The sequence below is a fragment of the Anser brachyrhynchus genome (genome assembly GCF_964034855.1).
Source record: "Anser brachyrhynchus genome assembly, chromosome: 2".
NCBI classification, from domain to species: domain Eukaryota; kingdom Metazoa; phylum Chordata; class Aves; order Anseriformes; family Anatidae; genus Anser; species Anser brachyrhynchus.
In genome coordinates this window covers 56,730,488-56,874,666 of record NC_137695.1, presented here as the reverse complement: position 1 = coordinate 56,874,666, position 144,179 = coordinate 56,730,488, and the positions used below count along the sequence as shown (strand labels likewise).

The window sequence follows — 144,179 nt, the reverse complement described above, 5'->3', positions numbered from 1 at the left end:
TACTTGCCCCTTTTGGCTTTGAAAGACATCCTGCCTGTCTCCTCATAGAGGCTGTTGGCTCTGAATTCTTTAGATCACCACAGACTGAGCAAATCAAAGTTGCAGCTGACTCTTAATTTTCCTAATGGCCATGTAGATGAATACACCAATCAGGTGTCTTTAGACATGCTCTGGTGGCCTTCTGAGAATAACACCAACGATCTATGGTGTGCTATCTTACAAATACACACAAATCATCACAACCACTGTTTGACCATCAGGTTTTCCCTGACCCAGCTGACAGCCAGCTGTTGCAAGGTGACCAGGGCATGCCTGCCAGGCATAGCACAGCAGGGTGGAGCAGGGACGCACTTTTATCTCCCACTTCCTGGGCATAGATTCTCTGCTGATCTGCTTGTCACCCTTCTGGAGTAAAAGTGTTTCAGCTATGTTCAAAATATTGAAAAATTAAAGCCATAAGATAATGTTCAGGACTATTGCATATACAAATCCAGTGGTTTTTTCCAGTCTATTTCCTTTCTTCTTACTAATGTGGTTTGTGTATCTGGCATTGAAAGGTTTTGTTCCTGAGTTTTCTGGGTGATCTTAGAGTCAAACAAAGCATGGGATCCCAGTCCTAGTCCTTACCTCTCTGAATGCTTTTGCACCAAACCACAATAAAAATTACATCATGCCTAAAGTTAGCAAGGGAGGAAGCATTAGCATGGAAGAGAAGGCCTGGATTAAAGAATGATGGAAAGTGCAAGAGGCATTAACCTTCAGGGGAGCAATATGGTCTGGCAAATAAACAGTAAGTTTGTCATCAAAGATAGGGGATCCCAAGCCAAGTTAGAGAGTCAAAAAAGATAGGTACTAAGGGATGTAGACTAGAAAATGGTCACAACATACCTATAATTTTTTTAGGAAAGGCTGGATGATTTTATCCTATTGTCTTCTTAATTTTTAACATCATTTAAAAATAAATAAATAAACAGATTTTTAAAATCTTATTCACTTTATTATTTACTTTTAAAAACATTGCATAGCCACTTTCTTTTTTATTCTTTTTTATTCCTGTTTTTTTTTTTTCCATAAAGACAAAAAAATCTTTTGGGTTGTTAAATATTTCTGTTAAACAGTACACCCACAAAAGAATCAGCTTGGACTTCTTCCACTGGATAAAGATTAACAAGAACATAATCCAATATGAGTTGCTTTTATATGTTTTATATGTTTTCTTGCCAATAGCCATGTTAGATTTTTCAGCCCAGAAATTGGGCTGGAGTATACACAAATGGAAAGGTTAGAAATTCTGGCAACATGGGATGGGAAATATCACATCACTCTCTTTCACATCATCAACCAAGGTTTCTGAAACCATAAATCTATAAAGAAATGCCTCTTTTCGTCTGATTTTATGTTACTTCCAGCTTTCATCTTCCTACCCTTACCTTTCCTATTCCCCTTTTTACCCCCAGGGCAGTGTGTGTAGACTAGATGTAAACACAGATAAACTGGTTAACAGTGTCAGTCAAATCATAAGGCACATCCACATGACGCAGGGAGGTATGAAACCATCCGCCCCATTGTGCTTGTGAAATGCTGGCTGTGACTTTAGATATTTGCAGCCTTGAGTTGGCTTGTACAAACTACTGACACCTGTACTGCTGGGTCTTCATGTTCAAAACACAGGCGACAGTCAAGTGAAATGTGCCCAAGCCCCTTTTCTTTGCTTTTCCTTTTTTTTTTTTTTCTCTTCTTCATACCTACTTCTTCTAAAATACCTCTAAGAAAAACAAAATTGAAACCAATGAAAGAGAACTGGGTACATCTGAAACAACTCTGCACGATCATCATGTAGAAGGTATCTTAATAGCTGTCCTGTCCATGCTGATCACACAGCTTACATGCACTTTCAGACATGAAAGGTCTGATCAGTTTATACAGCCACCTAGCATGCCAGGACCCTCAGATTTATTGAGTTTGGTGTTTGACCTCTGGGCTTTTTATTCATACACAGCTTACATGGAGAACAAAAGACGTACATCCTTGAGACTGCATTGATGAGTAGATTGGTATTAGAGGCGTGTCTCATCAACAGGCAAGACAGAGGCAGCACTGAAGTAAGGGGCTTGGTTAGGTGCTTTTTTGAGTTTTTATGGTAACCACCCCAACACCATACCCTGAGCATTTAAACTGATTTTGCTCTGAAAGAGTCATCAGTAATTCCATGAAAAAGAAATATCTTTTGATGTGGTATCAGTTAAAATATGTTTCAGAAATTACAGTGCTAAACAGCTACTGTATTAGGAAGAAATACCAAGTTCAGTTTGTCCTTCCCCCCTCGTCCTCCTCCTCAGAAAGGAATTATATCAAGTATTGCAGTGCTGCCACAGCCCCCAGCCCACCCTGTTCCTAAGTCCATCACAGCAAAGTTTTAGTTTCAAATTGATCTCATTGAGCAGGTCACTAAACACAAAGTATGCTTGCTATCTTTTCTCCTCTGTAGCCAGAGAAACTTGGACAAAATTAAGCAGCAAGCAAGCAAATCCCCTGGTACTTTGGTGGCTATGGAAAGGAGAGGTTTCTGCATAGTACTGCCAAGTTACAGTCTCAGTTTGACTTTAAATGAACTTCATTTTACCATAGCAAGGTTGCAGACCAAAGTAGATGCGGTAGGCAAGAACCACTGCAGGTGACTTGTGAGACTGATCAGAGTATTTAACTCAGTGATGTGGAAATGCACCTACAGCTCCTCACTTCCTTATGTAGTGGGATTTCTCAAAGGACTGGTTGAACTGGTTGCAATGGCTGCTTTATGTAAGCAGAACAGTGAGAATTACTTACTGTAATGCTGAAAATTCACCCCAAAGTGTGGATTTACCCTGTGCCTGACCACATAAAAGGAGCCCTTTTTCAGTAACAGTTCTGCTCAAAGAGTGTGTTCAAGCACATCTACTGACTTTAACAACAAGGTTCAGATAGATGGTAACTTTCTCCTACACCTCCTCAAAAAAGTTGCAAGGGATTTCCCAAGTGCAGGTTCAGCCAGGGTGTGTGCAAAGCTAACAAAGGGAGCAAAGGTGTCTGGGTTTATCTGAGGGCTTATTTTGGTCGAGCATGGCATTAACAATAAAAATAAATAAATAAATAAATAACATGATAAGAGTGTAAGAATGCAGTCAGAGTTCAGTGTCCTTGGCTAAGCACACAGGACTGAGTTAAAAGTACATCCTTACAAAATGGCAGAAGGTAAATACATCAGACTCAGCATTTTAATAATTTAATAACTATGATAATTTGATAATTTTAGAGTATCAAAGTCATCCAGAACTTACAGGTTGTGTTACAGATAGCATCACCACTGGCTAGGTGACCTGGGACTCAGGGGATCAGACTCCCATACAAGTGGAAGTTCTTAAAGATTAAACTCGAAGCCTGCTGCTGTACAGATACTTATATTTTAAGGTGTAGAGATAATCATTAAAATCTGTAATGAAGTTATTCTTCAATACCAAATTTCCAAAGTTTGTAAATTATTTCAAATTATGCAAGTTTAGACAAGTGCAGTGCAATGTCTTTGTACAAATCTTTATAATCCATCAGGAGATATTCTTGTCATCTCATGAACTAAATATTTTGCTGTGATATGTGGATTTAGTCGAAGAATAAATTATTGAGCAGACGTAATGGGTGAATGACCTTTTTGTTATTCACTACACAGTAATTTAGAAACTGTAGCTCCTACTAAATTCAGTTATTTCACCTGCAGCTTTTAACTAAGCATAGTCTTTAATGGTGACATACTTCTCTTACATTCAAATGACTCTCCCTCTGTCCTAGAAGAATTAAGAGAATTTACAGGATGCAGGTTAAGCGCTAGTTGGGCATGTCATCTACATTAAAATCGGGTAGTATAAACTGCAGACAAACAGCTAATAAGATGCAGAAAAAAAAATGTTTTAGCTCTCACATATGCACTGGTTCATCCCTGAATATTTTTAACTGTCTTTGGAGGGTTTTTTGTTTTTTTTTTTTTTTCCCCAGTTATACCACTAATACAGACATGTGAGTTTAGCATTAAAGTTTAATTAGCAGTATTTTTTATTATTATTACTGACAGCATTAGTAACATAATTTTCCCTACTGTTATTCATTATAAATGCACAGCTGAATTCCTGGTTATTGCACCAAAAATTCTGAGCAGTCATTATGTAAAGTTACAAGCACTACTAGGAAAATGCTGACTTGGATTAGAGTGATATCTCCATAGAGTAAACCAGGACCAATTATGTAATTAAAAATGCTTATATACATTTATCTCTCTTAATACTTTCTAACTGTTTTTCTATACTTATAGATGTTCAGAAATGTATAGGATCTATTCTTTTATTGTGGTTCCTGCAAAACACTCCTTCTGTTACCAGTATGGACTCTCTGAGGATTTAAGTGCTTTTCTGTTCTGGTCAAACTGACTTCATGATAGTTACAGAACCACAGTCACTGCTACAACAGACACAGGTGCAGCAGGAGTTGTCACTGTGGGAACTGGTTACAAGTGAAAGGAAAAGAAAAAAAAAAAATTAAATTGAAGACAAGATCTAAAGCACAAAAGTAACTTTCTTTCTGCCTTTCAAGGAACTGCAAGGATATTGTGTCCTGGCAACTGGTTGGGAGTGCTTTTTCCTTCTGTCAGTTCTGTAAAGACAACTTCCATGTAAATTGTTCCTTTTAGGCTGAAAAGACAGGCCAGTGTAGAAGGAATCGGGTTGTTAAAACAATTCAATGAAATTTCAGAAAAGGTTAAAAAAAAAAAAAGGAGAATCCTCTCTGCAACTTTTATTTAAACTTCATACACAATGCATGTGAGAACCCCTGGGGAAAATACCTTGGTATTTAACCCACAATTTTATGGCTATTAAACTAATATGTGGTAGGCTTAATAAGTAACATTAGCACATGATAAGCCCATGAGAGCCCCAAGAGCTACTGGAAGCAAGCAAGCAAGCAAGCATTTTTGCAGTATTTTTACAGAAGGGTTGCTAGTTTATACATGAGGTGCTCCTGGCACTCACACAGCTTTGAGCTAATCTGTGGCATGCCTAAACTCAATCAATGCCTAAGCTGCAACTCGTGAGGCTCTCTCATCATCTTGGCTTCTGCAGTTCAGTTGTACAGCCACTTATACTATAACAACACTGAGCAGTTTTGAAGCATATTTTGGCCTATATCCCACTGAAAGTCAAAGGGCTGTGCATGCTGCTGACAGAACTAGATATTAGGCTTGCCTACACACACGGTATCCTAACAGCATGGTGCATCTGGGAGCCATTGCACCTTATATATACTGCCCAGTTAATGTATTAAACTGGGAAGCCAGGTAATATATTCTTTTGCTAAATGAAATCCTAAGAGATGAGGAGGGTAGAGTGTGTAGTGCATGGAAGATGCTAAAAGTCTCAAAGAAAAAGTCACTGGAACTCTGTAATGTGATCAAAGCAGAGTATTTATCCCTATTTCTGTTCTGTACAATGGCTTCATTATTTTGGCTAAAACTAAAACACTCTCTTTCTGTAAATGCTTTTGTAAGTGTATGTATTGTGTGCTTGTGTGTATGTCTGCATATGTAGATACAGACATGTATGTTTTCATGTGTATACTTGTGTGAGAGTAGGTGTGCACGTTCACAAATGCATATGCATGTATAAAAATAGGTATGTACAAAATGTGGACATAAAATGGGCAGTTTGGGTCAGTTATTTGTAAGTAGCTGATCTCCTAACTAGAGGTAATGGGCAACCTTCATCAGCAAGGAAATAATCAGTGCTTTGTGAGACACTGTTCTCGAGGCTGCAATATTTGTGTTACAGACCAACAAAACCAGCTGTCACTCTGGCAGAAATTACAATATTGGCAAGTTATCAATATGGTGATAGGCGCTTCATATATACAAATATATATATTTATATATAAGCTGGGTCTGCTGCCCACTTTCAGAGGTTACACACACTTTTGGTTCTTTTGACACAGTCAAGTTTTGCTTTTAAACTTGTCAGGAATATCTTAAGCAAGCACTTCACATCAGACCTATTGCTAACCAGACTACTCTTAAGCTGCTGCCGATCACATCTGTTTGCCACTATACGGCCAGCCCCGTACAAAACACGGCCCTGTGCTAAAAAACGGTTAAGGAGGGGGGGGAACTCAGGTATACCACTTATTGCTTTGCCCAGCAGGCAGTAAGGCATGCGGTGGCAAAGCTGACCCTCCTCCTCTCCTCCCAGCATCCCCAGCATCCCTAGCACCCCCCAGCATCCCCCAGCACGCCCAGCACCCCCAGCACACCCCAGCACACCCCGCCACCCCTCCTGTCCCTGCCCGGGCTGCCTGCACCTGACCCGCGGCACCACCAGGCGGCGATCCCGGCGCGGTCCCGACAGCTTGTTTGTTTCTTTTTTGTTGTTGTTTTGCTTTGTTTTGTTTTGTTTTCAGTGAAGTTTGAAGGAAAGGAGAAGTCTGCCACGTGGAAGTCCGAGCAGAGCCAAAGCACTGACTGACTTCAGCGAGTTACGGTACCCGATCCCTTGCTGCAGCGGTTGGCAGCGGTTTTATTTTCTTTTTCCGTAATTATTTGCCGACACAAGCAAGAGAGGCTGGCAAAATGTCCCTAATGTCTCACCCAACCATGGTTTCCTCGCAGAGGAGTTTGATGTGGGATTGGAAAAGCTGTTTATTTCTTCCAGCTGCCTGTAACCAAACAGAGATCAACACGTGTTCTGCAAACATAATACACTGGAATCCCTGTAGTTCGTGTCAGTGATGCTAGAAAAGGGGGAAGAGCATCTTAGAATGGCCACTGGATCTGATTTTCTGGTCATCCATTGCCAGCGTACAATGAACTGGAAACACCTGACATGGATGCAGCTTCAAAAAGGCAAATACTTGCTCTGCAGAGTCGTCTTAGGAGGGCAAAACTTCCTGCTGCCTGCTGTGAGACCAACGAATTGCCCGCAGGAGAAAGAAGACTTCATTACTCCTTTTATTCCAGAACAAGAAATTTAATAATGTACTTCCAGGATAACCCCCATGAAATTAATAATAATAATAATAATAATAATAATAATTTTAAAATCTCATGTTACTCTCTACTCACCTTAGGTAGATTTAGGTACACTGAGGAGATCTGCATGGAGATTACGCTCCAAGAGAATTAAAACACAAAATATCTTGCTTTCCTCTGTGGGAGAGCATATTGCAAAATACAGATAAGTTATTTGCATTTGATTGACAGCTCACTATTAGAAAAAATATCTGGAAGTCTGCCCATGTTTGCCTTCCACTGCTGACTGTCTATTCTTCTGTATTCTATTTTTTTTGTGAAATATAGAGTGAAAAGTACTTGGAAAATTTTTGTTATGGATAAATGCACATTTGCACACATCTGTGTCTGTGTGTAAAATACCATAGACTTGTTCTGCATCTAGAATTGTCCTATGAGTAATTTTTTTAATGTATTTTTAAAATAGTACTTATAACTTGTTTGGTTTTATTTTATATAGCATCTTAAGAAGCAATTATTGCATCAGTAGTACTCCTGAGTGTTGCTTTTTTTTCAGTTTTACTTGAACCTAGTGTTAAAAGTTAATCATTTTGGTGGATAATCAGGGAAAAAAAAGTAAGCCCTCATCTTTATTGGTTTGTGTAAAATTGAAAAAAAGTTTTTTCCACATAGGAAGGAATGTGAACTTACAGGGAAAAAAAAAAAAAAGACTGCTTATAGTAGCCTCAATGTTGTAGGAGACAGGTCCCCAGAAATATGTTACTTCATTAGTCAGTGAAGGGACATCTGCAGAGCTGGTCCTGCCCAAAGCCAGTAGCTTTCAAAACAGACTATTATAATATAGAGGCAGCTGGTATTGCCTTTGTCCAAAGGGCACAAAGCTGGAAACATACACAAACTGTCAGCAGGAGACAGCACCACCTTTGAATTTGCAATGAACATTTTAGAGAACTACTTCCATTTCCTAGTTAAAAACTGTTTGTATTTTAAATTATCACTGAAATGAAATGACAAGCAAAAGTGAAGTATGGAGACTGGAAATGATTCCTCCCAAAACTGTGCTGACTTAATTCAGTACTGGATCATGATTTTGTTTAACAAGGTTCACTTTTTGACAGCATTTTATGTGTAGTGAATTTGATTCTCACCTATCGCCATGCCAACAAGAAGACTTCTAGTCTATTATTTGCACCAGAAAATTTCTAGTTACTTCCCTTTCTGCATTACTGTCTAGAAAGTGAGACAAAGAAAAAAGATTGCTGGTACACAGTTATCACAGCATGTCTCCACCTGCTTTCAGATGGTTAGTCAACAGCTAATGATCTTCAGGTTGCATGAATGTGCTCGCCTTAAAATAATGAAGAGGACTATGAGGGTCTCCTTAAAATAATATTAAGGATGACACTTTTGTGTTTGTTTTAAAAGGTGTCAAAATTTTATGTTCCAAAATAACTATTTTACTGAGAGTAAAATCAATGCACATACACTTATTGCATTTTGATTTTTTTTTAATTTTATTAATAATCATGTAGGCACTCGTTATAGAAACTTAAAGAGCACTGATTATGGAATAAATGAATTGTACATATTAAAACTAATAGTTTTGTTTTCTATTCCTGAGTGGAAATAAATTATGAATGCAGCCATTTCCAGAGCATTTGGAAAGAAACAACGGGATTGAAAGCTCTGCAATGCACAGTGTGACCAGCAAGAGCTTTCTTCGTGCTCACATCAGAGCATGCTCATTTCTTTTAGCACCTTCTTGTGCACTCAGCGTATTAAGGACTGGACTTACCAGACTTGTGTAATAGACTGGATGAATAAGCTGTAATTTGCTAGGCAGATGTATTTCAAATTCTTTAAGTGTGGTAAAGACAAAAATTTCTTTATTAGTGGAGAGCTTGTGGGTTGTGTTGGTTTTTTTCTGTTTTTGGTTTTATTTTTTAGAAGTGTGAGGAGACATGCTTATGCCCAAATGTTTATGCATAAAGAGAATCATTAAAATGAATTGCCACTTGGTGAGATAACATTATGGTTTTGATCTTTTTAAAAAAAAAAAAAACATGAAAACGGAAAATGCTCATTTAAGCCATAGCTTATTTAATTTTGTAAGCATTCATTTGTTCTCCATGTTAGATCAAGTAACTCTTTGAGAATGAAAATTATTTTGCCAAAAAAATGGACTACTTCCCACCTCCCTGGGCTCTTTCCCAAGAGGAGCTTCCCAAATCTAACAAAATAGATGTAGATACCATATTGTCGCCTGGAATTCATTGCCACTTGCCACAGATGTCAGTGCAATCTCTTCTGCTTAGCCAGACTTGTACTAGAAAAAAACATGTACCTGAAAAAGCTGGAATGTAGCAAGGCCTAAGACACTGCCATTTTCTCAGGTGCTGCTTTTGAACATAGGAGTTTGGAGATGGACTAGTTTAAAGTTCACAGGTGGCTTCACCTAATAAAATAGTTGCCATTTGACTTCTCCTTAGCATCTGGTACCCACCAGCAGGTGTGCTGTGAGCTGAAGGCAGCAGCTGGGCTGGCAGGGCCATTGCACGGGAGCAGATGAGAGAAGGGAGAAGCTTTGTTGCTGCTGCTGTGGAGCGGCAGGCACGTTTAGACTGGATGAAGCCAAAACCACTGAGCTAATAGGCTTTGTACTTTATGTTTTCATCAATACAAACTGTTTTCGTAGCTCATGCATCAGAGATGGGCAAAGTCAAAAGCAGCACTGTATAAGTCCTTGATGAGGAATGTTAGTCAGCAAATCTGAAAGCAATTCCCAGTATTTGATTATTCCACATGCAGTGGCTTGCTTCTTCAGTGAAAGGAAAAAAGCTTCCACCCAGCCAGCAGTATATATATTGAAGTTATTACTGAAACTAAAAGTATTGGTAGTAAAAATCGAAAAAGAAAAAAGAAAAGAAAAAGAAAAAGAAAAAGAAAAAGAAAAAGAAAAAGAAAAGAAAAGAAAAGAGAGACAATGTAGCTAAAAAAACCTTGTTTGTAAACCTTTCTAAATGTGGACTTATTGAACTGTTAACATCTATGTGGAAACAGCCAAGAATGGATCAGTCTGGGCTTGTGTCTCAAAGAAGCCAGTAATTCACTGCAGCTGTGGCCTGCCCAGTACACTGTACTGGGTCTCTGTGAGGACACAAATACTAACTAAAAAATGTAGGAAACATGCGTATAGAAACAATCTTTAGTACCTTGGTAATTATGTGTTAACTTTTATTTTTAATTTTAACATCCCAAAGAGAGAAAGCAAAACTAATACCATGCCATCTAACACAAGAACTACATCCTGCCAGCATTTAGAGCTGCCATCAAATCACTCTTCGCTGAACTGGTCTCATGATCACGTGTTTCTCCAGAGCTGAGCACTGGCTAGAGGAGTTCAGATTTACATATCCATTGCCAGCTCAGTATTTCTTGGCACTGCACGAGGCCAGCAGTTGCAGCCCACCTGCTCTGCTTTGGAGTGACTGCGACCCAGGCCTCTGCCCCGCGGCAGGTCCTTGGGACACTACCAAGAACCTCTGCCAGAAAAAACAGGCACCCCAGTATGGGTGTCATGCTGGGTTTGCCCTCATAGCTGACCGATCACCAATAGCTTGTTGTAATCATACAGATGAGTAATTCAGCATCTTTGAGCATCTTTTGTAGTATTTCAAAAAATATCTTCCAAGCACTGCTTGAATTGCTTTAAGGTAATAAGTTTGTTCTTCCTGTGCTACTTTGAGTCTGTTTACAGATCTGGTTCAAAGTAAGAGGGCAGTATTCTGATTTGCTACTCTCCTTTCACTCTCACCTCTCGAAATCCAAATTCTCCAAAACAACTTAGTCAGCTAGGTTATACCTGCTTCTGCTTTCCACTCCACCTCTGCTACAGCCTAAAAAATGCCTCACTGCTGAGGTGAATTGTGAACTGCCCCCTGCCTCTTACTCTGCTCCTCCTTGCGCAATCTTCACATAGGTATCTGCTGAATCCTGTCAAGGTGACACCTTGTCTCCTGAGGCTGTATCATCAAAGGCAAGTGAGTCCCCAGCACATCACCCTGCTTCCAGGCCTGTCCCTTGTCTGCTGCTGCCACCCAACCTCACTCACCCAGCTGACTGCCCAAGGAACTTCCCCGCATCAGGAGAGTAGACAGATCCAGCACTGGCTGCTGGACACAGCCCAGACCCATGACCCCACTTCTCTGGACTTCATTTCCTCCATTTGTAAAAAGACATGATCTTTTCACCTTATATTTGAGATCTGGGAAAGGATTTGAATGAGCTATTGGTCCAGGTAAGCAAGAGGTCATTATGTATGCATAGCTTTCAGATGATACAGAGCTAAACTGAAAACAGGTCCAGCCACATCCTCATCGGCCTCTGCCATGCTACTTTAGATTCTGTAATGATATTTCTACATGCTGAAACAGAGCTTGCAATGGAGACACCATACGAAAATGTAAGCATGCTGGATTCAAAATTATTTGCTTGTTTATATTTTGTAAAGCTATATATAGTGATACGTAGCCAGATGTGATTAAAACAACCTCAGCCTGTCCCATGATTAAATGCTGGAAATCCCAGATTTGAATGACTGCTCTCCCAGGTTTTCTATGCAATTTGAAGCTGGCTCTTTCAGTTTAACATTTCAAAACTGATTGCCTGACATTAGCTACTCTAATGAAGTTGGTCTGTTTTCCAGAGCCACTTAGTCTGGTTCCTGCATTAAAGTTGTGCAAAGACCATAGGTCCTCAGTATCTCTGAAAATCAGCCAGCTTTTCTCTTCCCTTAGGTTACTAAAATGAGGTATAGCTGAGTACTAAGAGAAATTCAACTTTGTAACCCTTGTTCTCTGTTTGCATGTAATTTGCTGTTAGAGACAGTAATCTTATATAAGCCTATAAAGTCCAAGAATAAGGTTGTCTTGTAACTACCGTATAACTACAGTATAACTATGTAAAATGCAGCTATGGGTATTAACCTGAATCACCAAAGGCATCAATAAACATTTCCATTACATTTTGTGTAATGCTTATCTTCTGCTTGATGTTCTCCAAGATCAAAGAATTTTTGATCAATGAAAAATATATCCTGACCCTAGTTTTCACACCAATGATATTTTCTCTTTTTTTGTTCCAGGGATTGTCTTTCAGTCTTTGATGTTAACCGGAACATTTTCCATCATGTGTCACTCATGATTCTCAAAGGTAAAGTTTATAGGATAAAACAGAGGGGACAGAAGAAAAGACAGTTTGAGATGATAAGAGGTAGTAAAAAGAAAGACAGAGGGAAAGAGATATGGAAGTGAGCAATAATAATAGAAAAATCCATAAGAAACAAAATATCAAAGAAAAGTCTGGGAATTAAAAGTGTCCAGAAAATCAATGAGAAATGTCCAGTAAGAGCTTCTTTGTTTGGTTGGATTTTGTTTTTTCGTCTTTTTAAATAGGAAATGTTATTTGGCCTCTTAAAAGTTTAGGAATAAAAACTGTGAAGGAAAGAAAAAAAAAAAAACAGAGGACATGCAAAAAAAAATTAATAAAGACAAAAAATTGAGAGAGAAGAGGAAAATAAAATATATATGGTGAATTTCTTCTTTGTTTCAGTGATAGACACAAAAGAGATAAGGGAATTACAAAGAAAGACACCAGCTATTATTTAAAAAGGGCGTGATTACTATACAACTTAGCTGTAAAGGCTTTTGGACCCCTCAAGTTTTCATAAATAAAATCATCACTATTCAATACCTAATAAAGATTATCATATTATAAAGTAATTGCAATAGAATCATAGAATCATATCATAGAATCACAGCATGGCTCGGGTTAGAAGAGACCTCAAAGATCATCTAGTTCCAACACCCTGCCATGGGCAGAGATGCCACCCACTAGGTCAGGTTGTCCAGGGCCTCATCTAACCTGGCCTTGAACACCTCCAGGGACGGGGCATCCACAAACTCTCCGAGCAACCTGTTCCAGCATCTCACCACCCTCTGAGTGAAGAATTTCCTCCTAACCTCTAATCTAAATCTCCCCTCTTTTAGTCTGAAGATGTTCCCCCTTGTCCTATCACTACCTGTCTGTGTAAAAAGCCACTCTCCATCTTTTTTTATAAGCTCCCTTTAAGAACTGAAATCTGTGATTGCTCTGTAACAATAACAAAACATCTTTTGTACACGTCTTCCAAAATGCAGGAACATAAGTCTAGAACTTAATATTTTTTATGATATTAAATGATATTATGATATTATAAAATGATATTATATTAAATTTATGATATCCTGTCTCAATGTAAGATTATGATTTTTCAGCTTCTGCTTCAAACAAAATTCCCTCTCCTGGGCATATTTAGCAGCTATGCAGATGTCACCATTTCCTTGTTAAACTGTACTTCCCAGTACCGGAGACAAAGTTCATAACCAGGTGGAAAAGGCTGCAAACTGACAAGGAAAATACCTTCATAGACTGATAGAATCTATCTGGCTGTACAGAGGAATAACTGTTCCTATTCCTATGGGGTTTGATCCCATTTTCCATAGCTAGATTGGGCTGGGAGAGCTACAGGGCTTGAGCAATTTCATTTGCTTGGCAGGGGAGGTGAGATTTGCATCACTTGATTTTAGCAACATGAAGGTTGCTAAAGGATTGTCTTGTCCAAGGTATTCTTCTATACTCTGTCTCAGAGAAGGAGCATTTGGCTTCTGCTGTCAGTTGTTTCCCTTAAACTTCCAATTACCACTGGCTAAAAGGGGGATCAAAAACGTGGCCAGCTCACCAACAGCTGGAGATGAAGCATAGCCTCCATTTACAAAGGAGATGTGTCCCTACTGAAGTGGATTTCTACATCTAGTAATCTCCGCACAGCATGTGATGCTCAACTTTATAAAAATTTGCTTTGCATCAACATTTAAACATAGAGGTAGGGAGCAGGCAGTCCTGCTATATTTGTTTTTAAAAGGCTTAATTTTAAAAAACAGCTCTCTGCCCATGTCTGTCCAGCATGGACCAGACAAAGGTTCAGGTGAGGAGACTATTATATGTTACTTCAGCATGTACTGTTCTCTCTGCTGCTTCCATCTACTAGGACATAGCTTGTTAATTAGTGTAATACATTTCTCCTCTGACTCACCGTATTTTTCCAAATGATTTCAGTACTGGAGGTTTCTCTCTCTATATATATTTTTTCCTTCTCTCCTGAGTAAATCCTGTTGAACTAGTAAGGAAAAGACCAAGTTTGGCAGTAAATAGGTCCCCACTGTACTGTACTTATTATTCATTATTTCAAAACTGGACATACTCTGCAGCCATATGCTAGAGGCAATTCACAAAGCTTGATGTTCATGGAGTTGAGCTGAGCAGTGCTGGGGGCTGCGCAGCTCACAACTCTGCTGGCATGATGGGATGATACAGACTATGGCCAGTGCAGGCACAGATGGTCAAAACTACAACTGAGGAAAAAAAAATCAGCTTAGGAATTAAATTAGGAAAAGGGGTGGGGTGGGGGGGAGGTTGCTGTTTCACTAGGGATTTCTGTGAGATAATTAGCTTGATGTCAGATTTTTAAGAATTCTTCTATTTCAACTTGCAAATAGAAATGTGGATGGCATTTGTAACAGCACATATGAACCTAACTTCTGTTAAAGGCATGAAAAAAAAATCAAAAAATCTCACTGTGTACATATCTTCATCTTTGGATATAAAAAAAAAATAGGATGCTTGAGTCTTTCAGGGCCTCTGTTTCTCTTACAAAAATAGTACTTCCCTACAATATAGATGTATTGTGAAGAGAACTGTTTACAGTTCTACAAAATTACCACTGAGAAGTTCTTAGTTTCTTGTGAGGGTGTTATAAAATAAACAGAAGTGATAACATATCCAGTTAGCTGTAACTGGTGTTTTTTCCTTGTTGCTGATCTATTTTGACATATCAGTTGCTTTGATCTGACTAGCTGGTTGCTTTCTGTTGAAGATAACTTCTTTGTAAATACTTTTGGTATTTTATCCTTTATAGAAATTGAGGCCATGCATGCTACAGGCATTGTGTGTTCAATTCCCTTCTTTGATTCCTTTGCTTTCCTCTAGCACAGAGGAAAAATTTGCCTCCTCTAAGAGGTCAAAGTCTTCTTAGTCACTCATAAGCTGCTTTAAAAATTTGCTTCATAAAGTTTGTGTTTTCCATTAGTGACACTCATAAGAGAAAGGCAACTAGCTGTAAGGAGCACATCACAAACAAAAAATATGTTTGTTATAAAGTGATAGAAGAATAATTTTATCTTACAAAGCTTCTATGCCTTTTTTTTAAAGGATCAAATCTTCAAACCTATATCCATAAATATTTGGCACTTAAAGCACTTTAAGTAACGAATACCTGCAGCACACATGGAAATTTACATTTGCTCAGCACCACGGCGATTCAGTCTGCCTATAATTCTGTTGCACAAATAAGGAGAATTTTGCCAGTTTTGAAAATCTGTGCTGTGCTACATAATAGCTTTCCAGTTTAAAAGTGGGACATTTCAAAAACATCCAGCTATACTAAAGTGGAAGCTATGCTTGTTAGGATCCTGTTCTTGAAAGATTAATTAGGGGAACCTTTCCCATTTTCTCTTTCCCTCTCCCTCAAACAATCCACTATCTTTGGAAGCACAGAAGCAATTCATTCTAGATGCCACTGAATACCAATGGAGTGACATCGATGCATTAACGGCCACTTCAAAGACCAAAAAATTTCCCAATAGCCAGCTTACTGGAGCAACGGAGAAGGCAGCAGCCTCAACTCTCCTCCAAGCACATGACCACTGATGGCACACATGGGCTACCCTACATACTGCAGCCAAAGCTCAGCACCTACCCACCATCTCCTGCCTTCACAGCATATCTGCATTTGGTCCTTTGATGGTTGAGCAACAGCAAAAAATTAATGAGACTGTAGTTTTTGAAGGTAGAAATGTCACGGGCAGCAAACAAAAGCCATCACATCCTTGAAAAAGATCTCACAAGTCTTCTTACCTGTCTGGCCAGCTTCCCTAATGTGAAGCAGGTGGGTACTAGCATCTCTGATCCAGTTCATTTGCAACGATTTGTGAAAATAACTTTCCCAGCACAGTAAAGGAAAACCTGTATGGGTTTTTAATGCCTACTGATAATTAAGTACTCAAAGTCTTAACAAGAAGGAATGATGTTAAAAAGGGGCAGTTATGGTAATAATAATTAGCTTTATACAGCTCCTTAAATCAATAAAATGGGAGAGGTTGTTACAAAATGGGAATAATCTGACTTGGCATGTCCTTTATAAGGAAGGTGTTATGAAAACAAATCATTAAAAACTGATATATGAATTGCTGTGTTAGAGATCAGAATATTTTTTTCTGTTTACTTCATCAGAAGTAAACTGAGAACAGATCACAGTTCTGAACTAACTCTGACTTTGATGATTGTAATTGAGACACTTAAAAAGCAAATGCAAATTTCTGTCTCAATAGAGTTTAATTTAATAAATGTTAACTTTCAGTTCTTCCTTACAATGTTAGTTGCTTGAAAAAAAAAATGGTTTCACTTTAAAATTCACAGCAATGCACAATTATACATCAGAAAAATAAAGTGTGAGAAAGTGGGTTCAAAACAGAACTGAAAAAGAGGTCAATATTTACTTTCTTTATTTTGACAATAATAGCTTAATGACTTAATTTTATGGATATTTATGGACTTCGGTATGCTCTCCATATAAGCAAAGAATGGTTGTCCTCTGTTACTGAAAAAACAACGACAAAAAAATCCATCAGTTGGACTTCCAATATTAAATAACAATATTAAGGATGTTTTAAACAAAATATGAAGTTTTTCACATTTATACTAAAAAGCAGCAGTGTCTGTCATCTTGAGCAAATATGTTTGTACCAGCTGATCAGCTTCTCTATGTAGAACCTCTAACATGGTACAGCTTGTCTAGAGTGGTACATCAGTTATTATCAGACATTGGCCAACTATGTAGATGTAAAACATTAGGCAAAATCAAAGCTGTTCACCTGGAAAACTAAGTTGTACCTAGCATTTTATTCACTTATGTGTTCTAATGTGTTGTATATCTTCCAGTTTAGACAATACATTACACACGAGCTTTCATCTGATTTATTTCAGATTTATTTCATTTTATTTATTTATTTGAACACAGCAAGGTCAAAAAAATAAAGCCTGAGCAGTAAGTCCAGCACACGTTGTTGAGACCATCTTAGTAATAATTACTTCCAGTTTTATCTCATCTTACACAGCACAGAAACAGAAGGAATAATCAGCATCATATTTAGTGGTGATAACCAGATGAAAATCGTTTCCAGCTCATTACTTGGTCTGTTTTCAGCCTACAACTTTACAGATTGTGAATTACCCATTCACAGCATGTACAGCGAGGATCTACAGTGTATCTGTGTGATTTACTGACCTCTGTGTCATTAGAATTATTTTCAAATGTTTTCATATGTTGTTACTTAGGGATTAGTTGCCTTGGGAATCACTTGTATTATTTAACATTATTTTCCTCTCTGGCATAGCATGATCTTGACAGATAGCCTTAAATGGTGCAGGGGTGGGGGCAGTTTTTGACCATGAGTCTGTTACTCTGATTTAACAAAATTGCCATGATATTAAACAAAAGTAATCCTTTCCAAGTATACAGTCAAGCTTGTGTCAGAGGATCAAAGTTTATGCTGTTTTGCTTCTCTAGCTGAAAAAAACAAAACAAAACAAAACAAAACACTAGCAGGAACAGCAAATTGATCTGCACGGTGCCAAGGGGCATGCACAGTAGTATAGCACTTAACCTTGGTAACACTTAATCTGGGCCTGAACACTACATGTAACTCTGGACAAATCATTTAGCTTTGTTGCTTTTCCATGTTGTGTAACTGGAGTCCATACAGTTCATACAAATAGGTGTATTAATACTGAGAATACCTTGTGTCCAGAAATTGGCATATTTATATGATATTTGAAATATGGAAATCAGAGTAAAGTGAACACTTTTTCAGCTTTTGGGGGTATTTTTGTTTGTTTGTAGAGGGGATGGCTGTGGTTTGGTAATGCCTTTAAGTATATGGCGTTCTAAATGGTCCCAGCTTTTAATCACATTTAGTGCTATCACAATTTCTGTGACAAATTTCAAGGAGCTGAGGCATTGTTTCCTGTAATTATCATCCAGTGTGCTTTTAATGGCTTTTTGGAGCATAAGGTTTTTCACACACTAATATTACCATTATTCATTTTATGCAGTCTTTTGTTTAGTGAAGAGATAAAAGTATTTGTTATCCATCAAACGAGGCTAATTTGCAATAATACGTGGGAGACCCACTGTAAATTACTGAACAAAAAAGAAAATCATAATAACAAATAACTAAAAGCATCAGTCACAAATAACACAATGTACTTGGTTTATTTTAGCAACAGTAATTTTAATTCCTTCATAATTGACTTGTAAATTAGCTTTCTTTTCAAGAAAAAAAAAATAGTACATCTTCCGTTGCTATCTGGGCTTGAAAAGAACTTGTACTTGGCTATGAAAAAACACCAGAGAATTAGGGTAAAACTGATTACTTTCTCTACTGAGTGTAGGTCTACCACTTCTTCCTCATGACGTTGTGAAGGTAATTGTGATTAATCAACAAAATAGGTCTCCTAGCTATAAAAATTCATTAGGTTTTCTCAGATTTCTGAGATAGGAACATTAAGGCATTCTAGCAGCTATCTCATTATGCAAATTACTAAAACGTATCTGAGCTAGACAGAAATCACACAAAACATATTTTTGGATATTTGCTAACTCTTATTTATATTACCTTAAAATAGTAAATTAACTCAAGATTTTAGCTATACTAGACCTTAAGAATCTGGAAACCAAGTGTTGTAAGTTAAAGTATTGGATTCCAGCTATAATACTTTTCAACGTTTGCTTTAGCAGTTTCCTGGTTTCTGATGATACTAAAGACAAACTCTTGCTACAATATTGTTTAAACACCAATTCAGACCACCATTAAAGTACTGCTTTCACAGCTTCCTGAACAGTTAAGAAATTAATCAATGGTGCAGAGAAGCTGTGAGTCACTCACCTAGAAGTGTTTGCCATCCTTTAGAGAAAAACACATAAACCGGTGGTGCAAAGAGGACTAATGTCCTTACTGATGTAAGTCTGATGTCATGATGTTCTTTTGTGGGAGTTCTTCTAGCAGCCACTGATGCTTTAGCACACCAGGTCCCTTCTCTGCCTACAGACATCAGGGTGAACAGCTATCTGCCTGCAGCTATCAGGTGGAGAGCTAGCAGGCTGATGAAATCAGAATCAAACTTACACCCGTCTTCTGCAGCCAGAATCAGAAATCCTATGGCAGGCTCCTTACTTTTGTGGCAAGGATGTTCATTACAATCACAGAATGGTTTGGGTTAGAAGAGACCTTAAAGATCATCTAATTCCAACCCCGCTGCCTATGGGACACCTTCCACTAGACCAGGTTGTTCAAAGCCCCATCCAGCCTGGCCTGGCATCCAGGAATGCTGGAATTCACTGCTGCAAACCTCTGATACAATAGTTCAGGTGAAAAACACCTGGTAGAGAACAGCAAAATCAGAAATCTTGGGGAGAGCTACAACCCTGTGCCAATCTTGGTTATACAAACAGAGAGAAATATTAATATTGGCCTGCAGATGCCTATGAAAGAAAATGCAGCAGATTAACCAAAGATACCGTATCTTTGCAAAATCTTTTCTTAAATTCTGGCAAATGGTCACAACACAAAGAGAGGTAGAGCACTGTAGTATCATCTACCACTGATAGATTCTTTCAGACATCTTTGAATTTGGAAGCACAGATGATCTCTTATTTCAGATAGTTTACATAAACATTCATGGTAGACAGTAAGCCCAACATTGATTTACTAGTAATGATGGACAATCCTGAAACTCAAACTTTCCACTCACCAGAAAAGCTGCAAAAATGGATAGCCTCTTCCCAGTATGTTCAAATACTAAACTCAACCATTTATGCCATTCCTGACCACATTTTTTTCCTGTTTTATATTTCCTGTATCTTGACTTGCAACCCCTCCAAGAAGGAACAGCAAGGGCAAAAACATGACCGTGCCTCTCACTGTTTCAAGCAATAGATGTTCTCAGAGCTACTACAGAGCAAATTGTGCTCAGCCTAAAAGCAGGAATAAAGTCCTAACATGGCGAACCCTCACTTATGAGCTTATCAAACACTTTTTACTGAAACATTGAGAAAAATGAATCTCCCAGAAAAAGCAAGAGATATTCAATACAGCCAAGCAATCTTTTCCAAATACAAGTGTTAGTACAGTAATATGGTATAATATAGAAACAGCTAGGTATTAGAGGCAGTGATTGCATCGCTTCCTTAAATCCCTGCTCTCAAAGTGACCAATAAGAGGCAGATTTGATGTCACTCACAAAGACCAACAAACCAGCACAAAAGTGGCTCATACCACTTAAGCACTTAGTCTCAATTTTGCTTTGTTTTGAGAATCTCTATCTGACATTAAGCAAGAAAATTGAAAGACACGAGGAGAATATTTTATTTTTCACTAGAGGTAAAGCATATGAATAAAAAAGGTTACAGGCAGTGGGTATTTCTTACGTCAGCTTTCATAACACTGCTTTCTCACAGCATTCATGACCATCCTTGCTTTCTTTGGCAAATGTATTAGGTGAAAAAAAAAAAAAAAAAAGATAGCTATAGATCAGTCATCTCAAACTATTAGCAAATTTGAACCTACAGGCAGGAGGTTGCACCTCCCAGCTGAAGGGCGTCATAGCTTGAGAATCTCTCCCACCCTTCTTCACTTCTACAAAATTCAGTATGTGGTGAGCCTGAGAAAGGCTTGGGCTAGTATAACCAAAGCCTAATGCTAGCTGGGAAGAGCATTCTCCTGGTAAGACAAAATGATGGGTCTCTCAGAGAGAGAAAAAGAACTGGGCAATACTCTAACTCTGACTGAAAGGAAAACAAACTCTGTATCTGGTATTCACAGACCAACTACTTCCTTTCAGGTCAAATTACATGCTTTGTGTCAAACAGACTGAAGATCGAGGAGAGGAAGGGGAACAGAAAGGGGAAGAAAAGAAAGGCATGGAGAGTTGTTTTGATCAGAAAAAAAAGAAAAAAAAAAAGAAATCTGTGAAAATTTACATCTGCATGATCAACATGAGCAACAATTTATAAAATCAATTATCCACACAGACTTTCTCTTGGGGAAAAAAAAAAAAAAATACTACTAGGAATGTCATCAAAAAGAGGTAATTCAAAGCATTTCTCCTTGAAATTGTTAATGCCAGATTCAAATACAAAACACTTGTAGGATCGAGATGTAATGAGAGTTCTGAGAAAGCAGTTTGCTTTTAGAATATAATAACTTTTTACCTCTAGGTCAGAATATTTCAGTTACATCACTGACAGGGTCTTGTTGTCAGATGTGATTAACCTCCACCCTGTAGTTCAGGGAGTACTTTTCCACAAAGAAGGAAAATAATCACAACACACTCGTATCAAATTTGATTAAAACCCACAGGCTTGAAAGCAGAGGCTAGCAGGCCCACCTCCACATCATGGAATGAAATAACCGTACCAGGCATCATGTTATTGAGGAAAAATAAAACAAAACTCCCTCTAACTATTAGGAAATTGCTCAAACATATATATATGTATATGTATATATATATATTATTTTCATGTTTACTGGATGATTTATCAGGCTAGTGAGGCAGTTGCAGTCCCCTTCCCATTAACACTGCCAAGCGTGGCAGGACTGCTCAGGTCACACGTTACAAACTCCTGTGCGCAGCAAAGCCTGTGCCATCAGCTTAGTGCTAAGTCTACTCCTGAGGGACTTTTTCAGGTAAATCTCCTCCCTCCCTTCTCTACCTAGCTTGCATATCCTGATAAACTCTTTCACATTTAACAGATCCCATTTAACAAATTCATTTTAGTTTCACTAGCCATCCCCTCAGAGTATGACTTCCCCAGACCTTTCAAAGTGCAAAACTGTGAGTTATAGCTGTACAGACCTGGTGATTTTCTCTGTTTAGATGTATTCCGAAGGACAAATTATCCATTAATAACTTATTTTTCCAGCTCTATTACATTATTGCTCCAAGCAAATCATATTAACGTTGCTTTTCTTAGTGCCCACAGCATCTGAAGGAATTTTCTGGCAGAAAGTAAATAGCAGGCTCCCTTCATCTTTTTCACTGACCGGTTGCATGCTTAGAAAGCATTGGACTAAGTAACCTAGATGAAAATAATACTAGTTAATGTTTTCAGACCTTTAAGACTAGTCAGATGTGCAGGTTAAAGTTCTACTTCACATACAAATTTGTCAAACACTTTGAGGACTGAAAATATTTAGTAATTACATTTAGTTACATTTTGTAATGTATAAAAAATCTACTACAATTCATCAAATAAATGTATTGGTTAGTGAAGTGCACTGTTTAGTTTAAGTATAACCCCTGTAACATAAGTAGGAGTGCAAAATGTTGTTATCTAGCATGGTTTTGGAATATGTCTTTGAGGGAGACTTTCAGACTTGTGTCCCATTTTGTGAGCACACTGAGTGTAGCCAAAGCAGTCTGAAATAGTAACGAGCTTCTCACTGATTAAAAAGTATGAATATGCTTATTCTCTACACTAACTTTTATGATAGATGCAAACCTAGCAGTGGCCTCTGCTGTTAGCTGCCCTCTCATCATATACTCTCTGTGAGCGGTAGTACAGTCTCGGTGTCTAGTAGACCTTTGCATCCAGGCTAGCTACTGTCATACACGTCCGCTCATTTCAGCTAGCTCTTCAAAAACTATTGCTTACAAGATTTAAGAGTGCTTTTTTTTTTTTTTTTTTACTTTGGGTCAGTATCATAATCAAAGAAATATTTATATTCAGGATCTAGCTGTAGTTTCTACAAGACATTGTAATGCAGTATGTTCGACCGCATTCACCAGTTTTGCATATCTTACAGATTCATTCAATTGCACAAAGCAAATTTGTCAGATTTGTCATGTTGGCTGGGTAAACATTTTTGCAGTATTGTTTTTTGGTGGTGGTGGTTTTGTTTTTGGTGTTGGTGGTTGTTTTTTTTTTTTTTGGTTTGCTAGCCCAAGGTAGAGGTGCACTGGCAGCAAAGCAGAACTCGTATTTGGCAAGAATGTGTCATGAAATCTAGTTATCTTCTAACCTTAGTTGGTCTCCCTGGCTATGTTGAGAGGATGATACTATTGCTGTTTTCAGACAACCACTGTGGATATCACTATCAGGGAAAGTATCCCTGCCCAGGCAGCCAACCTCCTCACAGTAGTAATAAACTGGCACTGCTCCTCTGCGTCTTGGAGTGACTCAGGCTTTTCCTCTTGGCTAAGAAGCCAACTGCAAACGGCGCTTCCTGCTTGCACCGACAGCACACATTGTCATGGTTCTTGCTTGATGCCTGCTAATTCATTGCTGATGCAACAAGTGAGAAACCTGCAAGTTACTTTCAAAACAGGCCCCCCTCAGCAGCTTTGTGAACTCATTCCGGTAAAAACTGATTTGATTTCTCCCATAAAGTTTGTCCTTGAACTTTTGGCTGCCTCTTTCTCTAGGGGAGGTATCTCTCCTCTCATGTGAAGTACATAAAATCCACTGGACAATTTAAAGTGCATTAGCCATCCTGCTGTGAAAAAATTGGTGATATTTACTTTGGCATCCAATTCACTTTTATCTCTGTGACCACATTGTGAAATTGGATTTTTTTCAATGGATGTATGAATGAATGACGTTGTGCATGGTGTCTAAATCTTCTAGTGAGGATTTTTTCATGGCCTACCTTTTCAGAGTGCCAAGCAAGCAATCATGAATAAAATCAGAGGACTGTACCTTGCCTCCTTAAAGTATATACAAATCATAATGAAGCTCTTGGAAAATAAATAAACAAACAAACAAACCTACACATTCATAATTCTCAGATCTCAAGAAAAAAAAAAAGTCTAGTGTATATTTTCTTCACCTTCTGCCATTTATTTTCCACTTCCTTTGCTTCTCCATGGCCCTATCTTCCCCTCATTTTAGGATTTTAAACCAATGATGGTTTTACCTCTGTGTAAATATAATTGTTTGAAAATACGTCATTAAAACTTACTTTCCAAGACTGAAAAATCAGTCGTCACCTCCTCCCCCCCCACCCTTTTTTTTTTTACCACTCCATTCTCCTTTGGATTTGGTTCCTGTCTCCCCCAGACTATTTCGTTTGCCCTTACTCTTCCTGGCCTTTATTGTATCTTGCAGAGCTGGCCATGCTGATGCAGCACAAAGCATGACTAACACTGACTCTCCTCTAGCACAAACCACATTAGCAAGCCAGGAATTTAGTGATGCCTAGGAATGGTATTTGCAAACTATGTCTACATGGGCAAAATTAATATAAGTGCTGCGATGCCACCCAGCTGACTGATACAGTGTTCACGCTCTGCATTAAACCAGTTCCTCAGACAGTGCTTCTCAAGTGCTTAGCCAGAACTGTTTCATTAGAAGAGCTGTGTCAATGACTTAGCTTATGTCCACTTCACTAGGCTGTGCTGAAGTAAGGCGTTATTATACAGAGAAATACTTTTTCAAGCACTTAGGTGACTAAAGGCCATTAGCTTTGAGAAGGCCAATTTTTGAAAATGGTGTAAAGCTGGTGGAGCCAGGATGCAAGTGAAGCATTTTGCAGTGCAAACAAATGTTTTGTTTCGATTGCTTCCCCATTTTTTTCTCTCTCTCTCTCTCTCTTTTTTTTTTTTTCCTATGAAGCTATTGTGTTTTCTGGGTTGATTTCTTAAAACTAATGTAAATGATAAGACTTTTTTATGACGAGTTGCTTTACATGTCTTCAGGTATAATTCAGATCAGTATTTGACTTCATCTTGGCAGGGAAAATCTGCATGGCTTGTGAGGTACAGTACAGATGGCCTTGAATAAGCAAAATACTGAGGACTTGTCAATTCCATTCTTCCTTGCAGCACAATTCCACAAATATTTATTCCTGAGGACTATGGAATTGTAGGACAGGACTAAGTCCAAAACATTACTTTTCTGAAACTTGCCTTAATTTGGTATGATTTTGCATCACCCATTTCATGGTGTTAAAACTGCAGTCCAGACGAAGGTGACGCAAACGCTAGGAGTTTGTATTTTATTTTGCATTAAAATTATCTATGCTAAATTTGTTCATAGATTGCAAATAAGTTCATCTAACTATTTAAAACTGCATCAGTCAGCCTTACACACCTCCCAACCAGCTCACAACTGAAAAATATATATATTTCAAAGAATTTCTACCTTGTTCTTTCTGCAGTGTTGTTTTCTGAGTTTTTTTTTGAAGTTCATGATTATAGAAAGATTTCTAGCTATCTTTAGTCATTATGACAGTCGCACTTCAATTGCCGTCTAAGTTATCACTTCACTGAAGCTAATGACTCTTGATGCAATACAGACGAGAGCCTCTCAGTTTAGCTTAATAATGCTAGACAAGGACCCTGCCTGGCACAACTTTAGCAGTCATTGGAGCTTTGGGTACCGTGTAGTTCAGTACCGCCTAGGACAAGCTAGGAACCAGAGCTCCCAATAAATACAAAAGCATCAGCCGTTTGGTCGTGGACGGGTGAGAGTCCTGACACTTCAGACTGAGAAGTAAGAGGCCGGTGCTGTGTCGGCGGGGCCCGCACGGTGAGCCCAGAGAAGAACGCGGGTCTCGGGCCCAGGGCCCGGCCGCGAGGCTCCTTCCACCGCGGGGCTGCGGCCGGGCCCTGCCGGGGCACGGAGGGGCGGGCCGGGGCGGCGCCTCGGCGCTCTCCGGTCCGCGGCGCGCCGGGGGGAGGCGGCGGCGGATCCGGGCCCGGCGGAGGCGGAAGGGGCGGGCGGCCGCGGCCTGACTCTGCGGGACGCGCGATGCTGGTGAGCGCGGGGAGGGCGCGCCGCTGTGGCGCAGCGAGGCCGGCGGGGAGGCCGGGACGGGCCGGCAGGGGGGAGGCCGGCAGGGAGGGAGGCCCCGCCGGGCCGAGCCGGGTCGAGGCGGAGCGGGGCCCGGCCACGAGCCACGCCGCGGGGAGCAGCGGCAGGGGAGGCCGGGCCCGGCCGCCTTTCTTCTCCCCGGCGCGCAGCGAGGAAGGGAGGCAGGGAGGCGGCGGCGCGGGGATCCGGCCTCCGGGCCGGGCCGGGACGGGCGGGGAGGCCTCGGGCTGGGCGCTGAAATGCGCGGAGCCGGCGGCGGGGAGCTGCGGGGACCGGGCCGCCCCGCCGGGCCCTCCTGCAGGCCCCGGCCGTGCCGTGCTGGGCTCGGCCCAGGCCTCCGCTCGCTCGTCCCGAAGCCCTTTGGGCTCCTCCTGCGAGCTGCCCCGCCGCGGTTTTCCAGCGTTCAGCCGCCTTCTCCTCGGTCCTCGCCGCGCAACCTGCTCTCGCCGTGCCCCAGCCCAGCCGTCCCGCAGCCATAGCGGCGCCCGCGGCTGCCCAGGAGCTGTTGGCTGTGCCCAGAGAAACCCTGCTGTGTCCCCAGCGCCGTGGTGTCTCCCTCGGAGTGCTTCCCTCCTTATCACCTTCCCCAGGTCCCCTTGCAGTCAAGGACTGTGTGCTGGACTTTCCCTTGTTACCTCCTGCTGTTGTGGTGCTCCCAGGGAGGGTGCCCCTCAGATAACCTTTTATCTGTTTGCTTGTTTATGTATTTATTGCCTCCATCCGGATGGCTAGTCCTGCAGTCTTTTGCCATTGCAACTAATCACCTCATTCATCTCCCAGTAACTTTGTCTGCCACTGAAAGCTGACTGTGTCCTCACTGGGATACTTTCCAATCCTTCTTATTTCCTCTTACCTATATTCCTTAATCATCATTGTTCCCGTATTGCTTTTCCTCTTTCAGTTTTCTTCCCCTCAGTAACTGTTCCTGCACCATGATTTTTTGCTCTTCTGATCTTATTTTCCTGTCATTAAAACCTTCCTTCTGATCTCACCTAATACTCTTTCCCTTTGACATATTCCTTTCCTTTGTAGACTCTCATGCTGTCTCCCCCACTTTGTATTTAAATCCTCCAGCTGTGCCTTTGAGGAGAAAGGAATTTAACCCTAGATTATCTGTACACTTGTCAGTAAGCACTAGGAGGACACAGATTACTTACTTGTTTTACCTCTTTTGTTCTCGTTTGTTTGTTACTGGCTTCCTTAACAACCTTGTTCTCCTATATAGTGTTCATATATAGTCACGTGTCTTCACCCTAATACACACATACCCTAATGCTAGTCTAGAAAAAACTTCTGTCATAGGCCGTTCCTCTCGGTCCTGCCAAAAGGCTCTCCATGGGGACCAGAGATATCCAGTGTTTGTGTGCCTTAAATTAGGCCAAATATTGTTTGTAGTACTGTACTGTGAGTTGGTACTTGGTTGATATGGTGTGCATTTGGGAAGCATTTGCTTTGGGGAAGTGGTAAGATACTTCTTAAGTACCACAGTATGTAGTTTTGACCCCAGATATGCTTGCAGTGAACAGCTGCAATGTTGTGTGGTGATACTTAGGAGTCTGTGTTGCACTTAAACTTGGTGTGTCTGCTGGCGACTACTGGAAAACAGGCTTTTCCCTCTGCTTTGTGATTTCCCTGTTTCTCAGTATTTTTTGCCAAATTTTTTATTTTATGTCTGTCTCAATTGCTTTGGTTAAGACTGGTTACGTTTCATGATCGTACTGTCGTAATATATTTGAGGTGCGATTTAAACACCGAATATAGCTGCCCCAGGGAGGTGTGGTGAATACGTTGAATCTTGGGAGTACTTTGTACAACTAACTTTAGAAACCAGGTTTGGTGTCTAATGTTAACAGCTTGTTCTTGTTTTTCTCAACTGCGTACACACAAATCCTAGTAACTTGACAACATCTCAAAGCAACTGAACTAGGCTTCTGATCTGAACTACCCCTCTAGAGGAAACTTTTTCGATTTGTTGATCCAGGGATCATATAGAGAATGGTTTCATAGTTTAGGCACCTTAATTAGGCAATACTCACCCCATTGCTCGATTGACAAAACAGTTGCACTGCTTTAACTAAATTACTCTCCTTTTACCACAGTCCTTTTCCAGTGGTTTAAACTTGCCTTATACTTTGGGCCTGTTATTTAAACTATGGGCAAAAGAAAATTGCATTGCTCTGATTTAAATCATTTTAAGCTAAATTGATGTACACCCTTAGTTGGATACTGATTTGAGGGTAGGTTTCTAGAATTTAGCTTATTCTCAGTCTTGGGGTAATGTCTTACATTCTAGCTATGCTGTTATGAAGATAATACTGGGTCCTTTGAGGAAGTTATCTCAGATATTCAGCTTAAAAAGTGTTTTCTTACAATTTATATGTGAAGGTCTCTGAATACTGCTTTTCATCTGTTATCTTTGTCAAGTAGAGTCTAGTTTTGCATAGTCACACTTATTTCAGTAGAGCCCAGTTTAATGATGAGTCACATCCTGGGTGTCAGTTGTTATGTGGATTGGGTATACCTGGAGTTTTCTGACACTGAAACTTTTTTTTCTAATTTTCCTAGCAGAAGAAGCAGCTTTAAAGATGTTTCACTTGCTGTTATACCACTTTTAACATCCAAAGTATGCATCGTGAATGTGAAGACTGAGGATTGCCAGTATGCTATAGGTGGATAATGATGTCATGTGTACTATACTTTTCAACCAGGATTTTCTAACTCGCTGAGGGCAGAAGCAGATTAAAGTGTAAAGTGGTTGGATCATGTCCGTGCCGCTGTACTTACCATGTTGTCTTAACCTGGTTTGCCTGCTCTGAGGGGAAGGGGCAGGTGTTGAACTTCAGCAGGTCTGTGTCGGGAGGACGTGCATGGGCAGCACCAGCAGTGTCTAGGTTAGTACAGTCTTCGTGCTCCACAGAGCTCGAAGGAAGATTGAGCATGGAAACCTTGGAAGTTCAGCTGTTATGTTAACTTGTAGCCTTACTTGGATGTTCTTTGTGTGCTTTAGGAATGCTTGAACCTGTTTTAAACTGACTACGTATGTACTAGCATTGTTTTCTTTGGAAAGAGCAAACTCATAAACTTCCTAATTATTGTATTTTTTTCAAGGTAATCTCCATGTAAGGAAATGGTTGTTGGAACCAACATTTAGAGGCCTAGGTAAAAGTTGTAACCTCTATAGGGTGCAAGCAAATTTTTAAAATTTGTTGTTGAGACCACTGAGTTTCTCTTACTTGCTAAAGAGGAACATTGATTAAGGAAGAGACAAGAAAATCAAGAAAATTTAATGGTTGGAAAATTAAAGAGAGCTGTAAAACATACCTTCATTTGGATTTTTTTTAAGTCACTTGCAATTTTATTATAAGAGAGTTTTTAAATGGAAGAACTACTACAGATTGACTGTTGACGGTTCTACAAGAATGCAGTTCCAGCCTTTTACAGACAGGATTAAATAACGTGGTAATAAAGCTGTCCTGACCTGATACGCACCACTATGGTGCAGTAACTTACAGCCTTACTTTAATGTAACTACAGGGTTGGAACACTGTTAGATTTGAACACTTTCTGCATTACGAGTAGATATATGAGGTTTTAATCGGGGATTAGTTGCAGTGCAGCTTGTGGGAAAACACTGTTTTAGGACATAATCTATGTTCCAGTGGGTAATTTTCAGAGTTCTCTTTTTACCCACAGAACCTCTGATGTTACAAAGTCACAACAGTGACATCACGTTGTGATGTGACCTCTTCTTATAAATGACGCTGGTCAAGGTCAAATATATGCAATTTTTAACCAAATATTTATTACATTCCCCTTTATTTAATGTAACAATTCTCAAGTCATTCTTTATCTAAGAACCTTGAAAAAATGGCAAAAAAAAAAAATGAAGCTACTGTGAAAATAAGAAAATAATGACTCCACTTTGTGGTTCAGGAAACTGATAGAGAATCATATCCTGTGGCAACTTTGTGCAAGAGTTGGGATTTCTGATTTCTTGTATTTTATTCTAAAGATGGCCTTACCTTTCTCGAACAAACAGTATAATTTTGATGTGGTGCTCTTCCAAAAACTAACACAAAAAAGAGGAGATTGATCTTTTTTTTCTTTCCTTTTTTTTTTTTTTTTCTTCTTTCCCTTTGATTATTCTGGCTTTGCAGTCAGGAGGTTCGCTGTTGTAGGTTGGTCTGGCAGGTATGAGGCATTGCTTGAAATCACTACTAAGAACAAAGGATCAAATACATATTTTCTCTGTAAGATCTTCCTAGTTGTGCAGTAGGTTCCAATAGCACTTCAATACCCTTGACATCTGTTTTTTATTAAATTAGAAATACCGAGAGGTGGTATAAAATGCTTGTTGACCTTGGTTTCATTAGATTGGCTCTGGTTAATGTTGCTTTATGTCTCAGACTTCATGTTACTGTGAAGGAGAAACTGAAACTTTTTTATCCTCGCACAGGACACTGAGGATTGAAGGCTTTTGCCACGTGGGCAGCTTCTCGCTCTGCTCTGGTAATGTAGTGATATTTGGAAAACAGAGATGTGCTTCTCTTCTCCCGTTTTCGTGAAGGTACTGGTCGCCTCAGTTGTTTGAGTCATTAGCATACAAGGTAGACAAAAATTAGTGCCAGGATCCTTTTTAAAAATAAAGCAGGAAGGTATGAGAATTTGGGTTGTTAGGAATTGAATTTCAGCCATAGCTGAACTCGAGAACCTCTTGTTTGTATTTTTAATTTGCAGCTGATGTAACTTGGCTTTTTATTGTTGTGTGTTTAAGGTTGGACAATGTCTTGATGCTGATTGGAATTCAGAAACGAGGCTAATGGTGTGACCTTAGTTCACCCTGCTTTGCTCTGTAATTTAAACTTAATTTCATATGTAAATTTGCAAGCTCCTCTAGTGTCACAGCAGTGGAAACTATCATCTGGAAATTTTATCTTAAGTTTGGAGGACTTAATTTCAGATAGGGGAAGAAGAAGGGTTATAGGGAAACTGTTTTTGTTTTGTTAGGCACTAGTCTTTCCATATTGCTTTTCGTGGTAATAATGTCACAGGCAAATGTTTTGCTTGCTTCTGGGTAGTCAAGGGAGATTTTTTTTTTTTTCACCGTACAATTTAAAACAATCTTCTTAAGAAAATGCAGATATTTTTCAAAGAGTCTGTTCTCTTACTGCCCAGGTATTTTTCCAAAGTTTTGCTGTCTCTGAAAGTGTGCCTTTGTGAAAGTGCCATCATTAAGAGGAGTAGCAAAACACCCAAATGTATGTGCTTAAGCAAATTAATTAAAATTGATTTTGTTAAAGCTAAGCCTGTACTAGTACCAAAGACTTCATGGTGTGAGCTAAATCAACAAGAAGTGGGATTTAAGTGTGGCTGTTAGCGGTGCGCAACAATTTTAACTTCTACAAAGTTAAACTGTTTCACTTCTGTACCAGCCATACCTGTTGCAGTTATTGGGAGTCAAAACTGATTAAAAAATAGCTCAAGACAATGCTGAATTTATATGGAACTCCCTTTTTGTACAGTAAAAATTCTTTGCTATGAGGAGATTAGATTTAGGGTTTTCACAGTTCAGATAAGTTGTTTGAACCAGAAAAATCATGTATGAATCCCTTTTTAGGCTTTAATGAGAGCATTCTCAGTCTTTTTCTTGCTGTCTCTGGAAGTAAGTAGCTATGCCTTGTCAATTTCTAGGCACCTGGAATGAACTAAACAGGAACTTGACTCTTTTTTGTGAACAGCGTTCACAGCACTGTACACTGTTGGAAATGTGCATTGCTAGCAGATACATCAGTGCACATAACGTGGACTTAAGGTTAGGCGGAATTCAAATGTAGAATGTAAGCCTGAATGGGAGGGGAAAATGAATGGGGGGAACATCTTTTTCACAGCAGTGTTTTTTGTCACATGCAGGAAATAAACGCAAGTAATTGCAATGTTCTTTCATTTTGTTGACTATTGTAACTATATGAGTTGGAATTCTCATTGCTTCTGAATGAAAGATTAGTAGGAAGGTTAACGTAGGAGGAAGCTTTTCAGTATTTAAGCCATGCACTTGTGATATATTTGGTCATCTGAAAACTTCAGACTGTTGTAAGACAAATTAGTGTGGCCATAATTATTTTTAAACTGAACTTACAAGCTGCATTACTTTGATTAGATGAGCTCTTGCAAAGGTAAAAAGATCAAAGGTGCTGTGAAATTAATAAGCTATTGGGAAGAGATTCTACCCTGAACTGGCCGACACTTCTTAACAGTAGCCCTTGCTAAAATTAGAGATAAGAATCACCACTGTCCAAGAGCAATGTGAAAACTTTGTATACAAACGTTATTACAAGTGAAAACTGCTATTTGACTCTTAACAGGTCAGTATGAAATCATTTGCTGTGGTGCACCAAATTCTGTTACATTAGAGAGGGATTTGTGTTGGCATTTAGAGACTCACCCTGAACCTTCTGACAGAGGGGATACTGTTACTGAAGTGGCCTTTCTGGGCCCAAGACTTGCTGGATGGAGATCTATAGGATCACCATAAAATCACCAAAAATAAATAGGATCACCAAAACCAGCTTATTCAGTTGGTTTCAGGTAAAGTTTTGATGGTAAGCAAGAGCTCTCAGGAAATCAGTTTATGTAAGAATTGGCTGTACAAGGTCATTAGGGTCTCTAGGCTGGCCCAAGATATTTCGGAGTTTCCAAAGTCTTCTGTGCTTGTTCGTGCTAAATTGAATTCGCTACAACTTCCCACTGCAGATTTTTCTTTGTAAGAAAAACAAGGTGCCTTATTCTGTCTTCTGTAAGCATGTTGAGTACCTAGGATTGTGGTTTTTTGACTTCTCCACCCTCGTTTCCCTTTGTTGCATCTTCCAGACTGATTCAAGAAATGTAATTTGATACATGTTGTCTGTCATGGCATGTGTGTGTTAGAATATTTTAATGTTTCTCTTCTGGTATTGACGTAATTTTTGGAATAACCTATAACTTTTTTTTTTTCAGTTGTTGTGGTTTCATTTTGCTGGAGCACAGTGGAAATGTCTGCTGTAGACAGATTCTCCAGATTTTGATTAATTACACATTTGTAGTGTGTGTGAAGTGCTAAGGACACTATGCTTGTTCCTAGTCTTGCTGTAGGGATTGAGTTATTTTACATGTGTAAACTGCCTGCCTATTTTAGTGACCTAAAATACTTCTGGACAGAAATGTCAATACTATAAAATGTTGTATGCAGGACCATGGTTCAACTAAGCTATGTTACATTATAGTTTTGAGCTCAGAATGGTAACCTCCACTGAAGTCAGGTAAACACAAAATAATTCATTTGGAGGCACATGGTTATAGAAAATGTCTTTGAAGTCAAAAATTGTGAGTGCAAGTGATCATAGAGACAAAATAGAATTATTTCTCCTTCCTCTTTCCACCACATCAAATATTAATATGTGCCAGAGTGGAGGCTGTGTCCTATAGGATTTGAGATGTTTAACTTGAAAAAAAAAAAGTCCAAGAAACAGTTTATATAACTGTTAAAGACAGAAGTAAAAGGTGAAAGTGAAAAGAATTTTGTAAGTTTCTGTCCTCCCTCCACACAAGCCAATGCTTGTGTCTATTTCACAATGGAGATTCTGTCTTACCTCCCTCTACCTCTAGTTAATCTGTATATTGTTCTCAGCTCTGTGCTTTGCATTTTCATGTCTTTACAAGGAGTTTGTGCTTACGTGACTTCAAAAGGAGTCCTAAGACTTCTTTGTAGGATTTTGCAACGTCCTATCTGTGGAACTGCCCATGTTTGGTAAGAGGGATATAAGAATAATAAATTGACAGCTTTGGTTATGAGAGGGGTTTGGCTTATTTTTTGTTAAGTTTAGCCTTGGTGTAAAGCAATAGATGTGCATGTGGATGCTTATTGTAAGGCAAAGCCTTGCCAAGTAGTTTGATGTGGTAATACTTCAGGGTCGCTTCAATTATTGTGATTTCAAGTTTATTGTAGCTAGAGTTAATATCTTAAATCATTTTTAAAATAAGTACAAGAGCAAGCAAATAACTACCATGTTAGAATAAAGGTAGTGTTTAATGTCCTTCTGATTGTGTCTTTTGAAAATACTTCGTATGTTGTTCAGCTGTATTGCGTATCCTGGGTAAATAAATAGTTGCCTCAGCTCAGTGTAGAGGTAGCAGAGACTCTAGGAGAGCAGAACTGGTTGGGAACCTTTTTGAGAGTTGCTGCTCTTCTTTTCAACAAACATCTGTTGAAATTCTGGATCAGACGTGCTGAAATAAAACAGGGCAACAGGAGAGCAGGGTAAGATAAGACAGAAGTTGAGCTGGAAAAATGGGGATGAAAGAGGATGGCAAGAGGAATTTCACTTTGAATTTTTAAGTGTGTGGCTGTATTAAACTTACTACTTTTTCTTGTCTTTTGAAGCCAAAGATTAAATGTTTATTATGCTTTATCCTTTGAGCACAGAGGGCTGTTCTGTTGCTTTTAGTGGTTATTTAAGTGAATGTGGTCACTGCACCAATTTTTACCAACGATAACAAACTGTAGTGAGTGTCCAAATGAACTTGTGATGTACTTTTGTTACTGGCAAAATTTCTTTCATCTTTAGAAAATGAATTTGAGGTGTACAGGGGAAAACTTTGACTTCAGTATACGTTTGAAAAATTTGGAAACCTCAATAACGTTGAAGTCTTTGAACTTTAAGATATCAGAGTGGTCTCCCGCTCTGCTATGCGCTGGTGCAGCTGCACCTTGAGTACTGTGTTCAGTTTTGGGCACCACAGTGTGAGAAAGACATAAAGTTGTTAGAGAGTGTCCAAAGGAGGGCAACAAAGATGGTGAAGGGACTGGAGGGCAAGACGTATGAGGAGCGGCTGAGATGCCTTGGTTTGTTTAGCCCCAAGCAGAGCAGGCTGAGGGGAGGCCTCATGGCGGCCTGCAGCTCCCTCACGAGGGGAGTGGAGGGGCAGGCGCTGAGCTCTGCTCTCTGGGGACAGCGACAGGACCCGAGGGAACGGCATGGAGCTGGGACAGGGGAGGTTTGGGATGGATGTTTGGAAAAGGTTGTTCACTGAGTGGGTGTTTGGGCACTGGGACAGGCTTCCCAGGGAAATGGTCATGGCACCCAGCCTGATGGAGTTCAAGAAGTGTTTGGACAACGCTGTCAGACATGTGGTCTGATTTTTGGGTGGTCCTCTGGGGGCCCAGGAGTTGGACTTGATGATCCTTGTGGATTCCTTCCAACTAGGATTTTCTATGATGATTTTAGTGGCATTTGTTTCACCATAGCTTATTACTGGAATTAGACAAAGGTTGATTTAGAAATAGACAAGGGATTATTACTTAGACATGACTGAGTTTAGGTCCTGTCTCTTTACAGGTCTGATAGCTTTTTTTTTCTTTGTAAGTTCTTACTGAGTCAAGAAGCTATCAACTTTGAATTCTATCTGTACTTGTTTTTACTGTTATTGAAGTAAACTACCTTTAAATCTGTAGTTTAGAAATACATGGTTATAAGAGACAATGGGTGGTGCATAGGCTGTGTAGCTGTGAAGAAGAAAGCTGTTGTGTATTCAGACATCAAAATAAGGTAGCAACTCCAGCATATAGCTTGAGATGCTGTAGTCAGGTGTGTTTTATTGTGTTTTTTAGATAATCTCTGAAAATTAACCCTACTTTCTTTGTATAGGCCTCATTCAACATACGCGTTGTTTCCCTTATATGGGGTAGCTAAAAGAAAGTTTCTTAGGTCAGCAAAAACGAATGATGCCATTTTAAAGTGAGATTTCATGCCTTGCATATGAGGTGTGTTCCTCCTCCAGCCCCCAGTAACAGAAGAGGAGAATAACATTTCCCTCTGTCATTTGAGGGCATTGTTCTAAAGTTTGGGGAGAAATATTACTTCTTTTTGATGTTGGCATAGGCAGAAACGACAAGGTTATTTGACAGTCCTGTTTCAGTTATGTTGCTGGAAAGCAGGGTTAAGAAGTGGGCTGTTGAAAACTGTCATATTGCTGCATGAAGTTGTCTGTATCAGCTGGAAACTGCAGAAGTAATTTTTTATGTAATTGTCGCTGGTCCTGGAGACATAATGCAATCTGAATTCACTGGTCCAGAGCTACTGAGCAGGTGATGTAACTTGGGCAGGTAGTCCTGTCTGTGACCTGGTCATCAACAGTCCATTTGCTTTGTGGTTGAGCGAGAAGGTACAGTGACAGTCAGTTCAAGTCTGGCTTGTACATACTCCTGCTAACATCACTTCCAAAGGTGAGAAATCTTACTGATGAAAAGGTTATGACTTAAAGTTGAGCTTTCAATTCATCCGTAGCCATGTTTGGCTCTTGGGAGGGCACCTTGCTCTTGGAGGTTGCACATAGACTGAGCTCTGGGAAATGGTGGACTTCTAAACTCCTGTTCTTTGTTATGGTCTCTGCATTTATTACTGTTTTCTCTATCCCCCAAAGCAGTGAGGATTGCAGCTATGGATTTTTGTTGTTGTTTTTGTAAAATGCTGAAAGTCAGAGTATTGTATGATAGCAGGTGGCATGCATGGTGTCATGTTATGTAAGTTCTAAAAGCTGAAACCTTTTTAGCTAATGAGAGCTGTTGCAGAAGTGCTATAGATGTATTATTGTCCCTTCTCTTTATTCTCCCTTGTAAATTTAGTGATAAGGACCATGGGTAACGAGACACAGCGTAACTAGTGTGGACCAGACTTGGTGAGGTTTTGCGTGCAAGAATCACAAAATTAATTTTGAAAATTACACTTATCCGTAGCAGTGAAATAGAACTTCATATTTTCCCTGGGTGCTTGTGTGTAATAATAACTGTGCTATGCAACAAAGCCTCGTTTTCCCTTTCTCTCTATACATGTAACACCATCTTAGTTGAACAAGTAAGTGCAAACATCTGCTTTTATAAATATGCTTTTGTAACTATTCTTATGCAGTGAAACTCCTGTTATGGTAATATATTAATAATTCCCTTTCCATTTTTCTGCATATGAATGAATCTGGAAAAAAAAAAGTAGTTTGTATCATTATTCATCTGTTGCATTATTTACCAACTGTGTTAACTAGTAACTAGAAGAAGTAAATGTTTTGAATCTGTGCAGTTAGTAATATGGTAATATTCCATAGGAAGTTAGTGATATGATGTTAACATTCTGTAGTTATGCCTTTAATTGTAAAATTCAAATTGAAAGATAGCCAAAGGATGGTGATGTAATATCACATACGGTAGAAATTACTGTTTCTAAAGAAAATATATGTAGTGGACTGGATGAGAAAATAAAATGAAAATCAAAACTGAGTTCTTTCTTCATGGCATTTTTTGTTAATGGCTACATCTTGACTTAAACACAGATTATTTTAGGGGGATGCTAGGGAAAATCAGTACAGTGTGAATGAGGAACACATTGATTTTACAAGATTATTGAAGAAGGCAGCATTTGTAGATGCACCAGGGTATGTAGCAAGATTAGGAGGTGCTTCATTAGAGAAGTTACATATTTCTGTCATACGTATGTAACTGCATCTGTTAGGCCACTGGTTACAACAGGCTTGCATGGACCTACTGGCACCTAGAGAGACACCAGAGTAAGAACCCTGGGTGTTGCTTCTCTCTGCAGCCTGCCTGGGAAGGGACCTTGTCCCACTCATGAATGGTAATAATAGTTACTATACTTTCTTTGACCTAATAAGGGGTTGGTCTTCTCTTGTGAACTTCTATACATGAGTGAAGTGTTCTGTATTAGTTATACCAAAATATTTTTACTAAAATACATTCTAATTCCAGGCTGCTAGCTTTTTACAGATTAGTAAAAGTGTCAGGGTCAGTTGCATTTTACAGATTCTGATAGAGAAGGAGAGTTGGTAGGCTGGTAGCTGTGTCCTCTCTTGCTTGTGTGGAGAGTTGAAATAGTACTAGGTTTAAGGAACCAAAAAGTTTCTTTTCTCATGGATTCAAGAGAGAAAGTTAATTTTGTTGCTTTGTATTGCAGTGCTGACCTAGGGTCATAGTTCAAGGTTGTGGGTGTGTTACATGCACTTCAGACCATGGCCATTCTCATGCAGTAAGAGGCGAGCGGCCACTTGTGGACCTTTGTTCTTCCTGGTGTTCATTGCTAAGTTGTGGAAATCCCATCATTTTTAGTTTTGTGGCAAGTTTGTTTTCCAGAAATGAAATACAAATAAGGTGTGATCTGTTTTACAGTGCAGCATGGTGATTCACGTGTCTCTAACAATCAGTTTGCTGTAACTATAGAAGCACAAAACAGCAAAGTTAAATTTTAAATGTACATTTTATAAGATACATATATTGATTGTATTCTGTTTTTTCTCTCCTAATTTTCCAAGTAATTGTTGCTCATGTTAAAAGAAAAAATAGCTACAGAAGCAGTTTTTCTGATTGCAACAAGTACTGTCTCATTTTGCAGATTTACATCATCTAAATAATTCTACATGTTTTTTACTTAGAATTTGAGATTTAAATACTTGTGGGTGATGGATAGTAAATGACTATGAGGAATGTTAGCTTATGTGTTATTTGGGTAAGGACTGATTTGCTGACTGAAAAAACTGAATGTTGTGTGTTCCCCTTTCCCAATAATTTGCAGGGGGAGCAGACAGGTAGGGTATAATATTATCTTTAATCTTAAACTGTGGAATCTGGAGTGCAACATAAAAAGTCTAGAAGTGGCTGTGACGAAGTACCTATGATGTATTTTGGATCCTGGAAGTATATCTTCATCTTCCACTGCTCAGAGGTCAAAAACAAATAACAGGGTTTATCAGGTCTTGGCACATACTATACTTGAACTTACAGAAGGATTCACATGGCCCTTTGCCAGCAGACTCCATTACAGGACAGGTTTATCGTAGGGCTGTATTCTTTTTTTCTGTAGAAGCATGGCAAAGAGTAATGATATGTTTCACTGTGTTTTGAGTATTACAACATTTCAGTGAATGCACTCAAGGGTAAGTTGATCCTGATTTATTACAACTTGATTATTGTGAATTATTTTTTTAATCATGTTACCTCCTTTGTCACTCTAGGAAATCTTCTTAATTTGGTTGCTACAGAGGATGAGCCATATTAAAATTGCAAATAAATTTGGAGGACTTGTAAAAATGGATCTTTATTCTGTACATTCAATTAGTTGTTCTTTCTTCTGACCATTATTGGCTGCATGTTCTCTTGCTCATACAATGACATTCAAGGAAGTGATGTTATTTTACTTAACACAGAAATTAATGTAAGCATGTATCTACCAGACACAAAATTCTCTGCTCCCAAAATACCTTGGACTTTCAGATTACCTGTGATAGAATCTCGAGTCTAGAAGAGTTTAGTGATAAAAGAAGAAAAATAATGATATTAAATATCTTGTGGTTATCTTGGATATGTATCATGGTGTTTGTTAAACCATGAGTTATCACAGAACCATGAGTTGGTGTGAAATAGTGGAGGGAGGAAACACTGTTGTGTAGGGAGCAAACACTTCATGTCAGGATAGTGTCTGCTGCTTGGAACAATTATTTCTGTTACATTTTTTATTAGTGTTAGGTTTTTATTGTCAACTGTGCTGACAGAGGTACCTATAGGCTTTGGACAGATCTGGATACTAACAGTTGCATGTTGTAGTGAATTGCTGAATTGCAAAATTAAATTCCTTTGGTTCTGGATCATGAATTTCTCATCTGTGTAAATGAAAATGTTCCAAAGAGATCACTAATTTTGTATTTTTTACTCTAGTACTAATGAATTTGATTGGACTGTTTTGTAATATATGCATCTTTTTTTTTTTCCTTTTGCAGATTTTCTTCCTGGGAAGCATTGCTGTTTGCATATAAAGAATATCTTAGAGTTACTGCAACTGAGTTTAGAATGTTGCTTTACTTGTGATTCTGATGGAGGAATAACCAGATCTCAGGCTGCTGCACTGGAAGACTTTGCAGGAAATACAAAATGTCGTCTAATAGGAGTCAGAACCCGCACGGACTTAAACAAATAGGTCTTGACCAGATATGGGATGACCTAAGAGCTGGAATTCAACAGGTTTACACCAGACAAAGTATGGCAAAATCCAGATACATGGAACTCTACACGTATCCTAGCATCTAAGCCAATTAGTACTTTCATTCTTTCACTGTTGGTAGATTAAAAATAATTTTTTACATTTTTAAATTCAAAATTGCTTCATAACAAGTTGATTTAGTAATGTTTAAGAATATATTTTTATTTTGAAGATCAGCCTTTTCTGTTTAATGATCAGCCTTTTCTGTTTACTCTTACTGGCAAGTAAGCAGAAAGATTCATTGTTCTGGAAAACTCTTAGTTATGTATACTTCCGAATTTCAGGTTTGATTGTAATTGTTTGATAGAGCACATATTTAAACTTTTTATTAACTTTTTTTCCTTTATATGTTAGATTTTGACATTATTTTGTGGGTCTGACTTGTAATGTCCAGTTACCTTGAAAAATTTTCTCTTCTGAACCTCAAAACAGTTCTTTAATCTGAGTTGTTTTTATGATTTTTCTAGCCGGTGTGAGGATGTGCGCAATGGATTTCTCTTGAATTGCTCAGTCATATCCAAGAGCTGTTGAAGTTTTCCAGCATCTCCTATTCTGTAGATTGTTGCTGTGTTCATCCTTGTATGTGTATACTGAACTACTACTTGGAAAACTTCAGGAAACTTGTTTCTGTCAGGTAGTGTGTCAGGATTGAGGTCAAGGAGTTGAAGGTAACTCCCACCCTCTACTCTGCTCTTGTGAGACCTCCCACTTGGGGCACCATGTTCAGCTCTGGGGACCGCAGCACAAGAAGGACATGGTTGTATTAAAGCAAGTCCAGAGGAGGGCCATGAAGGTGATCAGAGGGCTGGAGCACCTCTTCTATGAAGACAGGCTGAGGGAGTTGGGGTTGTTCAGCCTGGAGAAGAGAAGGCTCTGGGGAGACCTTACAGCAGCCTTCTGGTACCTAAAGGGAGCCTACAGGAAAGCTGGAGAGGGATTCTTTGTCAGGGAGTGTAACGATCGGACAAGAAGTAATGGTTTTAAACTAAAAGAGGATAGATTTAGATTAGATATAAGGAAGAAATTCTTTACTCTGAGTGTGGTGAGGCACTGGCATGGGTTGCCCAGAGAAGCTGTGGATGCCCCATCCCTGCAAGTGTTTGAGGCCAGGTTGGATGGGGCCTTGGGCAACCTGGTCTGGTGGGGGCATCCCTGCCCATGGCAGAGGGTTGGAATTAGATGATCTTTAAGGCCCCTTCTAATCCAAACCATTCTGTGATTCTATGATCTTCAATCACTGATTTTTTAAAGAGACATGTGCCTCTTCCTGTATTACAGATTCAGTGTTTAACTTAAGTACGTTGTTTGGAAAGTGATAAATCCTGCTTTTGTGCCTTTTGTAAAAAGTGACAGGCAGTTGGATTTGATGAGGAACCACAGTAAGATGAAATCTCTCACCTGTTCTCTGTTTTGCATCTGTTGGTCAGTATTCATTCTAAGAACCTCTACTGCCCAGTAGACTTAAGTACTGTTTAAGAAGATTGTGGTACAGCAAAGTGTATAGACATATGACAAAAGAAATTAAATAGTTGTATGCATTTCCTTACTTACTTCAAGTAATTTTGATAGTTTTCTTAATTTTTGGAGATTTTTATTAAAGGTTATTTTTCTGATACATAAATTAATCTTAAAATTGTTGTTGGCACTTATTTGGAATTGTGCCTCAAAATTTAGTCTATTTTTGTTAACTTATTTGAAGAGACAGCTTAAAAAAAAAACAACAGTGCAAGGCAATATAAGTCAACTAGTTCTGTGGTTCTCTGGACTTTCTAAGGAGACAGAAATGTTTGTTTTCTGCATGCATAATCTCAGAGCAGGTGTTTTCTAAATCGGAGTGTTTTCTAGATCAGAGAATATTGAAGAGGTGAACCAAGAAATCTTGTTTCTGAATGATAATTCTAAAGACTTCAATCCCTACTCTTTCAGATTCCTTTGTGCTTCTGATTTCAGGATGTACTTTTTTTTTTGGTCAAATGAGACCATGACCAAATGTTTTTTTTAGCGCAGCACATACTCTTGTGATTCATTTTCATCCCACCACCTATGTCAAAGCACCTAACCAGAAGAGAAGGTGTGATATTTTTATTTACTGCTCCTTGCACAGTTATGATGGATTGTACTGTAATTACTTTTTGATATATGTTCTTTGTTTCCTGTTGAGAACTTCCTTATAGAAACAAAATTCCTTTAGAATGGTGCTTGTTGTTTTCCCTTTTTTTTTTTTTCCTTTAGCAATAATTAGTTTGGAGGCTGTTAGGAAAAGGACTAGGTTGTAAAAGTCAGTTCTGTAACAGTGATGAAGTTTGTGGAACCCGGGAGAAAACCAGCAAATTTTGATATCACTGCACATGACAATTTTGATATCGCTGCACATGAGAGGGTAGTTTACTGATAAGTTGTTCTGTCTCCCTTATACAAAGGGAAAAATGAGCTCAAGCCACCGTTCTGCAACAAAAACAACAAAAGAGGAACCTCACTTGTTGCAATAAGTCAGGGAGTAGTATTACCAATGTATGCAGAGTATTTCTCCATGTCATTTGATCTATTTTGACACAACTGGCAGTGGGTCTGTCCAAGAAAGCACCATCCTTGCAAAGCAAGTTGTGAGCTTCTGAACTCTTGATGGAACATCTATTACCTTGTTTACTCTTATAACAATACAAATAAGAACAAGTTGAATAAGTCACTTATATTCATGGCCATCTCTTCCCAACATCCATCTGGCAATGGTAAAATATTTGTACGTCTTCCATTTTACTATTTTTTTTTTACAGAAGCTGTTGACAGTTTTTTAAACTAATTATTTGATAAGTCTGTGATTTATTTTCCTCAGATGATCTGGGATTTCTGCACATTCAGATTTAAATCCTGCAGTGGAGGGAATGAAAAGATTTGGTAACTTACCCTGTTTTATGTATCCTAAACAGATACTCAGACCAGGTATTAGACTATCAGAAAACTTTCCTGCGCTATATTGAACTAGCATGAATTTTCACAGTGGCTTACCCAAAAAGCTGAATAACTTCTTGAAGTTATTCTTCTCTTCCTCAAAGAAGTCTTCAATGATCGATGAATGGAAAGCTCAGTGGTTCACCATTATTTCATACCTGTGCACTTCTTATTTGAAAACTCACGATTTTTTTGTCATAAACTCATGCTCTTACTGTCTTACTTCACAAAACATAATCTGGGAAGCGTTTATAGATTATTTTTAGGCAGTGTAATTATTTTATACATATGTTGAACAGAGGAACCTTTTTGTTCATTTGTAATATGTAAGGAATGTGTTCAGCTGGGGAGAAGAACTGTTTAAGGATTCTAGGCATCATTAATTTACTGTGAATAAGATTTCAGTCTACGTGAAGCAGAGAGAGAGAGCTTAAAATGTTTTAATTGGTAATAGGAAGAGTACTATGGAAGGTTTGATTATTTTACTGAAAAGTGCATCTACAGTGTCCAAATCAACGTTATTATATTATTGTCCCTTTATTAACAACTTGGCAATTATTTTTGAAAAGAATTGTATTAGGTATTTTAAAGTAAGGATAAGTAAAGGTTAGGCTTTTCTGTCTAATTTCATTATTTTATGAACATCTTTCCCTTGCTTCTAAATTTGCTTACAGTGATTCAACTTTTTAAACTTACTTTAATGAAGTAGTAGTTATTGATTATCCCTTGCATCAAGTAATTGTACATCAGAAAAGGTTATTGTGTTTTTTTCTCAGATTTTAGCACGCAATAAGGGAAAAACATTATTATATATATTGTAGTATATTTACATTCTAAAAATGCCAGACAACTCAGGATAATCTCCATGTTCATAAAATAAAATATATAAATACATGAAACATGTTTTTGCCTGTGGATAGATTCAGCACCAGTAGAACATTTTGCCCAAGGAGAATCATGAAGTTATTGCTTCTTTTGTAGCCCTTGTCCTGATAGCTTTTTACTGAAATTCTTGTAAGATTCTTTAGTTAAGATTTTTAATAAGCAGAAGTACGTTAAAACTGTAAGAATCTTTTATTTACTGATCCCACGAATCTGTTGTTACTGGGCAGTACAGCATCTTTGTTGTTGTTGTTGTTTTTTTCTTAACGGACCTTATTCTTTCTGTACAGTAAAAGATACTGGGATGCTAGGGTATGCAGTTCTTAAACCTCAGAAACAGTTCCACTTTCTTTTGAGATTCTAAGCTATCCTTTCACGTTAATGGCAAATTGAGGTTGCTCTGTATACATCAAAGCAGCCTCCAGTGTGCTAGTAGTAATCCTATTTACATTCAATACAATATTTCTTAGCATTTCTTGTGTGCAAGTTAGAGCTTATGTGGAATGTGAAGGTAGAAGTAAATGCATTTGTGGTAGAAGTAAATGAATTTGTTTACTTTTTTTGAAGGGTACACATGGTTGTGCAGAAATGTAGGTATAATGGTGCAGTCTTGTGTATACTTATAAAAATTGCTGCTTTGGTTTTAAAGAAGTGCAGAATATATTTATATTAGTGTGATCAGTTCCTTCTTTATTTTTATCTCTATGCTGATCGCTTGCTGTTCTACTTGCTTGTAGTAACCAAGAATATTCTGTACAAAATCAACTTCTGTCAATGCACAGAACTTTAAACTTAACCTCAGTTATGGTGGTTCTTACACATTGACATAAAGACTACACTTCGTGTAGCTATTTGAGTTTGAAAATCTGTATTTTCCTTGTAACTCAGTGCTTCTCTGCTATTCTTTTGGTTTTATGCCACGCAGATGGAAACAAGAAGTTGTCTATTAGTCTTTAGATGGCTTTTGCTGGAAGTTTCTCAATCTCAGACTTACATAATTGTATGTGAATTCAATTATGCCTGGATTCTCATAGCAGCATGCATGGCTGATTCTGTAATAGGTCCTACATTCACTGCCTCAGTCTTTCCCTGACTAACATGGGTATAGCTTAACAAAGCAGTAGTATGTCATATAAAGACTTAAATGTGTAATTGATCATAGAATAAATTGTATTGAAACTCGGAGAATGTGTGGGGCTGGAGCCGGTGTCTTTTTTGTTTGACCTTTGTTTGAACTGCTTTGTGGGGTATCTGTAACCTTTCCTAACTGAATTAACTTAAAAATGGGCTCTTGCTGATACCTTCCTGAAAAGAATTAAGGCTTCTGGTTTTATTTTTTGGTCGGTTGTTTTTTTGTATGTTGGTTTTTTTTCCTTCCCATTGCTATTCCTCAGAAAGCTGAATTTCAGGTTTAAAGCACTTGTTCTGAAAAGTGACTTGATCTTGGCAACCTCGTCATTTCAAAAACCTGTGCAAAATTTCATTAATCTGTTTGTTTTACGAGGTGTTAAAGTCATATAGACATGTATACTTCTCTTAGAATTTCTATTTATGCACGAGATGGTTTTGTGAAATTCACCCGACATAATCTGGACACGTGAGTTGAAGTGACTTTAATCTGTCTGAAGAAAATGCGTAAAGCAGTTCTCTATTGAAAATGGTAAGCTGAACTGTTTTATTGAAAGTGGTTTTACAAGAATACAAAATTTCCATAGCCTTTCCTAGCAATTTTTTTTTGTTGTTGATGTTTTCAATAACTTTCTGTATGATGTTCTTGCATTACTTTGGTATAATTAAGGAAAATGCAAATTTTTGACAAATCTATAACTAATCTGAACTTGTTTGTGTCGACCTACTCTTAAGGTGACAGCACTTGGCATAGAGTTAATTACTGATTTAGATATGTAAAATAGCAAATTTATGCTTTATCTTCATTATAAAGAGACTGAAAGCAATAACAGAAAAACTCTGGTTAGAAGGTGGTTTGGCTTTGTCCTCTTGTTGTAAAAGCTTTGTGGTCATTTCACTGCCATAAATAACGTAGCTTTGTGCTAAATTATATTATTTCTGCTTACCTTTCACTTCCTTTTATTTTTACATATCTGTACTCCAGCTATGCTATTTTCATAGCAATATGGGAGAACTTTGGGGACCCAGCTGTGCTACTGAAAGGGGAATCAGTTATTACCTCAGAAGCACAGCTTTCTTTATATAAATTTAAAATTAGAGACTCATGAAACTAAGTAATTCACACCCATTGGTGTAAAATCTGAGTGTTTTCCTGTTGTATTCAATTACAAAATTGATACTTGTCTCCCATATTTTGTCTGCACTTGCTCCTTGAGGAAAAAAAGCTTCATGAAGTATTTTGGTACTTTTCTGGGGAAAGGGTTAGTTTAGAGGTGACCATAGCACTCTCAAGCTTACTGTTTTCATGGTGTACTTGCTCAAAAAGTTTATGCAGTACTGCTGAAAGACTGTTTCACTTCCCCCGTGCTGACACAGAAGTTTAGAACCTCTCAAGCATATGATCTGGGAAAAGGAAAAATGGTTAGTTGTCATGGCAGTCGCTTCCTCAAATCCACACTGAATGTCTGCATGAACTCCTTTCCTACGAGAAAAGTAGGTGGCAAGGATGGAGATTAAGCCTTCCAGGTGCATTTTGTTTGTCAGGATTGTTTCCTTCAGTAGGTATGTTGTACAAAGCCATGAATTCATTATGAAATGGTAGCTGCTTAGCTTTAGAAACCGGGTAAAGGTTGTTTTAAAAGCAGTGTAAATTGTATTGAAGACAAAGATGGTAAAATTAATTTTAGTCTTTGGATGCTTCTTGAATCACATTTTAGAGAGTTTTAGAAAAGAATAAAGTTTTGAAAGGTTTTTCATCTCAACTTACACAATACTGAATAAATTTACAAACTTGCTTTTCGTCTCCTACCTCAAATCTTAATTTTAGATAAATAAATCTAATTCCTCTTTCACTACAAAGATGACATAAAGATTCATCTAATCCTTAAGATGGTTTGTCCCCTTGCTGAACCAAGCTTGAAGTTTAGAAGCCAGAAGCTTTGGTCACAATGCAACTTCACTGTAGTGTAAGCTATTGATAAATTAATTTCTCTGATTGTTGTAATATGTTAATCACTATGCAGAACTGTGCAAACATCCACAGAAATGTTTCCTAATAGACATTTGGGTATGTACTTGACTTCCAAAGTACGAGGCAGTTGAAGGAGATTAGTTTGCTTTCTGCAACCAAGAAATATTTTTATAGCATTCTTCTTGTGATTCTCAGATGGACTGGCATGTACTTTGCTGCAGGCAGCACATCTCTGATTTTGTTTTGCATATGTCAGTCTTTCTGTCAGTGGTTGGCTTTACCAGACGGGGATGCAGATTGTAAACAAAGCCTAAGAGAGTATTCTTTTATGCATAATATGTCAAAGAGTTGTTTGCACTTACAAACTGCCTTCTGCACAGGCAAACTGTAACTTCATTTTGACTTGCGTAGAACAACTAAAATAGAGTATTTGGAAAGTGCCATCTTGGACACTTTGGCTAGTGAGACTCAAGCTGGAACTACAAGTAAAGGTGGCTATTACTGGTATATTTTTACTTCATCTCTGAGGTGATTACTGTAAGGAATGGACAAAAGATCTCAAAATCTTTCTCAGCATTTACTTTACAGGAAGTCCTGGATTTAACAGTAAAATGTATGGGGCTGAAAAAAAGCTTATGTCTTCTAGCCTTGGTCTTTTATTTTTCTGAAGGCTGTTGGGATGATTGTTGGAGAAGAGCAGAAAGAGTATTATTATCATCAGGCTGTATTCACAAAAAACATAAGAATTACTCACCATCTGGGTTCCTTGTATTTTTAGGCTTGATCAAAGCCACTTGGGTTAGGAGAGCTACGAGAAGGAGGAGGCAGAACTCCAAGCTCAGTATTTAGAAATCAAAACCCTAAATTCCTTGCATCATTATGGAGGGACTTCCCATACACAATCCAGAGCACCTTAGGTTAAATATTTTAAAGTTAAACTGTGAAATAAGCCCTGCTTTTCTTCTTCGTGGGAGGGAAATGTTTTGTATCCAGAGAAGATTTGTTGTACTGTATAGCATTGCTCACTTGAATGGGGAATTCTGAAATCTGAGTCTAGATGATAAAAGCAGTGACAGTGCCAGGAAAGTTGAACAAACAAGTAGCTAGGAGCTGAAAGAAATCGATAATGTTCAGGTAATAAGTGGCTGATAAGAGATTAGGAAGCTGATAAAGCTTTGGTTACTAAGCACAAATAAAGGTTTCAGACTGTTGTTTGCTATCATTATTTGGCACCTAGAAGAGGTAACACAGGTAAGGACTGAGGTTATAATATACATTTTCAAAAATGATTAATTTTTGGCAAAGAGCATTATCGTTTTGGGTAGAATGAGATGACTTTCTTTCTAAGCAAGCATGTGAGTATAGGATAGAAAAAAATTTTTCTTTTGAAATTCATCAAAAAAAATTGAGTCTCTTTCCTTGTGGTGTAGAGTACACTCTGAAGCTGAAAACCCAGTTTAAGATTCTGAGTTGTTTATGAAATATTTCTTAAAGAAATTGCAAAGGAGGTAACTGAGTATTTTTCAGATTTTTTTCTGCTTGAGCTTTACTGTTTAAATACCAGCAGCAAGTCTGTTATGACTGTAATGGACTGTGTATTTTGGGTTTCTAATTCCCTTGGTATTTAATCACACTGATATCTTTCATTTTATTGTGCTGGTCTTTCAGAAGGGAACGAAAAAGCCAAATCTCGGCAATATACTAATTTCCTAATGTGCGGCATACCATGGGCAAAGCCTGTCTAGTGGTTAAAGCTTGACCCATTAGTTAAAACACAAGTTAAAGCTAAATTAGACCTTTTAGATCACTTATTACAACATTGCTCTAATGAGAGATGTGACTCAAAAGCCTGCCCTTAGACTATCAGTAGAAGCATGACTGCTCAGTACCTTTCTTCTTGCTGGCTAATTGTTTATTGAGTGAGTCGTCACAGTAACTTTTGTTGTCACATCATCAATGTCCAGTTGCATTCAGTGTTACTGACCTAGCTTGTTTCTTTGTGGAGTGCAGTTTCTTTTAGGATGCTTTCTTACATGAAGTGTTTCAAGCAATGTGATTTCCACTTACTACTTTGGAAGAGTTCTGAATATTTGAATGTGTGGTGGTGGTGGTGGTTTTTTTTTTCTTCCAGAAAGCAGAATGTTCTCCTGAAATGTCATGCTAACAGATACAATAAGTCTTCCAGGTTGTACTAATATGAGAGGAAAAAATACTGCAAGCAGATAGTTCAGTTACGCTTCTAGCTGTAAATTGGGTTTCGGTGAATCTCATCATGAAGTTCTCTTTATGTTGAGGAAGGTGTTGAAATTTCTTTCTCTTCATATGAAAGCTTATGTATGTTTAGAAAGCCATTATAATTCATCAGATAAATTCAATTCAAACCTTAAAAACAACCTTCTCAGAAAATTCCACTACTTCATTTTGTTGGTGGTCTTGTTAGGTAAATTTAATGTTCCTATCAGTATTTGCAGTGCAGTCCACAGTGCACACTTCTGCTACAGATAGTTCTGCTTAAAATTACTTTATTTTTCTTAGCTTTGATTTTATTTTATGTGAGTTAATGTAATATATGGTGAAGTCATTTACAGTAATACAAAAATAGTTTCTTTAAATTAACTTGATTTTTTTTTATTGTATTCTTAATGTCCTGTGCTCACACATACATATTCCTTAACTTCCTTGTCAGTCACGTTTATAACTACTGTACTAGTGTACACCAGTCTAATCAAGCACGTGGAGCTGGAGTACCTCCTTCTAAATCAAAAAAGGGCCAAACACCTGGAGGTGCTCAGTTTGTGGGTTTGGAGTTGTACAAACGCCTAAAAGAATTTCTGAAGAATTACTTGACAAATCTTCTTAAGGTAAGATGGAATGTTAGATCAATTGGTGATTGTAGTAATATGGGCTGACTTGAGGAAAAACTTGTACCAACAAAACTGGAACCGTGTGCAGTCATTGGAAGTAAATTGAATGATCTTGAAATCTGCTTTCATCTCAAGCATTACATTAAACATTAGAAGGTATTGTAGGCTTTACCTCGGCATAAGCTTTTTTTCCCCCTCTTCCTGCCAAAGGGGTGTGTATGTGTGTTATAAAAGTAACGTTATATGTCATCTTAAATTGTCCTGTAACTTGTACAAGTATAGCCAGACTTTCTAAGCTGTTAACCAGCATATTAGTAGTGCTGAAAAAATGGTTGCCTGTAACGTTGAAAATGCCTGATGGTAGACCTTAATTTATTATAATTGATACATTACTAATAGAGCAATGGGCTGCATTGTAAGAGAAAATTTTCCTATTTGTTTTTGGAAAAGGGTTCAATATTAAGGAACCATGCTTTTGATTTTTAGGATTTTAGTTTTGAGCAACAGTAAAAGAATTCTTAGTCTTGAAGTCTACCTTGTAATTAATTTACATGGCTGCATGAAGGTGTCTCAAGGTTTTATTCAGAATGCATTTCTGTTTTATTTCCATGTCAATTCAAACTGTACTGGTCCAGTTTGGAAAGATACCTGAATCTCTGCATAGTACTTCTCCCTCACCCTAGCACACTCATCAGTGCAGCTGTCTGTTTCTAATATAGAGCCATCTCTCTCTTTCAGGAGAGAGTGTCTTTGTCTATGCTTTCCTTTCATGATTTTTGTGTTGTTTGATTTTTTTGTTTTGTTTCGGGAGTATTGTGTTTTGTTTTGTACTTTTTTTTATTGCAAAAGTAAAATTATTAGCCCTGTTTCCTATAAATTTATTTCATGGCATACATTTATTGTATACCCTTATGTCTTTTTACCTTAAATACTACTTTTTTTATAAAAAATACTACTAATTTTGCCCGATACTACTGGCAAACTTTTGGTTGTGTTTGTTTTTTTTTTTTTTTTAGGACGGTGAAGATTTGATGGATGAGAGTGTGCTGAAATTCTACACTCAACAGTGGGAAGACTATAGGTTTTCAAGCAAAGTACTGAATGGGATATGTGCCTACCTCAATCGACATTGGGTTCGTCGTGAGTGCGATGAAGGTCGTAAAGGAATATATGAAATTTATTCGGTAGGTAGCCTTTTGAAGTGAGTGATTTGTCCATTTTGTCTGTCTTATTTGCGCTCTCATCCTACAAATCACTCCTTGAAACTTCCTATTTGTAGGACATTTACCAAAGTTTTGAAGTGGGCATCATAGAATTTGTTAAAAGAAATTGCACCTCTTCCCTTATCCCCCACACCATTATATTATAAAAGTTTGATGGGTCTAAACCTGAGGATGTATAATCCACTTGGTACCTATTGGGGCTACCAGTATCAATCTGACAAGAGCTGTCCCTTCTTGATATTTGCTGCTTGTACTGTTATCTGTATGTATCTACATAGCCTTGTCTTTCCACTTAGAATTCAGTCAAGTGTTTGAAATACAAGACCAGGAAGAGAATTGCCTTTTTCTGTTAACTTCAATGCATCTCTACAAATCTTTTAGCATTCAAACTGTTAAGATTTAGACAACATTTGGTTTGTAATATCAGTCTGGAAGATTGATATGTGATCTTGATTTTTTTTAAATTTTTTTCAAATATAATAAGAGAAGAACATGGTTATCCAAGATGAAGATTTTCTGCTAAAAGTACATTTTTTTTATAATGGATAAGTATTTTCCTTGCTGGAGATGCATTAGGAAATGTGTTGTTTTACTGTTTCACTAAAATAACTTTGTGTAGGGTAGAAAAACAGTTGATATCCTTACTTACCTCCCTCTCCACTCTTCTACCTTTCACTAGTCTAGCGCTAAGGGATTGTGCCAGCCTGAAAATCATTAACAGAAAAAGCAGTATAACGTCAAAGTAATATGCAAGGTTTGTTATTTTTCAGAGCTGGCAGTGGATCACTGTCAGAAAAGGGGACACCTTAGGTAACTCTACCTTAAGTAGAGTTAGCAGTAAAGCAAAAGGTAATTTTTCTGTGAAACAGTTATATTGCATGAGAAATTTGTGTGCCAGAACATAATCGTAAAAATAAGTCCTGATTACTTAGTGTACTATATCAATTTTCCTTAAAGAGTTACACTCTGTGTGTGTGTACAAGTACTTTTTTTTTTTTTTTAACTCCATCTTTCACCTCTCTTCCTCTAGCTTGCCTTGGTGACCTGGAGAGACTGCTTATTCAGGCCATTAAATAAGCAGGTATATTTATATACATACATGTGTGTGTGTACAGATTGTATGACTATAGCATTATTTTAGATGGTTAATTTTATATATTCTTGGTGATTGCTCCAAGGAGAACTAGGGGCACAAAAAAGCCCCAGAAAATAAAATAGATTTCTGCTCCTTTTTTGTGATGTTAGGAAGATAAAATATTTTGAGGGAATTAACCTTGCCTTAATTTTATTTATTTATTTGTTTTTAGTAGTTGAACTTTGATATCAACACTGCTCCGTTATCTCTTTCCTTAGAGGATCCTTGGTGTTATTTAATGAAGCTAGCCTTAAATGAAGTAACAACTTCTAATATTTGCAGGACAGGCAGGAGTACATACTGACAGTGATGCCTTAAGGTTTGAGAAAGTCAGGATTTTGAGAGAACAGATAGTGAGGAGGCTGAGATTTTGATCCAGATTTTGATCTCATGTTACTATGGATCTTTTAACTTACTCTGATGCCTGGGAGATTCAAGTCAAACAAATATTTTTTAATTAGTGAATCAGTACAATATAAAACAAGATGATTCTATCACAATGAAATATTGTGTTTATGTATATTTCACTCTTATGTACTAGTTCTTTATGATGAAAAGATGTACTGTATTATGAAAGTATTAGTTGTATTTCAGTGTAAAGGAGCAGTAGTTATACCACGGTATCCATCAGCATGAACAATAGCTTTCTTTTAAAGTACAGGTGGTTAGTTAGCTCTTATTGCAATGTTTTCTTGTATTTCAGGTATAAAGCAAACAGAAGTTTGGTTTGGGTGCTTTTTGAATTTAAAAAAACCAAACAAACAAAAAAAAAGGAACATTTGAAGTAAATAAAAGGGAACAAACAAAAAAGCCTAAGCACATTCATACCCTTTTATAGCTCACCACTAATTGTACTGTAATCACACTGTAGAACTTACAGGTGTGGCATACTCTCAGTGATGTCTGTAGAAATTTTATATATTCAGGTATCCTTAAATTTTGTTCTCAAGGATCTTGACTTGTCTTTAACATAAGAATACGTTCCTGATTAAATACCCTTCTGGACCTACCAGCTGTTTTTTCTGTTTGACTTGCTTTTAATCCCTCTTTTCAAAGGTAACAAATGCTGTGTTGAAACTGATTGAAAAGGAAAGAAATGGTGAAACTATCAATACCAGGCTGATCAGTGGAGTTGTACAATCTTATGGTAAATGAGATATCTTTAAGGTTTAATTATTTTCTTTATGAAAAATAGTGATGATAATCCCCTATCAGAACTCAGAAGTAGACTCCTGTCTCTTCTCCTTGGATGTTCAGTAAATATCGTTTTAGAGTAAAATAAATACAGTAATATGAAGTTTAACTTCATGTATGTAGAGACACTGAATGCATATTTACAGTTAATAAATATTTGTAAAGTTTGAAAGCAAAAATGATAATGTTGATTGCATATGAATCGGTTTTAGAGAAAAAACAGAAGGGTGAAAGTGTAGCAGTTTACAGAGCAGAGTGGGATTTTTTTTCCCCATTTGCATAAAGTTGAGAGTTTTGCCATGCAGATTAATGACCAGTTTCATAACTAAAAATAAGTATGCATATAACGTGTAACTCTTAAGAGGGGAAAATATGGAAGGGGGGATTTGAACTATATTTTGAGAGAGTGGAGTTTATGTCCTTGTGCTGCTTTTAAATGCTATAAATATATACTACTTTTTTATAAATAAAAAAAAAAGTGGTGCTGATACTGTCCCAATTTATTACCTTCATGTCAGTTAGGAGACTACCTGTTTACTTGCAAAGGGCGATTTAATAAAAGACAATTTTATTAATATTTGCTCTTTTTTTTTTGTAGTGGAGCTGGGACTGAATGAAGATGATGCATTTGCAAAAGGACCTACATTAACAGTCTATAAAGAATCATTTGAATCACAGTTTCTTGCTGACACAGAGAGATTTTATACACGAGAAAGTACTGAATTCTTGCAACAGAACCCAGTCACAGAGTACATGAAGAAGGTAGGTTATTTAATGGCTTTGTGGTTATTTTCTGGTTAGAGTTAAAGCAATACTAAGTTTTTGACTTTTATTACTAGTTTCTTAAATGCCAATTATTTTACAGAAGCAAAACAATTTAGCTCTTTTCCCTGAGGTGATATGCTTCTATGTTTTACTTTTTATCTGGTCTGAAGTTTGTCTCCTTAGTGATTTTCATTAAGTAAAACAAAAATTTGAAACTTTCTTAATCGGCAAAACAGAAAAGGAAGTTAAAATAAATACAGATTTTTGTTAGACTTGAGGATTTGACACCAGAATAATCATTTTGCTTTAGATCTGCAAGCTTGCTATTCCTGTACCAGGAACTTTGTGTGTTAGCACATTATTGAAATCTCTTCCTGAGCAAGCTGGCCTCCACAGAGGAAGTAGATCATTAATCAGCATTCGTTCTTTCAGAATAGTTTCATTTAGTGAACCCTACATAGTCACTCTGGTCAACAGAAGCAAGGTTCAAATTCTTGGTCTCTTCTTGGTCTCTCTCGTTTGGAGGATTCCAGACAGGGTGATTAAGAGCAACCTGGATAAACAAATTGTATTTCCAGCCTGGTTATTGGGTCAGTCTTAGTGAATTTGAAAAATGTATGTATATATATATTTAGTACATTTCCTTGCTTTCTGAATAGAGGTTTTTTTCCTTTTTTTAATTAAAAAACAGAGCTTTTTGAATATGCAGTATCCAGGTACATGTAGCAGTCATGTCTCTTGCTGTAACATCTTTGTGGAGCTCTTTGCCACAGAAGAAACGTCTGATTCTTGGCATTAGTTAATGATTTCCTGAATAATTTAAAAAAAAAAAAAAAGGGGTGTGTGGGGGGGAACTCCTAGAAATATTACAGTATAACGAATCCCATTTTCAGTGTATTGGGAGAGTTGCCTGGCATCAGTTGTTCTCAGGCATTTCTGTATTTACATTTCTGTTGATGTTGAATTCATTATTTTTGGTGCTTCTCTTTCAGTTTGTCTTTACTTTCATCCTCTAACAATCTGTTTTATCTTCTGAGATACAGGTATAGATACAAAAACAGAGTAAGGGAATTTTAGTCATTCATAATGTGAATGAATGGCTCATCCAGGGTTTCTTGGTACAGGGCAGTAAAAAGCTGTCTGAAGGTCATTGCTATTTCAAGAAGTAGGGATTAGTAGCAAGTAGAACAAACTTAGTAGTACCTCAAGCGATCTTAAAAACTTGAAAAATGCACAGAAGAGCAACTTGCTTTGCTTGAAGCTTAATGTTTGCTTTTCAGTTGATGCTGAAAATGTATAGAAAGCTATTGGAAGGCAAGGGAAATCTTCAGCAAGGATGCATGTAGCCTTGCAAGTCTGATCAGTCGTATACTAATATATGGTGTATATGTATATTGTATATATGTATAAGAAGTTTTGTCTATCTTAGTGTCTTCTAACTGATTTGGGATTTAACTGATGAAACTCAAGAAGATGTATTATAGACTCTATAGTAAATGTCATTATTGGAGCATTTTAAATGGAGCTAGCAAAAATGGTAAAAGCTTGCAAAATGATACAAACTAAGGGATATGACCTTCCAGAAAGGGGAATTACTGAAGCTAAAAATTTATTTACTGGAATAAATTGTCTTGACTGATTTATCTGGTCTATTTGGTCTACTGGAAAGGTCATGCAAATTATCAGAACTATTTATTTATTTAAAATTCAGATAGGTTTGTTCTTCAGTTTTTCTTACCTCACTATGTCAGGAGTTCTTAACATATTTTTTGACTTACACAAAACTGTCTTACAATATTTGTCGTAATTTTTTCTGTTTGGGTGTTGTAATCATGCATGCCACTTAAATGCCTAGAACAGAATAGTACTCTCCATAATTATTACTAACGTCCTGATACAATTCTTTTCTGTTATGAAAATTAATAAATAACACTGATGTGAAAAGCTGCAAGTTGTCAATCAGTCACGTGTCATCCTGGCAATAAGAGCATCTTAAGTCATCTGTTGGAAGTATAAACTAGGAAAAGTAATCTGTTATTTACACTTTACATGTTACACTTGACTTTCCCATGGAAGCACTGTGCATTGAGTTCTGATTGGGGATAAATAGTATCTTGGTGACATTAATTTAAATAATCTGGGCTGATAAAGGGACATATGTACCTTATCCTTATATTATACCTTATAATAGCGTATTACTCTTACATGTGTTTTCCAAAGGGAATCTTTAACACTTTTACAAACAAAGTAGAGGTCATTGTTATATAAAAACCCTTCGGTTTTACATTTTGGAATAAAGTAGTGCTTCTCAAATGACACTTAGAATTTTAACACAGTTTAAAGTGATTGTAGATTATTAGGAAGCTTTTCTGTTTAAGAATGTATATGAGAACATTCAAATAAGTTTATAACGGGTGTACTGTTAAATTCTAGTTTTGTGCCTTGTAGTTTTGTGCAGGCACAAACTGTAGCTGGAGAGCTTGATGATGCTGAAGCTGCAAGAATTGCATGCCAGCGGCTTTCTCTGACAACGTATTCCCATCTGAAAACTTCTTATTCAGAATCATAAGGGAAGACAACTTTATTGTGATTCTCCCCCTTTTCAACAGTATATGATATTATCATCAACATCGACATTGATTCCATACATATATAGTGTAGTGTGGAAGGGATCATGTTATGATTCTCAGAAAAATAATACTTACAGTGAGGGTACCATAGCACTGCATTCATGAGAGATTAGGCATTTTTTGTTTGTTTTGTAGATTAATTTACTAAATAGACATCTGTTTTCTGCTATATTGGATCTTTGCCTTACATACAGGTTTCATGCCTATCTTTCTTTCCTGTAGGCTGAAGCTCGTCTTCTTGAAGAACAGCGTAGAGTTCAAGTATATCTCCATGAGAGCACACAAGATGAATTAGCACGGAAATGTGAGCAAGTACTTATTGAAAAACACCTGGAAATATTTCATACAGAGTTTCAGAATTTGTTGGATGCTGACAAAAATGAAGGTAGGTCAATTAAGACATTGGTTTTAGCCTTGAGAGTTCTTCCCTGATGGTTTGTGAATGACATAAATTCTGTTGATAGCTAAACATGATTTTTTGTGTTTTTTTTTTTTCCCCAGTCAGATTAAGATAAAAGATAGACATCAAATTGATAACAAACAACTTCTGATTAAATTGGGACAGTTCAGGATATTGCCTCAAGAAGCCCATTCCAATCCTAAATACTAAGGCAAAACAGCACTAATTTTAGCTTGGCTGGAATGGCTTCAAGAGCACTTGAGCTATTCTTCCAGCAGGAACGGAAGCTTTCACGAGTCTTGAGACAGAAAACAGATTAGTAGTCTCACCAGCTGTTTCAGTTTATTACATGGATCTTCCTGAGTCAGCAATGAGAATTCTAAAATCTAAGTTGTATGGAATTTAAAAAAGGAATAGAAGAAATAAAAAGTAGCTTCTAAAATATTAAATAGAACTGCTTATAGAGCACAAAGGTACAAATTATTACTTGATGAGACTCATTTTCACAGCTAAAATCAAGTGAATTAAGTTTATGCCTTCACAGAGAACAAACAGCATAAAGGTTTCTTCAGTAGTTCCTCTAAAATAAGTTAAGAGTTTGGTTATCTCTAAGAAATTATCACTTGCACTGATTACTAAGAGTTTCTTCAGGAGTTAATGCTTTGCACAAAATAGTCAAAACTAGGGTCAAATAATGCAGGTGATGAAGAAGAATGGTATTTCGGAATTTTTGCAATAGAGGAATTAATTAAAACTATAGGAAATCAAGATAAGGCTCTATAGCTGAAACATTGCTTATAAAGAAATGACAGAATTGAAGAGATGTAGTAAGTTAGTATTGATAATACTGTTGGTTTGACAGTTGTGCATTGCAACTATGACTCTACATATCAACCTTAAAGAGCAACTGTGCATAATTACTATGATTATGTTTATAACTAAGAGACACTTCAAAACAGGGCAATTAAACATGATGAGTAGATCAGAAGTTACCTGTTACAGATGCGAATAGAAGATTTTTTTGTCCTGTAGTAGTCGTTGAAGGACAGATATTGTTTGTTTGTTAATAAATGTCCTTAATCTATAATGGAGAGTTTTTTTTATATAGATAGGTGTTGAATAGTAAAATGGCATCATAAATATATTCTGACAATAGAAATAGCAGAAGCTCAATCAAGAAGAAAACTTGTCGGGACTCAGGAAGCCTTCCTGGTGTGAAAAGGAAAAAAAAAAAAAATATCTTGAGTCTTGGGTACCATCTTATGTTTTATTTTTGGTGTGTTTCTTTAACTTTCACTTGAGTTATATCAAAGACTGATGAGGTGTTTTAAAATGCCTGAATTTTCTTCATTTTCAAAATGCTTCCTTTTCTCATTTCGGGCTTCACTTACTCAAATGACAGTAGTGTTCCTTGGCCCTATTGAAGTCTCATGAGTAGAAACATTTTATTTTGATAGTGGTTAAAGAACGAAATATCAATTTTTAATCAGTTCGCTCTTAAAGCACTGGACCTAAACTTTGTGGTATGGTTAGGATAATCTACAATAGGCTATTTAAACTCATAATAAAATCCTGATTGCTCTTGATGAACTCTTTATGTTTTTTTGCTCCTGAAAGCATACAGGTTTTGAGGTCCTCCTAAGCGAAGTATATTAAGCATGCTGTATTGCAGGTCACACCTGTTGGTATTCTCTAACTTTTTAATTGCATTGTGCAGCCAGTTAGGTTGTAAGAGCATATTTTTCATGTGTTAACCTACTCAAATCAGTATTACACCTATAGGAAATAATTATATTTATTGGGAACAGACCCTAAGATAATTTAGGAGTAATTACATTGTAAATGGTCCTTTGTTTTGTAGCATCTCTTCCATATTTCACCCAATACAGACATCCTGATAGAGCAACCTGTGACCCCTGAGCAGGATAGCAGTTTGTTACAGTTAAACATGTGCATGTTTTTCCTATCTCTTTTATAAAATTCTGTAGGTAAAGGAAAAGCATTCCTGGGTAGTAATAAAAATTTAACATCACACTGAGAATGTGATTTTTCAGAGGGGGGAAAAACTGTTCAGTTTTCAAAAATGGTCAATACAAAAATTAAAAACTTCACAATGTTCTAGGGAACTGAAAGCATTATATGGAAATTCTTCTGAATAGAGGTGTAATTGCTTTTCTATTAAAGGTATCAAGCTCTGTGTTATATTTCAGTGTTAGGTAGCAATACCGCTACTTGATTGCTCCATTATATTTAATAATCTGAAGGTGGTAATACATTGCTCCTAAGCCTTCAAGAGAAGCCCTTATACTTTTAGAATATAGCTAGATGTAGCTGACAACCTTAAGATCAGTTCAGTGAGGTGAAATATCCATATTTCTTTATAGTAACTCATTTGATGGTTTGTTGTTTTACTAAAGTGTCTGTTCAGTAAGGGCAAGTTCACTAGAAATACCAAGTGTTTTTGTGTACCTGGTTTGCCAATATAAAGGTTTTGAGAGTTTTTTTTGTTTGTTTAAATGAAACAAAAGGTGGTTAGGGGATGGGGAGAAGTTGAGTCCTGCACTTAGAAAGCACAAAGAATCTGCCCTGCTTAAAAGGAGTAAGAACAATGCCGTCTTTAATGACGATATCCAAAATTACTAAGTGACTGGCCAAAAACTGATGATAATTTAATATGAAGCTTTGATATGTGCGAAATGATGCCCGATTTTCTTTCTACCCTCAGTAGTTTTATACTGTGGGGATGATTTTCAAAACCTTTTTTTCTTCCTTGAGGTAAAAGAAAATCAATTGATATTCTAATCTAATTCTAAATATTCTATTGGCAATCAGATAGTTAAACACTGTTAGTGTTGGTTTCTAATGTTACAGAGTATCTGCCAGAGGTCTCTTCGGTGTGTGACGGTTTGCCTTAAATTTCCTGCAATTTCCACTGTTGCCGCCCCAAATAGAAATGTTAATATAGAATAGGCTACAAGTGATGTCATGTCTCTGAAAACAGTCCTGTTCAAAATAAGATCTAAGGGATGGTGATCAAGTGGAGAATTCTGTGTTCTTGGCACAGCTAGCAGTAACTCTAATGCAAGTCCTAATTAAAGGCATCACTTCAAAACTTCATGTAAATAAGAACGTTTAATTCCATTTTTAAACCATTACACCTATTTAAATGTATGGAGACTAGAAATCAGAAGTAAATGTATTTCTGTAACTGAAGTTTCCTTTTTTTTCTTATTGATGTCACTGTGAATGTAAAATGTGTCTTAATATTTAACAGATTGTTTTCTCTTGAACTCTTAGCTTTCCAGGTTAGTGGAAAAGTTTACTATACAGAATTTTTTGCTGTTTTTTTCTGACTTTTTACAATGGCAATTGCATGTAATGAATGTTTAACTCCTATTGGCAATTTATAAATGAAAAATTGGAGTCATAGCTAGTACAAATAAAAGATATTGGCTTTGTTTTGTTATTTTTCAGACTTGGGACGTATGTATAACCTTGTATCTCGAATCCAGGATGGCCTTGGAGAGCTAAAAAAGCTGTTAGAAACCCACATTCATAATCAAGGTCTAGCTGCAATAGAAAAATGTGGAGAAGCTGCTCTAAACGCAAGTATCCCATTAAAATAAGTCTGTATATGGTTACTGCCAATTTACATCAGAAACCCTCCTATAGTGTAAATCTTCATTTTTCATGTTTTTTCCTTCTCACTCATTAAAATTTATGAAGAATAGACAATTCTCAGATGTTTATGGTAGGCTTAGAACAACAGTTATATTGCTGTGTTATTACTACTTGTTATTACTACTTTTCTGTGTTTTTATTTTGTTTCTGGGGTTTCTTTTCTTTCTGAGTTTTGGCTCTGTCAGGATGTCATACTGCTCAGAAAGCTGGCTGTGCAAATACAACATACTTGGAAGTCCACTCTAAGTGTAGTATTTTTGTTACAAGAAGCATTGTTTCCAGTGTACTCTATTTTTTCATTGTTGTGTAGACTTCTGACTTGGATGGGACAGTTCGAAGAAAGTATGTTTTTAGTATTTTGGTGAATTATTTCATTCTGTTTGGAAAAGCATGAGAAATGGTAAAGGAAGAAACAAGATGACAACTGAAATGGTTGGTTAGGGTGCAATGTAAGAAGCAGGTCACTTCTTTCACAGCACTGTGGTCATTTAGCCATATAATTGGCCCTCTTGATTTTGTTACATTACAATTCCAGGATTAATTTTGTATTGATCTCAGCAATGTTAAGAAGTTGTTTAAAACCTTTTTTAACCCTTTTGAACATAGACAATATGACACTAACTATCAAAAAACAAAAAAAAAAGGCATTGCACAAAGCAAAATTGGGATAGAACATAGATTTCTGGTAAATTTTGTTTAAAACTGGGTTCAAGTTTTGATTTCGGACATAGTTCAGTTTTAACCAGTTATTGGTCACAGATATTCTTGAAATAGTACTAGCAATAGAACATACTAGTAAATATTAAAACAATAGTCTGTAATAACTGCATGGACAGCAGTAAAAACTATAGGTTTTAGCAGAGATTAAAATGTTTTACATGTCTGTAGTTTCATTTCTGTAGTTCTAAGCGCCTAGCTTTTTAGCAGTAGTGATGCTTTATGAACCATGAAGCAACTTAAGGAGTCTTCAGTTTCATTCATAGATGTCAACTTAAAATTTGAGATTGGATATGCTCCATAGTAGACATATCCCTCAAAAAGTTGTCACTCTCAGGTTTCTTTTTACCTGGACCTTGAAGTTCCCAGAAAAATAAAAGCTTCTTTTTCAGCAGTTTGTCTTCGAGAGTGAGGAAGCCTGAGATTTATATGTATTCTTCTAACTCCAGCCACTTAAAGGAGAGGGAAAAAAACCTCTATCACAGCACTTTTTCTTGTTTCTTAAATGTATGTGCTTTACCTTTATCTTTTTTTCCTTTTCTGTATATTTGTTCTTTATTTTCGTAACTCTGGCTGGTTTTCCTTGGGAACCATCTTGTCTTTTCTTCCAATATCCATTACTCCACTGTATTACTTGAATCATTGTTTTGTTTGTCCTCGGTCGCATTTAGGTAGGATTGGTTCTGTCTAACTTCATTTATCTGTACTGTGTCTAAACACACTAACAGCTGAGCAAATGTGTCTCAGTTTCTCTGTAGTCAGTGGGGTTAATGGCCATACCAAGTTGACTCATCTGACGTATTTTAGATTCTTATTGCTGATTGAGTTGTGTTTTAAACCCCATTAACTATATTAACCGGACTGCTCTTCAATCAGAGGACTACTGTTTTTAGTTCCTTTTGGTTATCTGTTTTGGATTTGTAAACAGGACACTCCTCTTTGAATGTCCTTCAGGTTCTCTTCACAATTTCTTGCTGACGAGATTCTCAATAACCTGTCAGTTCTATGTTTTAAGCACAGGCTTAGACTGGTGGTCTGCATAGTCTGTGTCTGTCTTCAGTGGCAGTAGGAAATGTTTTTCAGGATCCTGATGTAACCCTGCCCATCTTTTGCTATTTGTTCCCAGCATCCAGAACTCTTATGGTAGGGATTTAACAGTAGTACTTCCATGCCCAATCCTTTTATTTATGACAAACTCTGTCCTTTGAGTTTGTTTAATCCATTTTTGGACCCCCTTGTAATCTCTGCTTCCAACAGTCTACTGTGGCAGCAAGGTACAGAAGTTCACTACCTTACACGTAATGATATTACGTATTTTACCTGTTTTAAACTTGTTTCCTATTAATTTCATCAAGTACCCTGCACTTTTAAAATGTGGTATTTGGTGAACCTTCATCTTTTCACTCATCCTCGCGATTTTCTAAACCTTGGCTCAGTGTGCACTTTTAAACTTCAGATCTCCAAATTGAAGACTTCTAGCCTTTTTAGACACATGTAAAGCAGATGTCCTGTCTGCGTGGTGTTCTAGTTGCCTTCCACTGTTTCTACTGATTCCACTACATCTTTTTTGAGATGCGGAGGTCAGTAATTGCAGGACTTGTTCTGAGTGCTGAAAGTTGGATGCTTGTTGGCATTTGAATGCCACTGGGTGCTGAGCTGATAATTTTTTAACTGTCAGTGACAACTGAGGTTTCTGCACTAAGCTGTACCTATTGGCGATACACTACACTACTGTTCTTGCTACAGATTTTTTTTTTTGAGTGTTTCTTCCAACAATTGCCACTTTATGATTATCCAGCTCTCAGGTCTGATTGGAATGAAGCTCGTGTCTCTGGAAATATCTTTCCTGAAAGTATTTGCAATGGCAGAATTACTGGTTTTGGTTTTATAACTGATTCTGTTTTTTGTACTATATAATATAGTTACACTCTGCATTGGTTGCAGTAAATGAAAGCTTGCAGTAATAATTGTCAGTCCTGGAAGCAGAGACTAAACTAGTCTGGATAGATACTACCTCTAATAGTATCTAAAACTTTTAATGCTACATCAAATATTTCTAATATTTCTGACATTTTGCCATAAAAACTTGCCAATGAGTAGCTTCTTTTTAGAGGAAGGAGAAAGTAGAAAGCAGAAAGTCAGTGGGTTGCAAACAATTTTTCTCTGTTACAGGATCCAAAAATGTATGTACAGACAGTGCTGGATGTCCATAAGAAATACAATGCTTTAGTCATGTCTGCATTCAACAATGATGCTGGTTTTGTGGCTGCACTGGACAAAGTAAGTATATGTAATGGCATATGGTAACCATTTTCTCTCCATTTTTTATTTTGTTTCCCCAAAATTTCACTATCTTTTGTGATTTATAGGCTTGTGGTCGATTTATAAATAATAATGCAGTGACAAAAATGGCTCAATCATCCAGTAAATCCCCAGAGCTACTGGCACGATACTGTGACTCTTTGCTAAAGAAAAGGTACGTCTTCAAAGACAAATTATTATTCCAGGTTGGCTTTTGTTTTAAAACGATTTAGACTGTGAAGTTTTTTGTGTATTCAGAAAGAGAACATAACATTTGAAGAAAAATTAATTATATCAATTCCTGAATTTAAAGAAACCAACCAAAAACTTAGTAGGGCCTTTCCTAAAGATGATATGTAGTTTACTTTTCTTTTTTAAAGAATGGCAGGAGGGTGGGAAATAAGAAAAGAATTAAGATTTTTTTTCTTATAGAAAATGAAGTTCTAATTTTTCTAAGTTCTATTCTAAGTTCTAGGTGCCCCCCCCCCAATAAAATTGAGTGGTGAAGTACATACATGTGGCAAAGAAACGAAGCACAATCCCTTTTTCCATTAAAGTTCTTGCTTTCCTTCTGTTGTTCTCTGTATTCTTCCATCTGGGCAGAAATTGAGGAGGACAGAAATTGCCTTCTAAGTTCTCATAGTTCATAACTTAATTAAAGTATTTAGCTTCAAATAATTAAACGGCACATAAATTGAGTTGGTACCAGTCCAGTTCATACTGGATTGGTGTCGTTTTTGTCACTGGCAACTTTAGGGTGGGAGGGAACAAAACCAGAAAAACTTGCTCACTTCTCACTTCCCATCCATCCCTTTTTTCTTCCTGCAAAGGATTTATTTTTCCCTTTTATAGATACAAACCATACAACCCTTCTATAGCTTAGATTTGGGTTATGCCTGATGGACAAGCGTGATATGGAGAAAAACAATGTGTTGCCACCTTAGCTTTCATGACCCAGCTATCTGAGCTGTTTCCTTTTCACTGTATTATCTAAGATAAGAAGTGAAGATAGCATTTAGCAGCAGAAAAGAAAGCAGGAAGAAAGAGATCCACATTTAAGCCTGTATATCCTGAGAAGTATCAGGCTATCAGGAAATCGCATGCAATTAATGGTACAGGAGTTCATCCTATTGTTTCAGAATCACATACTTTAGAAGTGCTTGCATATGTGTATTTTGTGGAGTAAAGAGAAAAGCATTCATTTCATTACACTGTTTCCTCTTTTGAGAGTCTTTGATTCCAAAACTATTCAGTTTGTTTTCCTTTGTTTATGAAATAAATTTCCATATACTTCTTTATTTTGGCCTAATATAGCAGTTTGGGGAATCATAAAAAATTCACTTGTTTCATTACAGCTCAAAGAATCCAGAAGAAGCAGAATTGGAAGATACACTCAATCAAGTGGTAAGACATCTGTAAATAGTTAATTCTCTTCTGTTTTAGGTCTGACAACTTAGTAATATTAAATTGTCATCAAACCTTTTACTTTGTATGTTTGATGTCATTTGCTCTTCAGTGATGGTCTTTATCTCTGAGACTTGTTAATGGTATTTCGTTGTACATATTTTTAATACAGAGCACTTAGTGTATTTAAAATGACAAGGTAGAATTTCCACTTAGTTTAGTTGATTTATATATACGCATAACAGCCCCTACACTATGTTTTTATATAGTTATATATATGTGCTATGTATATTAATGCATAATAAAACTGTTTATGTGGAATATACCATTAATATATTTGAAATTGTATTCACATTTAAAAAATAAAAAGGAGAAAAAAACAAAAAAAAAAAACGCTGTGAAATTTGAAGTGTTATTGAAGTAGGTCCTGTTAAAGCTTTTCATAACAAATGCTTAATTTTCTTTCTTACAAATTACCTTGGTTTTTCCAGATGGTTGTCTTCAAGTACATTGAAGATAAAGATGTATTTCAAAAATTCTATGCTAAAATGCTGGCAAAAAGACTTGTACATCAGAACAGTGCTAGTGATGATGCTGAGGCAAGCATGATCTCTAAACTAAAAGTGAGTATTCCTTGATTGTCCCAAGATCTACCATATTGCACGTCTTCACAGTACCTTGGATATCACTGCTGTATATACTTTCACTTTGTTTTTTCACTTATTTTATGTATAGCAGAAAAATACACAACCTAGTTCTCATCCATTTCTAATTTTTTTATCCTCTTAGGAACTTGTAATGCATGTATGTTTAATGGAGTTAAAGTTTATTCTTAATCTGAAAAATAACATGGATATTGTTGTCCAAGTGAAGGACTTAATTTCATTAACTTAATTTCATTTGTTAGTACAATGTCAAGCAAAATAAGATTTAGTGATCTTTTGGTAGTCTGTTTCATTGTGTGCCTTTGTTTCATCTTTAAACTAAATTTTCACTTTTTGATAAGTTGAAGAACACATTTAGTTGGGATCTATAATTCAGTAAAGGAAATACTGAACTTTGTACATCTTTTAAGAAAACAGGCTCCTATGCTTTGTTTTCATTCTTCAGTGTCAAATGTGTTGTCTTGTGCTGACATACCTGTTTTTAAAATACAGCAAGCTTGTGGTTTCGAGTATACGTCCAAGCTGCAACGGATGTTCCAAGATATTGGTGTAAGCAAGGACTTGAATGAGCAATTTAAAAAGCACCTGACGAATTCAGAACCACTAGATTGTAAGTAGTATGTTGACGTGCTAACTATATAAAGGAAACATTTAGTTGACTTATCATAATCCCCAATGGTTAGAGTTACTATTTTGTCCAAGATAGCTAGGATTTTTAAATTAGTCTTCCGTGTCTGTACTTTGTCTTCTAATAGCATTTCATAGCTTTTTGTAGCTTGTATTTGGGTATGTAATGAAAGTAAGTTAAATGCTGTCATTTTTTTTTAAATTTAAAAGATGATTTTCTGTTTTGTTTTTGAACACAACATGTTGGCTTAGTAATTGTAATTCTATAAGAGTATTAAGAAAAAGGATACTGTGTTACATTGTTAGAAAGCCTTATCACTTTCTTTTGTGTTTATGGCTTTTTTGTTTTTGTTTTTAATTTGAAGCGCATTGAATCAAATTCTTTCAAAAATTGATAATTATTTGTTGGATTACATTAGTTTCGTATTTTTATTTCTTACCAAATTATGTGATATGTCTTACAAATATAAATGTATAATTTTTATTCTTGCTATGTGTTGTGTTTTAGTTACACACAGAAATGTGCATTTATAAGTTTTTTATACTTGCATGTTAAAAGAGGAGTCTGATAGAAGCAGGGCAATTTCTGCAAATGAGAGAAAATTGAGTGTCACAAACCTAAACCTATCCAGCTGTACTGTCATCCTTCATGAATTCCTTTGTTCTGTGGTCTGAATATTAATAATGTATATTGCTTAATGACTTTTCATTGTGTTAGTTTGAGCAAGACAGAACTATTTCTTGTGTTAGAACACAAACTGCGTGTTTGAGCAGTGAGTGGAAGCAAGGAAGATAATGCAGTCTAGCCTATTTATGTGCATTCTTCTCTTTCAGTGGATTTCAGCATACAGGTGCTGAGTTCTGGATCATGGCCATTTCAGCAGTCTTGCACATTTGCTCTGCCCTCTGAGGTAAGGTGCTGCACTTTGTTCATTAGAGCAATGAGATTACTAAACAAGAACAAGGCTGGTGTGTGTGCGTGTTTTGTTGCGTGTCAGAGAGGACTGAAAGGTTCTTTTCTGTCTAGAAGTTTTGGATGTGGGGTTTGGCTTTTTGGCTGAAGGACATTGGGAATAAGATAAGCGAGTAAAGGTAGTGGGAGAAAATTATGTGAAATACCTAAATTCTTTCTTCTGTAGAAAGACAATTAATGAAGCTTTCTTCAAAACATTCCACAGTAACTGAAACAAGTCTTCGTTAGCGTATTTTTTTGTATAATTTTATGTAAGAAACTTCTTGTTGCAGTTGCTTCAGTTCTGTCCGATAAATTCTTTGGATATTGTAATCATTATTTTTGATAAGCACTCAACAGAAAACTAGACAAGAAATGAATACTTAACATGAGAAGCAACTGCTGTTAAGTGGAGGATCAAGGTAGTTTAATCACCTTTCTAGTCTTACCTAATATATCATAAGGAAGAATGAAATTTAGATGCTTGTTAAGGGTTTTATTGTTAATGACATTTTAAAGGGGAAACTCATTACAAAGGGAAATTTTCCATCCAATCAGAAGAACCTGAATATTTTGTATTTCAGACAACGTTGCAGTATAGGGCAATCAGATTTGATTCTCATGTGTTGGTTACAGAGCATATTCTAATAAAGGATGAAGAAAAATAATATTCTTGGTTTTCTTATGTTGTTGTTTTTATACAGTTAGAACGGAGCTATCAGAGATTCACTGCATTTTATGCCAGTCGTCACAGTGGAAGAAAACTAACGTGGTTGTATCAGCTGTCGAAAGGGGAACTGGTTACCAACTGTTTCAAAAATAGATACACGTTACAGGTACGAATAAGGTTGTGCCGGTAGAAACACTTGGTGATGTTTGCATTTTTAGAGGGCTGGTTGCAGCTGAACACTTTGGAGACATGCATTCATGCTCTACTCCACTGCTTTTATGTATTGTAGATGAGCTGTACAACCTCTTCTCATTTGGAGATAACTGGTTTTCCCAACATTAAAGGATAATTGTGTAGATAAATGTGTTTAAAATGGCAAGGTGTGTAGATGGTGAAATAGTGGAGTTCATGTGAATACCTGTGCACCCATACAAATTTTAAAAGATAATACAGAGACTTAAGCTGTGTTTTATTTGTATGTCAAAATATTCATTAACAGTATGTAATGATATATCGCAAGTGTTTTAAATCATTTGGTTCATTAATTGTTGCATTTGTGTGTGCATGTACATGTATACATATGTATGTGTTTAGCTACTAAGCATTCATTAGCTTTACTTGTGTACAATGCTACTGGCTGAGAAAAAAACGCAGGTAAGATCTGATGATTGGAGGTATTCTGGATATTATTAATGTGAACAAATACTAGCTCTCCACAGGTAGTTGTTGGTGTTATGGTAAATAGAACCTTTATTATATGTTTGACTTATTTACTGTAATGATACTTAAGATTTGTTTAAAAGAAATTTGATTTGGAAAAGTGAATATATTACTCGGGGTTTAAATGGTTGTTGAACTGGGTTATGTGATACAACAGACTGTATTATGGAAGATCTCATGCATGTCATGCTTTTCTGTCTGCGTTTTCTCAAAGTAGGCAGAGGAGGGGAGTTCACAACAGTGAGAAGAAACAAGATAATCTCAGACTCTGAACTTGTGTAATCAGCATATGTTAACCCAACGGTGATAGACATGAATAAGCCACTGATAGCTGCTTCTTTATAAATTTGTTTTCATTATTCTGTTAGATTTGAGAGGGTTGTGAGAATGAATTCAGTAGTCTGTGTAGGTTTTTAATGAAGGTTAAATGAGTAAGAGTCAGAGAGTGATGGGAAAATAATTAAAGATTGATATTAACAAGTGAAAAGATAAAGCTTTGACATCATAATAGAAGATATTAAGTATCTGTAGCTAGTTCAGTGCTCATTATCTTAGGGTTTATGTTTAGATAATGCTGGAAGGTAGAGTTCTGGTTATATAAGTAGAGTCAGACTTCCTGTATTGTATAATGATTAGTGCTAGTTGGCTATTTTCCATTGTCCAGTTATTCGAGTATGTGTGTTCACGCTAGTGAATTCCAAGCTGTTCAAGTTCAGTAAGTATGTTCATTCTCATTTTCTGATTTTTGTTTCTGGTAGGCATCCACATTCCAGATGGCAATTTTACTGCAGTACAACACAGAAGATGCCTACACTGTGCAGCAGTTGACAGACAGTACCCAAATAAAAATGGTAGTGATTTTGCACATTTAACTGCACTCTTTGGTCTTCAGGGCTCTTCTGCTATCATAAGAAACTGGGATTAGATATGCTTGAAGCCAGAGTTGATTTCTGTCCTGAAGGAGCAGATGTGCTCTATTCTTGGTTAACTTTCCTGGTTTACTTTCCTGTAATCATAACTGCTTAATCTTCTAATGAATCTTAGCATGTCTGATCACTAGAGTGAATTGTGTACGTTCCTGCTGAATTGTCATATCAAGTTTTCACAGTTTCCCTGCATAAATCTTTAATATTAAATACTGTTCTTCCTAGAGAACATCTTATTTCCTAAATGATTGTGTTTCGCATTTCTGTTTTTCATTGCATTTCAGTGCTTATATACATGAACATAGTAACGTCTGTATATCAGAGGTTCACTATCTGTTGTGAAAAAGGTTTCTTCTTCTTTCCAAGTAGCCTTTATAATCCACAGTTTATTTAGCATTTTTTGTCTTTTCCTAGTAGTTCTGAATCAAGTCTGCTGGGACTTCTGGAAAGTTAGGTAATACCTAGTCAGTGGGGTTTTTTACATTTTGATTTCAGAAATGCGAATCTAGTAAGTTACTGCTGTTGATGATTTACAACAAATTCAGAAGTCTTATGTATGCTGCAGGGTTACCATTTATTACAGACGCTTGCTTGCAGATACCTGCAGATAGATAAATGCAAATGGACATTGTTATATATATATATATATATTTTATTTTTTTTTAAAAAATAAGTATTTGGCCCAGATCATGGTTGGACCTGAATAAACTTCTTCATTCACATGAAACTTAACAACATGAAATCCAGAAGATTTTCACTGTGTTAAAATAGCAGCTTTGCAACCTTGCACAGAGCATTGACTAGTGTAGCCATCTGGGAGTCTGACCAGTGACAGTAACCAGAACAGACTTCTGTATTGAAGATGAGAAAAATACATTAATCAGAAAACAGAGGGTGCTTACTTTTGAGGTTTAAGCCTGGCATGGTACTTAAATTTGCATGGTTTAAAGGAAAAATATTTCTAATACTTAGAAGCGATTTTGTAAGCAGATTTATAGAACAACAACTACAAAGATCTTTTGTTTGGAATTAGTCTTTATAAAGAATTTGATGGTATTTGCCTACTACAGAGGAATGTGTCCTAACACCCAAAAAGGACCTGACTACTTTTTTTAATGTTAACTACATTTTTACTGCTTCTCAGGTTCATTTTGGAGTGCTCTGCACTCAATAGTTCTTAGTGTAAATCTGTATTGTTGTTAGAGGATTTAAGGCTAGGGAAAGGAGCTGTCTGTCTGATAATATTTTCTGTAATTTTGTAGGATATCTTGGCACAAGTTCTACAGATACTGTTGAAATCAAAATTACTTGTAAGTACTCCTTGTTTTTTATGATATGCCTAACATTCAGCAAAATGTATTGGTTAATGTTTGTTTACTTTATTTCTTGCAGGTTTTGGAAGATGAAAATGCAAATGTTGATGAGGTGGAGTTAAAACCAGATACCTTAATAAAACTGTATCTTGGTTATAAAAAGTAAGGAAAACCTTCAGCTGCCTACCTACTTCAATTGTATAGAATGGCTAGCATCCTGCTTCTCTGCTTTCAAAGTTTGGGTAAAATATATACACGGGATGAAAGCTCCAGGGTTCAAGTGCCAGTACAAATTTAGATCCATATACCAGCCTTAAAGACAGCTAGTAAGGGGATGGAGAAGATTTCATCTCTCTGACTTTCTCGTAAAGTCTGGCAAAGCCTTAATATGTTTTCAGATCTCCATTTTGTTCCTTGATTCTTATCTAATTCTTGTATAATTTATTTCTGGCAAGATATGCTGCTTGCCAGTTATAATTGTGCTGTTTTTTACAGGGGTGCATAACCTAAACGCAGTCCGCAAAGGACATTACATTTTATAAAGTAATGTACAGTGACAGCAAAGGCCAGAGACTTAAGCGTTCATCCAGTCATAATAACATGAGAAGATCAGCAGGCTCATTTTAGAACTTCAGAGTTGAAAGTGCTGTGAAAACTTAAACATGATTCACAGTAGTTTTTCTTACCTACTTTAACCAGTGTTGTTTTCAGTGTTTGTGTATTTTAAGCTGTTCTCACCACTGTGCTGACTTCTTATCATGTTAACCAGAGCATAGACACACGTTCAGTGAGGAATTCAGTACTTCCTGAAGATCAGATCTTAAGTGAAGGAAACATTTATTTTAAAACTTGTCCTTGTACCTCCCTCTTCATCTGCTTTTTTTCTCCTCTTGACCAATAAAAAAAGGTTTGAGAATTCATTGTCGGCTACATCAGTGTAGTAATGGAAACACTTGAGTGTTGCTGCATTGTGTGGATTGTAGGCTCCCAAATTACAGCTCACAGGACTGCTAAGTAGGTAATGGAATCTGTCCGCTGCAGCACTTCCAAGTGTGACTGACAGGCTAAGCACTGGGACACACTGACTCAGGAGTGCCCTGGTGCTGTGGCTTATTTCCCGCTCGTAACACAGCATGATACATGTTGCACATAGTCATGGGCCCACCATTTTTCTGGTTATTGTTTTTTTAATTTATTTTTAACTTGAATGAGATTATTTAAATCTTTTGGAACTGACAGTCTACTTTTGTTGTTCAAGTAATTGTGGGTAGTTTGGTGAGTTTTTTGTTTTGTTTTGAGAACAGGCTAATTGTTTGATTAACTTCTATTTTTCTTTACAGCAAAAAATTAAGGGTAAACATCAATGTGCCAATGAAGACTGAACAGAAGCAGGAGCAAGAAACTACACACAAAAATATAGAGGAAGATAGGAAACTACTGATTCAGGTGACTATTGCAGAATATTACCACACAGTGCACTTGAAATTCTAACCCTGTAGTCTTTTACTGAAAAATACTATGTGATTTTCTTATTTTTTTATTAAAAGACAATGTGTAGTTCCAGTGCAGTGGAATGGAGCTAAAAATGTATTTACAAAGCTCTTGAAGGTGCTTCCAGTGAAAGACATGATAGCATACTGTCCTTCACATAGTTTTAACATGTTGGTGAGTGTTTGGGTTCCATGGAGGCATACACTCACCAGACCTCTATTCTGGGTGAAAATCAGTAATATATAGGCATAATGAACTAGAAGGTGTTTTTCTATCACTTCATTTGGAATCCACTTGAGAAGCAAGGAGGGCAGGGGAAGGAGATAAAATAGAATAGTTAGTTGGAAGGGACCTTTAGAGTCCGACTGCCTGACCTCTTCAGGGCTAACCAGAAGTTAAAGCATATTAATGAGGGTGTTTTCCAAATGCCTCTTGAACAGTGACAGGCATGGGGCATCAATCACCTGCCTGCCACATAAATGTACTACTAAGAGAATGTCACAGTAAGGTTAAATGTTTTTGTAAGGTTAAATTGCTGTTGGTACCATCATCCTTACTGACCTTAAGCAGAGTAGTTCTAAAAATTCATGTGTCAAAAGCACTTTTGATGACTGTATGCTATATAGAATGAGTTATGAAATCTGAGTAGTTGGCACTTGTAGGTACACTTCTCCCCATCTGCTACTGAAGTAGTGATGCTTCTGTGCTAGCAAACATCTGCTGGGGAAGTGAAGTGATTCTATGCAGAAGTCCAGTTGTATGCACTAAAGCACATCTTTCTGACTTTGCTTGGCAGGCTGCTATTGTAAGAATCATGAAAATGAGGAAGGTTCTAAAACACCAGCAACTGCTTGGAGAAGTGCTAACACAGCTATCCTCAAGGTTCAAGCCACGAGTTCCAGTAATTAAGGTATCTGAAAATCATTGCTCTGAACCAGTGTTCTGGGAGCGAGGAAGATAAAATGCATGCTTCTGAATTAAAAAGGGAAACTAAAGATGGGATGAGTAGGGACAGAGCTTCAAAGTTGTAACTAATCAGTAAATATTTTAACCAGAAATAGATTTCTTATATGGTTTCTCTAATGTATAATATTTATATTTTGTATTGTTTGCAATGGTAAAATAGTAGCTTGAGTGCTTTTATTTTTTTCTATTTTTTTTTATGCGCCAGTGCCAGCATACAGCAACCCCTTCTGTAGGCTTACCTCTTGTTCCTGCTCTCACACTTCTCAGAGTACCACTGCTTACAGACCTGCTTACTGTAATAGTTTCCTGATCTCTTCTAGAATAAAAATGTTGGGAAGGGGGCATTATATTTAATTGTTTTCCCGATTGGTTGGTTTAGTGGTGCCACTTTTTGTTTTTACATCCAAAACCCAGAGGGACAAGTGCAGCTTGGAACAGCCAGTGGAGAGCCACCGTATGAACAGGCACCAGTGCTGAAACAGATGCATATAGACAAGTCATTAAACAGGCCACTAGTTACTGCCTTAACAATCTTTAGTAACGTTACAGTAAGCACTCTACATCTTGGTTTAATTCTTTATTTGCTGTCTTACTACCAAGTTGCTGAGCATACTACCATGGAATGACATCAAGTAAGCATAATTCAGTTCAGTGGACTAGTGGAGTGTCTTCAACATGGATGTGGTCAGAAACAGGAGAGTGAATTGCCTTGGTTTGTGCCCCTTGCCTACTCCCATCTTCTAATTGGCATGAAAATCAAAGGCCAAAATTGTTCAAAGCTCGTAGCAACCACGGAGGGTTTCTGTTAAGTGTCCCACCACTTACCTTTGTTTCTCCTCACAGAAATGCATTGACATTCTGATTGAGAAGGAGTACTTGGAACGTGTTGATGGTGAGAAGGACACCTACAGTTACTTGGCTTAACATTTTTATTAGCAAAATTTCTGACTGTGTGACACTCGGCAAATAGGTATGTGATGGAAAGAATGAAAGCAACGGAACTTCATAGCAGCTACCCTGCTGCCATTTGGACCTCCCTTTTTAATAACTGAGACCAGGACTCCCATCAGCCAGTCTCAGACTTACATCAGAACTGCTCAGGATTGATACATTTCAAGTATGTAAATATGGACACCAATGCCATTTAACCTAATTTAAGAACAGAAAGGAATCAAACCCTTCTCCTTTAAGGGTTGCATGCTACTGCATTTAAATCAATACATTGGCTATATGATAAACAGCTGCCATCACAGGCAGCACTTATAAATGTTGGCAGCACTTTGAGAGCGAGTCTGAATGGACCCATGTGTAATCTGCTATGAAAAACCATTTGTATAGTGTGTTTCATTTTTTAATGTGATAAATAAAAAAAATGAAAAGATTTCTGTACAAGTTGCATTTGGTTTTATTGTTTTAAGTTTCATGACTTATCTTTCTAAATGTAAATAAAAGGTATAATGGTTATGAAAGCTATAGAAACTTGTTTGGCTTTTCCTCCTTTCCCATTTGCCAGTGATTTAAAGCATACTTTGTTCTCTGAAGAGATTAATTTTCATCTGTAATCAAACATAAGTATTATTTCTTTTTAAGAGGAAATGCCTGCTTTGAAAAGAGAAGAAAACTGTGATTTCACAAGATAAGCAGAATAGAAAATGTGAAATATGCAGAAATACTTGGTCATCTGAAATTGGGACATATTTTTAATGTATCCCATCACACTCGCCTAAGTATTGCCTTGAATAAGGTTTAGTCTGGCCCTTTCTTTGAATAGAACAGAAAATTGAGTGTGTTCCTAAAGATTAATTCATATTAAATGCAACCTGTGATGGGAATAAAATAGTTGTTCCTATACATACATTGATTGACCAAGCTTCATTCCATTATTTTCATGTTGTATATTCATCATATGCATGTGAAGTGAAAACTGGCTTATGTATGTTACAAGCAAAAAGCTACCATTCTCACACAACTCAATCTTGTTAATTATATTTTTTCATTCTTGATGGTGAAAAGGCATTTGCTTCTGTAGCCAAACCCTTTTTTTCCCCTTAGAAATGATCAGTTTATTGTTTATGTGGCATCAAGAAAAGGAAGGCAGGTTTGGTGTAGATAATATTTTTCTCTGGGAATCTAAGTTTTGTGGTTATAACTAGACTTTGACCTACAAAAATGCTTGGTTTAAAAAAAAAAATCCTAACTTGTTTGGAAAAGGGATAGTCTTATGAACTTGAGATTTTTCAAGCTTCCTATTCCTGTACTGAAAGACCTTTAATTGCACTGAAGACTGCCTGCATGATTAAATGCACCTTGCTGCTTGATTTTTGAGTTGCCTTTTGAAGTTCATAAGATTTTTTTCTGCAGGTGGATGTAAGGGTGGTATGGCACTAGAGAAGCATACCAAATGGTCATGTGGGATGCCAGAAATAACCTGCTGTGAGCTGCCTTTCACAGCCTTGTTGGGCAGCCTAACCCATCACTGGTTAAAGCAGTACTGCTTTGTATAGTTTGTATATTATGTTGTGCAGAGCTCTATTTTAAAAAGCCCATCTGCTCTCAGTCTAGCTCTAGGCAATTGAAATGCTTTAGCTAAGCAGGGTGAAAATAAGTTTTGACCTTGCAGAAGTAGAATAGCTGACTGGTCACCCATGTTACAACATGGGGAAGGATGGGGACTGGAAAGCAAAAATGACCAGCAAAAGAGACTTTCTCCCCTCGCAACTCCCCTAAAGGTTTGAATGGTTCAAGCTGTATTTTTCTTATCAGTAAGATGAGGGGTATGAAGTCTTAGTTCTTCTTCCTTGGGTCACTGTGGAACAAGATGGTATTGAGCACCTGATACCAGACTGCAATATTTCAGCTCTGCCTGAAAAGGATCGGTGAGGTAGAACCTCCTCAGGCCAGAATGCAGTTAGTCATTACTGACAGGATTTCTTGAAATCAGTTTTGTAATACTGTTTTCATGTCTGTGCCCTCCTAGCCCAGCTGTTTTGACTATATATCAGAGCATCATGTTCTAGCAGTGACCTGCTGGAAAATAATAAAAAAAATGACTGCTCTGTACAAGACTTAAACAGATGACTATCTGCAATCTAAAATTTTGGATGAAACCATATAAGACATTTGTAATAAGAGCTAGACATTTGTACCAATAAGCAAAACAGTTGTTACTTATATCTAAGCCAGTTAAGAGATGCAACCTAAGTGGTCTTGGGCTGGTTGATGCACATGAAATCTGTCCATCATTACTGCTGCATCATTCCGGTTGCAGCTTAAGAGAAGCCACAATTCAGGGTAGCAGTTACTGGAGTTAATAGAACACTGTTCCCTTATCAGATGACACATGGCCTCTTCAGTGTTTTTTCTACACCGAGATCCATGGCACCTGTTTGGAGAGCTGGGTTACTATTAAGCTAGTACATGTCTAGAAGAAAACTGTGTAACATTAGGCACCACACCTCAATATTTGTCTTGAAAACACTTTGCTTCAGAAATAATCACAACTATACTTAGTCCCCTCCCCCTTTTAGTGTCCATCTGCTGCTAATGAACTGTTACGACTTAGTCTCTTGTTAAGACTGATGAGATGGATACAGCAAAAGTAGAGGAAAAATGATTAAGTACAGTTGATAGTATGACAAGAGGTCAGCTTAGATGGCCTCCAACCATCACATTAGAGAACCTGAATGTAGCTTCACCCTAAGAGTGCATGAAAACTGAGGACTACTACTCTTACTTAAGTGCTATAGTTGAAATTCCTACAATTAGCCTGACAGGTCAGAGATGATTGTATGTAAAGAATTTAATGGAAATGTGACCTGAAGTAACAAAAACAGAACTAGGCAAATATGGGCTGCCTTTATTCAGAAATTGAAAGCAAGTTGCCAGTTTGCTTCTTCAACCACCTAGCACAGAATTCCAACTCCATTCCAGTAAAAATGAAGAAGTTCAAGTATCCTTTATTCAAGGTTGAAAAATGTACCACACCATATTATTGCAAAAGGTCATAGGTACAAAACACTTTGCAGCTGGTGAGAAGGCAATAAAAAGTTGTTTTTTAAAATTTGTTACTATAAATTACTGTTACAGTACTTTGCAAATACAGAATTTCAAATTGCATCATTTTATCTTTTAAAAATTGCCCACAGTACTAGAAATTCCTGAAGATAAGGCAGCTGTATGTTTAAAAGAAGAGGTAGCTGGTGTCAAGGGATTTCCATTTCTCTTTCTATGCCCACATATTTAAGGGCATCAGCTTGGCTATATCTGAAATAAAAATAAAAACAAAAATCATTAACACTGAGCATTTCAACTTCACTGTTCTGACCTAACAGCACAGCAGCTCAGCCTGGAATACCCTCAGATTTGCCATAGTTTTCCCACTACTGGGGCCTTTGCTTCCTCTGTGAATTTGCAGATACAGAACAATGCAGAACATTCAAGAAATTGCTTTAAGGAAAGCATAATCCAAAGAGGGGGGAAAAATCCACACTTCTCATCCTGCATCTCACACTGAGAAAGTTCATTTTAGCTAATGGAAGGAAATTAAGTCAACCTTGAGAAATGCAGTTAAATCGTATTGTTTTCACTGGACAGATAAGTTTTCTTCTAGTAATGATTTTAGAGGAAAGTATGAACACGATCTTAGCAAGCACTTCTCAGTAATAAAGCAGAAATATTTCTTGCCCATTTCTGAATGATGGTAGACAACCTGTACTGCTACCTAGGGAACTCTACCCAAAGAAAGTTTAATGCCTGTCTGCCTGAGAACATTATGCAAATCTGTCCCCCTAAGTATCATTTATTTTCTTGATACAAGCTGCTATTGAAGGTTTGCAAGGCTCTTGGCCAGCTGCTTTGCTTAAGTCAGTCTTACTATTGTTATTCAACTTTAAAAAAAATGCTCCAGGACTGTCTCTCAATTACTGTCCCTTGCAACTTCAGGTCTCAGCAGCTAATTTTGAGCTGGCCAAGAACTGCAGCTATATAATCCAATGTGTGATAGGAAGAAGTTACAGAAAACATCTACCAACCTGTAGTCAAAGAACAGTTCTTCACCAGTCTGAATGGCTCTTTTAGCAAATATTCCTATTCTGTGATCACCATTAACCATCATAACTGTTAAAAAGAAATATAAACTCATGTTAACACAAATACTGAAAACATATTCTGAACTAGCATCCCACAGCATTTAATATATTGTTACTCTAAAGGTGAATTTAAAACTTACCTTTTGCATAGCAGTTGGGATTTACTGAATGGTTTGCAAATCTAATCTTGTTGCCCTTGCGTGTTGCATCAACCACAAAATCTAGGAAAAAAAGACCACAAGTGATAGATAGGTCACCTACAAACATTTTTTGATGTTTATTTAATACCTAGTGTGCTTAGATTTTAGCAGCTGGAAAGATAACTGCTCAGCTTCCCATGTGGAAGAGCTTGCACATTCTCTTACAGTAGCTTTATTGTCCTGCAACTCAATGTTCCTGTTGCCCAACACTGAGCAGCCCATTTATCTCCTGCCCCAGTAGCAATACCTTAGTTTCTCATTTGAAGCTTCTCTAAACTTACTCCACAAGGACAAGTTCCGTAAATATACTAAGTTAACATTTACAAAGGCAGCTTTTTTCTTCCACGTATTTTCTAGTATTCCATAATTGTCACAGTACAGTCAGTGTTTTTCCTCTTCAAGCATCAGCAGCTGTACATTTGTGTGGCTCCCTCTCCTTTTCCTCCCAAATTACCTTCATAACTTACTGCTAATTTAAGTCATAGTAAAATTATTTCAAACAATAGCTAGCATGACTTTTACTGTTCAGGTTAGTTTACTAGTGCTTCCATGTAATTTTACTCCTTAAAAATCTACTTCTACCCTACACATCTTGCATAGTTGGCTTGTATAATAGGCTTTATTACTACTATCTATTTGAATAGCGTTTACATTAAACACTATCAGCACTAGGAACCAAGAAAATTACTGGGAAAAGATAAGGAAAAGAAAAAATTGCAGCTGCCTGCAAAAGAACAGGGCTGAAGGTTATTGTGAACATACATTCTATTTATGTTGTAAGGATTGTGACTTGTAAATACTTACCATTATTCAAGTTAAACAGAAAGCTGCACATGTACTTGTCATATACTTTCCCTCTTCTGTCTGCCTCATCCTGAGAAATAATCTGAAAGGAACAGCATTTGTAAAGTAGACCACCTCTCCCCTTTTGTAACCGTAAGAACTTAAGGTTGGAAAAAATAGAGGCCTTATTTATTCTCTGGCACTGAAAATATTCCCAAACAAAATACTCTTTTCAGTATTCTGAAGTTATCAAACAATCATGGTTTGCTCTAAGCATAAAGAAGTTCTTTCAGAACAGGAAGAAAGCCAGAATTGCTTCTTATCTCAAAAATCAAGACTGCATATATGATTCAGTTTTATTATTATTTATTACTATGGAATATCAGTTAATGAAAGTGCCTACTGAATTTTAGTACTATATTAAATGATTTTGCACAAAGTTTCAGGTGTGTCTGAATTCAAATTATATCAAAGATAAAAATGACACTTCAGCACTCATTCTCACAAGAACTTATGTCATTATTTTTGTGACGTTTCAACCATTTGACTCCTGGGTTTGGAGTCTCTGACAGCAATAAATACATACTTAATCACATTTGTCTCTCTAAAGAATATCACATCACATTATAGGCAATCTTTTGGTTCCAAGCCAACATGCAACTTTACCAATTAAGTTTATACATAACCTTCTTTACCTCGCCACAGTATTCAGAGATGAATTCATTCTTCTGTACAGGATCCTTTATGAATATTCCCCAGCCTGCCACATCTGAAGGTGCCAACAGCAAGTGCTGTGGGAGCAGAGTGGAGAGAAAAAAAAGCTTAGACAACATACATACTAAGGACTTCAAACTAGAAGGGTCTGCTGACAGGAGTATAATACTAATTAGTTCACCATTTGACAGCCTAGTTGGTGGGAAGATGTTCCAGAGCAGAAATTAAGTTTTTGTTTTGTTCTTTTTTTAAGAAAAAAGAAATCTGAACAGGCTTTCCAGATATATTTGGTAGACTGTGTATAAGTTGTTGCATTAGAATCAACAGAATCAACAACTTAACAAAGAATAGCCGTCTCTATGTTTGAGCCAAGTTTTCTTATCCTGAAGTAGAGACAGGTTTACAAGCTACCACTTTAGAACAGCAGACTGTTTGCAAAATACAAGAGAAATCTGACTGGGAGAAAGAAGAGAGATCTACCACAGTATTATACAGAGAACACTAAAAACATTAACGTGGTAGTGGTATATGATAAAACGTACAAGGTTAACAGCAGCACATAAGCAAAATAACGTAATTGACAGCTACCTCCCCTTCTGTTTTTTTTTTTTTTTGGCTTTTTATTGTTGTTTGGTTGGTTTTTGTTTGATTTTAGTTGTGTTTTTTTCCTTTTTGATAGCATAAAGACAAAGAAATTCCATATTCTGATATGAAAATATGAAAATGCCTCAAAAAAACAAAAACAAGGCAATAGGCATGTAATTGTATATCTACATACTTTTTTGGATCCTCTCTGAATGCTGCAGTTCTTGCAAGAAACGTTTTTGCTGTCCCAGTGGTCAGCTGCTCCACATGTTAAACAGAGATCAGGATCACATTCACGTACAGCTAAGTAACATGGACACTGCTTAGTGTTGCATTGTGCTTTACAACGACATCCAGGAAACCTGTTTTGGCCTACAAAGGAACATAAGAAAAACAAAAAGGGCAAGTATGAAAAAAGTACCAGGTAAAAAGAGATTATAAAAGAGACAATAGAGATTATAGCATATCAGAACATTAAAAAAACAACCACTGATCTTTTTATAGGACATGTGGAAGTACTAAGAATTCTTGCCTTCTCTGATTTTACTTCAGTCTTCCTCAATTCTAAGCATTAAGACTTTGACTTTGTTCAGTGGCTAACAAGAGGGCAAGATAGAACTGGATATTGTGCTGCTTTTATTTATTTTTGTAGACACTGTTCAACACTATTTGCTCCTCTTGCAAACACTGTCTGCAGTAGGGACAGAGAGCTAGTACAGAGACATTGGGACAGTGAAAAAAATTTATAGATAGCTCATATTTTTACTTACATTCTGAGCTGCACTGACAAAACTTCTCACAGAAGTTTTGAGCAATTACACATGGGCATGAGCTGTCACAAGGCTGACGTGGATGATCACATGGCTGATAGTTGTAAACATGATTTGATGACCCATCTGAATAAAAATAGCAACATTTTGTAATAGTGAAAGGTATAAACAAACAAGATGCAGTTCCCCTCATTCAGTGTAAGTTCCCTTTAAGTCCCTTAACTAAGAAACCCCAAAACCAAACAAGCCCAATACTACAAAGCAGCGTAGTTTTTTTTAAAAAAGATACCAAACCAGAACCATAACATTAGTAAGGTGTTTGACACCATCAGATGCTTATTTCCTTGTGCACTTCATTCCTCCCGTTACTTAGCTACTTAAAGTATTCAAAGTTGGAAGCTTTCTATTGTGGAAAACTGAAAAACAAAACTACAATGGTATAATTCCCTGCGTAAATATGTGGTAGAGTAACCCTGGTATTATTCAAAGTAAATTTGCTTAACCACCCCCAGATCATTTTTACACTAGAGCAACAGTCAATTTTAAAACAGATAACACTGGGCAAAATAATACTTGGTCATTATACCACTGTGCTTTCCAAAGTCAATTTTCCAACACAGACAATGCTAACATCTTACAGGCTAGGAGGGACTACTGGTGGAAAATCTAGCATTACCTGTAGAGCAGCTAGGAGAATTTGGTGCAATATAAATCACATTTGCTGTTAATACTCGTGAGCTTTTGTTGGGTTTGCATATATTTGCAAAAATGCTCAACCAGTAACAAAAAAGGTGAGAGAAACAAACTGATTATTCATTGCTAAAGTCCCAACCATTCTCAACAATTTTTCAGAAAACAATTTCTAAAATAAGCTGTTTTTTAAAGAAACAAATGCTGCTTTTTACTGCAGCTCCTATTTTTGATACTGTTTTATGTATTTTAATGACACCATACTTAAAAAATTGTAAATTCAGCCTCCTACCATTTTCATTAATTCATGGAGCATTTCCAATAAGTTATTTAAACAATGTAGTATATTTTATATCCATACAATGTCTGTAATGAGATTTATTTATTTACTTCCCCTATGATCTCTAGTTCCCCATGGAATGTATATAATGACCTAGCATTAAAAAATACAAACAAATAAACAAGCAAACCAAAAAAGCAATAGTAGAGTCTTAAAAGTTCAGGACATAAATTGAATGGAAAGATGCTAACCCTTTTTCAGCTGTATCTTTCTGCAATGAGCAGCCCACAACCTGCAAAAACACAAAAACACAAGAAGGTTGACAGGAACTCTTCCTGCAGTGGGCTGGGAAAGATATCTGCATCTTGCACCCATGCTTGATATGAAATGGGCGAGTTTCTGGTAACATGAACATCCGCTAACTGCACAGACATCAGACGTGGTTGCAGCAGAACCACCTTGTTCTAGTCTCTTGGAGCTGACAAAACTCAACACTCCGCAGGCTAATCCCTCCCTCTCCCCACACCACTGCATTACTCTACTCCCAGAATTGTACACGAGAAGCCCCCACCCAGCCCAGGCTAGAGATGATTTAAATTCAGATGGCCTTGAAGGAACCCTGCAACGAGGTGACTGCTGGAACTGCTTCTAGTGGGCAGAAACAGCAGCAGCAGGTATCAAATTGCAGATATGCAGGGGCACATCTAAATAAGGGAGTGAAAGTCTGTCAGCTGTTTGCATCACAGGACTTGGGCTCAGCACCACACTAGTAGTCTCCTACAGATCACAACCAGGTATTACCCGTCATCTGCCAATCTCCAAATATGTGACAACAGATCACACTGCTAAGCCATTTCCCTTCTATTTCAAACTTTATGTGCATTATATGCCTTCCTCTGACATAGTTATAGTTTTTCTTCAGTGTCCTCTTTCTCTGTTACCTTACCTAAGCAATGCTTTTGCAAGTTTGCTTGGGGGCAGGAGGTTGGGGTGTTTGTGGAATGTGTGTTTGTTGGAATAACACATTTTTGTTTATCACAGCATAGCTTGCTACACTTGCAATTTCTTGCAAGTTATGATTACCCCTTTTCTTTATTTTGTACCCATTTCAGGTTGCAGATTTTGTGGGCAAGTAAAATATTATCACGAATAGCAGAGTCAGACATAATCAAACAAAAATATCTGTCTGTACCGCAGGTACCAAACACACACTTAGAAAATTTCAGCAGCCTTAAAATTAAAAGTAGAAATACATGTGTTTTTTGTTTTTTGTTTTAGTTTTTGTTCAATTCTATGCATTTTTGTTAGCAGCTGAATTTCACTGAATAAGAAATTTTTAAAAAGTTAAATTAGTTGGAGTTAGGATTTTCCAAATTTGATACTTGCTGTTTATTAGTACATTATATAGCAACATCAAAGGAATATAGAACAACTCTCACTCCCCCATGAGATAACTATCAAATATGCTGCTAGCTGCATCTAGCAACTTTACTTTGTGCAAATTTACTTCTTATAACTGGTCTGAAATACTAGTAAACACCTGTACTCAAATTCCTCAGCACAGAATACTTAAGACAGCTGTACTGCCTTTCAGTGAACACAACAGTCCAAAGTCTGTGTTCTGAAAAATTATCCTCTGCTGTACCTACCCAAATAGGATTTTTTTACCCGGTACTTTCTTTTATATAAGCTTTGTCTCAATTTCTGCTTTAATTCAGTTGTTTGCTGCCTCCTCCTGTCGCATGGAATAGTTTTAGGTAAACAAGATTCTCTGTGCTATTGCCCTTTCAAAGCTTTACTGTTTGACTTCCTTGAGCTATCAACAGCTAACTTTCTTCCAAACATTTGTAGAAACCCATATAAGTTAGAAACATCCAGAGGCAAACTTATTCAAGTTAATGCAGTTGAGGAGAGGGCAGTGAACCGAAGACTATCAGAATTACAGAACACTATAATAAATAGATGACATTCCTATTAAGAATGACTCACTCTAGAAGAGAAGAACAGGGAAAAAAAGATGCCAACATATATTTTTGAATTATGAAACACTGACTTTATATAAGAATCCCATTCCCATATAATTGGAAGGAGTATGATTTTGCCTTAAGTTACTCTAATGCATAAGCTACCTTTTTTTTTTCCTGGCTGGTGTTTGGCAAGTATAACTTACATACTACTTTTGAACAACTGTTTCACAGAAGCTTGTCTCAGCTTAAGGTAATGAGGACCTAGCAGCATACCAAACCCTTCAAGGCTGTGTGGATACACTCCTTAAAAAACTCTCTCATTAGCAATTAGCATGAATATCTATAGATACAGATATTTAAGTTAAGCACTATCCTAATACCTTACAATAAAATGCCACTTGCTGACTAGTTGCCTGCTGGGACTTTTTGGTTTTATGCGAAAGTGGATTGTATTGACATGGCTACCTGAATATGACAAAGATTGCCATTATCAACCAAAAGTTCAGAATACTAACAACTCAAGATGGATAGAAAATTCTGCATGGAAGTCACAATGACAAAGGCATCAGTTTTGTCACACTTGTAACAGAGACTGGTGTCATAGGCTAAGAGACCTCAGCAAAAAAGGATCTCAAGGCATCCTGTGTGACCATGACAATGACAGGCAGCAGCATGGAGCTGCCAACGCTGACCAGTTAGACAGGAGGTTTGATTAGCACAATCAAGTATTGTGTTCATTTTCTTGCAAGTTTCAAAAGCTGCCAGAACTGTAAGTTCCCCTTACTAGTACTACACAGAACTGAAGCCTGAATGAGTACCCTATCAGAGGCAGATTGATGCCTTCATCTGCCCTATAATCTGCTATCTAAACCAGAAATATAAGGCAAGATCGGGCCTTGTGCACCAAGAACTGAAGAGAAGACGACAAAGTTGAGGAAGCACTCGCAACGCAAGGTATCAGAAAAAAATAAATTGGAAACTCAGTGGCAGAATTCTGAACAAGCAGGTGGATTTATACATCTGGTTGCTCACATCTGTAGGATAGCCAGCTTAGAAAACAAGCATTTCCAGAAGCATTATGACATCAGCTGTCAAAATGAGTTTTCTTCTTTGCTAACATGTATCTTTACACCATGAACTCTAGGCAGAACTGCATTAGCTACTCAAACATATGTAGTGAGTGAACAGTAGTCTAGGGACAACAGGATGAAAATGAGAAAATATGGGAAAAAAAGAAAATACTTTCAAACACAGTTTAGAAAGTAAGCTCACATCTGAATAGAGGATGGGAAAGGGAAGGGAGAAAAAATAAAATCAAGCAGCAGCATTACATGGCAATCAATAACAGATCCCTAACAATGCAAAGAGTACTGATTAAAGCAAGTGCAGTTCAGTTCCCAGCAATGGGAGAAAGCATATACATAAGAGAATGAACAGTACTGAAGAATTCTTTATTCAGATTTTTCTGTTCTCTGCTTCTTATGCAAAGTACTTATTCTGCTAGCAAAGCAGGGTTGTCACAAACTGCCAAGTTAATCTCTGATATATAAGACAAGTCCTAACATTTACCAGCTCTCCAAAAAAAAACTACCTAAAAAGTTTTCTCCTGTCACTGATCAGTCTTATTACAGCTATCTAACTAAAGTGACACTGGAAGGAAGGTGAGAGCATCTTTTACTATCCCAAATGGGTGCAGTCATGCCAGCTAGTTGCTCAGTATGCCTACGTGAGTACAAACAAGGCCACATGGGAAATACGCCGTTCAGCTAACAATGGCAGCTCCACTCACAAGACAGAACTGTTATTTTATCATACTATGTGGATATTTAAAAAGAAATTCAACAAAAAGCCTTATAAGAGAATCTGCTATCAAATCAGATAGAAAATGTCATTAAGTCCTCTACCACTGCTTTTCTCTTTGGTAAATGCTGCTTTTCCTTAAAGGCTGTGTACCACATCTGCACATGTAAAACCTGCAGACCAGCAAGTCCCTTGCAATGGGGAAGTGCAAAGAGAAGAGAAAGAACCATCCTGCCTCTAGGACTGGATTTACTCGATGACTGAGTAAAATCAAACTGGACTCAGCCTAAGAACCAGACGAAGACTTCAGATGGTTTTCCCAATCACTAGGATCATGTGCCATCTTTAGACAGTGCTCAGATTACACTTGTACGTAGATGGACTAAAAGGTTTTCCTTTTTTGAAAGACTGCTGCACATAGAGTGGAGACTGCTTGATTGCCACATTCTCTGAAATCAAGTGAAAAATTTAACTTCTTCCTTCACTTAGGGCTAAAAAATAATTAAAAGGCATTTCAAAACCAAATCACTGGCATACAAGGTTTTTGTTTGTTTGTTTTTTGTTTATCGGCAACTACTAGGAAGAAAGGAACATCAAGAAACCCCACGTACTGGTATATTCTTTCATTTATTTAAAACAAAAAAGTCCTCAAACTCCTCCAAAACAATGTCAATCCATTAACCATACAATCCATTTCAGTTTAAAATTAATTTGAGTACTTTTAGTTGCACTTTCCAAATAAACGTAGTGCCACTATTTTTATAGCAATTTGCATGAACCTGAAAGCAAGCTTCCCAACTGAATATTCCAAACTTACACTGTGGCTAATAACTCCAGATTTAAACAGCCAAGCCCAAAAAATGCCCACAAACTTGAAAGCTAGGCCTAGAACATTAAATCAATGTAGGTTTTGCTTAGAACAGACAGAATCTCTTCCAGATGCTCACCAAATTTTTTCCTAGCTTACATCAGCTGTTTCTGTGCTACAAAGCAGAAACATTCTACTCCAACAGTAGTTTTTGAACCAACATTAGGAATTTCATTAACCCTGAAAATAATAAATATACCTAGAATTACTGTGAGAACTGGAAGAATGAACTTGGGGGGAAGATAAGGAAAGTTAAAGGGAAAAATAGGAAATATGGAAAAAAAAGTGTACTTATTCCTTGCAGAAAGAAATGTTCTTGCTAATTTTCAGTCATTTATTTATTGATTTATTTCCTATTTTCTTATCCCTGGGAATAAAAATGATCACAACACACAAGTTGTCACATTTTTCAAACTTCAGGATTCTCAACAAAGATTACATTTCACTGACATTGGACAGTAAGTTTGTAATTTAAACAGGAATTATTTTAGGTGGTCTTTCTAGCTCCAGCAAATAGCTTTATTTTGTACTTAATTGAAGGTTCTTAATTGCAGCCACACTTTAAATAATACTTCATTAACTTGTTTCTTCAGTTGAAGTTTAGTTGGTAATGAAGCTGGGTGCAATAAAGGAATTCCCACTGCCACCCCTCCCAAAAAGGCAATCCTAGTTTCCTGAAACATTTTTCTTACTGATCATCTGAATAGAATTTTGATGAAATATATTTCAACATAAAACCATAGATTTTGATTTGCAAAATAACAATCATTATTGAATACCACAATCATGCTTGTAAATTTATTATTTATTGCTGAAACAAAATTATACTGAAATATTCTGAATGTTTTAACCATCTGTATAGATGAGTATTTCTAAATTAAAACTTGATTATTTGCAACAATAAACCTACCCAGAATCTGACTGTTTAAGAGGTTAAAAAGAAGGGGGGAGGGAAGGGAAGTGGAAGGGTTACGCTTGCCTACACGGTAGTGCTTTTGTCTGAAAACAGCACACTTTCATTTTATTGCTGCAAATTTTGCTTTTGAAAAGAAAAGGAGAGGAGCTGCATGATTTTTCTTTCAAAATAATTTCTGTTCTGATCCCTTGCATCTCCAATTTACTGTTATGCTAAGGTTATTTAGTAACAAATTTACCTGTGTTTCCTTTTCTTCTTTCTGGGAGGAGTATCAACATCTTCAGCAGGGACTGGAGCAATAATACTAGATTCCTTTACTCTAAACTCATACACCTAACAAGAGATACCATAATACATCCACGATAAATCTCTCACTAGTAGAAAGTTGCTCATTTTCTAAGTTAATATGATTTCCTCCAAACAACATCTTACAGATTATATCCAGTCATAGTCTCTTTTCAATATATTTAAAGTTTATTATTTTTCTCCTTAAGAACAGATAGTCTGACTACAACTTCCTGTAAATTTAATTAAAAAAATTTAAAACTAACTTTTATATGTGTCACATATTCTGTATCATAGCATTCTTAGGAAAAACAAGAAAATTAGTTAATTTTCTCTTTCAGTGCTAGTACTTCTGTACTTCAGTTTTTGAAAATAAAATACTATCATCCTTAGAAATAGTTTCCCCCCTCCTTACCTGCCTGCATGTTTTGGTCCCAATCAGTCTAGCAATTGCACAGAAGTTGTCATAGTAGGTGCCAATAAGAACTCTAAACATTGAGGCTTCTGCACCACTCCATTCCACATTCTCTGGAGGCTCAATATTTGGCTTCATCTTTATTGGTGTTTGACACCTAGAATTTGCTTCTGTAATAAATAATTATTGAAAGCATGGATCAATATAAGGTTATGTTTCAAAAATTTTCCACAGCCTTTACAAACATCAAACTATTAACCTATTAAACTGTAGTTAAAATAGCCTGCATTTTGGCTTGTTTCTTTTATTTAAGTACTATAACAAAACAGCAATTTTCACACAGCTCTTGGAAAAGATTAAAATTAGGTAACTGTGGCTACTCAAACTACACATCTAACTTCTATACATAATTGAGACAATCTGTACATTTTTTTTTTTTTACAGGTTTCTATTAAACTTATATTGTTTTTTCTCTGATTTCCATACATTTCAAATACATTGTTTCTAAGATTGCATGGCATAATCTGGATTCATGCTCTCAAGCACTGGAAATAATTAAAGAAGCTTACCAGAGGAACTAGATGTTTCATCTTTCTTTTCCTCTTCTTCTTTATCATTGTTTTCTCCTCCAGTTTCAGTTCCGGCTTCCCTGTCACTGTCTGTGTCTTTTGATTCCAATACATTTATTGTTGGTGTGCTGGGTCTGCTGGTGTTGTTTGGAAGTCTTCCCCTTCGGCGGCCACCTGGGCGCTTTGGTGGTGTCTTTATACGCTCAGCAGTCAAGGCAGCTGCAAACTCCTTTGCACCTTCCTAAACACAAAACACTACAATTTTCAGTAAAGAGTTTAAAGGTGTTTTCACCTCTAGCCTAGGGTTGGCAGATAACAGATTCTACTTACATACTCTACAGGCTTGCGTTATTCTACATTGTTCTGTAACTTAATCATGTATACATAAATTCCAGTTAATTTACTCATACCAATTATGCAAATTGTTTTTAATGTCTCTGTGTTCAAGTTTTCTATCATGAACATGAATATTTCTGATGTTACCATGAATAAATCTACATTTACAAAGTATTTATTTCAATTCTACTTTCATTTTGGCTGCTAAGTGAAAAATAATTCAGTAGTAAGTTTCCATCTTCCTAGGTGACAGAAGGAATGAGAATTTCCCACTGAGAATGGCCTTCAGAACAAGAACTTTTCTTGCCTAAACAGTACACATTCTATATTTTTCAAAATACAATCAGTGGCAATTTGCCTTTTAGTGAAAAAGGATACGACAATAGTACGTTTTCAGATTGGAAAACTAGATATGTAGTTTCTCACATTAAAAAATTTAGGGCAAGTATGAGAGAAATTTGAAATCATATTATTAACACTTTCCCCTTAATTTCTATCAGGTTGTTTCTTAAAAACGTTAATACTGGATATAACTCTCCTTCAGTAAACTAAACCTGTCCAATTTTTAGTTGATATGTAACTTATGAGAGCTAAGTCTATAACACCCAGTTAAGTTAGACACAACGGCAGCAATGTGTCATTAGGAGGTAACGATCTTGCTTCCCTATAACTATATCAGACTACATCTAATAGAGTTCAAAGTTATTCATACTCAGACTTTCATTTGGTGATTAACACTTTCACAAAAACTGAAGACAACAGATTTGACTCCAAGTGGCCCACAAATACAGGCATGTTTGCATACCTAGCATGTCCTAACATTACGTGCAGCTTGCTATTTTGTAAGTATTTCTACTTTAGTGAATTCTTACAGTTTATTTGAAATCTTACCAGATGTTGATAACAGTGCGGTCCACAAGGCTTATTATCTAATGCTGTTTCTGTATTCTTTCTTTTGTAAGTATTAGGAGTTGCATGGAATGCTGTTGAATCAAAAAATAATGTTTTTAAATCTTAAAAGAAATGCATTAGGTAACTTCAAACAATATTCAAAACACAAGGTTTACCGAGACTTCACCAAAAAAAGCATAAAAATGATATAAACTAGAAAAACACAAAATATACTCCATCTACTGACATTTGACTTACCACTTAATTACACATGGAAAGCAGATGAGTAAGTTTTGCATATGCCTGTTTCTATCAGTGAAGGCAATCACCACATTTGTTTCACATGTCAAGGAAGACTTGCTCTATCTCCCTTCCCAACAAAAAGAACAAACTTGATTACCAAGTTAAACAGAATTATTCAGAGTTTCTCCTATTAGGTGTTCATTTCTCTAGCTGTAAGGACCACATTTTCCATTTCTATCTTGTCAAAAAAAAAAAGCCATGCACTTTACAAATGTGACAGACCCACTTTTCATTCTGGTTAGTGAGAAGGTCTTACAAGCATTTTTACTCTAGTATTTACTAGCACCACAACTAAGCCAACAGGCAGCAGGAGTCCAGTTCCTCTAACCTAGCTGCAAGGTAAAAATGAGTTAACAGCACACAGTCACTACAGATCAGAACAGCCACAGTCAAGTCTGCAACTTGCAGAGAACTATTTCTTCTTGTATCCTGATGGCATCTGTAGAGCACTCAAGTTGCAGAATGGTGAGCCACAATGAAGCCGAACTGGATACACTGCAGATGCCACATTACCACCTTTACAACAGGGTAACAAAGTTCCCTAGCCATTCCTTTGCTAAAGCTTGTCTCTACCAGCTCTTCCCTCACTTGATAACAGCTTCCCAACAGAATGTTACCAGAGAGACTGATTTTCCCGTTTTCATTGGAAGCATCAGGAACTCTTCAGTATCCCCTACCTAAGTAAAGTCTGGGAAACCTGTAGCCAGACTCACATACTTAAGTTCCCAAGTTATTCTATCTCTGTTGTTCCCTGTTGTATTAGGAGCTTTTCAAAAACACTATCCTTAGTTTTCTGCAATTTTCTGTAAAAAAAACACTATCCTCAAAGATTTTGTTTGTTTTGTTTGTTTGTTTTAATACACATAAATAGCTTAATACAGGAAATAGCTTTTTCCCCTAAATGTGGTAACAATGACATACACAACCTTCAAGGAACAAAAATGGAGAATGTACTCAAGTTTAAAAAACATATAGGACTCAGTTCTAGCTTTCCTGTTTCATAATGCTCCATGCAGGCATACAAGAGACTCCTGTTTGAAAATACTGATTCCCAAGCACTGCAGAAGAACTCATGTTGCAGTTTTACCACAGTTAAAGTTAAGCAACTGTAAGTCACAGTTAAGTTTTTCATCACTTAGTGAATACAGAGTGCTACTGTATGAACTGAAAGAACAAATCTCTCCCCCTCACCCATATTAATCCATACGAAGGGCTCTTCTGTATTAAGAAAACTCACATCTTTCTTCAACAGATCACCACCATAGCTTTTCCTACTCATTTCTAGATTCTACGAGGCTTCTCTTTATAATAATCCACTATGCCTTCAAGATTGAACATTTTAAATGCAGTTATTCCCCTGTTAAAGAAGAATATCTGTCAGCTGTTATGGACAGAGCTCACGTGTCTTCAAAGAAGGTTTTTAAAAGGAAATCATGTTTCAGTGATCTGGTTTGCAACATAGCTTCACAAGCACTTGATTTGGCACCCACAGGGAAGGTAAGCTAATGAGTGCTTTTTCAGGAAGCTCCTCTGGTGAAATCACTCCATCTTAAAACCATCACTGCATGCTCCCATCTCCCATAAGGGATGATGTGGTAAAAATTTCATTGTAAATTCTGTAATTTTATGCCTGTATTGATGACGAGTACATAGGGATTTCAGGGAAGCAATGTATTTTCCCAAAGCTGGGCTTAAAAAGGTATAAAAGGATACAAATATTTCACTAATTAAATATTGCATCTTTTTCTCCACAGATATATATTACATTTTATAAATTTGGAAAAATAAAAAAGCTTCAATTTACCACTTTCTGACATATAGATATGTAAAAATTATTTACACACAAATATATGGATGTAATTTATGCACATTGCTGCTATTAGCATTTCTTCCTCTCTTCCCCCACATTTCAGTTAAAATCTTTTATGTAGCATGTCACTTCTCATGTTTCATATATCCTTGAAGAGTTCATGTGTTCTGTAGTTAAAATAATTTAAATAAGAAACCGTGCAATTTAATGCCAAGTTATTCCACCCTTTTCCAGCTTTTGAGAAATGAGATGATGGGAGTTTCTCAACAAAAAGTGGAAAGGAAAAGGCACATTTTTTCAACAATGAATCTTTAAATTTGCATCGTATACCATTTTATTCATTCAAGCTTGACTGTTTTACACTCTCTTCATACCACAAGGAAAATGATTTTGCAAAAATGCAAAAACAGTAAAATATTTGCTAGCCACGATCCACGTCAAACCACTGCAACATGCAGAAATCAAAACTATTTTTACATATGCCACTTGGCAATACAAGTATTTCTCTTCCAAGTTTGTGAGGTCCTAAAACAAGTTAAAACAAGTGCTTATTTATTAAAATTTAAAACAAGTGCTTACTTATTAAAATTTTCTTTTCCACTAGATAAAGAAATCCTTCTCATTTGTAATGCAGTGAATCAAATCCTTAGACTTTTTAAACCAAACCAGACCAAAAATATGCTATACCTTAAAATTAATCTTCGAATTGTATCTTGTATTCTGCTATTTCCAAAGCACACAACAGCATATAGTACTGACCACTATAACCAGAATCTACCACAACTGTTGCAAGGTATTTGTGAGACTTATTACAAAAGAAAGGACCAGGGCAAGATATAAAACGTTTTATAGCTGTATTCTGAATATTGCAAACTTTTTTTTTCCAAAACAGATGACTTTGTAGAATTTTCTAAATAACTAAACTCATTTTCTTTAATAATTTCCTTAAATTAATTCTAAAATTATTCCACTATGAATGTTTTCCATCTTTGTGATCCCCAGCAGGCTCAATTCTCAACTTTTTCATGAAAGCACACAGGCAATAGCTTAACCTGAAATGTACATTTGCTTCACAGTCAAGCTATTTGGGAAATTCTCCCTACCTGATATTTTTCCTTCTTCTAAATTCTTTGTTAGTCCAGACACTTAGGCATAATTCCTTGCTGTCAGCAAATGAAGTCGGTACACAAGTTTTTTTCAGTAATGTCATCACCTGCACATAAAGGGATTGCCAGCTCATGAAGGGGACTTGACATATTAGAAACCTAATGATAAACTTTCCAATATTTAACTCAAACTTTCTACAATGAAGATTTGAAACTATATAAAATAAGGATAAACTTAAAAACAGACTCTAAGAATGGGAGTTATAAGATCAAAAACAGAACTAATAGAATTCTTGTACTTTTTATTTTTCAATTCTCTATGCCTTCTCCAGAGATTTCTGCTTACAAATTAGATCCCACGAGTGAATCCAACATGTTTAGACTAACAGTCTTAAAACTTCACAAAAAGCGAAGAGGTCATACAAGTGAATTTTCTCAGTTCTTAACAGACAAATTCCTAGCTCTAGTCACACACACACACAGGGGAAAAAAATAAATCCTCTTCCTTTGCTGTCACTACAGAAAAAAAGCAGAAGGAAGCAATGCATCCAAAGCAGTGATCAATCATGGTAGAGGTGGGATTTATTGTAGAGGTAGGATTTGGATTATGTCTTCAGGAAATGGTGACAGAAGCATCAGTTTATTCCACCAGTATCCAGTCAGGTTTACTGCATAGCAAACACAGTTTCAAAAGGTCTCTTTGCAATGATCAACTAGATTTTTTTTAAAAAAAGGTCAGCAACAATGGACATGCTGCATGAGCTGTCATGAAAAGCATAATCATTACAGGTAACTTCACATTCTGTCTTGACACATTGCTGTGTTCTGAATGCCTCCACACTGAAAACATTCTTCCTTCTGTTAAGGCCCTGAAAATCTGAAGAAATTTAAGTTCATCATAGAGTAGTTTGGGTTGGAAGGGACCTTAAAAGATCCATCCACTAGATCAGGCTGCCCAAGGCCTCATTCAGCCTGGCCATAAACACCTCCAGGAATGGGGCATCCACAACCTCTCTGGGCAACCTGTTCCAGCACCTCACCACCCTCTCAGTGAAGAATTTCCTCCTAACCTCTAAACTAAATCTCCCCTCTTTCAGTCTAAAACCATTCCCCCTTGTCCTATCATTATCTGATTGAGCAAAAAGCTGCTTTCCATCTGTTTTATAAGCTCCCTTCAAGTACTGAAAAGCTGCAATGAGGTCTCCCTAGAGCATTCTCTTCTCCAGGCAGAACATCCCCAGCTCTCTCAGTCTTTCTTCACAGGAGAGGTGCCCTGATCATCTTCATGTCCGTCCTCTGAACCCGCTCTAACAGCTCCACATCTTCTTTGTGCTGGGGACCTCAGACCTGGACGCAGTACTCCAGGTGGGGCCTCACAAGGGCAGAGCGGGGCTGGGGGGGGACAATCACCTCTCTCTACCTGCTGGCCACTTCATTTTTTGATGCAGCACACGACGCAGTTGGCCTTCTGTGTCGAAACACACTGCTGGTTCATGCAGAGCCTTTTGTCCGCCAGAACCCCCAAGTCCTTCTCTGAAGGGCTGCTCTCAATGAGTTCTTCTCCCAGTCTGTACTCCTGTCTGGGATTGCCCTGACCCAGGTGCAGCACCTTGCACTTGGACTTGTTGAACCTCATTAGGCTCACATGGGCCTGCTTTTCTAGCTTGTCCAGGTCCCTTTGGATGGCATCCCTTCCTTCTGTTGTATCAACTATACCTTGGTGTCACCTGCTGACTGCTGCGAGTGCGTTCAATCCCACTGTCTGTCATTGATAAAGATATTAAATAGTACCAGTCCCAAGACAGACTCCTGAAGGACACCACTCGTCACCAGCCTCCACTTGGACATAGAGCTATTGACCACTGCTCTCTGGGTGTGACCTTCAAGCCAATTCCTTATCCACTGAAAGGTCCACCCCTCAAATCCGTGTCTCTCCAATCTGGAGATCAGGATGTCATGTGTGACCATGTCATAGGCCTTACAGAAGTCCAGGTAGATGCCATTGGTTGGTCTTCCCTTGTCAACTGATGCAGTCACTCCATCACAGAAGGCCACCAGATTGGTCAGGCACAATTTGCCACTGATGAAACCATGCTGGCTGTCTCTGATCACCTTCTTGTCTTGCATGTACCTTGACATTGCTTCCAGGAGGATCTGTGCCATGCTCTTGCCAGGCACAGAGGTGAAGTTCACCAGCCTGTAGCTCCCCAGGTCCTCCTTTTGACCCTTTTTAAAAATGAGGTGTTTTCATTTTTCCAGTCACAGGGGACTTTGCCTAACTGCCAGGACTTCTCAAATACGATGGAGAGAAGGTTGGCTACTACACAGCCATTTCCCTCATGACACTGGGATGCATGTCATCAGGCCCCATAGATTTTTATCTGTTCAGTTTCATCAGGTGGTCTCAAACCTGCTCTTCACTTACAGTGGGAGGGACTTTGCTCACCCAGCCATCACCAGGGACTCAAGAGATGTTGGAAGCCTGACTGGCAGTGAATTCTGAGGCAAAGTTGAGTACCTCAGCCTTCTCCATGTCTCTTATTACCGGTTCTCCCTTCACGTTTACTAGAGGGCATAAACTCTCCTTGGCCTTTCTTTTCTGACCAATGTGCCTATAGAATCCTTTCTTGCTAGTCTTTGCAACCCTTGCCAAGATTAGTTCTATCTGTATCTTGGCTTTCTTAATCCCATCCCTGCATATCCGGACTGCATCCCTGTACATCCAGACCACATGTCCCTGCTTCCACTGCCTGTGCATTTCCTTCTCACACCTCTGTTTGACCAGCAGGTCCTTGCTGAGCCATGCCCATTTCCTGCTTTCCCTTCTTCCTTTCTTATACATGGGGATGGAAAGGGATGGAAAGATCTTGCACTCTAAGAAAAGCATCCTTAGAGGGTTCCAGGGGGATCTCGCCCACTAGGTGTTTAAACAACTGCAAGTTTGCTCTTCAGAAGTTCAGGGTTTTGCCAAGCCCATATTCCTTGAGAACACAAACTCAACCAGGGCATGTTCACTGCAGCCCAGACTGCCTCCGATCTTGACCTCTCTAATGAGTTCATCTACATTAGTGAGCACCCGGTCCAGTAACACTTCTCCTCCGGTTGGTTTATCTAGTACCTGAACCAGGAAATTATCCACAACACTCTGAAGTATGCCCATGTCTTTCTTGTACTAGGAGCCCGGAACTAGACACACTGCTCCAGGTGTGGTCTCACCAAGGGTGAGCAGAGGAGAAGGATCACCTTCCTTGACCTGCTGGCAACACTTTGTTTAATGCAGCCCAGGAGACCATTGGCTTTCTTTATAGCAAAGACACATTGCTGGCTCATTTTCAACTTGGTGTCCACCAGGACCCCCAGGGACTTTTCTATAAAGCTGCTTTCCAGCTGAGTGACCCCCAGCAAATATTGATGCATGGGTTTGTTCCTCACCAGGTGCAGGACATTGCATTTCTTGTTGAAGCACACCTGCTAGTCCACCTCTCCTGCAAAGCCTGTAAGGTCCCTCTGGATGGATGCATGGGTCAACCACTCCCCCCCAGTTTTGTGTTGTCCACGAATTTACTGAGAGTGCACTCTACCCCATTGTCCAGATCATTAACAAAGATGTTAACTAGGACTGGACCCAGTATTGACCCCTGGGGTGCTCTGCTCTTTACTGGCCTTCAACTAGACTTTGCACCACTGACCACTACCCTGTGGGTACCATCATTCAGCCATTTTTCAATCCACCTCACTGTGTGCTCATCCAGCCCATACTTCAAAAGCTTCTCTTTGAAGATCTTATGGGGGACAGTATCAGAGGCCTTACTGAAGTCCAGATAGACAATATCCACTGCTCTCCCATCATCTACGAGGCCTGTCATTTTATCATAGAAGCTTATCAGGTTGATCAAGTACGACGACTTCTTAGTAAATCCATGCTGACAACTCCCAAGATGTCTTGTTGTTCACGTGCCTGGAAATACTTGCCAGGATTAGCTGTTTCATCATCTTTCCAGGAATCGAGGTGAGTCTGACCTGGGTCAGCTCCCTGGGTCCTCCTTCTAGCAGTTCTTGAAAATAGGAGTGACACTTGCTTTTCTCCAGTCTCTGGGCACTTCTCCAATATGCCACAGCTGATCAAAGATTGAGAGTGGCCTTACAATATTTGCCAGCTCACTCAGCATTCACAGGTGTATCCCAGAAGGGCCCACAGACTTACATATGTATGTTTATTCAGTTCTATTTCTAACATTCTTCAAAAATGACTATGAAAGGTATATCTATATAAAAGCAGATCTACATGATCTATGTTAATAATTGAGTATATGCATATTCTTAAAGGAGCCCATAACTTCGGTGAAAAACTCTTCCGAGTTTATACAAGATACTGAGAAAAATGGCCAAAAAAACACTGCTGCAGAAATACCTAAAATCTTCTAGGGCACTACTGTAAAAAGTTTGTTCTCAAAGCGTCTGAACAGTGCTTTCTTGTTGACTTAAAAACCAAAATGCTTTTGGAAAAAGAAAACTATAATGGCATTCAAACTCCCTGAGACTACTGACAATGTCAAATCTCCTTAAAAGAAATTCCTGACTAATATATTTGCCAAGAGGTAGCATACAGCTTCACTTCCCTGTCCTACAGACTACAGCTGCAAGCAGAACACTTCTTGAAATGAGTCATTCAGGCAACTAAGGCACTTTTAAACAGTACCTATAGCTTCACAGGACACACAATGTTGAAGCTGGCTGGACAAGACAAGACAGCAGCTATATCTACAAAAACTTATTTTCTTAAACACTGAGAGGTAAGAGCTTTTCTGCATGTATTCTCAAGCAAGACCTTCCAAAAGAATACAGGGAGAAAGTGAAACTAACTGACCTAACTCCAAAAGCCACAAATGTTGATGAAACTAAAAGTTTCCCCACCCCTCCCCATGTAAGGACAACGCCATTTCCTCCTCAAACTAAGAGGCAACTAAGGGATACTAAAAAGCACCAGCACTGTGTAAAGCCTTCTGGATGAAGTACAAATACAGGCAGAATGCGCGCATGCTGCACGAGGAGCTGCTGACAAAGCATGAAGATTTCCAGATGAATATGCATTTATACTTACAGTCTAACAAACATATGAGCAGTTGAGTCAAAAGAGAAAAAGTATTTGAAATAAAGAGCATCGTAGTATTTAACTAAGGTCCAAACCAATTCATATTTGACCACTAGGTTCCCCTTCACCTTTGACTCCATTCTCAGAGAAATAATTGTCTCAATTAGCAGTTCCGAATTTCTCTTACTAATGTCATTGCTAACACTTTTTGAATTCCCCAAAAGTGTGGGTCAACACAAAAGGAATTCAGTGGAAAGGATATCACAGTTACTAAAATTCAACTGTCTGAAACTATTCTTTTTCAAATCATCAGGCAGGTGCAAGTGACCTGAGAGAATGAAAGATAAAACTGTTTGTGGATGGATATTCATTCTCCCTCCTAGAAGACAAAGCAAGTCTGTTGAATAACCAAATATTTTTATACAGAATCATATTCCATTCTCAGTTTCTCTGCACAAACTGCAAAGGTGTAACACAGAAATAGTGGGAAAAAGGGTAGTTCTCTTGAAGACCAGATAAATAGAAATAACATCACAGGCTGGTCTAAGCCTGCAATTCTACAAGCATTCCTAAATGCAAAAAGCATAAACCCCAAGCAGGTGCATTCAATTTTCTGAGGTATAGTTTTCCCTACAAAATAGTGTCAACATGGACAAATTACTTTTGTAAACTTTAGTGATAATAATGCTTTCATCTCTCTTTACTTCCTTCTGTATTGCATCTTATGTTAAGTTTTCTGACTTGCAAAAAGCAAGAGATACAAGCACAATACAATTGTACTTACGATGCAAGAAGCAATCATATTTAAAACAGCGCCTACAGAAGAGTGTGTGAAAAGAGTGTAGGCTTTGCTCCCTCTGAACAGATTTAGCGTTTGGTCCATCAATGTTTGGTGTGCATTCAGGAGGAAGAGCTCCTGGAAGCTGCTGCTCAGTGAGTTCTTTGTATCTTAGGAAAAGAAATACAAGTTGTTTATTCAGTACAATGAAAAACAAGTTTTTACAATTACCGCTCTGTTTTCAGTGACAATTTTTTTTTACAAAAAATTGTAGGTAATGTGTCAGCTAGAAAGGTTCATCAGCAAGTAATATGACACGCTAGTTCTATACTCATTAACACAAGTATAAAATTGCTAGGAACGCATGCATTTACTTTGAAACTCACCTCTTCATATATATATTACTAATACAAAAAAGGTAGCTTTTTTTAAACAGCTTTTATTTTACCACTTCAAGAAAATGGCATTAAGCACACACAAGCACCCACTTTTCAGTAGTTTGAAAAGAAAGCTAATAAACCTCTCTATTTTTTGGCTCAATTGGAGAGAACAGCCAATTACCTTCAAATATCACTTGCACTAGTTACACAACAGCCACAGAACCTGGAAGCTAGAGGGACCATTCCTTATCAACAAATACTTAATGAAGTCAAGGAATCTTTGTTTCATAATTCAACACAGCAATATATACTAAGAAATACTTTCTTACTTCTCTTTCAGTTCTTCTGCTGTACCCTTGTCTGGAAACATTGAAGAAATGGCTTCAAATATCTTGTCAGAAGGAAACCTCCGAGGTGGATGACTTTCTTTCTCTGTCAAAGAAGCAAAATTTTGGAAAACAAAAACAAAAATTATATTTCTGCTCCTTTGCTACTTCAAGGAGGTGTTCAAAGAGGGACTTCGCCAAAATCCTAATAAAAAAAGAAACAAAGGTTTTTATTTCTAAATTACTGAGAATTTAAATTAAACGCCTTAGTGATCTTTCCTGCTGACAGAACTGTACTAGTGAAATTTGGAGAAAACATTATTTCACCAGCAGATGGAGATGGCAATTCAGAACTGTCTACTTAAGAATAATATTATTTCATTTTCTGAGGCTTACCAAAGCATTTGTTAGAAAGATTCCCAACTGATTTTTGAGCATTTGATTGTCTCAATTTGGAGAGAAACAAAAGCTGACAAAAGCATGTTTTGTAGTATTCTCTCTAAATTTCTTGAACTATATGGCAAAGGAAATGATGAAGAAAATGATGTTACTTTAGATCTGAAAACTATTAAGTTGAAGGGTTTGAACAAATTTACCAAGTGATTAAAGAAAAGCTTTTTTTGGTCTTAAATTTTAAAGTCTGCAGACAGACATACCCATCCTGTTACCTTCCCGATCTTTTTGCTTGTCATCTCTTTCATCAGGATTGTCATCTCCATCATCATCATCTTCATCATCACTATATTGACCAAGTGCATTGACCAGCTCAACAAATATTTCATCATTGATAAATCCACATTCTGAAATTCAGCAAAATTGGGAGTGAACAGAAAAGCACATGGTATATATGAAATATTTTTAATCCTCCCTACACTTGAATTATGGCAAAAGCTGTAAGTTATGAAAAACAATTTTTTTTTTTTTTCTTCTTCGTTTCAATGTATGAACTCAGAAGAATTAAAAATACTTGGTATTCATTTTTTAACCTGAGAACCAGGATGGGGAGAAAAATTTTTGAAAATTCTTTTTCAACTCCCCATTCTTCATGCCAGTAAACAAGAATAAATCTCTCTTCCTTGATAGATTTTTTTTAAAGAGTAGAGTTACTAGCTAGATTGTTTAAGAGATTTTATACCAGAATCCCAGTTCCAATGTGGTTGGGTTAAGCCAGCCTTATGCATGCAAAGTCAGCCAATGCATGCAAACAGACTACGAAACTATCCTTAGACAGATAGGGAATCCCCAGAGAGACTTTTGGCTGGTAGTTTTTAGCATCTATTTCCACTACTGTAGATGTCACTGGCAAGGAAATATAAACAACAATTTCACAAGAAAACTCAAGGATACAATGTCGTGTATCTGCTTTTTAGCCCAGATTCTTCTGTGAAACTCACAGGGCAGCACAGATGCCCAAACAGACATTTTTGCAGAGAGGAAAACTGTACATTGACATACTGCTGTTACTTCTCAAAAAATAACTGAACCATGTGGCAACTGTAGGGCTTTCACCCTGCTTCTGAACTTGAACAGGGGTGGATGTCACACTGTAACTTGAAGGAAGCTCATAGATTTATTAATATGCATATAATGGAAAGAGGCAGGTATTTGGATGTTTTAAACAGACTCTCAACATACCCACATAGATTAGTAAGAATTTCTCTCCCAAAAGTGCAACTACAAAACTATTCTATAATTATGGCTCATTATATATACACAAATATATATATACATAAAAATATAAATAAATAAAAGGAAATGCCTCTGGATTACAGATTTCCATAGCATTTAAATTTCATTATAGCCACACAAACAAATAGTTACTGGAAAAATAAAAAGCATTCTTTTGACTTTTGATATACAGGTACAAAGGACCTGAATTATTGCCATCATGAACGTGGGACTCGAGGCAGTGAAAGGAGATTAATTTTAAAGCTGGACTCAATAATAAATTAAATCAGTAATATAATACATTTATTAGTAATGTCAACATTTTGATCTAATCAGTTCTCTGACAAGAGTGTCAACAACAATCAGTAAATTTGTAAAATTATCCAAAGGCAAAAAACAGTGATGTTCTTCAAGAAATATAAAGGCACCATCTATCCTGAAGACATTAGCAAGACTGATGTAGGACTGAGTAACGTTTACTATTGAATCACAGGCTTAACTTTCATGAGTGACACAGAATATACTCAGAAATGTAGTTTTCCTCCTTAGTGACTCCTGCACTAACAGGAATGTAAGAAGCAGCACTGCAAGAAATGATTCTGCTTGGGACAGAGTGGGCAGGGAGCAGAACAGGACAAATGTTTTTGAGAAGGGGAAGCAGAATAGTCAGAGAAACTTTTACAACTATAAAATTAGGCTTGTATAAGCCATTCTGAGTGGATACCCAGAGCAAGCAGATCTACTGATTCAAGAAAAAACTATACATGTGAATACCTATACATACTGTAGATAGGTACATATACACTGACTGGAAGAAGGGAAATAACTCCCATTTTTAAAAAGGGGAAAAAAAGAAGACCCAAGGAACTACAGGCCAGTCAGTCTCACGTCTGCCTGGAAAGATCACGAAGCAGATCCTCCTGGAAACTATGCTAAGGCACGTGGAAAATGAGGTGATTGGTGACAGCCAACTTGGCTTTACTAAGGGCAAATCAGTGACCACCTACAACAGGGTTAAAGCATTGATGGATAGGGGAAGAGCAACTGATGTTATTTACCCAGAGTTGTGCAAAGCATTTGACACTGTCCTCCCCCCATCCCTGGAAGTGTTTAAGGCCAGGCTGGATGGGGCTTTAAGAAACCTGGTCTAGTGGAAGGTGTCCCTGCCCATAGCAGGGGGGTTGGAGTTAGATGGATCTCTACAGTCCCTTCCAACCCAAGCCATTCTATGACTCTCTGATACAATTAATTTGTGATAACCAATGAAAAGTTATTTACACCTTGAAGGTAAGGGAAGAAAATCAAAACCCACAGAAGGTTGGTCTACTGAACGTAATTTGTAAGTGTTGTAATAATCAGAGTTTTGCATGCCTCTCCTGCCACTTTCTGCTAAGCAGGACACACATCTGTATGTTATACTATTATATTCAAAAGCCCTGAACATTGAACACCAAAAACTTCTCCATGTTTCGCTTAGGCATTATGATGAATCACTCTATGGTCTTGGAAAAAAAAATGCATTTAATTTCTCCATACTTGAATACTTTGTAGCCTTATGAAAATGAAAGTCACTATATTTATATAAGGATTTCTATTTTATCCAACATTTACACAGCACAGGCATTCTAGAGATACTATTGTAACAATCAAGTATCAGGCCTTAACAAATAAAACTGACAGAAATTATTTATGTAGAAAGAAGTGATTAGTATACCTGAGTGTTTGGGCTCACCTCTGTCTCCATGTACTTTCCCATCATAATTCTTGATAAGCTCTTCAATAAAGGTACCATCCTGGTCAAGCACTTCATCTCCCATATACGGAATGTTATGTAAAACAGTTTCATCCTCTACCTAGTAAAATCGTTTGATCATAATCGTTGTTAAATTGCATGTTCAGTTGGCCACTGCTGTTTTCATAATCTACAACTGTTTAGATAACAGTTAAATTGGCTTCACCACTTAGCATATTCACAGTTAACTAAAAACAAAACCATCTTTATTTAAGAACTTTTTGCACTAGTTGTGAAAGGCTCAAGATGCTGACACCAACTCCTAACATTAAGGTCAGCAGTGTGTTGCAACAAAACTTCTACTATAGAAGCACAATAAGCTAACTAGCTTTAGGAAGCTTGCACTGTTAAATTCATTCTCTCTTCCTTGCTTCTCTCAGCAACATGTGATAGAAACCACCCTTTCATTCCTTTGTTAGAGATAAGAAAACATGATACAGAAAGACTCTAAATTCAAGTTGTCTAAACAGATAGCACAGAAACATGCCTCACACTATTTAATCCAAATGCCATTCTCAGATTTGTTTTGTCTATATCCAGAATTACCACATTAATAACCTAAAGTTTTATCAGTAGAATTTACAGACCTTGATACTCAGCTGTGTTTTCCAGCATTTCAAGAGCCTTCTATTGTTAGGAAAATAGACAATGCAAAGTTTCCTGCTGATCATCATTCTGCAGCAGTGCAAATACCCAAATACTGACAAATTGAAAGCAAGTAGAAAAAAGTGTGGAAGAACTCTGTACTTATACTGATAAAACTAGTTATTTAAATTGCTTTGTTGTGATTACCATCATAACCATTTTAGCAAAAGCCTTTGTATACAAAATGCTGTGACAAAGATTTGTAATAAGCTAAGCTTTTCAAGTAAGTCAAACACCTTTATCAGAAATCTAACATTAGAGTTTGCATATACAGTAAAGCTAATTAGAAAAAAGGCTGAACTCCAGTTGCTATATGAGATCACCATTACATGGGGAAACTATTTCAGGACTGAGATCTCTTTAGTACATAAGAATTATTATTCTGCTACAGGTATGTTGGTCACTTGTCTTACGTAAGGACAGTCACATCCCTCAGAAAATATTTCTCATTATATTAAATATAGTGCACCTAAGAAAAGACTACAGGTGATAGTAGCAGATGACTCTTCCGAGAGAGAGGTACAGAGGCATCCATCTGCTGACCTGATCCACTTTTGAGGGAAGGCTGCTGCCTACCAGGGGCTCGTATCAGGGATATCACCAAGAGGCTGCCAAGCCTTGGACACTAACTACCATTACCCACTGCTGCTGTTTCATGCAGGCATCAGTGATGCAGCCAGGAGCAGTCTGAGGAGCGTCAAGAGGGATTACAGAGCCCTGAGAGCAGCAGTGAAGGACTCAGGAGTACAGGCAGCTTTTTCATCAGTCCTCCCAATCAGAGGGAAGTGGTTTGAAAGGGCCAGTTGAATCCGTCAAATCAACAGATAGTTACAGGACTGATGCTACAGCCAGGGGAGCATGGGACTGGCTTTGAGAAAGCTGGTGAAGAGGGCTTTAAACTAAAGTTGCCAGGGGAGGGGAACCTCAGCCCATCCCGCTCCTCCCCAGTCTGATGTTCATGTCAGCAATAGATGCCCAGAGACTGAAGAAGGGTCACGGTTCAGCAGGAGAGCACCTGAAGAGCAGCAAAAGAAATTCCAGCCAGTAAGTCAGCTTCATCAGGGGCCCAACTCAAATGCCTCTACGCTAATACATAGCGCAGGGAACAAACAAGAGGAGTTAGGCACACAGGCCTGCACAGCCATGACCTCATTGGCAATACAAGGATGTGGTGGGATGGCTCTGAAGGATACAGGCTCTTTAGGAAGGACAGACATGGGAAACAAGAAGGGGGCACCACACTACGTCATTGAGCAGCTGGAGTGCAAGGAGCTCTGCCTGGGGACAGATAGGGAGCTGAAAGAGAGCTTGTGGGGCAGGATTACAGGAGGGCAGGGACAAAATAGTGGGGGTCTGCTGCAGGCCACCTGATCAGGAAGAACAAGCATATGAGGCCCTCTATAGACAAGATAGAAGCAGCCTCACATTCGCAAGCCCTGGTCCTCATGGGGTACTTCAACCACCCCAATACCTGTTGGAGGGACAGCACAGCAGAGCACAGGAAATCCAGGAGGTTCCTGAAATGCATGAATGACAAATTCCTTCTCCAAGTGACAGAGGAAGCAAGGAGGAGAGGCACTGTGCCAGACCTCATTCTCACCAACAAGGAAGGGCTGGTGGGAAACATGAAGATCAAGGACAGCCGTAGCTACTATGACCGTGAAATGGTGCAGGTTTGCATTCAGAGGACTGTGAGGAGGGAGCACAGCAAGCTCACTAGCCTGGACCTTTTGAGAGCAGACTTTGACCTCTTCAGTGGTCTGCTTGGTAGAGTGCCATGCAACAAAGCCCTGAAGGGAAGAGGAGCCCAAGAAAGCTAGTTAATATTCAAGGATCACGTCCGCAAAGCTCAGGAGTGATGCATCCCAACAAAGAGGAAGTCAGGCAAAAACACCAGGAGGCCTACATAGATGAACATGGAGCTCCTGGCCAAACTTAAGTTGAAAAAGGGTCCTACAGAGGATGGAAGCAAGGACAGGAAGCCTGGGAAGGATACAGAGACATCATATGAGCAGCCACGGATCAGGTTAGGAAAGCCAAAGCCCTTTTAAAATTAAATTTTTGCCAGGGACATCAAGGGTAACAAGAAAGACTTCTATAGGTATGTCAGTGATAAAAGGAAGACTAGGGAAACTGAGGGCCCTCTCCCGAAGGAGACATAAGACCTGGTTACCTGGAATATGGAGAAGGCTGAGGCTCTCAGTGACTTTGCCTCAGACTTCACCTGCAAGAGCTCTAGCCACACAACCCATGTTCCAGAAGGCAAAGGCAGGGACAGGGAGAATTGTGAACTGCCCGCTGTAAGAGAATATCACTTTCAAGACCATCTAAGGAATGTAAAAGTGCAAAAGTCCATGGGACATGACGAGAGGCATCCAAAGGCCCTGAAGGAACCAGCAGATGTAGCTGCTAAGCCACTGTCCATCCTTTTTGAGGAGTCATTGTAGTGCAGTGAAGTTCCCAGTGACTGAGGAGGGGAAACGTAACCCTTTTTAAAAAAAGGAAAACAAGGAAGACCTGGGGAGCTACAGGACAGGCAGTCTCACCTCTGTGCCTGGAAAGATCATGGAGCAGATCCTCCAGGAAACTATGCTAAGAAACACGAAAAATGAAGTGGTTGGTGACAACCAGCATGGCTTCACAAAGGGCAGACCATGCCTGACAAATCTGGTGGTCTTCTACAATAGGGTTACAGCATTGATGGACAGGGAATGAGCAACTGACATCTACCTGGACTTGTGCAAAGCATTTGACACTGTCTCCCACCATATCCTTGTCTCTAAGTCGGAGAGACATGGATTTTATGGACGGACAACTCAATGGGTAAGGAATTGGCTGGATGGTCACACTTCGAGAGTCAACAGTTCCATGTCCACGTGGAGATCAGTGCTTAGTGGTGTTCCTCAGGGGTCAGTATTGGGACAACCACTGTTTAACATCTTCGCTGGCAACATGGACAGTGGAATCAAGTGCACCCTCAGCAAGTCTGCCAGTGACACCTAGCTGTGTGGTGCTGTTGTCACACTGGAGGGAAGGGATGCCAACCAGAGGGACGTGGACAGGCTCAAGAGGTGGGCCTGTGCAAACCTCACGAAATTCAACAAGACCAAGTGCAGGGTCCTGCACCTGGGCTGGGGCGATCCCAAGCACACAGGCTGGGTGGAGAATAGATTGAGAACAGCCCTGGGAGAAGGGCTTGGGGGTGGTGGTTGACAAAAAGCTCAACATGAGTCTGCAATGTGCACTTCCAGCCCAGAACACCAACTGTACCCTGGGCTGCATCAAAAGATGCATGACCAGAAGGTCAAGGGAGGTGATTCTCCCTCTCTACTCTGCTCCTGTGAGACCCCACCTGGAATACTATGTTCAGCCCTGGGGTCCCCAGCACAAGAAGGACATGGACATTTCAGAACAAGTGCAGATGAGGGGTACGAGGATGATCGGGTGCTGGAGCACCTCTTCTTTCACCTACAAAGAAAGGCTGAGAGTTGAGGTTGTTCTGCCTGGAGAAGAGAAGGCTCCCTTCCAGTACCTAAAGGGGGCCCATAAGAAAGTTGCACAGGAGTTCTGTCAAAGAGTAGTGATTGAACAAGGGGTAATGGTTTTAAACTAAGAAAGGAGAGATTTACATTAGACATTAGGAAGAAAATCTTTACCCAGAGGGTGGTGAGACACTGGAACAGGTTGCTCAGAGAAGCTGTGGATGCCCCAGCCCTGGAAGTGTTCAAGGCCAGGTTGAATGGGGGCCCAAAACAAATCTGATCTAGTGAGAAGTGCAGAGGGGTTGGAATTTGATGATCTTTAAGGTCCCTTCCAACCCAAACCATCCTATGATGAAATTAAATACTGTAAGGCTTTACTTACAGCAAGGTTGTAGAGATACTGAGGGCCATTAAGAACACAGGTTTACTCTGCAATTGGTAATACCTTTTATTAGTGTTTTATTTCTAAAACTAACCCCCCTCTCTTTTCACCATACATTTCTCCTAGCACCACCTTTTTAAACTTACCATAAAATTTTGTTGAAGGGGTGACCAAGAATACATTATAGGCACAGAAGCAACAGCATTGAGAGTCTTTAGTGGGATGACTTGTTTTGGAAAATCTATGTCACTGGTAACAGAGCACTGAAATAAAAGGTTGAAGTTACACTTATGTATCAATTTCAGGGAAAAAAAATCACAAAAATCACTCTACAACAAACAAAATGGTGTTTGTCAAAATTTGCTAGACCTGCCTTTGAGAAATGCTTCAGATTTGTATGGCATAAGAACAGGTTTAGCAAGAAAAATATGCAGGAATTATTTATGTTTTAATACCTTTGTCAATAGAACATGTGTTTTTTTCCTCCACATAATACTAAGTGGCTGTGTTAGATACTTAGTATTTTATTCAGACTATTCAGCCTGTCATATAAACCATTTTTTGTACCTCAGAAGAGATTTAGTACCTGCTGCTGCTACACTGGTCTTAGAGTATTTACTGAAGCCAGAGAGGCAGATGAAAATTCCCTTGGCTTTAGATCAATACACTGCAGAAATCATGTATGATACATGTTAAAAAATAAAATTTTACTTTAATGACAGCAAGACATCTTATGGAAATTGATACTTATGTCTTGTTAACTCCTGCCCTGCTTACCCATTACTGTCTGCATATCTTTATACTATACCCAAATCTTTAATTATGCTCACTGTTTACAAAGAGCAGAGGAAAAATTAACATTTTAATATGCAACTCTGGACATGTCAATGAGTTGGGGTTTTTTTGGAAATTTTAATGTGTATGCAGCCTCCAAAGGATAAACATGCCACAGAAATACAAACACATTCTAGGTTATTCTTCCATCAATTCAACAGATAACAGATACGGATCAGCTCTTCTCAAGTAGTTGAACAGCAGGATGAAAAACTCCTAAAAAATGTTACAGACAAAAGCAGATAGGAAAATACAATGCTAGGGAAAGTATAACAAGGAAGCTTTGGAGTTAAGTAAAACAAAATGTAGAACAGCTATCATAGCTACCTGAAAGGAAAAAAGGAAGTGGAGACAAAAGATCTTTCTCCTTTCCAGAAGGGAAAGATGAACAGAGCTTCACATTTCTAAAGAAATACACAAAGTAATATAACAAACAGTATACAGAGACAGTACCCCAGTAGAATGATACAAGCCAGGTTTTTTATTTTATTTTTAAATACACAGGCAATGAAGTTAGATTTCTGCTCTGTATATCAATACTCAAGACACTGTGCTATGATAGTGCTTTATTGCCATTTCAGGTTAACATTTAGTTTTCTAGCTAGCAGCCTTCTAGCAAATTTTTCGTTTAAAGAAAAATACAAAAGTAGAAAATCATTACTTTTATCTTTGGAACTAGAAATCTTAGACTGTGTCAAAATGACTCAAGGTGTTTAGTACAAAGTCTCAGTTATGTTCCCCCATTGTTTAGGTATGAAACTCAGCTTGATGTTTATTAGGCTACCACACATTATAGTCTCTCGTTGATGCTAACTGCACTAGGCATTGGAAGAAACCTACGTCATCAGCAAGGCCCTACAGACTTCATCAAGAACATCAGGTTTCTAAAATCCTTTCTATCAAGTAATTTAATTTCTAGACATTACCGTATACAACTCTGAAGAAATTTAGCATATTAAGAAAGAAAAAGACTTAAATAATCTTTCAACACCTCCCATACTACTTCTTTCTTTCACTTCTCCCACTATAAATTATAGCAATCTTAAGTCAAGTAGTAGAGTTCTTCTAATTCATGGAGACAGACTGGTTTTGAATGCAGTAATTAGTGTGCTCCATCAATTCAGGCAGGAAATCAATTCAGGCAAAAAAAGTAAAATAAAAGAATAGTAAATCAAGCTACAAAAAAAAAGAGCAATCGAGGAATGGTGAGACATGATCTTTATCAAAAAATGAAAACTGGATGTATACCTCTCAGTTATTATGAGAAGTTCTTATCCTACAGTGCCATATAATAGGTGTAGAGCTGTACCTGAGAGCTGCACATTCAATCATGCTTAAAGGAAAACAGTCAGGCACACAAAATGCACCTGATATAGAGAATATCAGCTTCCCTCTAAAATTTGAGAAAAAAAGCCTGACAAATTTCCTTGAATAGGAAGGTTTTTTTTTTCTTTTTATTAACCTGTGCACAGTAATGTCTTCATTCTCAGCCTAATGAAAAGAGTTAGGTTTTCAGATAATTACACATGAAGCATCCTCAAACTGGCTAAGTTTGAAGTGTCTAAAGAGCAACTGATAAACAAGATAAATTAAGCTGGGGTGAATGTTGGAAGTTGGAGTGGACTTCAACCACTGTTTCAGCTACCAACATGACAGCCAATTTGGGTGTTCAAATCAGCATCAGAATCATGGAAGCTTTTTTCACAAATTTAGTATTTAGTCTGAATATGCAACAGAAGGGTGTACCAACTCCTTTCAGGACCTGCGTTTAAACAACTGTAAGTATAAAGAAGACTTATTCAAATAAGTATGTTCACAGGTTTCATGTGTTTTAACTCAATAACAACTAAAGTAACTAGTCATTTGTACCACAGGGGAACAACTTTGATGGAAGCAACATTAGACTCCCAATATCAGTGAGACAAAATGATTAAAGGATGCTGAAGTAAGTCCACGTATTATCAGAAATTTTGTCTCATGGGACACTCAAAGCTAAGTAGCCTGCTATTTAGTGTTTTCCAGACAGAAATCTGATGGAAGTAAGTAATAAATAACTCCTTCACTTGTAAGAAAATTGTTTAGTTGCAAAGTCATATCAAGCTGGTAAAAAAAATTAAAAGAACAGCCAAATTTCCTGTAATAAAATTAAAACATGCTAACAACCTTGTAAGGGGAATTACCACAACACATGTTAACCAACCTCCCTGGTCCCGCGCAATGAGCTCACAGAAGTCATGATGTGTACAGGCTGTATCCTACGCTGTTTCCATTCTTGATTTAATATTTCAGTTCTTTCCAGTATCTTCTGACGATTAGAATTAAACATACTCTAAAAATTAATCACAATTGTAAACATTACAAATAAATCAAAGACTATGAACTCATCTGCTAACATCTTAAGGTATCATAACATATACTAAAACCAAAAAATTTAGAAGTGGCTCAACACTGAACTGTCCCAGTTTTAAGTGTCAGTCAGGCTCTGTAATAGATTGTTATCCCTTTCTTTGACTAAAACCAAGTTCTCACATATAGAACCTTACAGGTTTAACATGGAATTAAATTCTAAAGAGAATTAGAAAGAGTAGGTGGCTAAAGGAACTGCCATACTTGCTCTCCAGTCTCTTCTGATACTTAGCACACTGGATTCAATCACATACAAATGTATCACACCTACTTTTAATATCAGAGTTAAGACAAGATTCAGTATGTTAACAAAATACTTCATGAAACTGTTATTGCAGTTGTTAACTGTGGGACAACTTTCATAGTCAATCCAACTCATACTTCAGAAGAAAATCGATTTTGATATCAGTTTTTAAACAATGGAACCAAAAGATAACATACCTTTACTTCATCTGCACGTCGGAACCTCTTGAGCTGCCTCAGCCTCATATATTCTGATTTCACACGCTTTCGCCAACAAATTGGTCCCTTCTCAGATTTTTTTCCGGTTTGACCCATGATTATCCTGCAAGAAACAATGTCATTAATACTACCAAACCCTTCCCCTCTGCTTACAAAGGAAGTTAGAGTGATGGGAAATGCAGGATAGAGATATTCCTTTAATACCTATCATACCTAATTCCTTTCAATCATACACCTGGAACACCATCCCAGTCTAAGTAACAACAACCACCACCATCCATACTTCAGTGATAGACACTGAAAAAGTAATTTTAATTAAGAATCAGTGATAGACACTGAAGAAAAGTAATTTTAGTTACAAATCATGGGGACCATTCACATTTGGTTTAAGCACTTTTTTTATGTAGCTATTAGGAGTATCTGATGTATTTAAAGGAGTAAAGCAGAACAAATTAAAACCCCCACTGCAAAGAGATAGGTTAGAATCCATACAAGCAGTCTTACAAATTAGATTCTTAGATTCTGGGCAGCAATGTTCAAGACAGACAAATCTTCCCCTCCTCACAGGAAGGGTCGTTAAGATTGTAAATCCTGCAATAGGCTTCTAGAGTAGATTTCGAGCGCACAGATGTACCAAGTACAGTCTTCCTAGTCAGCCACTCAATTGCCAAGGAGTTCTAGAAATTCAGACATACATAAGAAGTTGAGACAGACCTCGCTCTTTTCTCAGGTATTCTATGAACAACTAAACTGTCCAGCTGTTTGCAAACAAGACAGATTCTACTTTTACTGATCACCCAGCTAGTACCAAGTGCTTCATTTTTATGTTTCACAACCATTGGCACTGAAGTTGTATTTTTATATTATAGAAACTGTTAGAACATGTAAATCTGCTCAGCATTTTTCAAAATCAAGGACCATATACTGCACCCATACTGACAATTCTTTTGACAGCATTCATAAACAAAGCCCCTACCACACTGAAGACTTGCTTCCACTCCAGAGTCACACTGTAACAACCTATGATATTTCACTGAACAGCTCACAATAGCCAGAGGCTGAAAGGCTTAAGTGTCCAGTTGCCCAAGAAAAAAAAAATGCTTTCTCAAACGCACAATCAATTTGAGCAGAAACAATTCTAGCCTTTATTAAGGTACAATATAAGTAAAGATGAAAAATGTACTCTTCAGGCTTGAGTCAAATGCCCAGTGCCACAACTTCTGCCACACCACACCACACCTGGCAGTCATGAGTAAAGACTTATTCAATTTAAAGATCTTTGTAGGCAGAGCTCAATTTTCAGCAGTTTTGTACCAAGTGGATTTGAGTTCTACCAGAAATCATGATAATCTTGAAAAGAAAAATCAATGCAGAACCTGTTTGTTCTCAATACTATGTCATAATTAAGTTCAACAAGGCCAAGTGCCGGGTCCTGCACCTGGGGCGTAACAACCCCAAGCAGAGCTACAGGCTGGGAGATGAGTGGCTGGAAAGCTGCCTGGCCGAGAGGGACCTGGGAGTATTGGTTGATAGTCGGCTGAATATGAGCCAGCAGTGTGCCCAGGTGGCCAAGAAGGCCAACAGCATCCTGGCCTGTATAAGAAGCAGTGTGGCCAGCAGGTCTAGGGAAGTGATTGTGCCCCTGTACTCGGCTCTGGTGAGGCCGCACCTCGAGTACTGTGTTCAGTTTTGGGCCCCTCGCTACAGGAAGGACATGGACGTGCTCGAGCGAGTCCAGAGAAGGGCGACCAAGCTGGTGAGGGGTCTGGAGAACAAGTCTTACGAGGAGCGGCTGAGGGAGCTGGGCTTGTTCAGCCTGGAGAAGAGGAGGCTCAGGGGCGACCTTATCGCTCTCTACAGTTACCTTAAAGGAGGCTGTAGAGAGGTGGGGGTTGGTCTATTCTCCCACGTGCCTGGTGACAGGACGAGGGGCAATGGGCGAAAGTTGCGACAGGGGAGTTTTAGGTTGGATGTTAGGAAGTACTTCTTTACCGAAAGGGTTATTAAGCATTGGAACGGGCTGCCCAGGGAGGTGGTGGAGTCACCATCCCTGGAGGTCTTTAAAAGACGTTTAGATGTAGAGCTTAGCGATATGGTTTAGTGGAGTGCTTAGTGTTAGGTCGAAGGTTGGACTCGATGATCTTGAGGTCTCTTCCAACCTAGAAATCTGTGATACTGTGATAATTTACATCAATTTACAATGATTACAATGTAATCATTGAACAAAAAGTAATAGTCTAAGAGCCTCACACATTTGTATGTAAGGCATTAATATTTTGAAAGAAAACATGCTGGATATTCAGGTTGAGATCGAAAACAGCAAAAAAAAGCAAAATTGCTAACCCAAATCATGGGAAGTATCCTTTGAGGGAAAAAAAGGCAAGGCATACATGATGTTTCCCATAATGCAAGAGAATCTGACTACACAAAGGGAAGGCCAGTAAACTAGCAGGGAGAGGTCAGCCTAAAGCAAAGGAGTCAAACACAGCTGATGTGTTTCCATGCCTCAAGGCAGCAGGTAGAATCTACCTGTATTTCATTTACCACAACACAAGTGATTACAGGAGAAAGAGATTAAAGATAATAAAAATGAAAAATCACAATCCATTCATGTTAGAGTACAATAAAAAGAATCGGTGATTCAAAATGCACTATGATATTGATTAGAGAACGGCATAAAAGCCGTTATATTATAAAAAAGCAAATGCATTGTATTACATGCTAAATTAAGCAAAGGAAAAATATGGAAAAACATCCCATTAACTGGAAATAAATCAAAAACGGAATAAATAATAGAAAGACAATCTCAATTTTTAGGTAATATAGAATATCAAAATCATCTCAGGGTTCAGCCAAAAGACATGTAAAAAGTATGAAGGAATTCAAAAGATAAATGAAACCAGCTGACAACACTAAAGTAGCACATCCCATTAAAACCAGAACAAAGCACAGCTTATGTTTACTTTAATGCTGCATTGAGCACAGTCCTTTTAATTTTAGATTTTTGGAAAATGATAAGTAATTCAGGTCTAAAAAAAGCATTCTCAACTAAAATTAAATTGCCAGCTAAGCCCTAATCAAAAGTACGCCTGCATGGAAAACTTACATGATTAGGTTAATAATAATAATAAAATAAGCAGAATTCCCATTATTCTATCACAGATCTGAAATACTGCCTCAGAAGACCCCAAAATTGGAGTCTAAGACCAGAGAGAAATATCTCCATCTAGTAAACAAAACAAGTATATTCAATTTACTCAGTAATGAACATCATGGTTACATGATGTGCTAAAATGGGGAGAAAAGTAATTCATAATGTACAAGACAAATGCTTCCTTTTAAAATACTACACACTCAGGTCATTCATCTGATAACAAATGAGTTATAAAAACACACACATTTCAAGCTGCTATTTGAGGCACAACATGGACAACTAATTTAGCATTGAAGGTACAGATTAAAAAAATCCTAGAAAATAAAGAAATACGCTACAACTTAGTATAAGCAACAGTAGGAAACAACTCAAGATAAAGTAATAATGTTAGTGTGCAAAGATCATTGGGATACACGCAATGCATTAAGTCAAATGCATACAAAAAATTAGAAACATCCTTTAAATGGCAAGTCCATAGTAAGACAAAAAGCACTGAGTAGAGAGGAAGAATACACATGTATACGTTAAACAAAAATTACAGCTAAGAAAAATGCAAAGCGTTATGGATACAGGGTTGTATAATATCAATTTTGAAAAAACTGTTTTCAATTATTGTTGCTTTTTTTAGCAGCAGTTTTGCAAGCCAAGTGAACCATATTTGTAAGTTTCTGGGCAGTTGAACATTACCAAAGTAGTATTACATTACATTTTAACAGATACACTGTTTTGTTTTTTTGTCCCCATGTCTCAGGAGAAAGTCTTAATGCATTTTCATAGAGGACAGAGTTAATTCCCATGGTGCATCTTCATATTAGGACTATAATAAAATGCCATAGACAATTCCTAACACCAACTAGAAGGTCCACCAAAAAAAAAACAACTATGCAGAAACTAAGCCTGAGAAACTGGGCTAATAAATTGCACAGACAAGGACAGCCTACGCTGGGTCATTGCTAGGAGAGGAAAAAAATCAGACAAAGATGGATTCTTACAGAAGGATGCTGGACACCTCCTTTCAGGGATGGAGGTAATTTAGAGAACTAAAGGACTTCGGAGAAACATCAATGTAAACTTCGTTTCTGGAGCAAATCCAGGACTTGTAAAGGTGCTCTCTCAAACCTACTGTTCATTCATTTGCGCTAGTACCTCTGTGTAAGGAAAACCTTTTCCAAATCACCTTCTTCTACAATTTCTGCTGTTCACATTTGTATGCAACTCTGAGCTGCAACAAACTGCACTTTACTACACAAGAAAAAAGCCTGTACATTTTCATTAAATGATTTTGTATGGGATTTGCAGCTCAGGTTGCACAACAGAAAAGCTAGGGATTTTTAAGACTGATTTGTAAAAACTACTCAACTTTTCATTAAAAAGTTTCCAAATATTCCCTACAATATCACAAGCTAAATTTCATCTAAGAATAGTTAAAGCTGTCTTAAGACAGCGTAACGTTAAACAATTTACATTTAGCAAATAAAAACATGATTCTGGAACATCTTTGTGCAAGAGTCTGATTCAGATAGCCCCCAATCGAGTCCTTCTCAATTTTCCTTTCCAAATCCTGCTATTTCTATTGCTTAAAATCTTTCTTTCCCATTTGTTCATCCTCTTTGATGAAACAGCCTGCAGAAACTGAGTAATTGCTCAAGATCTCAGTCCCGAGACTTTTTTCTAAAAGAAAGAGACTATACAGTCAACTCTCTCATTATTTATAAGCAGATTATCTCATCTCCAAAAAAAAAAAAAGGAGAAAGCGCAACTCTAAAGCAGTTTTCTATCTTGTCTCTAGAGAAAGCTCATTTCCCAAAGCAGAGAATGACTTCCTTGCAGAACCTGAGCTAACCTTGCCTGATCATACCTGGCTTCACACTACAGAGAAAAGCCCTGCCAGGGCTCCCTGCACCTATTTGCAGAAGAGGGAGCACTGGGAAATGCAGTGAGACATCAAAGGAGTTCTAGCTTCAGCTTGGTAATGTCAAAGATGGATGAACTCTCCCATTCCAGACTGGGCAATCATCCTGACACCACAGAAAGCAAGGAGATGCATATGCCACACCTAAACAAAATCCTCAGGTCCGACACGGAGCAGAAGCTATCCAGTCTTTCCACAACACAGGACTGCAGAACTCAGGTGACCCCACACTGCCTACTCCATATAGCAGTGTCCCTACACTCTTCTCTCCAGCTCTCACACCATCGCTATTTTTCCCATTACCAATAATATCACAACTAATTCCCTGAGCTATAGCAATTTCATAGTATTAACTATGCAGGTGGGTAGAATTGCGTGTTAATTATATTAATGGAAGGACCAACACAATTTGAAGCAGAGCATCATCAAAAGAAAAAGTAACACAAATGATGCCTCTTTTTGACCAATGAGGAGCCTTAACTATGGTATTAGGAATGAGATATACCAAACCCACCTAAACATGACCAAGAAAAACCATACAAGAAAAAAAAAGAACAGACAGAGGTGTTCTTTTCTGTTTCCATTCATGCTTGCCTAGCTGGAAATGAAAAACAACAAAATATGCAAGTGTCCTAGAGCATGCATGCTTGTACTAAATAAACTCCATTAAGCATTTCATAATGAAATTTTGTACAAGATCCGTATGCTTTACAGTAAGTTTTTAAAAACTGCATGAGCTTAAATCAGACAACTACTAAATGTCAGCAGCCAAAGTACATACAATACATCTAGAATTCACAACAAGAGACAAGTACAGAAAAATATCCATTCATATTGCTGTTTTGCCTACAGAACATACAAATAGCCTTATTTAAAAACAACATCCTATTTTTCTTCAATCGCTTTGGCAATACCCATCAGTAATAAACAATCACGTGGATAATGCTCTAAATTAGGCAGTCTATTCAAGCAGTCATGCTGCTGTCAAAGACTATATTTAAGCTCCTCTGGCTACCCTGCCAAATTTCAGGAAAAAAGTTAGAAATTGTAAAGCATGACAGCATAAGTGAGGGGAGTCTGCCCTTATAAAAGAACATTATTAATTCTGTAACTATGCTTAATATTACACAATATTTTAAGCTGTAACAATATTACATTATATTCTGACAACTCAGAAATTCTTTTTGGAGATATTTAAGAATTAAAACATACTGTGCACAGCGCAACTTCCAAGTCTTTTTTTTTTTTGGAATTTCATATATGCTCAAAATGTTATTCATATACTTCAGTTGTATGCATACTCTGAAACAATAATGCACTTAGGAGCACTCTTAACCAACAGTTTCAATGCTGAGGGTGAGGGGAAGAGAATACAAAACCCAACAGACAAAGTGCCTATGCAACTTGACGCAAACCAATGAACAATCAAGTCATAATGCTTTTGTTGCCTAGAGTAATGAAAGAATAAAATAATTCAGTTTGGGGAGGGTGGGAGGAAATACTACTACTAGAACCTCACATAAAGCCAAATGTGAGAGCTTTCACATTTACTTCTCAGAACTTCAAGAAGTAGGGGAACTTACTGAACTCCACAGACCTGCTCAGCAAACTACATCCCACATCCAGACCTCTCCCACCTCAGTGACAACATGAACGCGGTGACATACTGTCATTACATTCTTTGGACTGATGCACTAGTAAGCTCAAAGCATGCATCTCAGCTAGCTTCATGAACTGTCACTTCAAATGGCATAAACTTATTAGATTCAATACTACATGACGAAGATACTCATCCAAGTTGAGGGATGTGATTCTCCCCCTCTACTCTGCTCTCCTGAGACCCCACCTGGAGCCCTACATAACTTGTGCACAGCTACAAATCAGGAGAGAATTGCGAGGAACTTTGGCCAATGCTGGGGCCACAGGGGAGGAAATAGTGCGTGCCATTATACCATAAAGAGGCCCTGGTTTTATACATCAGTTTGCTCTGGAGTAGCAGACATGCTCTTTAGCTGTAAGCTGTTATCAGATCCAGACAGCACACATGTCCCTCAGACTACGCATATTCCGTTTTACTAATGACAAAATTACCATATATTAAACCCTATCTGAAGTCATTATTGAACTTCTTCACTCATCTACAAAACTTGGGTTCGATTACAAAAGCCACATCTTCCATGCTATTTTCTTCAAATTAGAAAAAAATTGTTCAGACAGCATGATTTAAGACAATTCATGTTCAACCCACAAAGCAGAATTTTAGCAACAGGAAGGAGAAAGGATTAAAGACCTCTCCATAAGCCTAAACATACAAACAAAAAACCACAGCCTCACCTTCACTAGAAAAGAAACAAGACAATAAATGTCAATTACCAACATCAATGCATTCAGTGTATACCTAAAGGTCTAACTTCACAGCACTTTTAACTTTCCAAGCCCATCTAATAAAAAACTCAAATGATCTTCGTATTACAGGATTTTATACAGCACAAAGTAGTATAACAACATAATATATAAATACTACTAAATGATTGCTCAGCTACAGCCAAGTATATATCAGCTATGTTAAACCAAACTTTATTACTTAGAAACTCTTGGAAATGTATTTTTAGTATTTTACTTCATGCAGTCTAAATGCAAAACAAGCCAATACTATTTATGAACCTATTCTAAAGGCCTTCAGAGTAAGCAGTTTCCAGCAGACTCTTATTACAATTATCAAGCACCTAAAAATAAACCAACATATACATATTGCCAGACTTCAAAAAATGATGTCAAATTTAATTGTAAGTAACTGCTGTAATCTGCATCCTTCATTTATTCCAAACTTTTATTAACCGTGTAGATATTCACGAAAAAACTCTGGTCAAGAAACAGTATTACTCTCTCAGGCAAACTAAGAAAAAATGTTTACTTCTGTGATTTCAAAGCTGCTAACTTCTTCTGTACTAAGTTATGCAAGTTAAAGGGTGAGGGGAAAAGACACCCCAGCACCTGAATGGCCTTTTTACCTGTGCTACGAGCACGCAACATGTGCTCGTAGCATATTGTCTATGCCTAGAAGATTTACAGCTGCTTGCTACTCTACTTTCTGCATTTTCTAAAGCAATACAAAAACAGTTATCTTTCAAACTTATCTGTGTAAAATAGCATGTTCTCATTTCCATGGGAAGAAAAATACTCTCAAGGCTGTCAGCTCTCCACTGTCAGCTTCTGCATTTCAGACACCAAACCACATTGACTAACTAAAATCTCTGGGTCAAATACAACATTGGAAAGATTAGCATAGTTTATTAATAATCTTCCACTACAGCACATTCACTCTACAAAATTTGTCACAGTGATAGATGAGAATAAACTGTAGTGTTTTTTTACTGTAATATCTTATAGAAACATGGTATTTTAAGTTTATAGTGCAATTCAATTTGTTTAACCAAGAAATACTTAAAAATTCCTATGTTTTAAAACATACTTTACATTATTCCATATGCTGAAGATCTTTATCATTGAGAATGTTTAAGTTTAGGCATAAGACTTTTATTAAATGTTATCATCAAGTTAAACTATCTTCCTCAGACATTATTCAGTGTCAGTTTCACCTAGAAAAGACATCATTTATCCTTTGTATCAGTGGCCCCACACACCTCATCTCCACTTCTACTCAGCCTTCTCTATTGTAAGATCTAAGTGCTTATGATTCTGTTAATCAAACTAGGTCAGGAAAAAAAATCTGGCTGAACAGCCCAGAAAATAAACACACTTAGGTTTTCAAATACAAATTTTCAACAAAATCAATTCCACAGGCAGGTTTGTTCAGCAGCCACAGGAATACTTGAATCAACACGAGGGAAAGGGGTAGGAACAAGAGGCAAAGAACTGAAATTGGAGAGGCTAGGAGTTTAAGCCAGCCTGCCTTCAACAGAAGTGTTTGTCAAGCCACACTGTATCACTGCCACAGTTATACCAGTACTTAAGTGTTATCCTTGCCAACCAGAAACATTCAGTAAGACACCCATGCCAGACCTGCCACTCTTTGGCCACATAAAAGCCAAGAGGCTTGTCATTGCCTACAAAGGCTTAACCTCTATTGCACTCTGACAATATCTAAAAGAAATATATTTATGAATCTAGGCTATGTAGGTAACTCTAAACAGCTCATCTGTCCTTCCTCACTCTGACAGACAGAGGCTGTGGCTGATGTAGGCTAATATAACACTCGTGACCAATTCTAGTAAGATTCCGTTTTCTGCAAGAACCTTCTTGACTACTCAAGAGATGGAAACTCTTAGAAAAGCTATCATCAAATACAAAACTAATTTTAACAACGTATGGAGAAGAACCATTAACTTCTTCAGATATACCAATGCCGTAACCCTGAACTAAAGAGGAATGTCTGTATGTGAAAGTATCCCAGTCTCAGAATGACTCCTTTCCCTCTACCTTAAAGTTCGCAGCACACCCCTGGTTTACAAGTAGAATTAAAAGCCTGTGTTTCAATAGCAGCATGGGCACCAACGCATGTTAGCACCAGCCCTAACACCCGGACAGATGGGTAACAGCCACAGACAGACCTTCCAGGTAATACGGCAGCACCAAAAGCAGGTCTGCTGCTATAAAAAGACATTTTTCTTATGAGCAGTCTCATCGCAATTAAGCTCCTATTTATTATAGTACTGTCAGTTACTTGCAATTAGCATTTGCAACACAAGAATACATTTTAAGTAGTGAAATCCTTTCAAAACTGGCAGTCTGTTGCTACAGTATTGTTTCTTTGAGATAACAGCTTAAAAGTTGTCACATTCAAGGCCAGTGCACTCCCTCCTCCCCAACATGCAAAATCACTATTTACTAATGTATTAACAGTTGCCTAATACAATTTAATTTTGAGGAAGAACATTCCAACTTAACCACGACTTAACAGCACATTCACATATCCATTTGCTTTTGGAAGGTGATGACATATATCCTAATGTACTTCTTGGCTAGAACTGGGAAGGACAATGAAATCTTAAAACGGCATACATTTCTTCTCTTCATTATCTGCCTACATTACCTCTGCACCTCTGATAGAATTTACAGGGCAAATACGCTAAGTTTGATTGTGATGATTAGTTCTGCTAAATCAGACCTTTTCTCCCCTCAGAAGACACTGACTGGTCTTGAACTGGACCAAAAAGTCAAAATTACTCATGCTGGCAGGGCTAGCACACAAACTGGCAGGGAAGAGCCGTGCAGGCAGGGTCACAGCTATGAAGCAAAGCCTCTTTCTGTCAATACCAGTAAACTGCTTGAGCATCTCCCCAACTTGCCTTAGACTGGAACATTTATTTTCCATACCACATGTAACATACTATTCACACTAATTTTTTTTCTTTACAAGTCTATGCACAATCAAAGCAGTTAACATGGCAAAGTACTTCTGTGTGAGTAGTTTTCAAGAACTGTGCTTCCCGCTCTCACTCTATCAGCTAAAGATTGCCCTGAAAAAGATGCAGTGAGTGGCAAAACAGTCTGTAACTTGCCTCTGTTAGCTGCCAGTGGAGGACAGGTATAGAAGATGTCTATAACAAATGAGAAGTTAGTGCAAGCTTTCCAGTTCAGTTTTGCCTCATACATCCCATGACAGCCATTCACAACAACTCTCTATATTCAAATCAACAGTTAACAAAAGTTATTTTCCATTTCCTATTATTAGTACAAGTCTAAGGCTTCAAGATATGTTTCTGTCTATTCTTAAAAAAAATAGAAGAAAACTACAGAGGGATCCAAACTCCTAAACAGCCTCTTTTAAACATGTTACACTTTCGCCTATTTCAAGGCCTTATCAAAATTGGAAGTCATTTCACAAATTTAAACAAATACATAGAAATTCCACGAACAGTGTGCTGTCTCATACAAATCAGCACTAAACCCAGATGACCACAGAACTTGAGTACTGCTCTAGCCCTTCTACGGAGACATGATAATCTGTGCTAAACAAAAGTACAAAAGGCAACAAGCAAGTCTCAGTGAGGGATTTCACTTCAACATCGGGAGAAAACACTTCACAGCGAGTGCAGTCCAGCACAGGAACACATTAAGCAGAGAGATTCTGTAATCTCCATTCGCAAAAACATTTTAAAAGTGGTCTGGAAAAGACACTGAATAGCCTGATGCAATTTCAGTGTTGGCCTTGTCTGAACAGGAGACTGGATCAGATAACCTCCAGATTTCCTTGCCAACCTAAACTATTCTACGAGCCAACAAAATTCTGAATTGGGCCTGCCATCTCAAAACCAAGGGCCACACTGTTTTTAAAGCTGATGCTACCGAGCTTGCTTGCTGTTTAAATTCCAATTTAATATTTCAGAAGATGAAAATATTCACCACTACACTCTAAAATTCTTGATATTTCAGTCAGCTACATGTACAATTTGGGAAACAACAACATTAAGGGAACAGTAATTTCTGAATTAAAGTGTTTAGGAGCTTAATCAGATTGCAATCTTTAGTTTGGTATGTTATCACTGATTGTTCTCAGTGTAAACACCCCTTGTGCTAGAGTCTCCTTTAACAACTCCATCAACTCATTAGTTCACATATTCCTTCCCACTACAAGATTGCGTTTGTTCATTTGGAGAGTCTGTCTCTGCTTAACAGAGCAATTGGAATCTTTAGCTCCTCCTCATATAAAACATAAAAGGCAAAGAAAGCTCTTCACTAATTAAGAAATGTATTCTAACCACAATGCTTCACACTCTCCATAAACTTACCAACGTTTTTAAAATAAAGAAGTTAAGATGCAGTGTTCCTTTCAAAGCCAGACAAAGCAAAAAGATCACTTTTTCTAAAACCAGAACAGAGTCAAAGTAGTAAATTCGCAAGTTCTACTTCAAGAAACCATCATTCACTGTTGGAATTAATGTATCAGAGTAACAGGCTCTCACTCAACTCCAAATAAAGGTGTTTTGTTGTTGTTTTTCTTTTTCAAAGGGAGCAGGACTAGAGAAATGAAGGAAGAGTAGAGGGAAAATTAGCTGAGAAAGACTTGTAAAGGGCTGGTTTTTCAAGTGAGCCTTCTTCATATTCTAACAGAGTTCTTCTTATAGCCCAACTTCTGTGCCTTTGAAGTGTCATTCTTTGCCAACCTTTTATTTACTGTAATTTAAGCGAATAAAGCTTTACTTTGTTCTTGGTGTGGTTAAGATCAGAAGCCCAATCTTTACCCTGGAATGTTAAATACTATTTTTTTATTTCAGTTTCTTTTTTTTTTTAAATAAAACCTAAACGTATTCTAGAAGCTATCAATGAGCAAGGAGTACGTGTGCACAGTAAGCAACTGCTGTGACCTGCTTCCCTGCAAATGAAAAGCTGTGCCTTCTCAATTATTCTTCCCAAACACGATGCTCTCTGGGCCTTGTTACTATCCCAGCAGCCCCTTAAGTTAATAGTTCCCAGTTGATACTTCAGGATATTCAAGATTATTCACAATTTTTTCTATATTCTTTAAGCAAGAATTTCAGCTCAAAGTTCAAAAACATTTTTCTTTGCTACTTGAAAATATTTTCACCCTTTTACAGCTACCTGTATGGTATTACTCATCCAGGAGCATATTTTCACCTTGTCAGCAACTGATTTTTTTGCTTTCACTTCCAGAATCTTTCCAGTCCTATTGCATTCAGTCTGATGCTAAAGTCACCAGCTTCTTTTTGCCGCGTTTGTAAATCCTTATAGCTTTAAAAACATTAATTCTGAGAACATACAACAGCAATTTTTCTTATTAAAAAAAATCAATTTTACATTTCAAGTTTTAAAGTTACTTACTCTTTGTTAAACTGGTCCCTCACCCTTTCACATTCATTTATTAGGAATAATCCTTTACATCTCATCACTCTTTCAAAAGAGGTTTTAAAAAAACACTACTTTGCAGCATATTCACTATTTTGGCATGCTGTCTTGATCCACATAGCCATCATACACAAAATTACTATACACGTCATTTTTTCTTACAGCTATATGAACGGTTATGATTGAACTACGAATACAGTTTCATGATGTATTTAATCCAATTAAGCTACATACTTCTGTCAAAATTGCCAGCCCGCTGTTCACTCACTTGTTCATACTGTTACCTTTTGTGTCCTAGTCTAGAAATTGCATGACCATATGCTGAATAAAGTAATTAGCTGTAATGCATACTTGTTTATTTGCAGTATTACTCCCCAAGCTAAGACTAGTTGGGAGTAGTTACTAATTCACTATAACATAGGCAAAACCTTGTAACTGAGCTGATCGATGTAATCAGTTTCCTTTAAATGGCTGATTACAGCTTTCCTATGAGAATAAGGCTGACGGCCTCATTCTGCATACATCCTTTACTGTAACTTCTGATACAAATGGCAAACATAAATCATGTGTGACATTGCTTAGAGATAACTAAGTTAGTTATGCTTTCTGCAACGTACTCAAAGGTCTGCAAGTGCCCTGGCATTATGAAAAGTTGCAGTACGAATTCTCATTTTATGAAAAACAGAAGAAACAACAGAAATCATTAAAAACATGCAGTCACTGACTTATCAAACCTAGCAGCAGATTCACTGAGATGCCACTGTAGTTAACCACAATTCAGAAGACTCACTGACATGACATGCCTGTTCTCTGTCACAGCCACATAACGTAATTATATACGCTACTTCACAGTAGCTAGTCCTGCATTGCATCCCTAGACCTTGCTAGGATATGCTTTTATTTTAGATATTAGGAATTCTAACCTTCAGTCCAGTTACCAACCGGTTAGAAAACCCTGTTTTCATCCCCATGCCTAACTCATGACTTCTGCTTGCTTTGGGCACATCTGCTGTCTTTAATCAATCATCATTTCTCATCTATTTTTAACGTTTAAGTGAACCTTTTCAAAAAAGGTTTCTCATCACTGACCAAAGATTATACCAGACAAAACCTGTACAGATGGCTTGGACTTTCAAGTGTCACCGCTACTTTCTGCTGGCATTGCTACAAAAAGACTTTTACCTGCCACTTGTTCCTGCATCTGTGCTATCATTTCCCTCCCGACAGCATGAGTATTTTTGTAGCCAGTCACTGACAGAAGCGAGAAAGTCCTTTGGCTGAAAACACCTCACGTCTCTTGACTGAAGAAAAGTGAGCATCCACTGCTACTGTCCCCACCTAACCACACTGTAAAACTCTGGCCTTACACATTCAATTTCCAACTCCTCCTGAGAGCGCTAAACACCTAAGACTGCACATTGATTTCTGAATGCGCTCAACTCATACTAAAACTCATACCACTATTTTCTGAGATGCTTACATCAGAGTAAATCAAGACAGGAAGGAAACAAGTCAGTTCTAGTGCTCTAAGAACTGACATTTTCTTCAAGCATTTCCCCCCTGATTTTTTTTTTTAAATGTATTAGTTTGCCTCCCATAGTATTTTATTTCTTGCTTTCTCCTAATAGTTCATTCTCTCTTGCTTTTGTCTAATAGTTCATTCACACAGTTTAACACTATGTTGCTTTATATGTTGCTATATTCTTTTCAGGAGTTTCTACCACTATTATAAACTGACTAGGCAGATATTAGAAAACCCCAAACGAAGAAAAAAGAAAAACACTGCCACCTTTACCAAGGCATGGAACAGGGAAAGAGAAGAACGAGGAGATCTTGAATATGAAAGAGGAGGAAACACTCCTCTACTCCCTCTTCCTTCCTGGAAAAAGGGGATGAATCTTAATTTATATCTTTTTTACTATTTTTACATTAGAATCTTATTTTCTGTGTTAGAAAGCTATCAAAGGTATGTAACAACCAGTTATTTAACATCTCTTTATCTTTATCCACCAGGATGTTAAACTCGGAGTTTATAAATAACCCAAACATTCTGTAAGTACTTCATAAAATTTATCCCAAATGGTTTTTTAGTATCTAAAATAATTGTAATCAATCTACTTCAAACATGTTTAAGAAAAGGCAAACAAAACAGTGAAGAATGCACATGGTCTTGACAAAATTCCCCAGTTATTTTTAAAACTTTTCATGCCAACTACAGGTTGATCAAACATGAAGCACCTGAGTAAAATCCAACAACAGAACTGTACCAGAAATGCAGTTTATTGCATATTTTCCACCAACCATAAGGACGGAAGACATCGGTTTGAGGACTTTTTTTTTCCAGTAGTACACTGCCTTTGGATTTACGTTTAAACCATCTCACTTGACAGAAGTCCTTCATTTAGGACATTTACTAGTAAAGACAATGGAGAGAGTTTCATTCTCTTTAATAAAGAAAACAAATAGTCTGTTAATATAAAATTTCAGTAGGTTCCTAATATACTTTTCCTTAAATATGAGTAGGACAAAAAAGTTTGATTTGTTTTCAGACAGCCATTAAATATATGTAAATATAAATCTTTACCAGATTTCTGAAGCAGTTCGCTCGTGCTAACCTGTAGCTTTCAAAGCTTCCCTTCAAAAATGAATTCCTTCCTCTGTATCCCAACAGTTTCAGGATTAAAAAAATAAAATTAAAAAAAGACAAAATGTAATTAATTAATACCATGTAAGAAGCAATCATTTCAATGATATTTCTCCCAGAACAATTAAACATATGATACTTTTAGGAAAATACTGTTTGAGAAATGAAAATGACAAGCTTAAGTACTTGGGGATGTGGGGGAAGGTGAGTAGAAAACAGGGAAATTATAACCACCAGGGATTTTTTTTTTATTTTATGAAAGATCAAACCAAAATTGGAAGTGAAATCTCACTTCAGTTAAGGCAATATCAGCAAATCACCATGTATCAACTAATAAAGCTTTTTTTATTTTTATCTACTCTTATGTTTTTAACTATATTTGCAGGCACAAGTGAGACTATTTGGATTTCCCCCCCCCCCCAAAAAAAAGTAAAACTCCAAATAGAAGAACAGCAATGAGTTTCAAGCCTGATTTTTATCATGTTCTTTATAAGTCACCATTAAAACCATTCCACACCTCTAACATAAGATGAAGCCTGGCTGTTTGTCAAGAGACAGTCAAGTTTTAGACATAAAACTTAAACTTTTAGTTGCTCAAATGCATACCTCCAAATCTTTCCCCTCACACTCATTCAGATGCCCAAATGAGTTGGATGACTCCCTTGTACATTCCAAATAACCTCTGCTGCCTAACACCTCCACCTCTTAAAATTCAAACCTTTTTGATACCCTGGATAAATCTGGCAGAAAAAATAGCACTTGCTGCAAGCACCTAAGGCATGTCTACACAGGCAAAATAATTTTGGGTGTGAATTGGAGTTCAGTGTCTATTCCACCCTAACTAGTTTTGCGGACACACCTTTTTTGTTTTTACTCTAAAAACATTAAAATATCTAAAAGTTATTCAGTTCAATTCACACACACACAGGCAAACCACACTCCAAACTGAAAAAATCCTGCCACACAACAATTAAGCAGTTCAACAGCTATAACATACTTCTTCCTCTGCATAGGCAAATAGCTTAAACTTTCAAAGACGTTACATGTCCATGTATGCAGACAGTTCATACAGAATTTATTGCAGATAAGTGTGTCAAATTTTGGAGCTGAATGTGTATTTAGAATATTTGTAAGTTGTCTGAGAAATTCCAAAATAAACTTCAAACAATGAAAGCAACCAAAAGAGTTACTTAGCCAACTCTCATCCTTAAAGCCCTCAAAATAACTGGGTCTAATGCATAGCATCCCTATTCTAAAAAGCATACAGTGATTAATCCATCAGCAGATTAAATATTGCTTATAAAGGGGGAAAAATAAAGATCCTACTTTTCTAGAATATTTATTTAAAGAATAAAGGGAATTAATGAGAAACAGTTTAACTTAAAAAACCACACTCCAGTGAAAACTCAGCTCCCTTAGGCTACAGATGAGAATTACGAGTAGTTCCAAGGCTCTGGAACCAGTTATGTTCCCCGGTTTCAAATCAATGATATACTGAACACCAGTAATGGTCAAACTATTTTAACACTAAAACAACATATGTCAATCTTCTCTTCCAATAGTTAAACAATGGATTCAACTTTGCACTAAACACACTAGTTAAAAATGCTAAAAACGTGTCATAAATTGGCAGGCAGATTGCTGGAAGAAGTTATCACAATGGACAGACTTTATATTCTTCCTAGTTATAAATTGTATCATAAAATCAGAGAGGATAACTTAGTGACTCTAATCCGTTTGCCATGGTATAGTTTTTGCAGGTATATCAGGTCTTTCTAAAACAAACCTGATTTCTCACAGAAAAAGCAAACTAAGTTCCATCTCTAACATTTCATCTTATTAGTTAAAAGTAAGATCAGACACCTACGCAGCAGAAATACACAATTTACCAGATCCACTCACCCTAAGAAACATGGAAAGGAAAGCAGCTCACAATTAAAATACACACACACTTACTAGTAAGATTTGAGTTTCCTTCCTTTCAAATACTTTATTTCTTTAAGTTATGTCTAATGGCTTTGAGATTTAAACTGAACACAGGCTGTGAAAGGGAGAATACATAGCAGAGAAACAGAACCAACCATGAAAAAGGCAGAATGAAAGAAGGAACCAGATACAACAGAAATTGACAAAGGAAACAGCCTGGGTCTAGATTAAAAATAATAATAAAATAAACACATAAGGAAATCACACTCTCCTGCAAATATATTTTTAGTTCACATATTAGAAAGCCCAGAGTGTGGACTGCAATGTGCACCACTTTGCTTGCATAGCTACACATATATCATTTAAGCCAGCACCATACGCATATATAAAAGGTGAAAAAATAGCAAATTCGTAAGTACTCCTGAAATGGCATATCAAAGAAGTCTTTACCTGCATACAGAATGACAGCAGCACTGACAGCTTTATCTAAGATTATATTAACAAGTGAGGTATCTGAAAGACAAGCTTTTGAAGTACTACATCACATTTTCAAGCAATTGCCAACATTGCACTGATCCACTCACATCAGTGCATAGTTATTGTTATCTGCAGCAGTTAGAACATGCCTGGTATCTAACTACATTTCCAGATGGTCTTCTCACCTTAAAAGTACTCCTGATTTTACCATTAGAAAGGAAGCACTGTATGCATTATGAATCTTTCCATGACAATAGTGCTCTTCACCAATTGAACAGAGGTACAATCACCAAAACACTCTACATCCACACTTCAGCCAGGTAACCAAAAGATTCCTAAAATAAGGAATCCACAATAATCTATTTTTTTATACTTTTTTATGGACACAGTAGTGACGTCTAAAAGACATCCTCTGCTGGTTTTTTTTCTTTAAATGGAAACCAACTTACAAGTCTGTGGTTAAATAATTAGTAATATTTAAGAATTTCTTTTTCACTATTTTTTAAAATTATGTTGAAATTGTCAGTGTTATATGCAAATGAAAATCTTACTTTTCACTCCCCTTCCTTAGAGTTGCCGCTACCCAAATTTACCTTTTTAATTTAAAATACTTACTCCAATATTGGAGGCAGTTTTCTCACTGTCATTTGAGGACCCAGACTTCAAGCCCACAGTCTTAATGGGAATCTAGGTGCACAGCCAGTACAAGCCTGCAACAAACTACCTACCTACTATTATCAGTTACAGAAAACTGCATTGCTACTGCTGTGTTTTTAGAAAACTTCAGTGCTGCTTGCTTGGACCTCAACAGAACCTACTTCTTCCTTTAACAAAATTTCACTCTTGAGTTTCACCTCACGCACTGATAGCAAGCAATACACAGCTTCATCTCAGAGTCTTTAACTGATCTCTGTGGGAACAGACAGAACACCTATTTAATAGTTCTTTACATTGTTTTCTTTTCAATCTTTAACTCAACAAAAATCTTGAGCATATACTTAGAGCTAAAAACCAAATCCAAGCAATCTGCTAAATTGGAACTGACATCCTTGTTTTTCCCTTGTAAAACATCTTTCCGTTTTACACAAGGCTTTGTTTCTTCATCTCACCTTTCCTTCTCCCAAGCACAAAGCTTAACTGAAGTTACCACCTGAGCTATGTCATCACTAGACTAATTCAGCCATTTAAAGACTGATTTAACACAAATATTCCAGAATGGCAAGTCATGTTAAATGTACAGATACACATATAAAATACATTTAGAGATATAGACAGCACAGATGCTGTCAGCCATCATTTCAATGAGCTTAGCACCACTCTCCACCTCCATACTATCAGCAAACTAGAAGGCTGGTAGCAACATTACCATTAGAGAACATTACAGTTAAAAATAATCTTCCTATTATTGTCCTACAGCTTCTGTTAACAGTGGTCTTGTTTCCTAAGGTAAGTGCTATTCAAACAATTTATGAAACCATTAAGAATTATATTCACAGTATGTAGTCCATTTCTTCAACATTATTTTTTTTTAAATCTGGTACAATGAATTTTCCTTGGGTGCGTAATTCTGTGAAGATGACCTACTTGATTCAGTAAACTTCTGAATATTCCTTGCTTAGCAAAGGCCACATCCTGTTCCTGAGATTTTCAGGATCTCTGCTGGGGAAAATTTTATTCCCCCTAAAATTTCAGATATTTCTCCAAGTCAGCTACAATGCATTGCAGCTAGCCACAGAACTACAGAACATTCATAAGACAACACTAAAGTTTTCCACCTTACTTTTGCTCAAGAACAACATAAAGCAAACATTTGTTAAATATACCTTCTGACAGTACTGCAGCCATTTTTTAAAATAATTTTTCCCCATGACGGTAGTGTTGCCATTTAAAAATGTTGTTCAACTTTCACATTACAGCTGTGAATTTATTAGAATGAATACATGACGTATACAGCTAAAGAGGCAGAATCTTTTTGTGAACAGTGACAAGGAGAGGTTTATTTTATTTTTTTACTAATTTCAAGAGGACTTTTAGAGTGCACCAGCTATTCAGGGATTACAGAAAGTAGCAGTTAGCTTGCACTCTCCATTTATACAGTCACTGCATTCACTAATGTACTACACGAATTCCCTGCTCATGAAGCCAAAGTTTCCTTGCAGATAAGCAGAAGCGCAGGAATATATTTACATTTCACCTATGAATGCTGCAATGTTACAGAACAAACATAAATCCATTTAAAGACATATCTTCAATGAAATCACTTACCATATTTCAGCTTGTTGGCAATTCTAGCTACTAGAGAGGAAAAATACAAGGAAAATAAAGTTTGAATTTCCAGTCTCCAGCCTAAGCTGACAAGACTACTGTTTTAGCTCATTTTAAACTGAGCAAAGACATTTTACCTTCTTTTGATTATAGGGATTTTCAGTGTCTGTCACTTTTCAGGGTAACATTACATATTAAAAGTGTCTTAATTTTCTTCTCCCCAGTTTTTGTCCTAAATTACAATCTTGAATTCTTACAATGATCCAGAAGAAAATAGCTATTGACACCTCATAGAACATTTTACTATCACAGATTTCTCCATATGTTCTTTAGCCTTTAATTACCCTTCAATCCCTGCTATCAATAGAGGAAGAAAAAAGTGTACTTTTCCCTTTTTTTTTTTTTAAAGGAATACTCTGTAACAAGACATGTAACATTTTGATGTAACAAACTTAAAGCAAGTAAGTGATAAACCACTACCTATCAAAGTTCAAACGCTCGACACATCACATAAAACTTTTCAGTCCTATCTCCTGAAGTACTAGAAGCATGCTTTCTGAAAGATACCGCACATCTTTAATAGTCATATTTTAATAATCTAATCTAAAGCAAGAATAGCTATTGTACATTGTGGACAAATAATACTCACCCTTCTGAAGATGCTTTATTGTTACCACAAATAAACATTCCCCGGATTCTCAATTTGATATAGACACTGGGGACAAACAAAGAATGACTTTTTTTTTTAATAAAGACTTATAAATTTTTGTAAATCACATAAAGAATCTGAATGTGCCAACCCCTGAGAAAGAGAGAACCTAACTGTGAGGAAATCCCAGTTTAGAAGTGAAGCTTTCACTAAAAGTACTGGTAGAACCTTCACTGAAACACACGTTAATAAGAACCAAATTCGTAACAGCTGGATCTGCAGCCGCCAGACTTACAACAAAGACAAATCTATCCTGCAACAACTGAACAGCTTCATTCAAATTGTTACATGCTTTTTCTTAGAGACAAAGCATCTGAACTTTCAGCCCCACAGTTAAAAAAAAAAACTTTTCTCCAGTTCCAGTAAAATAAAGACAGCGCTTTGTAACTTTGCGTAGGTGACTTCAGCGAGGCACAAGCCCATTATTCCACTCCTGCTGCGTTACGTTCAGCCCGCTACTAGTAATTTCTGAATCACCGCGAATACCTGGTGACACGAAAACCACACGCACGATGCTACTACAACACACCGATTTCTACGTCGTTCTCGGACCACACGCGTGCTGCTCGAGGACAGCCCTGTCCAGCACCCTCCTTCACACCTCCTGCCTTCAGAGGCTGCTCTGTGCGCCCGTGGTTGGCCGCGTTAGAGCTAACCCCAGGCACCCAGCTAAGAACCGGGGCGCAGCGCCCTGGCAGACCGGAGTCCCAAGGGACCGGGAAGCCCGCCGGGGTGACCACCCAGCAGGCGCCCCGAGCCCCCCGAGGCCAGGGGAAGGATCCCGACGAGAGGAGGCGCCCGGCAGCAGCTGCCCCGCAGGACAATAGCGCGCGGAGCCCCGCTGCCCCGGTTTCCGGCACGGCGCGACACACGCGGCCGGGCGGACCCGTGCCAGCCCCGCGGCTGCCCCGGTGGGGCCGTGCGGGCTGTCGTGGCCCGGCGGGCACCACGGGGGGGATCTCAGAGGGGTGAGGGAAGGGGGGGACCCCCGGCCGTGCCTGGGGCAGGGCCCCGCGGGAACGGCGGCGCTGGGCCGGGGCCAGAGCACACAAAGGGCGCCCCGCGCACGCCTCCTCCGGCCACCGCCGCGCCCGCGTCTCCCCGCCGCTGGGCGCCGGGGCCGAGGGGCGGCTCGCCGCGGGGCCTCGCCCCCTCCCCTTCTCCCGCTGCCCCCCATCCCCGGTTATAAATAGCCGCTCCCGCCCCACCGTGCGGCTCGCTCGCTTACTCACCCCCGCCCCGGCCTCTCGCCGCTGCCGCCGGCAGCCCGGCCCCGCTCCGCCCGCGCCGCCCTCCCGCCCGCTCTGCCGCCCCGCCGCCGCCGGCCGCCGGCTTCACCCTCCCGCACCGAGCGCCAAACGCGGCGGCCCAATCGGCGCCGCGCTCATTGGCGAGCGCCGCGCGCCGCCCCGATTGGACGGGCGCGGACGGGGGGCTCCCCCGCGCCAATCAGGCGCGGCGCGGGGCGGGCCGGGGGGCGAGGTCTCGCGCCCCACGTGCGGGGGGGCAGGGCGGGGAGGGGGAGCTCTTTGTTCTCGCGCTGCCCCCCCCGGTGGGAGGGGGGCGGGGCCGCGCGGGGCGGGGGGCGCGAGGGGATTGGCGGCCCGGGGCGGGGCCGCGCCCCGGTTTGAATCAGTTCGAAAGTGGGAGCGGTAACGGCCCTAACGGCTGCTGTGCGCGGGACGGGGAGGGGGCGGGGGCACAGCCCTCAGCCAGCCCTCAGCCGCCCCTCGCCCCCCGGCCGGCACCCAGCGCGGTTCCTCGCAGCCCTCCCGTGCTCCTCCTCGGGAGCGGGGCATGGCGCTCCCCCTCTTTGCCCGGCCCAACCTTTCTGTGTCTTCACTGGTGAAAATAAAATTGCAGGGACAAGTTAGCCCCGCGATCTTTCACCTCCCCTTGTAACCGTAACTCCTGCGCGCCCGGTGTCGGTTTCTGACGTGGAATAAACCCTGAGCCGTGTTCTCACTTTTGCCGTCTCTTCCCGTTGTCTGTTACCGGGTGCCGCCGTCCCCCTCTGCTGTGAGCGGCTTGGGACGCCCTCGTCCCATGCCTCGTCCGTGGGCCAGGCTCCGAAAAAGGGCACCACGCACCGCGATGAGGTCCTGAGTGACAAAACTCCCGTCTCGAAAAACACAGCCCCATTCCCACATCATTCACTTGGGTTACAAGTCACACGGGGCTCGGGGCTCTTATTCTTAGAGGCAATAACTTGGAGTGCGTTTACATCCTCTGTCTTTCCACCTGTAAGCACTTAAAATTTCCAAACTTCATCATATATTACATTCGCAATGAAATCTCACGAGCTGTCATTGTATGTTCTTCATTTGCTTTATGATCTTTAAAAGGGGGTTCTACTAGGAGCTTATTTTATTCTTTTTTTTTTTTTGGTAAGAGTAAAAAATGTGCAACAGAAATGATTTCTTCTTATGTTTACATGTCACAGAGTGATAGATTGCCATACCCTTCCCCCAGTTCTCATGGAATAGCTGACAGTTTTCAAGATTATATTACGACTGTCAACTTCGCAAAATATTAGTCATTTCTGGAAATTCAGCTATTTAAATCTATTCTGCCCCAAGATGGCTGCCACCACCAAAATGGCTACCAAGTCTCTTCACAGCTTGGAATTTGTAATTTATTTTGATTGTTAGAATTGCCTTTCATGAGATCTGGTTTTGGTCAAAAAGTAAAAATACTAAATAAGCACAGGGCACCTTGATTTAAGTAGTACCTCAGTCACAAGGTGGACAAATCTGTTGTAGAACCAACACTGTGAACTAGACTGCAGTACAGCTAGCTTTTTCTCTCTTGCACAGAAAATTATTCGTCTGCTATATCACAAGATAATGCTTACTGAAAAACAAAACACATTTTGAAATGAATTACTCTTTCTGTTTTGCATTGTAGTTAAACAATCTTTCCTCTGAGGCACAGTTCTAGACTCTTAAAGTGATGAATCTCCTCAGTGAGGATCTCCATTAAGTACTGATTTTCTGATCGGTCGTCCTGGCTGTTTCAAACAACCCAGAGAATTCTGACAGCTGGTTTGTTTGTTTGTTTGTTTGTTTGTTTGTTTGTTTTTTGCTGCATACGGGTGTTTAATGTTGCAATGAGCTGCTTATAGACTTTCTGGTTTCACAAAGTAAACTACCTGAATTGTTTTCCGTTTCTGTGTATTTTCATGATTAAAGTATGTCGCTTGAACACTGATCTGCTTGATGAAGAGACATTCATACCAGATCTCTAGGCTAAAATGTTACAAAGGTTTCTGAAAGAATTATGAAATCTGGTATTTTGACGAGTTATTCTGAAAGGAGTCGATTCTGATGGCAGTGTGTAATAGTGCTTCTGAGAAAAGTAGCTAATGCCAAAGAAATATACATGTTTGACATGACAATGAAAATAAAGTCAGACTCAGGAAAAAAAGTATCAAATTTGTTTTGGACCTTGTTTCTGGAATTTGTTGAAATCCTTTCCCTTTTTTTTTTAATATAGATAACATTCTGGAAGAGCTTTTTCCATGTTTCCAATACATTAATGAAACAAGTTTGTTCATGTTTTATGCATGACTGAAATAGTAGAATAAAGATTTGTTAATGCTGGATCACTAATATCAATTAGACGTGAAAAGAATTGTTTAACAACGTTGCAGGATATTCCTAATTATGATTGCTTGCATCGGGATGTACTTCTGTGCCTCTTTCACCGTTTGGATAAAGAGACATATGAAAACAGAAAAAGAGATACAGCACTAAAAGGCAAACTTAACAGCTGAGTGATTTCTTTTTAAAGATTTTGACATTTTAAAAAGGTCGTATTTATAAAACGTAGACTATTCTCTGTGTATTATTATTGAAATAACTATCCTGATAATATGCTGATTCCTGCAGTCAGAATGACATGGTATTTTTTCCATCTGTCTGGGGGATCCAGCAAGACACTTAGAGAACTCCCCTAGCCAGGAATAACCACAAATGTTGGCCTGTTTTTGTGTTGTCTGTCCTGCTTAGTTAAGGGGAGGCGCAGCCAGGCTGCCCCCACCATAAGCCACCCAAAGCAAGTGTGTTCGGGACTGCATCTATAATTCTTGTTGGTAACCTTATGATTTGCTTATCACAGCGTTACTTTCCCTTGCCCTTCAAGACCTAGCTTCAGCAAAGCTGCACATAGACTTTGGGTGGGTCTGTTCTGTGGTGCAGTCTGGTGGACTTCACGTATTAGTCACACAGTTCGAAAGGTTCAGTCTGCCTGGTTTTGAACTCAGTTGCTCTTTGATGGGGAGAGAAAGAGGATGCACACCCTTTCCTTGTTGTACCTACCACCGTACTGCCCTACAAGCAAAGCCTGCAAATAATATTTCTTATGATAGGCCATTCAGAAGTATGGTCTTTGTTTCTTTGAGGTTTTGTTTCTTTGAGTGTATATTTTTTTTTAACGCATTCCATGTCTGCTTTGAAATATGTTTCACATTCAATATTCCTTCAGCTCCTAACGCTAAGCCATGCTTTTCTGGTTACCTTAGCTTCTTTTGTGGATCAAATCCTGAATTTTTGACCATGTTAATTTGGTAAGATTTTACAAATTTTTTACAAACATGGAAACGTATGTACAGAACTAAAAGCGCAGCCTGAAATGATGAATTTGTAACAGCATAAAACTATTATGTGCTGCAATAATTACACTGTACAAGTCAGCACGTACACAACAAGAGTTGGCTATTTTTATGTTATTATCAATAAAGTTTCTCTTTTAGTGTGTTAACCTTTAGTAACAATTAATGACCATGTTTTGCAACTAGCCATTTTGAGATCAACTATTTTTTGCCATAACATTTCAATGGTACTTATGGACTAATTTCCCTGAAAGAAATGCAACCTTATGTCCTGTTTCACAAATCATTTCTGACTTCTGCTTTTCCATTTACTATATGTTTCCCCATTAGAATTGAATTTAATACTCAGATAATCAGCCATAGTAACTTTGGACACAGTGGCCATTAGGCTAGATGAAGAGAACAGTCACCGCAATGCACAACGTACCCCCACTGAACCAGTGCTTTTCAGACCTGCGAAGCACACTGTATTGTGCCTGAGCCTCCTGATCTGCCCTCCCCTGTTTCCCACACACTTGCAGTTCAGCGCCGTGGCCTTGTCTGCTCCTGAACCCAACATGCCCAATGCGTAGGGCACAGAAGCTGGAAAGAGGCCGTGGCACAGGCGTGCACCTGGAGACATGCCTCCAAAAGAAGCCCCGTGCTCAAAGCATCCCTGCTAGCGGAGATTGCTCCTGTTTTAGACTCTTTCCCTGTCATGCGACCAGACTGGTAGTTGCCGTTTGACTTGATGCACTTATCTCAAGACCTGGAAACTCTCATATCCAAAAGAAGGTTGGGAGGTGTGTACAGTCAGGGTGCCATATACGTGTACAGCAGCAAGTGCAGGTGTAATTACTGTCTCAAAGTACTAGCACCAGAGTACCAAGAAAACTGAGTAGCATGTGTGCATGAAAAAAAGCTATAGCAGTAAGTGCATTGCTAAATGTGGCAAAGATTTGATGTAGCGCTATTAGGGGAAGATGCAGATTCTGTGCCATTTACAGGCCGTCCGAAGTTGATGCTGTGAAGGATAATGAAAGCAGCTGGTTCTTAGCTCTTTGAGAACATCAGTTTTCCGTCCGAGTAACTAAAGATACCTGACCTTTCACTAAGTGTTCATCTCATGGATCATAATACAGGTAATTAATACAGTTTATACGAAGTATAAGTACTTTCAGCATGCTGGTCACCTCAGCTCTGTCATATTGAATTCACAGAACATTTATACTACAAAACATCCAATTTAAGGAAAGGGAATGCAAGACAAATAAAGGTGGAAGTGAGAGTAGCACAATTAACTCAAACTATGGCACTATATAAAATACAGGATAGTATCATTTTGGCTAAGAAGAAATGTTGCTGAAAGGAAAACTACAATGTTTTTATACAACAAGGGAAGCAGTGTAGGCGACTTTCTGTTTTTCTCTACATGCAGAGATAAAGCTTACTGCGTGTGATCATCTATTTCAATTCATGAAAAGGATTAATTGACTTCCCCTGGCTTCAATTAAAAAATAATTTGACTTTAAAAACTATCTGTAGCAATGGTTTCACTCTAAAGAATCTACTTTTCTTTATTTTGTGGTCACAGAGGCTGCTGTGTTGTGTTGGAAAAGTTTTGTAGGAAAAATACTTCACCATCCTTGTCTGCTTGCTCTTTACCTTTCACTTTATTTTTTTTTTCCTTGACCTGTATTTACTGATATATTAAAACCATCTTAAGGTCTAAATGGCCAAACTTAACAAAATTGTCATGAAAGCATATGATTGAGAACTTAAATTCCTGATCCCCTTCCCTATTTCCACATGTATGTGGCAGTGTAGCTGTATGATATTGTTGGGAATGCCATCCACAGGGGAGGATTTGCCCAAACAGAAAGAGCTGTAAATTTAGTGGTTCAGGTGGGCATTCAGTGAGAGTTGATGGTTATCCCATTGGGCCACATCCAAGATTAAAAACTTGAGCTCTGTTTGAGTATTCCACTTCTGAGGTGAAAATTCTTCGGTGGCAGTAACTAAATCACTGCAGCAGATGTACAGAGTTCCCTGACTAGAATCAAATCTTGTTCAACTGCAGAAGGTACTTCTTCAGACAGCAAGGCACAAGGTACTTGTAGTGATAAGTGAGACTGTTTGCAAAAGTAAATGCAATTGTGAAATCTCTTTCCTTCTGTTTATCCTTCCACCTCTCAGAAAGCGTTACTTCCAAACGTAGTCACTTTCCCATCTATCTATGTATTTTCCACACATACGCCTCCATTTTAAGCTTCATTTGCCCCTTCTCATTCTCCCTTTGATATTTACCGTATGCCAACTTCCAGCTCTTCTGTTTTAAAGGCTCAGTCCTGTGCCAGAATTGCCTAATCATGATATCTAAAATAGTAGAAGGTGTTTGCACTGACCCTACCTAACTTTTTTTAGTATGATAATCATGCATACTATGTGTATGTACACACAAACTCACATATTACAGGTTAGTAATTTCATAAAAGTTGAAAATGAAAATATCATTTAGCAACATTAACTCGATTAAACTTAAAAAGAAAAAAGAAAACACTCATTTACTGGACAAGACTGGGAATATCTGCGCTTTGTAAGTGTATTTGATGATCTGTTAAATCTCTCCAGAATTAGTAAATTATATTGTCCAAAAAAAAAAAAAAAAGACAATTTAAGAAGATACATGGTAAATAGTTTACACTGAAAGTAAAAAGGTAATTATCCGTCTACTGAATAAACTGTCAGATGCAAGTCATAAAAATAAGATGTTCTTCACAAAGGTTTGTGGAGTTGTACACAGTACAAGTATGTTATTTGAATATGCTTATGGCAACCCATAACATGTTAGTGTTATGATGACGATTTTTGTGATTCAGAAGCATTTTCAAATGATAGCATATTCCAAATTTCATCCCTTGGGCCTCGGTTGCAGAAATCTTCTATGATGTTTGGAACTATATTATGTTGTCAGCTCCTTGTTCCTTGTCTGCCATGCATGTAAAGAGCCTGTGGTGAGCTGAGATGCTGATGCCAGTCCCTTCCAACAGAAAGCACCCCCTGTGTTTTTGTTTTTCAGTCTTAGCTCTGGGTAAAAGCATTCTCAAATAAATGTAAATTTCAAAAACAGATTATGCAGACCCATTCAGTACTGTGACTTTTTGACAATTAGTTTACTTACTAGTTGAAATAATTTGTAGTTATTTGGCCGTCTTTTTGTCAAATATATGGTTCCTTATCATATATTTATTTCTGAAGAACAAAATGGTAAAACCAAAAATCACTCTACTGCTGCTTTTGAGAAAGCTGTTGCTGGGAGAATAATGTTCTGTTTCTAAAATCAGAGGATGCAATGAGTTTTTTGTATTTTGTGTTCATATATGTATACAAAAACAAACATACCTGTACATCAGAGTCCATCACGCAGGAATGCAGAACTTGGTCACGAGTTGATTTGGCAAAGATATATTTTAGGTGTCAGCTGAATACTCTGGTCAGATATTTAATGGAAAAATCACTAGTTGGAATTTGTATCTGACTTGTAACAAAGAATAAAAAAGGCCATTGGTGTAACAATTTAGAAATATTCTATATCACTTTTCTCTCTGAATCCTTCATGCTGGATATGAAACACACAATTAGGAGAAATTAAAGGAACTTAAAGTGACCAAGTACATATACTGGACTGTAGCCAAGAAAATTTTGAAATAAATGAGTGTCCGCACAGACTGATGCTGAGAAATGCTTTATGGAGGATAGATTGCTGACAAATATGTAAGTGTTAAACTCTTGTTTATAATTTACATGCAGCAGACCACATTTTGTTCTCAGTAATGCTTACTTAGAGAAATGGTACCAAAGGCAGAATCTCATCTTTTGCTTTCAAAGCAGCCAAGATAAAAAGGAGAAAAAGAGATGGTTAGCTGAGGCCTGTGCAGCACTGAATTTCTACTTAAGACCTTAAAATACATTCAGGTTACATTGAGAATTTTTTTCATGAAGTTTGGTATCAACCAGACTGACAGTGTAATTCTGATTTTCTCAATTTATGTGAGTCTTAAGTGAATTTAATTGGCACTACTCCTGCATCTCATTGTGAAATGAGATGAAATTCTAAAGATTTAAGTATGAAGGACTGAGTCAACCAAGTGAATGAAACAGCGACTAACTAATTAAGTGAATGAGTGAGCATGTCATTGTTTGCTTTTGTGATCATTTCTATGCATGAATGAATGGTAGGGCTACTGCATGTGTGTGAATGAGTGGGGTCAGGGATGCTGAACAATCCGTACATTTGCGTGGACTTTCCATCTCTTGATTAGACTAATGAGCTCAGTGTTTGGAATATTAATATATGTAGAATAGAGCTAAACTTGTTATGTAGTTTGGAGACAAATTAAAAAAAAAAAAGGAACAATAACATGACAAAATCTGGTTTCAGTTGCATATGTGTAACTCAGGGTTGGACAATCGACTGTTCCACAGGTTGCTTTCAGTCCACGGGTGTCAGGAAGCCTGAGAGGCACACTCAGTCTTCCAGGATTAGTGTTACAAGTGACGTTATCAAATCTGTTGTTGATTGCAAATCTAATTGTGAAATACAAACTGAAGAATTATCTGACGATGAAATGATTTTTTGTCTTAGTGCACTTTCACAAAGGAACAGATTTGGCTATGTCAGCTGTTTTGGTTTGCTTGTTTGTTTTTGTTTGTTTGTTTTGTTTTGTTTTGTTTTCTCCAAGTAGTTAACAAGGCTAGCAGTAATTTTGGCACCCTAAAAGCTTACTACTTTATCTAGCACAAACAAAAGCAGAATAAAACCTTGTTCTATCATATATAAATCATTCACTATTTTCAGTTTTCATTTCACAGTTGCATGCAATTAAGAAAACAGGAGTCAACATTATGCTGTTAAAATTTAATCACATAATAGGTGTGATGCATAGATATAAAGAAATAATATAGAGTCTTGAAAAACATTTTTTTCCTCCTTATTGAAATACTTAATTTTGTTTTATTTATTTATTTGTTTATTTATTTTTGTGAAGGCCCACTGGCCTTCACTGCCCTGTCCTTTTTCTCAGAAAAATAAAAAGTAACAACAACAAAAAAAAGACCATAACTTCCAGTAGTATGTGGTACTACTACAGTAGTATGAAAGTTCAGATAAAAATATATCAAACAGTAGTAGTTACCTGCATCTTAACAACTCTGATGTCCTGACTTAAGTTAGGGAATTCTTTTAATTATTGTAAATTACACTGAATTTGAAAACTGAGGTTATAGGAACCATATGTATATTACATAATTAACCCTACAGCTTTTCAGGCTTTTTCTTGCATGTAAACTGATTTTTCCAGTAGAAGATATTTCCTGATCCTAAGCTAAAATTTGCCTGCTCATCTGCATTGTGCTCTCTCAGAGGGTTTCAGTAAATTGAGCAGCTGCCAGTATTTTTTGGTGTACCTTATGATCTGACAACATTTTGCCATTCTTTAAAAAACAGGAATCCTTTCCTTTTTACATCCTCCAGGTTTGGGATGGCAGTCTTCCAGAGAAGGACATGATTTGGCAAACAAACTGTGACTGAACGCTGATATTCTGCATATGCTGCCATCTTTCCAAGTATATTTGAGCTTGATTTGGATGTCTTAAACTATGTGACTGGCTTTAAAGAAAGTAAAAATTTTTGGATTTTTGTGGATTTATGTAGCCAAAAGAGCTATCTGACTTTATAAGCAAAATTAATCACTGATGTAAGACCAAAGTTCAAATTTTGTCAAAGTTCAAATTGTGTGGCTTCTGCTCTGATTTAAGCTACATGTTTTATTTATACATGGTTTAGTTATATATTTTGTTATAGAACTAGAGTGGTATTCCACTCAGGCCAAAAATGATTGAATCCAGAGGTAAACAAAGGCCACTATTATTGAAATAGTTTTACATGGCAAAAATATTCTATAGAAAACTGAGAGTTATCAGTCTATGTTTCAATCTGAGTAGTAAACAACAAAAATCTTCTAGTTGATCTCTTAAATCCAAACACGTGTTCATCTCCAGGGCTACTGGTAGTAGCTGTTTTATAAACAGGTGAAAATTGGCAAATATTCTTCTGACCACCAATTCCAAACAGTGTTATTGGATAGAGAAAGCTAAACAGTATTTATAAGATACATACTTCATTTCAAATAAGAGGATTTAGGGGTTATTTCAGCATCGTTCTTTAGTTCAGGACTGATTGCTGGGAGCTTGAGGTCTGAAAAGTATATGGTCCAGTGATAAGGAACATGTGATTTACTTTTCCTTTGATTTGGTTTGTCATTTTTGGCAACTATACTTCAT

At 37.8% G+C, this 144,179-nt stretch overlaps 3 protein-coding genes across 11 annotated transcripts; 1 reads left to right on the top strand and 2 right to left on the bottom strand.

Annotated features, from left to right (window-relative positions):
• The first annotated feature begins 25,758 nt into the window (after positions 1 to 25,758).
• CUL1 (cullin 1) lies at positions 25,759 to 75,189 on the top strand. Of its 3 annotated transcripts, XM_080581782.1 has the most exons (23): positions 25,984 to 26,009; positions 30,523 to 30,633; positions 39,876 to 40,166; positions 49,753 to 49,927; positions 50,947 to 51,114; positions 52,184 to 52,234; positions 53,345 to 53,435; positions 54,081 to 54,244; positions 57,100 to 57,262; positions 60,752 to 60,882; positions 63,848 to 63,955; positions 64,045 to 64,151; positions 65,332 to 65,380; positions 65,872 to 66,003; positions 66,538 to 66,655; positions 67,507 to 67,583; positions 68,329 to 68,460; positions 69,773 to 69,865; positions 71,203 to 71,250; positions 71,333 to 71,415; positions 72,594 to 72,699; positions 73,541 to 73,654; positions 74,554 to 75,189. In XM_080581782.1, exons 3-23 carry the CDS (start codon positions 40,027 to 40,029, stop codon positions 74,632 to 74,634), a joined length of 2,331 nt encoding a protein of 776 aa, XP_080437908.1. In that variant the 5' UTR covers positions 25,984 to 26,009; positions 30,523 to 30,633; positions 39,876 to 40,026; the 3' UTR covers positions 74,635 to 75,189. The 3 variants fall into 3 exon arrangements, with proteins under 3 accessions (XP_080437909.1, XP_080437907.1, XP_080437908.1); XM_080581783.1 differs by lacking the exons at positions 25,984 to 26,009; positions 30,523 to 30,633 and adding an exon at positions 25,759 to 25,781; XM_080581781.1 differs by lacking the exon at positions 30,523 to 30,633 and having other exon boundaries at positions 25,857 to 26,009.
• A 2,357-nt stretch (positions 75,190 to 77,546) lies between these two features.
• Positions 77,547 to 134,597, bottom strand: EZH2 (enhancer of zeste 2 polycomb repressive complex 2 subunit). Of its 7 annotated transcripts, none has more exons than XM_080581778.1 (20): positions 134,479 to 134,597; positions 112,312 to 112,435; positions 111,665 to 111,793; positions 108,777 to 108,893; positions 104,044 to 104,182; positions 101,318 to 101,461; positions 100,665 to 100,767; positions 99,962 to 100,125; positions 90,867 to 90,958; positions 89,640 to 89,880; positions 89,071 to 89,240; positions 88,609 to 88,703; positions 83,071 to 83,111; positions 81,850 to 81,975; positions 81,273 to 81,451; positions 80,476 to 80,571; positions 79,802 to 79,883; positions 78,938 to 79,018; positions 78,741 to 78,825; positions 77,547 to 77,973 (listed from the first exon to the last, which is right to left on the bottom strand). In XM_080581778.1, exons 2-20 carry the CDS (start codon positions 112,426 to 112,428, stop codon positions 77,913 to 77,915), a joined length of 2,262 nt encoding a protein of 753 aa, XP_080437904.1. In that variant the 5' UTR covers positions 112,429 to 112,435; positions 134,479 to 134,597; the 3' UTR covers positions 77,547 to 77,912. The 7 variants fall into 7 exon arrangements, with proteins under 7 accessions (XP_080437904.1, XP_080437905.1, XP_080437903.1 ...); XM_080581779.1 differs by having other exon boundaries at positions 104,062 to 104,182; XM_080581777.1 differs by lacking the exon at positions 134,479 to 134,597 and adding an exon at positions 127,810 to 133,781.
• Positions 120,004 to 135,045, bottom strand: LOC308190700 (uncharacterized protein; the record flags this gene model as incomplete). The annotated part of the gene is made up of 3 exons (XM_080582355.1): positions 120,004 to 127,882; positions 133,776 to 134,499; positions 134,995 to 135,045. The coding sequence occupies 3 exons, from the start codon at positions 135,043 to 135,045 to the stop codon at positions 127,863 to 127,865; spliced, it is 795 nt and encodes a 264-aa protein (XP_080438481.1). The 3' UTR covers positions 120,004 to 127,862.
• Between the last annotated feature and the right edge of the window lie 9,134 nt (positions 135,046 to 144,179).

Bases quoted from the DNA above. Each gene is read 5' to 3' on its own strand.
- CUL1 (XM_080581783.1), top strand. From the start codon at position 40,027: ATGTCGTCTAATAGGAGTCAGAACCCGCACGGACTTAAACAAATAGGT. The intron at 64,152-65,331 runs GTACGTCTTCAA...GTTTCATTACAG, and splicing joins GACTCTTTGCTAAAGAAAAG to CTCAAAGAATCCAGAAGAAG. The intron at 67,584-68,328 runs GTAAGGTGCTGC...GTTTTTATACAG, and splicing joins CATTTGCTCTGCCCTCTGAG to TTAGAACGGAGCTATCAGAG.
- EZH2 (XM_080581778.1), bottom strand. From the start codon at position 112,428: ATGGGTCAAACCGGAAAAAAATCTGAGAAGGGACCAATTTGTTGGCGA. The intron at 108,894-111,664 runs GTTGGTTAACAT...CTTTTATTTCAG, and splicing joins CATTGCGCGGGACCAGGGAG to TGCTCTGTTACCAGTGACAT. The intron at 79,884-80,475 runs GTAAAGAAGGTT...TGTTCCTTTCAG, and splicing joins TCTCTGAATACTGTGGCGAG to ATTATTTCTCAGGATGAGGC.